We start from the raw sequence: 144,179 nt of genomic DNA on the forward strand, positions 1-144,179 counted from the left end.
GAATTTTTTCACCTAAATTGAAGCTGGAATTTACAATGTCACTCAACTTCACATAAAATTCATCAAAGGTCTCACTATCTTTCATTGAAAGGTTTTCGAAACTAGACATGAGCCTTTGAAGTTTTGAACGTTTAACCGAAAGAGTGCCCTCATGAATAGTTTGTAAGATATCCCAAGCCTCTTTTGCGACTTCACAATTGCAAATACGACTAAACTCTTCAGGTGTGACAGCGCAAAAGAGAGAATTGATAGCTTTACTATTCCAGCTACTATTTTGGTAATCAGTTGTGTCCCACTTATCAATTGGTTTGGGGAAAGTTACTCCATCAATAATAATTGTTGGCTCGGTCCACCCATTCATGACAGATTGCCAAAATTTTTCATCAATAGATTTTAAAAACGATCTCATCCGAGCTTTCCAAAAAGAATAATTGGATCCGTCAAGTAAGGGTGGTCGGACCATAGAATTTTCCTCACGAATTGAATCCATTATCACAAATCAAACAAGATCTCGTTCTAATAGATTTGTAAAACAAAAAAAATAGAGCAACCCGCTCTGATACCAATTGAAAAATCTAGAAACCTCCTAGATGTTGATTTATGATTATGTATCAATTTTAAGCAGAATATAATAGTCCCAATCAAACAATCAAGACACAGAGACACAACGATTTTACGTGGAAAAACCACAATTGGACACCTCCAACTGTGATAAAAAACCACGGGCATCAGCCACAAAACAATCCACTAAGAAGATTTAAAGGAATTACACAGGTATACTCTCAATTACCTAGCGAATCCACGCCTAATTGAACCAACCTCTATGTGCCTCTTCCAACCCGTCTTCACCTCGGAATTGTCTTTACGATGAGCCACCCCGGAATCCACCAAAGCTTCAGGCTCAAATTCTTCAGAATCCACCGAAGAACAACTCTCTCGTTTGTAGAACAAACAAAACCTTTGATGTACTCTCTTTAAACCATGAGTTGAATACTCAATCAAAACATCAAAGAAAACTAGCAAAATATCCCCAGATATAAACCTTAGAACCCAAGAAGGAGATCTGGAGTAGTAATCCTAAAATTTGACCCAACACGTGAATTTATAGAATCTATCCCGCGATCTCCGCTCGAGCGCCCAACAGCCCGCTCGAGCGGCTTTAGCAAAATATGCGCGTGATATAACAGAGGTACACTTGAGCTCTAGAGAACCCGCTCGAGCGCGAAATCACACATCTCAGTACTTTTACAGGCGACCAAAACTGCTGGAACCAAGGATTCTCTGCTCGAGTGGGGTAATGTCCGCTCGAACGGATAGGCAACTTAGAATGCATTAGCATCACAAACTTCTCTGAAAGGCACAATTCGGGTTGGATTCGCATCTAAACACTCATAGCCTCACTGAAATAAAAGTGCAAAAATAGATACAACGGAAAAGAGTTTTGTCAAACGGGGTTGCCAAGAATAAAACCTAACAATTCCTATTTCATTTCATTCCATCGCACCAAACATGCTCTTAGTTTCTATGGATGTTTTTGCATGTATAAAAAATATTAATTTGATGGATGTTATAATTTTCATTGAAACTATTTCCCTCATTTTAGATCTTATTTACTAATTGTTAGGATGAGAGGAAGTCGTCTCTGCATCTCTTGGGAATTAACTCATAGAGTTTCAAATCTATACTTTTTGCTATTTTGAAGGTGAATATATCTTACCATGGAAAACATTACCTCTATTTGAAATACAAAGTTTGAGAATGAATTAAATTACATGTGTGATCATGATATTAGTATGTATTGAAAAATCTATAAATTTAATGAGGTAAAAAATCGGGTTTACATAAAAGATTTCATTTGCATAATGAAGCATCAATTTTTCTATCAAAATTTATTTAAGTTGAGTTTTTCAAATTTTATGATTATGATGATGATGGAATGACAATAAAACGTTATACGGAAATACTTCTTTTTGTTGATCATACTATGGGGCCACTAAGGTCAAAATGTTTGTTGGTCCTGGAATCGAAATGTTTTAAGAATCATAAGGGTTGTTAAACATAAAGAGTCATGCAAACCGAAATATTAAAATAAGAATTGAAATACTTTGATAAGATGAGTTATGTTTCTATGGATATATTTTGGATAATGGTATTATCACCATCTAAGTCGCGAGGTAAGGGACCCTAAGGCTATGTAGTGTGTTGAAAATTTAATATTTTTGCTTTGATTTTCTTGTTCAAACGTATTTTTTCTCATTATTATATTTTTTGAAAAATCTTGATAATGGTTTATGAAATTTTTCACTATGTATTAATTTCAGTTCAATCAAGGCTTCGTTTAGGAACATGCTATTTTAGTAACTTTTTTGCTTCTTATGAAAAGATGTGCATAAAAGTAGAGAGAGTGATGTGACAATTTATAGTAACTTTTTAACTTTTCAACTAAAATGTATAATTGACAAACGATGCCATATTATCCTTATTATTGACAAAGGAACAAGTTTTATAACTCCATGAAATTTGTATACTTATTGGGCTCTAGCTCAATATTTTTAAACAATAATGCTTAAGGCCTCGAATTTGTCTCGAATTCCAATTTTTTTTTTTCCCTCTCTTTTCTTTTCTTTTCTTTTCTTTTTTTTTCTTTTTTTTTTTTTTTGCAAAAGTGGTTATGTGTAGAAGTGTGCTAAAAAAACTAAACATCACGCACTAACTCAGCCTGTCCAACCCAACTCACTCACCTTATCAAACCACATAAGTTGAGTTTTTTTTTTTTTTTTTCTTCTTCTTCTGTTTGTTAGGCTGTGCTGGTTTGTTTTTTTTTAAATTTAATTTAATTTAATTTGTTAGGCTATGTTGATTTGGTTTTTTTTTTTCTTTTTCTTTTTAAAGGTGGTTATGTGTAGGGGTGTGCCAAAAAATTAGACATCCCACACCAACTCATTGTACAAAATTATATTGAATTAGCAAATTTTAACCAACAGCCTAACTGATCAGGCAATTAGGTTGGACTTGTTGAGTGATAAAATTGACTGATTAGTTAAACTGTTGGTTAAATTTTGTTAATTTCATATAATTTTGTATGATAAGTTGGTGCAAGATGTCTAATTTTTTGGCACAACACATAATCACCCTTAAAAAAAACCACAAAAAAAGAAGAAAAAAGAAACTAATTAACACAGCCCAAAAAAAAAAAAAAACAAACAAACAAACAAAGAATTCGAGCCAAATTCAAGGCCTCTAGCACTGTTGATTTTTAAATTATTATTATTATTATTTTTCAGATTCCTAAACTATTGGTGGCTGGCCTTAACTTGGAAGTTTAAATTTTTTGGAAGATCAAAGTGAGCGTTTTATAGTTGAGGTTTTGTATAGAATCACTTTAAAATTTAATTTTTTCTTTTGTTTTTGTAAAGAAGGTTGATTGTAAATATATATATATATATTTATTTATTATGAAGCTAGATGTAAAAATAGATTAATGTTATTCCTTCCGTCTCAAAATATTAGTCCCTTATTTCATTTTTTATTATCCCTAAATATTAGTCACTTTTCAAAAATCAAGTATAAAATTAATATAAATTTCCTATTTTGCCCTTCTTTTAAAGTCATTAACAACATAAAAAGTACAATTATGATATTGATATTTCCCAAAAAATGTACTATCAAAGGGTAATTTTCAAAAATTAATTTTTTTAAAGTGCAATAATTGTACTATCAAAAAAAATTAAATTCTTCAAAAGGGACCATTATTTTGGGACGGAGTGAGTAATGTTTTTGGATAATGGTGCTGTAAGATTATAGGATCTATATACTAGAAATCAAAACTCTATGAATATAATTAACTACTAAAATATAAACTTAGATACATACTCATTTGATTCTGTTATTGTCTTGAGTTTTGCTTCTTTGAAATAATATGGTATTCACAATTGGAAAACCTTAGCACCAGCCAGTGGCGGAAGGAAGGCAGGCCTAGGGACACGTGGCCCCCTTCAATTTTGATTTGTGTGTGTGTGTGTGTTGTTGTCATATGCAAAATGTATTTTTTTTTTCGTAACATATTTTTTGGCTAAGGATTTATTGTATTGTTCACAACAAGTAGTTATTTGATACTTTAAAAGCACTATATGATATTATTTATATAATAGTTTAAACCAATAGTATAACGAAAAATCTAATAGATTGGATATAATGAACTCATTATTTTCAGGCAGTTGACAGACTGCTTATTGTGATTTGTAATTTCCCATACTTTGAGTATCACGTAAGCAATGCTATATGGTATTGTAAGACCGTTTAATAATTTTTATTCAAAACACATCATTTATAAGCAATGTCATCTCTTTAATATTTTTTTGTCAAATAAAAATTAAATAGATTTTATGATAATTTGTACTGTAAAGGATGTGTTTTTACTTTCTAAAATTAGGAATTTTGATCCATAATTTTTTGTGCTAAAATTACAAACTTAATCACTATCCCGCAACGAGCTATTCTACACTATTATAGAATTTTAATTTGTTCCTAGTAATAATGAATTTGTAATTTTTTATGCTTAAATTTAGCTCATAAAATTATTATTATCTTAATGTTGATCATAATTTCTTTTTTAAATAAAAAATTATAATTAATAATGCCCACTCTAACTTGATTTCCTGGCTCCGCCACTAGCACCAGCTCTTTCCCTCCTTCTCCTAATCTTTATGTTTTCTTTTTCAATGGAGCTGACAACCCTTTGATCTACATATATATAGATATATGTAAACCCTAATAAGGATAGGAGAGGGGAGTGGGCCAAAACAAAACAATTACTGGGACCTCCCATTAAGGAACCCAAATAACTTAAAACAGGTCTTATACCTCCATATCACATATCTACATATAAAATAATAAACACACCAAGATGGACCATCGCCCAAAACTTTATGGATCACAATAATAATTTTAGGCTTATACCAGTCAATTTGTCTGAATCACTTTCAACCTATTTTTCACAAACCAAACAAAATACAGTCAATGGCATCCTAATTAAGAATAAATTCTAACATTATCCCACTTAGGCAACATTGACTACTACTTTACGAAAATAGTTTATTTAATAAAATGACTCTCGGGTTAAACAACTTTAGTAGCCACATAAACATGATTCATAATAGAAACATCTCAACACAGAATTCCATTCAATAAGAAATATTAATATCGAACTGTAGCGGTGATTAAGCTATTGAATAACATAACACCTTCCACAATTACAAATACTAATATCTCACCAACATGGATTCCTATATGTGGTAAAGAGTAGTGTGGAATTTCAACATAATTGATCCAAAAATTATATAACATGTTAATTCCACATTCAGTCCTCTGTATGGTCTTGACAAGACCCTGCAAGGAATTTTATTCCATTTTACACTTCCAAAAGAAGCCTTTATACCTCTAAATCAAGGCTATTCATGGATAAAAAATTTCTTTAACCAAGTACATAAAAAACTGTAAAGTATCCATATGCCTAATATATTTGGCAAATTAAAATTTGGCCTACGCCCTTTATTTAGAGGATCAACTAGTATGTATTTTGTAACATGAGCTCATAAAGAATATCATCTTTAACAACTTTCTAATTCTAAAGTACTTTAAATTTATATATTTAACACCATCAGAGTTTTTATTATTCTTCATAGAGAAAAATTAAAATCATTTATCATAATACATCTTTATAGGTTTGTAAATAAAATTAACAATTCCAAGCTCTGAAATAAAATTCTTTAATTACATAACTCAAGTCGAGCTCTAAAACATGTTGCATAGTGAAAAATTATAAGAGATTTTATGAAACTCTTTCACAAAACAACACCTCATGCAAACATAAAAATATAACCAATAATAGATACTATATCATTTGAGCAACTACCAAAGTCGACATAGTACAACCAATAATATTAACATGATTAATTCTTTTATAGACAATCGTATAATCTTTAATTCTCTATAGCTATCATAACACTTTATATGTTCCAACCCAATGATCAAGGCTTAAATTAAAATAATAATTGTCTAATAAACTAATTGTATATGCACCAAGTTTAATTCAAACTTCATATATTCATTAAACTCTTACAACAGTAGCATACGAGACATTTCTCATGTACTCTTTCTCAAAATCATTTTATGAATACCGAATGTTACTTAATTAGTCTTGATCACTAAGAAAAGCAATGTAAAGCTTTCAATTCTGCATATTAAATTTAGTAAGAATGTGATCTAGGTATGCTCTTTAAGATGAGACAAATAATCTTCTAAACTATTTTTAAGTATCTTAATGCCAAACACCTAAAATACTTTATCAAAATATTTTATATCAAAATTTATTAACAACAATATATTCACATCAAGTGTTAATTTGAAATTATTACTAGTAAGTAAAATTCCATTGGTATAAAGAATCAAGAAAAATAAATTGCTCCCACTGACCTTTAGATATATGCATAAATTAACAGCATTATACATGAAGCCAAGTAATAGTCTTTGGTGAACCTTTAAATACCATTGCTCAGAAATTTGTTTGAGACCATAGATAAAAATGTTTAACTTACAAATCAAATTTATTATGTTTGGCAAGTAATAGATAAAAATGTCACAATACCACTATAATCATTATAAATCTATTTTTATGACATTGGTAAGGACAATACCTTTTTCTGTCCTTTTTCAAATCACAGCCTCTTGCAATAGCTTTGTATTTATTTATTTATCTTTAAAAATACTCATTAGATTTCAAACTTTTTAAAAAATATAACATGATCTCATATCTAATTAATAATTTGTACCAATTCATTTACCATATTACAAATCGTCAATATTTTCATCAAACGTAACAATTATCTCTTCAATCTCTTGATATTGCCCGTTTAGAAAAATAATATAATCACAAGGATCTTTTAACTGTATGAGAATGTCTAGGAGGTTACATGTGTTATACATGTTTAACTTATATCAATAGACTGAATAAACACTTCAGGTTCTACTTGCATTCTCACTTTCTCTATGTGAGAATGAACGGACCAGTTTATTACAATAGGCACAAGTAAACAAAAAGATTTATATATTTGAGTTTTAAACTATTCACCAATCTAAAAATTTCATATTTTAAGCTTAAAAGATTCTTATGTCAGAACCAAGATAACAGAACTATTGACAACTTACAAAGTAGCAACAAATAGCAAATAAGTCTCATTTTAATTTCAAAAGCACCACAAAATTTCTACTTCTGTACAATTCCAAACTCAATAGTTATTTTAACTAAATTTTCTACTAGTTCACAATTCAAAAGTATTTTAAAAACATTTTTAACTTAATACCATATGTAAAATATATACAACTATACATAGCAATTAAAAATATTTTATCACAAAACTTGTATAATTTAAACATGTTAACATACACCTCATCATTTTATTAGAGTTCAATTACGACACTCAAGTATTTAACTTTCTTTCGAAGTTACAAGCATGATATATTTAAATTGATTCCACAATTTTATAAAAAAATTGATAAGTGGTTACGTACATTAACCAAAATCATCATGTTTACTATAATATCCATCTTCAATTAATAATTTTAAAATCCTTATCAGTGTGTTGTTCAACATAAATGAGATTAGACAAATGCATAACATCAATACTCATTTACGAAATTAATAAAATAATTTCTCACACTCACCTTATGATAAATGAAAATCTATTTCAATTATTATTATTTTTATTTTATTCATTACCAAAATTAAAAATAACAACCATGCTTATTTTGTTTTGACATTAAAATTAAATTTTATCTCATGGACAATATAAAAATAACATTATTTAAATAAGATCAGTACTAGACTACAACTTAAATAACTTGACCAGAAAATAAAATTTTGATTAACACAAGCATTTTTTAAGTAGTTTAAGAAACAAATAAGGAGATTCCAAAGGTGGGAAAAGCGACATAGCTCACAAAAATTCTAAAAAAAATTTCTTACTTGAGTTAATAATACATAAAGAGATTTGCAGAATATTCTAAAAAAAAAAAAACATAAAACACTGAAGAGAGGATAACGATTTGTAAAAGTCGAAGGTATTATATAGAGCATTGTAGAGTATAATTTAGATTTTCTTATAAGAATTACCTAGTGGATATTCTAAAGCTCTACTTTCTTAAATAGTTAACATTGAATATAATTTCAATCTTTCACACTATATTGAGGTGTTAATATAAATGGTTAAGAAGACGCATTCTCGAATATATCAATATCTAAATTAGTTAGATTTAAAACTAAGTCAATATCCATTTACGGATTTACAATCAAAACTTTAATGGAGTAAATGTGATTATCATAAAAATATCTCCTTTCGTTGCCTTAAATTCAATATAATATCAATCAATTATATATGGACAACAATAATCTCATCACCACAATTAATATTCTCAAATTTTGAAATGTATCACTTTTAGACTGAATATATAGAAAGTACTTTAATATCTTAAACTTTCAATGATACATAGGTAATTCTTACAATCCCACAAAATTATGCTGCGAATAAACTTTAGCAATATTCTCAGATGTACCAGAATGTATCACTATATAAACACCTTTGGGCTAAATATATAAGACACAATCAACATCTTTAAACTTCAATATAATCTTAATTAATTATACATGGACAATAATTACAATCTCACAACAATAGGCTGCAAATAAAACTTTAACAATATTGTCAGATGTTTCAAAATGTATCATCATATAAATAGCTTTGGGCTAAATGTATAAGACACATTCTAACACTTATAAACAAGTCAACCAGAAAGAATGATTTATCAAAAATTATCTTCTTTGGGTAGATAAATTCTTTTAAAATCAATAAAGTTTCCCTTACTAGTGACTCACACTACCTCTAAAATTAACACACACAATTAACCCCCTTTGAGTAGGTAATTGAGTAATATAATATTAGAAGAACTTCCAGAATCTTTATTGAAAAATCACTTTAAATCTCAATGAGTTAACCACTTTGATATTATCACCCACATTAATAAAAAAAAAAAGATTCTCCAACTAGGACTACAAAAATAAATATTTATCTACCTTTAAAACTTTATTTATTTACTAATAATAATACAATATGTAACCCAACATGCAATCTATAATTTTAATTATAAAAATAAAAACAATAACATTTTTTTTAAAGAAATCAAACGCATTATTTTTTAAATTAGACAAATTAATTTTAACATGTAAAGTGAGAGACACAACAGTTAGGTCATATGACTTTTATTAAATTTTCAACATATTCAAGTGCCCATCAAATCATATATAATATCATATTACGAATCACCACTAAACAGTTACTCAAGAATAATATCTCGCATATGAATTTACAAAATTATACCAAAGTGATATACATGATATAGAACTCTTAAACAATCTTAATGTGTATGTAAAAGGGTCCAACTTGTCTCAAGTTGAGATCAAGACTGGACCCTCATTTTTTGTGCCCGTTTTGATAATTCGAACCGTTCAATATGTAGAACTCGTTGAGTACTATATGTTTGTAAAAAATCACGTTGATCGGATATCAATACCTATGTGATCAAATCAGTTTTGTATAAAAAAAAATTGACGATGAAAAAATTAATGGTTGATAAAAAAACTGTTTTGATCACATAGCTATCGATATCCGATCAACGTGATTTTTTGCAGGCATATAGTACTCGACGAGTTCTACACATTGAACGGTTCGGATTATCAAAACGGGATCTGTGCTGAGCCCCCACGGGCCCAATAGCACGGTCCAGTCTGATCTTTAACTGTACCAAAGCCACTGCCTATGTAAAAGTCATAAAAACAAATATGTTTCATATCTTTTGCAAATATTTAACTAGGTGAGATTTGAAATATATATATATATATATATATATATCAATACAGATTCAATATACACACATCCATATTTTACAATTTTCATAAAACTACGAGATCCAAATTATTATTATTTTTTATTTTATAAAACACAATCGGCAAACTATCAATATTCAAACATTATGTACTTGTTACATTGAAAAAGTTTGCTTGAAATTACTAAAGCACAATTTTGAGATACAAAAGCATCATTCAGTAAAAGAAATATTAAGTTATTCCTTATCATTATATATAATAATTTTATTGAAATAATCTATCATGATTTTGATTCTAGAATAAACTTGCTGAAATAATCCACATGTAAGATTAATTTTACTGAAATAATCCACATGTAAGATTATAGGATCTATATACTAGAAATCAAAACTCTATGAATATAATTAATTACTAAAATATAAACTTAGATACATGCCATGTGATTCCGTTATTGTCTTGAGTTTTATTTTCTTGAAAGAATATGATATTCACAATTGGAAAGCCTTAACACCAGCTATTTCCCTCCTTCTCCTAATCTTTATGTTGTCTTTTTCAATAGAGCTAACAACCCTTTGATCTACATATATATAAATGTAACGCCCTCAAAATAAACCCATTATATATATATCATTGACATGCATTATTTAATGTAAACAATTTATTAATTCATTCATCAGAGTATTACTAAATAAAAGCATTACATGTAACATCGAATAAAATGCCCTACAGGCTTACATCTTTCCAAGCCAACACTTGGATACAAAAAGATGAGTTCTAACTCAATACAAGAAAAGCCCTAGGCTTGGATGTTTACATGTACTAATAAATAAAGACAATTAACTAAAGATAGTCTTCAAAATCCAAGTCCCTTCCAAGCTAAGTCCTTGGAGGTAGCTTATCACCTGAACCTGAAAAAGATGTTCCCATATAGGGTGAGCCACATCCCAGTAGAAATATACTAAACCACATATAAGCAATGAATAAAGCAATAGCATTCAACAGATGGTTAACCAAGATAATCAATTACTCCATTTTACAGTCTCATGACACTATTGTCTAAGACACGTTTTACTTTCCAACTTTATCAACATGGCTCAGAATCTGGCCAAACTTACAATAGTGAATTATATATATCATAATCACATCCTTCCAATATCAACAAACAAATGAGACACAAGCTCAAATCAAAACACTTCATACTTCCAGATTGATACACATTTTAGTGCTGTATCAATAAAAACACTTCTATATAAATAAGCACACATAAAAGTGATGCTAATGGAGTCCATCCCCTATCTCCTCCCAAACAAAATCCAGTTTAAAGGTCCATCCCCTATCTTCCCCTAAACCGTGGAGTACATCCCCTATCTCCTCCCACACAAAACAATGTATGCAAATGCAATGCTCAATCAATACACGTATTTTCTGTATCAATGCAATAATCAAAATTAATGACTTAACCAATGTGATTAGTTTCAGTTATTCCTAATCCACATGCAATGTCTACAACAATCACGACTATCTTCCACCGATAACCCAATACAGTTATTTCTAGACTGGAAATAAATATATCAACAATTCAATGGGCGAGCGATTTACATTATCCAACTACACCATTTAAGCAATAAATTTCCCAATTTCATGAATTTAACCAAATTCCCCAATTCCCTTAAATTAATTATCAAAGTAACCCCAACTTATCAAAATACCAAAACTTAGAACAAAACTTATAAAATGGAGTAGGAAATCCCTACCTCGAAGAAAACAACCTAAATGGAGAAGACAGAGATGAATACCCAAATACCAAAGTGCTCCAAATCGCCAAATGTTCAGATTAAATGGAAGCCCTCGACTCACTCTATCTTTTTAATGAAGGATCTAGGGTAGAAACACACCCTAAGTAGATCAAATCTAAGAGAGAAGGTGAGTAGGGAGAGAGAGAAGTCGGACCTAGGGTTTGGAATCAAAAAGAAGATGAAAAAGACTGATCAAAACCCGCTGCTGCGTATATAAACTGGACAGGCTCGCTCGAGCGAAGAATTGGTCGCTCGAGCGACCAGACACAAGAAATACTCGCTCGAGCAAAGAAAAGCTCGCTCGAGCCAAGAATGCAATGCTACAGGTCCACACCAGACGCAAACGCTCGCTCGAGCTAAGAAAATCTGGCTCGAGCCACCAAACACAAAAACAACCCTCGCTCGAGCGACCAATCCAGAAACTGGACAGCAACTCTTGGTTTCCGAACCCAACCAACCTGAAACAAACCTGCCCAACACATCCTATAACTCCAAATAAGAAAATAAAGAATGACAACAACAATTATACAATGATAGAATCTACGGAACCTAAGTCCGGATACAATAATCAAATGGGAAAAGACCGGGGTCGCTATAATAAATATATGTAAACCCTAATAAGGATAGGAGAGGGTACTGAGTCTAAACAAAACAATTACTTGGTCCTCCCATTAAGGAACCCAAATAACTTAAAACGGGCCTTATACCTCCATATCACATGTCTACATATAAAATAATAAACTCATGGCCCAAAACTTTATGAATCATAATAATAATTTTGGACTCATACCAGTCAAACTGTCTGAATCACTTTCAACCTGTTTTTTACAAACTAAACAAAATATAGTCCATGACAGTCTAACTAAAAATAAATTCTTACAGGTGCAACAGAACTAACGTAGTGACATGATAATATTTTGTAGGATAAATTACACTGACACCCCGTGAGATTTATGTTATTACAGTTCCTCCTAACATTTGAGAAATTACACTAACTCCCCTTGTCAGTGTAATTATTTGACGGTGTTAACTTTTAAGTTAAAATGACATATTTACCCTTAACCTTTACATATACTTTAAAGGGTAAATTACATTGACACCTCCTGAAATTTCAATTTAATGTAGATCCCCGCTGACATTAAAAAAGAAAAAAACTAATTTTATAAAAATAAATATGAAGAAATATATTTAACCAAATTAATTTTAAATTTAAAAAAAAATTCTAAAAATCAAACCATACATAGCCTAAGAATCTTTTGATAAGTCATTTCTTACGTTGGTAACTTATTTAATTATTTGTTAATTTTACTACATTTTTACTATCTGAGGCATGTTTGGTAACCATTTCGTTTTCAGGTTTCAATTTATATTTATAAAAATTTTAAAAACTGTCATAAAAAATTGTTTGATAATTTTTTGGTTTATAAATGGTTGTCTCAATTTGTAAATTTGAGAAAAAAACGTAAATTCAGAAAATGAGTTTATTTTAGTTTTTAAATAGAAATTTAAAAATTTGAATAACAAAAAAAAATTTCTAATTATTTTTTTTTCAACTAATACTAACCAAGAGGCAATTGGTAATGCTACTTTAAACTTTGGGGAGAGAATTATAATTTCTAAAATGTGAGGGGTGTCAATGTAATTTACTTAGTGAGAGCAAAATTGATATTTAAAAAAAATTAAATTGCTGACATCAACAAAATCTGTTAGTTGACTAACTAACTGAGGGAGCAATCTGTAATGAAACTTTAAACCTCAGGGAGGAGATGTAATTTTCAAAAGGTGAGAAGGGAATTGTAATAAATATAAATCTCATGAGGTGTGAATGTAATTTACCCTATTTTGTAATTCAATGAATCAATTGATATAGGATGATTGATTGAAAGGTTTTAAACACTGTTGGTGATGTAAGAGCAATCTTAGATATTATGAAAAAAATATTATGAAAATTATTATGAAAGATTCTCTATTTTTAAATTATATACATAATAAAATATTATACAAAATAAAAAATTTTCGTTATGTATTTTATAATATTTTTTTTATAATTTTTAATATTATTCGTGATGTGAATATGAAAATTATACATATTATTATTATAGTACTTCAGGTTTGACCTGTCAACTGGTCTTGCGCATTTGGGGTCGTGACAATACAAGACAGTACTTTGGACTGTTTTGTTGCGTATATGCAGATTAAGCGGAAAATTTTTCGGGTGCAATGCACACCCCTTATGCACGAGGGAGGGAGAAAGAGAGAGAGAGATTGGAGAGATGAGAGAGAATGACAGGTGGAAGATGAAGACAGAATGAGTGGTAGACAAAGACACTAAAGAGAGACGGAAAAAGAGAAAAAAAAAAAAAAAAAAAAAAGGGTGAGAACCGTGATCAGACCATTTCTTTGATTTCTCAACTTCTGATTTTTGTGATGCGTTTATTGTGTATTTATGTTTTTATTGTAATTTGTGATAAGTTTTACGCGGTGATTTGTTAGAGGATTTAGTAAAAAAATGTAAAATTAAATAAATTATATATATATATTTTATTTATCTTTTTTAAAAATAAAAAATTCTCAAATTTTCTAGCTAACACAGCGATAAAGAGAGAAAAGAAATTAGATTAAAAGAAAACTAAAAAAATGAAGAGACTGGATTTTATTTTCTAATTTCATAAATAAAATAAAAAATTTACAAATTTATTGTATTAAAAAATATTGAGTACTATTAAGGTTATCAAATTTTTAATAAAAAAATATTAAGTATAGAATCTAACATTTAATTATTTATTTAATAAAAAATTTGAGACTTAGATCTAGTTTGACATAATTTAAAAAAGTCAAAAAGTCATTATTTTATTTAAGTCATATTATCTTATTTAAATTAGATCATTTCTTTACCACATCACTTCAAACTTAATCTATATTTCATATTTTTTTTCCGTAAAAAATGAAAAAATGATAATCCCAGACAGCTTATAATATTTTCCAAAAATGTTAAAGGGTTTAGGAGAGAGAGAGAGGCATTCTCTCTCTGGAAGTTGGAGAGAGAGAGAGAGAGAGAGAGAGGAGTGCAGGGGATAGTGACAGAAAAGATGGAAAATAATGATGAAACTAGACAAAATGAGTCAATTGGAAAATTGATGGAAAACCCATGTGGGTTCTGTCGGCACAACATCACATAAAAAAAATATTTTATTTTATATATATACATATACTTCACAAATAAATGGTTTAAAAAAAAAACCTCTAATAAAAAAAAAAAAAGAGTCAAAAAGAGTCAATGGTTTAAAAAAAAAAAAATAGGCCGGCTGTGGAGCTGTTACAGTAACAGTCAACATATTTTTCAGTACACTCACTCAAATAAAAATTTATCTCATCTTTCTAAATATAAAAATTAAAATAATTTATTAAAATAATTAAAAAATCTCTAAAATAGTTACTTTCCAAACACACACATAATATCACACGAGATTATATAATTTTTTCAGTTCATCTATCTTACTGAAAAAATATTTTCTGAAAACAAAAAAAAAACGAGAAAAGAATTTTTTTAAAAAAATACTATAATATAGTCTGATAGACAGTGTCCGATGTTTTATGTTGGGGAGAATGGAATTGTGAATGTGGTTATGTTAAAAAATATTTGTGGAAAAAATATATATTTTTTGGTTGACAATATTGAACTCAAAATTTAAAAAAATACAAAAAAAAATGTTGTTTATTAACAAATGTAGCATCATTAAAAAAAAGTTGGTTTAAATGTTTTTTTTTTAAATCCACTTTTTCTCGAAAATGTTCAGTGTGTTTGGTTTGAGTTTTTAAATTAAGTTTTTTGAAACTGAGTTTTTTAGTTTTCGTATTTTTTTGTTTTTAGTGAATATTTTTGAAATTTTAAACATTTTTTTTACTTTTTTAGATGTACCTTACTTTGATGTATCTAAAAAGTAAAAAATTTGTGAAAAAATATTTTTAAAAATTAATAAATACATAAAAATATAAAAAATATACTGAATTCTTGTATTTTTTTATATTTTTGGAATTTGGTGAATTTTTAAAAGGTTTTTTTTTTTATTTTTTTTACTTTTTAGGTATATTTATGTTGTCATTGTTTTTTTTTATTTTTTGAATAAATTTGAACTTAAAATTTAAATTGAGTTCTATTTTAAAAAAAAAGTGATAAAAGTGATTTATGTTTTACCACTACGGAATCTTTTTTAATGTGGTGGTGGTGTGATTTATTTAAAAATTAAAAAGAAGAGTTTTTTTTTGTTTTTTTCAACAGAATTTTGTTATTCAGCTTACCTCGGTGACAAAACCCACGGTACATAAATAATATAAAAATACTTTAGATCACTAATTAGTGGTGACTCTCCCACTACCACATGTGTTTTGTGCTTTGTTTTTTTTTTTTTTTTTTTCAATTGCCACCTCACTAGTGGTGGTATTAGTGATGGTAAATTAGTGGTCTATAGCATTGCTCTAAATAATATGTGTATTTATGTTCGGATAATTTTACAAAATTTATTTAAAAGTCGAAACCAACACGACCTGTAATTATATATTGACCTCAAATTTTTAGCAATAAATTTGATAAATTATATTTTAACATAATAATTTTATATTTAATTATATTTTGATTTCATCATTAATTACATCTTACCTTTAGTCACGGTGTGCCTTGCTTATACATTCCTTAGATTAAATTTATCACCGATTTTTTCTTTAAATATAAAAAATTATCAAAAATTAAAAAATATGAATTAAAAGTTCAAACTTTTAAAAAGTCCTTAATTAGTCAAAAGTCCTCAATTTTTAAAGTTTTCAATTTTTAATTAAAAAAAATTAAAGTCCTCAATTTTTAAAAATAAGATTTCAATTTTTAATTTTGAAAATTAAGAGGATATTTGGAATAATTTAAATAAGTATATTTTTTGACTTTTATGAAAAGATGTATAAAAAAATAGAAAAGTAATATGATTAAAAAAATAAAAAAATATATATGCCAAATAATCCCCAAAGTCATCAATTATTGGAAAGTCCTCAATTATTGAGTGTACTAAAAGGCTTCGTTTAGAACAAATTATTTTAATATTTTTTTAATTTTTTATAAAAATTATAGAAAAAAACGATATGATCATTTATAATAAAATTTCAATTTTTTGATTAAAATATTTTTAGTCCTAGACTAAGGCTTCGTTTGGGAATAGATTATTTTAGTAATTTTTTAAGTTTTTTGCTAGAATAGGAGGTAAAAAAAACTAGTATATTTAAAATGGCTTTTTAATATTTTACGAAAAAATATCTAAAAAATAGTGAGAATTTTTTATAAAATTTTTAATATAAATTATAAACTTTTTACTTTTTAAATAAATTTTTAATTTTAGACTAAAATTATAACATGCAAAGTGAGGCCTAAGCCCAAAAGGCATGGCAGGCCTCAACGTGTTTCACGCTATCTGAATTATCTTGTGGGATCAGAATTATGACGTAAGCAAGATTAAAAGTTATTTTTTGCTGAGTTAGAAGAAACCACTACACTACGTAGAAATAGCAATGATCAAATGTAAAAAAAAATAATAATAATCAAAAATATTAAAAAATAAACCCGTAACTGTGAAATAATTTTTGAGAGTTCAAAACTCAAATGGCTCGATTTGATTAGTTTTTATATTGAGTTTTGAGTATAGAGTTGTCTTTTAAAAGATTTGAAAAGAAAATTTGAAATGAGTTATGAAAAAGAAAATTTGTTGGTTATGAATTTTGAAAAAAAATTTAAATAGAGCTCTGAGTTTCAACTTGTATTTTGAATTTTTTTTGAGTTTATTTTTATAAAATATTTAAAAAAATTTCTTAATTTTATTTTTTTAGGATAAATATGTTTTATTATAAATATTTATTTACTATTTTTAATTTGTGCGTTGTGTGTTTTTTTTTTAAATATTTTAAAATTTTTCATTTTAAATATATATTTTTTATTTTAAATATTTTTTTCATTTTTCTATTTAAATATTTTATTTTATTTTTTAAATATTTAATATTTTAAATATTGTTTTAAATTTTTCTATTTTTCTAAATATTTATTTTTTAAAATTTTTTGGATCGCTCCTATATTTCTAAATCACAACAAATTATTTGGTCAATACTTGCAAAAATAACAAAATATTTTTTTGAAAAAAGAAAAAAGAAAAAAATATTTTTCTTCAAAAATAAATATAAAAAAATAAAAATAATTTTAAATAACAAAATAAAAAATAATTTTTTTGAATTTTTTTTTTATAAAATAGAGTTTTGGAAATAGTTTAGTTATGAGTTTTGAAAATAATTTTTTAATTGAATTTTGAAAACTTTGTTTGGGTATGTATTTTGAAAATTTTTAATCAAAATCATGATTCTAAAATCAAATCAAATGCTACCTTAGGGCTACGTTTGGTTAAGTTTTAAAATTAATTTTCAAAGATAATTTTCTTAAAAAGAAAATTCAAAATTTGAAAATTTATTTAGTTATATATTTTGAAAATTATTTTATAGTTGGAGTTTTGTAGTTTTATAATTTGAGATGATTTGTAATTTTTTTGTAGTTGAATAGATGAATGTGATGTGAGAAAAAAAATGATTAATTGATGTGTAAAACGTAAGAGGATAGGGATTAACTCCTCTCCATACCTCATTTCTCTATACCTCTCCATACTCCGTATATGGTTTTTAATTCGGACCCACACTGATGATCTGAACTGTCTATTTTGTAAGTCCCGCAACAAAGGTCATCCATGAAAAATTTAACTTCATCAGAAAATTATAAATATAAAAATAAATCGAATTTTGTTTTATAAAATGAATGGTAAATATAATTAAATTTAAACCATCTATTTTATAAAATAAAATGTGATTTGTTCCTATGTTTATAATTGTCTGATGAAACAAATTTTTACATGATTGACCTTCATTGCGGGGCTTACGAGATAGACTGTTTGGAGGGTCCGAATTAAAACAAATAAAACAAGTATGGAGAAGGTATAGATAAATGAGATATGGAAGGAAACTTATCCCAAGAGAATGAGAAAGAAGAGAGAAAAAATGATTGAAAACAGTTTTGAAAAAATTATAAACTAAACAAAGGCTTCATTTGATTTAGTTTTTGAAATGAATTTTGAATTGTATTTTGAAAGATAAGTCGTTGAGAAGAGTTTTGAAAATTAAAAATTTGTTTAATTATGAGTTTTGAAAATAGTTACGAGATGATTTGTAATTTTTTTTTAGTTGAATAGATAGTGTGAGAGAAAATTTAATTGAATAATGTGTAAAATGTGAGCAGAGACGATATAGAGATATTTTTTTTATGTTTCAAAAACTAAACTAAAGTCTCGTTTGTAAATTATACATTTTAGTTAAAATTAAAAAAAATATATTATAAATTATCACATTATTTTTTTTATTTTTAATATATGTTTTTATAAAAAAATTAATAAAATATTTTATTCCTAAACAAGGCTTAAACATTTTCAAAATATACAATTAAACCAAAATAATTTCTAAACTCTATTCCTAAAATTTATCTCTCAAAATCAAACCACACCCATCTCTATTTTTTCCAGGAAAAGATTGCTTTGCTTTCCTGACTTGTGTCAATCGAAAGTGAATGGTAAATATTATAATTTTCGATAACAACAATGATAGAAATCACTAATTTTGGAGTTCTAAGACCATCTCCAACGGTGAACCAAACCCAGCATCAAATTCAAATTTTGATGAAAAACCTACTTTTTCAAGCTCCAACCGTTGCACCAAAGTCATATTAAAATGAGAATTCAGCAAACAAAACATCAAACTGAGACCAAGACACAGATTTTACCAAATCACTGTTACTGACCGTTGAAAGTGGTACACCGGTCAACCAACCGGTTGCCCGGCCGGTTGACCAACCGGTCAACCGGTTCCCTTTGAAATAACTAGGTTCAAACCGGTCAAAAAAGGTTCAAACAAGTAAAAAAAAAATAAAAAATAAAAATTGCCCAAACCGGTCGACCGGTTGGTCAACCGGCCGGTCGACCAACCGGTCGACCACTTCCCTAATTCTGTTTTAATGCTCACCGTTGGAGCGCCTCGTATCAAATTGAAAAAATCGTTATTTTTTTCATCAAATTTGATGAAAAAAGAAGTTAAGCGTTGGAGATGCTCTAAAAGACCATTAATGACATGACACTCAATAAAAAAAGAAAAAAAATACAACACCAAGACCAAAATATCAAATCATTTCTGATGAGACTCACTACCAATCATTAGTGATAGCACTAATTAGTGTTCTCACTCATTTTCTTTTTCAATAATTGCAAACAAAGTGGGGACATAAAAAATTACTATACATATATGGAATTTGGGTGAGGGCTAAAGAAAATAAGTCTGGGACCAGACTTATGGTCCTCAAATCTTTTCCGAACGGGGCTTTCTTTGCGAAGAAAGGTTAGGTTGAATTTGGGATTATTTTAATTATAAAAATATAAAATAAGTTTTTAATATCACATTTAATTTATAATCATTAACTCTAGACTAAGGTCTCATTTGACAAGTAACTATTTTGTCTAAAAGTCAAAAAATTATTAAAAAAATCAAAAAGGCTATAATCTATACTAAAAAATCAAAAATTTCATTTTCTCTCTACTTTTTACACACTTTTTTCATAAAAGTCAAAATGTCACTCCAAACATACTAATTTTTTTTATCTCATATTTTAGTCAAAAAGCCAAAAAGTTACTAAAATAACATGTTCCCAAACGAGACCTAAAATAGTTAAAAAGCCAAAAAATCAAAAAGCCACCTTACTTTCCAAACGAAACCTAATGATGTTTGGTTGGGATTAAATTTATATAACATAAAATTTATATATAAAATAAATTTATATAATTAAATGATAATTGAAGATAATATTTTAATAGTTTAATAGTTAGGTTTGGATTTTACTAGAAAAAAATTTGGGACACAATTTACCTTTCCAAAGTGAAACTGCAGTGTTTTGCACTCAAATCACCTGCCCCATTTTTTTTATTTTTATTAATGTTGGTGTTTGGAAAGTTGTTATTTTAGTTTTTGGTTATTTTAGTAGGTTAAATTTTTTGTATTTGCGAAGATGATTTGATTTTTTTTGTAGTTAGATGTGATATTTGTGAGAAAAAAAATAAAATAATCATAGATTTAATGTGACATTGTCTTATTAATTATTTTAGTTTATTTTTGTAAATTTTAGCCTAAATTGGGCTAAAATCTCACTTTTCAAACAGCCCTACATATCTATTTGAGATTGGGTTTGGGACTATTTTAGTCAAAAAAAAAAAAAAGCAAAATAGGCTTTTGAGCCCAATAAAACAAAACATCACATTCAATCCATAATTATTACATTATTTCTCTCATAAAAAGTCAAAAAAAGCCAAAAATTTCTTTCCAAACAAGACTTTTTAATCTCAAACTCAAATAGTCAAAAAATTAAAAAATTAACACACTTTCCAAACAAACTCTGAGAGTACTTGAGAAATTTGTGAGATTCATTTTAATAATTTGAGAAGAAAATTACATTTGAATTTCTTTGAAATCAATGTATCGTTCCCTTTTTCTTTGAAATCACACTGTTACTGGTCAAATGACACAATTAATTATAATGGTAAATTACAATAATACCTTTTATTTATTTTAAATGAGAGAATAGTATACTAGAGAAAAAAGTGAGAAGATATTTTATCAACGCCATTTTCCTTTTCAAACTAATTAGTGCTCCCACTCATTTTCCTTTTCAAACTCACCTTTTACTAATTAGTGCTCCCACTCATTTTCCTTTTCAAACTCACCTTTTACTTCCTATATATCAAACGATCACTTTTCTCTCTCATTTTTCCTTCTCAATCATTTTTTTTCTTACACATCTACTCAATTATAACAAAAATATCAAATCATTTCAAATTCTCACACTCCAAAACTATTTTTAAAATATATAACCAAATAAACTAAAAAAAATTCTAGACTTTTTTTTCTAATTTTTTTTAAAAAAATTTATCTTCCAAAACTAAACCAAAGACACCATTTGTCTCTCTCTCAAACCTCTTTTTTCTCTATAAAATTACAATATCATATTTATTTGAATTGGTTATGAATTTTGTAATAGTTGTGATGGATATGTGTAAATATGCATCCGTATACATACATATGGCCCCCTTTTGAAAATAGATTATTTTAATTTATTATTTGATTTTTTTTATGAAAAGGTGTTAAAAAAGGAAAGAAAAAGAAAGAGTGATGTGATTTGATATTTTATTTATTTATTTTAACTATTTTAATTTAAAAAAATCTTTTCAGATGAGGCATATATATATATGTGAAGGTTTTGTCGCTATGGCCTTGAGTGGGAAATGGGGAAGGAAAGAGAAAAATAAATATATTTTTTAATTTTTAAATATGGATTAGTTGGGTTTAAAGTGATGTATTAAAGAGGTGACGTGACTTAAATAAGATAATGTGACTTAAATAGGATAGTAATTTTTTAATTTTTTAATTTTTTGACTTTTTTAAAACTTGCCAAACTAGCCCTAAAGTAAGGGAGTATAATGATATTTCAAAGAATAAAAAGGGTATCATTGTGATTTCAAATAAATTTAGGGAGTGTCAATGTAATTTATTTTAATTTAAAATGTTCATTTTGAAGGAATTTAAATGTATGTCATCTGTGAAAAAAATTAAGTTGATTACAAAATCATAACATTTTATTTTATTGTGATTGTCTTCAAAAAAAATCATAGGATTTTTTTAAAAAAAAAACATTTTTGTAATCCATGAATAATATATAAAATAAGTTGTTTAAATCATGGAAGCATGACCTGTGATGCGTCTCGCGGGTCCCTCAAGTTTAGATTTAAAAACTTAAATAAATCTTCTTTTTTTTTTTTTTGAGAAAATTATAAACAAAATCCAAAAGTTTAACCATCGTATTCAAATAAACATTCAATTTTTAATTTTATCAATTAAAATATTAATTTTTTAATTTGATTTCAATTTAAACCATTAACTTATTTTTGTTATGCTTTAGATATGATAATTTATCTTATTAATTTTTAGCTTATTTTATTTTGGGAAAATTACCCATAAGTCCTATTTGAAATATGTGTATACTATTTAATGAAACAACTTTTTGAATAGACCCAAAAGTCCTACTTTTCCTCTCTCTCTCTCTCTCTGCTTTTTGCCTCACTCTTTACGTTTTCCTCTTTCTCTTTTTTTCTGAATTTTTCTTTCATCTTCTTTGTCATAGACGACGATCGGTGATCACGTCATTCTTATTCTCTTTCTCTTCTAATATATAGTTACGGGTGATCGACGACCACCATTAATCGGGATTCACCGGTAACCACCAATAATCGAAATCAACTCGTGACTTCACCCTCACCGATGGCGAAGAAGATATATTTCCGGTGAAAATGATGAGTAGATCTACTTAGATCTGATGTAGATCTACATCAAATTTGGGTAGATCTAAACAAAAAATAATTGCCGGAGTACAATTCTTTCTCTATATCCGCCTTTCTCCTTCAATCTCTGATTTTTTTTTTTTATATTTTATCTGCTATACACTTCTCTTTTTCTGTTTTAATGGAGAAAATTTTCAAATTCTGAATAAGTAGTTTTCGAGTTTTAGTTACAGGCGGTAAAAACTGTAAAATTTTACAGTTTCAAATTTTTTTTGGGTGCTGGAATGAAACATGGTTTAAAACTGTAAAATTTTACAGTTTTAACTTTTTTTAGTGCTGGAATGAATCATGGTATAAAACTGTAAAATTTTACAGTTTTAAATTTTTTTAGTGCTGGAATGAATCATGGTATAAAACTGTAAAATTTTGCAGTTTCATAACATTCTTTGGAACTGTAAAATTTTACAGTTTCATAACATGTTTTCAGTTTGATTAATAAGGATAAATGCTTAATAAATTTTTGCTTTGAAACTGTAACATTTTACAGTTTCAAAACTTATTTTTCAGTTTGATTAATATTTGAGATTATTTGCTTAAACTTTACAAAAATTAAAAAATAGCATATGTTTTTTCCATTGTTGCTGTTTTTTGTCGCTTCATTTTTTTTTCCTTTTAGTTTATCAATATTTACCACATTTTACTATGTTTTTTCGCTCTAATTTCTCTATTTATTCTTTTTTTTTTCCCGACAATATTCTAGACATTCCGGTGAGTCTTCAGTAATGTTCTTAACGTCCAGTGAACGTTCTGAACATTCCGGCGACTTCCATTAACGTTCTTAACACTCCGGTGAACTTCCGGGAAAACTCTGGCGACTTCCCAGTGATGTTGAACATTCCGACGAGTCTCCGGCGACCGTTTGACGAAAGTCTGACGGTAGTAAGATGTAACAGTGTCTATAAATTTAAAAAAAAAAAAAGATTTTTTGGTAACAATTAAAAATGTATAGGACTAATTGGTGCAAGTGTTTTGTTTGAGAATTAGCTGGGTCTTGAACTTTGTATATGAGACTTATCAATAAGTTTTCCTTTTATCTTTTAGTGAGATAAATTAGTCCTAACCATCTTACCAACTGGGCTTAGGTTTAATAATTAAAATATCTTTTTTTTTCCTATCGTTTTTAGTTAACGATAATAAACAAATAACTTAAATTGAAAGATAATAAAAAATAATAATTTAAATTGATAAAATTAAAAATTTGTTTATTACAACAATCGATTTTTTTTATATAATTTTTTTTCTTTTTTAATCATTTGACTTGTATTGCAAATTTTTTTTTTCTAAAAAATCTTATATTGAAATATAATTTTTTTTAACAATAAATTAATAATAAAAGTTCTACATTTTAATAATTAAAATATTATATATTTTTATAATTTTGTAACTGAATTTTATTAATATCACTATATTGTAATTTTTTTTTCCGATCCAAGTGAGAAGTGATGGATAGTGACATAAGTACATTTATTGGTTGTCTAGACATGACATTAAACAAAATAAGGGTACTTTTTGATTTTTTATGAAAAATGGGGTGGGTATGAGTTGGGTTTGAAGTGATGTGATAGAGAGATGATGTGACTCAAATAAGATAATGTGACTTAAATAAGATAGTAATTTTTTGACTTTTTATTTTTTTTTTAATTATACCAAACGAAACTTTATTTTTGGCAAAAAAAGTGAAGTCGCAATCCACTTATCCAAACTTCGGCAATGCTAGAGGGCCACAAAAACAGTGGCTCAAATGGCTCAAAACTGTCAAAACGACATCGTTTTGGATGCAAAACAACGCAAAACGACGTCGTTTTGGCAGTTTTGAGCCATTTGAGCCACTGATTTTGTGGCCCTCAAACATTTTCCTCCAAACTTTTAGCTAAACATTAAAAATTAAAAAATTGATTTGTGTTGTAAAATATTTGAATAATCATTAAAAGAAAAGAACATGAGATTAATAGAACACGCTAGAATTTAGTAGATGAGGTGGTGCTAATTTTCATTTGGGATCTAGGTTGGTTTGTCTTTTTAGTTTTTTTATTTTAAGGTTAAAAAATCTCGTTTGTGATGTGATTTTTGACCCTTTTTTTTTGTTTTTTTACTTTTGTGAAAGAAAAAATAAAATTATTATGATTTGTATATGATATTTTATTTTATTGACTTTTTAACATATTTTGTTTTTTTGTGACTAAATAGCCCGAAAAAAAAAAAAAAAACTTACTTTGAAAATTTTACTAGAATTTACTTTGACTTTTTATTAGAATTTAGTGATTGATTGATATGTAATAGAGAGAAAAGTAATTTTTTAATTTTTTTGAAAAAAATTGTAATTTTCATCCAAAAATATATTTCAAAACACAAACAAAACATACCCATTACCTCTCCAACCTCAACAATTTTTCCAACCTCACCATTTTCACTTACTTCACCAGCCTCCTATCTCCACCAACTTCTCTAAATTCACCTGTTGTATCTATCAAAATTTTGTCTATATAAGCAGATGTTTACTAGATATTTTGATATGCATAAGATTGAATGAGAAGTAATATTTACTTTCTTGATTCTAATTTTTTAGTATTCTCTTTAACTCTCATTTTCTCTTTTATTGCTTTAATTTTATAACGCGTTATCAGTATAATATTCTAGCCAGTTGAGAAGTAAAAGTTACTGAGCGGTTGAGATAAGTATAAATAAGTTCTTTGTTTTCACGTGATACTAATATTTTATTTTGATTGTATTGAGTGCATAAATATGTCAAATCTTTCAAAATTGGAATTCTCAACTCTTGACGTTTTTAGAAAAAATTATTTCTCTTGGATTCTTGATATTAAGATCTACCTTGAGGTAATGAATCTTGAAGATACTATAAAGTATGAAAATGAAGCATCCCTGCAAGATTGCGCAAAGATTTTAAGAATAGATTATTTTAATTTATTTTTTATTTTTTATTTTTTTTAATAAAAAGGTGTTAAAAAAAAAAAGAGTGATGTGATTTGATTTTTTTTTTTTTAGTTAAAAAAATCTTCTCAAATGAGGCCAATATATCTATATCTATATATCTATATAACAATGGAAGGGTGAGTTTGAAAATGTCTTTGAAATGAATGGTTTAGATCTATCTATTTTAAAAAGCAATGGCTCAGATTTATTCTTACAAATATATCTCTCACAAACTATCTTTAATGGTTTAGATTTGTCCAATTTAAAAACAATGGCTGAGATTGAAAAGAGTTTCAATGATCTTAGATTTATCAATGATTAAAATTCAATGGCTGAGATTTGTTTACCAACTAGTCTCACCAACCCACTGCACTTACCAGGTAAGGCAGTCTTTACATCATTTCTTTACATCATATGTATCATATGAGAAAGCTTTGAAGAAGGAAGAGAAAGCTCTAAAGAAGGAAGAACAAAGCTCAATCGAAAGGTCTCCATCTTCATCCCCATCCCCATCTTCATCCCCATCCCCATCTTCCGTTTGTTTTTTCCTGAAGCAAAAATGTGTCTCTTCAAACATTCTGAAGCATTTGTTTTTGAAGCAAAAATGTATTTGTTTTTTCAATAAAAATTCTGAAGCATTTGTATTTTTCAAAAACATTTGTTTCTGAAGCATTTGGAGGGTTTGATTTGTTTTTTCAAAAACATTTGTTTCTTCAAGCAAAAATTCTGAAGGAAAACATTTGTTTATGGGTCAAGATTCTGAAGCAAAATTTGTTTCTTCCGTTTAATGAATGACCCATAAACATCCGTTTAATGAATCACCCATAAATTCAATGGTTTGATTTGTTTCAAAGGTCTCTTCTCCACCATCCTGGATTAATGAATGACCCATAAACATTGTTTCTTCCGTTTGTTTATGGGTCAAAATTCTGAAGCAAAATTTGTGTTTCTTCACTTACTCTGCCTCTCTTTCCCTTCATTGATTTCATTGACAAAAACATTTGTTTCTTCAAGCAAAAATTCTGAAGCAAAATTTATCTCTGAAGCAAAATTTCTGAAGCAAAAAATCTGAAGCAAAACATTTGTTTGTTTTAGATTTGTTTGTGTTTCTTCACTTACTCTGCCTCTCTTTCCCAATAATTGAGATCTTTAATCCGTAGGTAGTAGGTTAGAGGGCATAAGCTTATTTTAGTTTACCAAACTAACTAAGCTCATGAATCTTCCTGAAGAAAGCCAACCCATCAGAGAGTTATTTTGAGAATGCATTTGATACATTTTGTGACTATTGTGGAATTTAATAATATTTTTAAATTCTACATGCCACTTTTTGGGCATTCAAGTAAAAATTTGAATCTGTCTTGGTCTTGGATAATAACATTTTTAATGATATCTAGAAAATTTGAATCTGTCTTGGTCTTACATTTTAACCCTACTTTTCTTTTTGTTATGCCAGGTATTCCCAACTGGTCTAGAGCAAACTCTTGGAGAACCTTTTAGATTGTGTCTTTGATGCTAAATTGTTTTCTTCTTATCTGCATTTTTCATTGCTGTTGCTCAGCATTTTACATGATGTTATCTCATGAGAGATAGTAATACTCTCTAGACATGAAAGAGGTGATACCTTTAGAAAATACATGATTTATTTATTTTTCTTTTCTTTTTTCTTGGCACCAGCACTGGACTCAATGCATCTTGGATTATTCAAAAATCAAATGAATTCATTTTTGTAGCCTGTGTTATGTCTTCTTCTGATACATTGGTATAGCTCTCCTCTAGGAATCATTTTCATAGGTTTGCTTGAGGTTTTCGTGTTCATTATATATGTTGCTCTATCTTTGGCTTTCCAATCTTCGGATTAAACATGTTTTCTCATCCTAAATTTGTGTTGTTATGTGCATTAAAATAACCAGATAATTTTTTCATTGTAAATTTGTAACTATTTCAGTTATATTATAGCTACTGTGGATCGTTATTCTAAGACTGTTGAATTTGGTATTGTTTCTCTTCAGGTTGGCTCAATTGAGGGAAGGGTAGGCGTGCACCATCTTGATGATTCGCAACAAAGTAGAAACTTTACTTTCAAATGTCATAGAGAGGGCAATGAGATATATTCAGTCAACTCATTGAACTTTCATCCTGTAAGATCCTACTTTGCAACTACAATTTTTCTATTTAAAGTTGCTGATCATTATTGCTGGTTAGCTTTTGTATTTATAGTTTGCTACTGTCTAAATTAAAACGTTGGAAGACTACTCAGTATTAGTGCAAAATTAGAGGAAAGTAAACCATCACTAAACTAATCTCTTTGGAAAGTAGACAACTCCCATTAGATGTCTCTTTGCAAAATATTTTCTATCAAATATTGTCACATTCCTTTGCACGTAATTTGGCAACATTTTTTATTTTATTTTGTAACTTATTTAGCTTAAAATTTGGAATTTTATGCTTAGGCAGTTGTACTTTGAAAAGTTAGGTATTTGGTAAAACTTTCCAGTTTAGAGCAAACTCTTGCTATGCTAGGTATTTATTTGCTTTTGATTTTTCAGTTTAGAGCAGTTGTACTTATTTGCTTTTTCAGTTCAAAAAGTTCACATAGGCTCAAAAAGTTATTTGTTATGCTAGGTATTCCCAACTGGTTTAGAGCAAACTCTTGGAGAACCTTTTAGATTGTGTCTTTGATGCTAAATTGTTTTCTTCTTATCTGCATTTTTCATTACTATTGCTCAATATGGAAAAATGGGTTCCACGTTTCAAATGAGGGTTAATGGAAAATAGGTTTCATGTTAACAATCATTTTTATTTCATCTTAATGGGTTGAGGTTTCAAAAAATCTCTGAGTTAATGTTAACATTAATTGGATTGAGGTTCTCTTTAATAATCAATGGGGTTGAGGTTCTCATTAATCATCAATGGTCATATTCTTACTCATCAAACATGAAAATAGATTCGTAAACATTTTTAGGGTTGAGGTTTAATTTTGCAAATAAGAATTAACTGTTGTCAATGCAAAATTACTAGAATCAACCACAAAATCATGTATTGCAATAGTTCTACATTTTGGCCAATAGAGAAAAATGATGAAGATTTCTATGAGAGTATTTAATTTTTCTTCTATCATTTTTAATGTATATTGAAGACATAAAAAAATTATAATTTTTCTTCTATCCTGTACTAGATAATAGGTTACGAATCTCTTTCTTTTATTGAACCCTTCATTGATTTCATTAAAATGTGTCCATGTACTGAATTAGATTGGGTTAGATTTTATTCTGTCATGAACAATAGTAGGTGTGTATTGGGTACTGAATTGGATTGGATTAGGTTTTTTTTAAGATTGTTTAATCTCTTTGATTTGTGTTTTGTACTAAGATTATGGGACAAAAAAATTTAACAATTCTATAAGTTTGATCAATAGCGTGTTGGCCACAAAAGTATTTAACAATTCTATAAGTTTAACAATTTAGATTATGATTTGTGTTTTGTATAAGTTTGATTAAAACAATATCACAAAAACAATATCAAAAAAATAAAGCTAAAAATAAAGCTAAACAATATCACAAAAACAAACAATATCATTATCAGGTGGGTTGGATATGGGTTTTCAATTTTGATTGCTATTTTTTAGTCTCTTTGGAAGTTTCGGAATGAATGTATTTTTAACGGAGCATGTGTAGAGTGGGTAAAAGTGTTGGATTTTATCAAGGTCAAGCTTTGTTTGTGATTGAGGGATGGAGATTGTTTGGAGTTTATTAATTTTTTTGACTTTGTAGTTTCTGACTTTCTTATTAATTTTGGAGTTTCTGACTTTGTTATTAATTTTTAAGAAATCTTGAGGGGCTCTGTTCTATAGATGGGGTTGGTGATTGTGGCTTTATTTTTGGATCTTTGGGGTGTTCTCAACTTGATCAAACAATATCACAAAAACAAACCCAAAAAAGAAAAAAAAAAATTGATCAAACAAGCTAAATTTTATAAGTTTGATTCACCAAGTGGGACCCTGTTTGCATCCTGTTTTATTTATAGCAAAAAGATCTGGTGCCAACAAGAGGGGTTTGCACCCTGTTTTATTTATAGAGTTGTTTGCACCTTGTTTTATTTTGCACCCTGTTTTTGGTGATAAAAATTCTTATAATCTTTAATAGCAAAAACAAAAATGTTAAACATTTTAAATTTTTTATCAAATGTTAAACAAAATAGATTGGGTTTCAACAAATGTTAAAATTTTGTACTGTGTTTTTTTCTTTAATATTCAATTGGGTTTCAACACCAACTTCTCTCTCTCTATCAAATGGGGGTTAAGAAAAAATGGATTTCAAATTAAGAATCATTTTTATTTCATCTTAGTTAAATGGGTTGAGACTCTCGACAATTATCAATGGTCATAATTATCAATAGTCATATTTTTAGTCACCAAATATGGGTTGAAAAAATGACGGTTTGTCAGAATTTTTAAAATTTTATCAAATGTCTCAAATGTCTCAAAATACAAAATAAAATTATGTATTGTGTTTTTTTTCTTTAATAATCAATTGGGTTTTAACACCCACTTCTTTCTCTCTCTCTCTCTCTCTCTCTCTCTCTCTCTCTCTCAAATGGGGGTTAAGGAAAAATGGATTTCATGTTAAGAATCATTTTTATTTCATCCTATGGGTTGAGACTCTCTTTAAAAAAAAAATTCTGAAGCAAAAATCTCATTGAACCCTACCAATGACAATTATATTCGGACCACACTGAAATTGAAACATTGGTTAATGAAAAATTGGTTAATGAAAGGTATTTTTGATTAAATAAGCTACTGTGTAGCATAATTTTTATGAGTATTGAAAAAGGCATTTGTAATTGTATAGATAAGACAAAAGATATTTGTAATTATCCATTTATATTGTGGTGAAACTTTTTATCAATTTTTATTGTAGTTTTTTACTTATTTTTTTTCACATTCTAAAATGCAAAATTAGTAATTAAATTTCTAGATTAAAGTTTTGCTAAAATTTTATTCATAAGTAGTATAATTTATATTTTTTTATAATTTACTTTTTTTTGTTTTTTTGTTTTTGGTGTGGTATACATTAGTTGGGCAATACAATCCATAAGAATTTAACTGTTGTCAATGCAAAATTACTATATAGAATTAACTGTAAAATCATGTATTGCAATAGTTCTACATTTTGGCCAATAGAGAAAAATGAATTAACTGTAAAAAAGATTTTGTAACGCCCTCAAAATAATAACAATAAACCCATCAAATAAGACATGCATTTTCATTTAAACTAACCGCATTCCTTTCATTCATTAGAATTCCAAGACATAAGTATTACATGTTAACCTCATAACAAAATGCCCTACGGGCTTACAGCTTTCCAAGTTAACACTTGGTTACAACAAAGAGTTCTAACTCGTTTACACATTAAGCCCTTGGCTTGAAATTACATGTAATACATCAAAAGTAAAATGACAAAACTATGCCCGCCACTAGCCTCCCAGCTATGTCCTTGGAGGTGGCATGCTTCCTGTACCTGAAAATGATATTCCCATATAGGGTGAGCCACAGCCCAGTAGAAATACACCAAACCAACCATGGACAATGACTAAAACATTAGCAATTGATAGTTGGTCAACACTGATACAATCACATAAATTACATATTTACGTCAATGACTTACAAGTCCCAATTACTTTTCATTTTCCCTTTTTTTTCAACAGATAAGCATGCTAGCTCTATCATCATTTCCACAGATATGTATAAAAACTATATCTCACATTCAGATAAGCATAAAAGCTATATCCACATTCTCAACAGATATGTATATCAACAATATCCACAGATAAGCATACAAGCTGTATCCACACTCTACAGCAGCTATGTATATCAACAATATCCACAGATAAGCATACAAGCTGTATCCACACTTCACTTCACAAAGATAAGCATATGAGCTCTATCTTCACTTCTCTAGACAAGCATATGAGCTCTGTCTACGGAGTTCATCCCCTATCTCCTCCCAATACCTATCCGGTTTAGAGGTACATCCCCTATCTTCCCCTAAACCGCGGAGTACATCCCCTATCTCCTCCTCTACACATAACGTATATAAACACATTGGTTCTATATACAATCACACAATACACACAATTAATGTATTCTATCAACCGTCAAGTTCCATGACACATTCCATTGATTAGTTTCCGTTTACCTAATCATCATGCATTGTCTACAACAATCTCGACTATCCTCCACCGATAGCCCAAAGCAGTTATTTCTAAAACAGAAAATAAATGCACAAATGGATATTCAATCAACATTTCATTTCCTCATTCCTCACCAATTAATTATCCCAATTAATTAAGCAATGTAATTAGGCCATTTTCCATAATTACCATTTCAACCCTTAGGTCCCATTTTCATCAATGATTCAACAATCATTCCATTTTTCTATGCCAAACATGCATCTAGGTTTATTATGAATAAAACCCCAACTTTTGTAAAATTACACAAAAGCCCCAAACTTTCACAAAATTACCAAACCAAGCCCAACATCTCAAAATACCAAAATTTAAAGACAAAACCCATAGAGAGGAGTAGGATATCCCTACCTTGAAGTTTTAGCCCAAAAAGGAGATGAAGACTCCAAGATCAACTTGCTCCAAATCCAAACTTTTTCAGATTAAATCGAAGCTCTCAACGCCCTCTATCTTTTTAACAAAGGCCCTAGGCTAGATTCACACCCTAGGGAGATCAAATCTTAGAGAGAGTGCAAGTTTAGAGAGAGAGGGTGTCGGATTTAGGGTTTGCTCAAAGAAAAGAAGTGAAAAAGTGATGTTTTAGACGCTGCTGTCCGCTGATATAAAACACTCTCGCTCGAGCTAAGGATTGGTCGCTCGAGCGACCAGACACAGAAAACTCTCGCTCGAGCCAAGAAGTTCTCGATCGAGCGAAGAAAAACCCAGACCGCTCGAGCCACGAAAAGCTCGCTCGAGCCAGAAACTACAACTCTCAGGTCCAGAACCGGGGCAACACTACTCTCGCTCGAGCGACAGACTCCTCGCTCGAGCGAAGGACCAAAAATCTGGGCAGCAACACTAGGCTCCCAAACACAACCAACCTGTAACAAACCTGCCCAACACATCCCATACTCAATATACAAAGTAAAAAGGATGCAAACAAGATAATAAACAACATCCAACATCCACGGACACATGTCCGGATCACTGTACAACAAGGGTAAACCCGGGATCGCTATAACCTCCCCCCCTTAAAGAATTTCGCCCCCGAAATTAAGCACAAGTTTTCAAAAACAGGTTTTCCTCCATTTTACACAATGTTACAATTTAACATTCAACAATTCGACCCATTACCGGTCATCCCATCCCTTTAACAAGAGACATATCACAATATGTAAACAACATATGTATTATTAACATGCACCAACATTATGCACTAACTTTCCAATGTCAACAATATATTCAACATATATAGTGTTACATCCAACTACCATATGAGGCAAGTTCCAAAACATGCTTCCAATAATCAAAACATTCTCAATGTTTTACAACTTAAGACATATATAAAAGCTCTTAAGTTCAACATAATGTAAAATTTAAATACAAGATCACACATCAACAAACAAGTCCGGATATTTCTCACGGACTTCCAACTCACGTTCCCAAGTGGCTTCCTCCACTCCGTGATGTTTCCACAAGACTTTCACCAAAGGAATGGTCTTGCCACGCAGGACCTGATCCCGCCTATCCAAGACCCGAACCGGTCTCTCCTCATACGAGGCATCCTCATCTACCTCTAAATCAGTCCAATCCAGCACATGTGATGGATCTGGCTCATACTTCCGAAGCATACTCACATGAAACACGTCATGTACTCCGGACAACTGCGGCGGTAAGGCTAACCGATAAGCAACCTCACCTATCCTCTCAAGGATCTCAAAAGGACCAATAAACCGAGGGGATAACTTTCCACTCTTCCCAAACCTCATAAAGCCTCGCCTAGGTGATATCTTCAGAAAGACATGATCACCTACCTCAAACGCCAAAGGCCTCCTCCTACGGTCGGCATAACTCTTTTGTCGACTCTGGGCTATAACAAGCCTCCTACGGATAAGCTCAACTTTCTCCGTCGTCTCCCTAACCAACTCCGGACCCAACAAAGGTGCATCACCCACCTCGGCCCAACAAACTGGAGACCTACACGGTCGGCCATACAAGGCCTCAAACGGTGCCATACCGATGCTAGACTGAAAACTGTTGTTGTAGGCAAACTCTACCAATGGCAAGTGCCTCTCCCACGTCCCACTGAAGTCCAGGACACAACCCCGAAGCATATCCTCGAGGATCTGAATAGTACGCTCGGACTGCCCGTCAGTCTGAGGATGATAAGCCGTACTAAAGGTCAACTTAGTGCCCAAGGCACTTTGCAAACTCTGCCACAACCTAGCAGTAAAACGAGGATCTCTATCTGAGACAATCGTCACTGGGACCCCGTGCAATCTCACTACGTCCCGAATATACAAGTCGGCAAGATGATCTACTGAATCTCTCACGCGCATAGGAATAAAGTGCGCCGACTTAGTCAACCGGTCTACAACCACCCAAATAGCATCACTACCCCGTTGAGTCCTCGGAAGACCTACAACGAAGTCCATAGTGACATGCTCCCACTTCCACTCGGCTATAGGCAAGGGTTGCAACAAACCCGCTGGCCTCTGATGCTCGGCCTTCACTTGCTGGCAAGTAAGGCATTTCGATACGAAAACAGCCACATCTCTTTTCATACCCCGCCACCAAAACTGGCGACCCAAATCCTGATACATCTTAGTACCTCCCGGATGCACCGCAAGGCGCGAATGGTGAAACTCTCGGAGTACTTCCTCTCGGCAAGCCTCCGGTACAAACAAACGGTCTCGGTATCTCACACTCAGGTCGGGATACACCGTCAAACCCTTCTCAACTTTCCCACTGGAGATCTTCTCTTGGAGGGATTCTACCTCAAGGTCACCTCTCTGTGCCTCTAACACTCTAATCACAAGTGTAGGCTGCGCAACAACAGAAAACAAGGCCGCAGCCTCGACAGATTCGCCCAGTAGCAAATCAAACTCGCCAAGTGCTCCCAACATCACCCATTCCCGAATGGCTATACAAGCTACATCACTAATGGTTTTCCTACTAAGGGCATCGGCCACAACATTGGCCTTTCCCGGATGATAATGCAACTCAAAATCATAATCCTCGATGAACTCCATCCATCTCCTCTGCCTCAGATTCAAGTCTCTCTGTGTAAACAGATACTTCAAACTCTTGTGATCCGAGAATACCTCGAACCTCTCACCATAAAGGTAGTGCCTCCAGATTTTCAAGGCAAAGATCACTGCTGCTAACTCTAGGTCGTGTGTGGGGTAATTCTTCTCGTGTATTTTCAACTGACGTGAGCCATAAGCTACCACTTTCCCCTCTTGCATCAACACACAACCCAAACCCTCTCGTGAGGCATCACAATAAACCGCATAACCCAACCCTCTCTCCGGAATAATCAACACCGGAGCGGTGGTCAATCTAACTTTCAGTTCTTGAAACGACTTTTCACAAGTCTCACTCCACACAAACTTGACTCCTTTCCGAGTCAGTCTAGTCAACGGTGACGCTAACCTGGAGAAATCTTTCACAAACCGACGGTAATACCCAGCTAATCCCAGAAAACTGCGGATCTCAAATACACTCTTAGGCTGTGCCCAATCTTGCACTGCCTCAACCTTGGATGTATCAACAGACACCCCTTCCCCGGATACCACATGGCCTAAGAATTTGACTTCCCCCAGCCAGAACTCACACTTCCCAAACTTGGCATACAGTCTATGGGCTCTAAGTAACTCAAGCACCACTCTCAAGTGTGCCTCGTGCTCCTCCTCAGAAGGCGAATAGATAAGAATGTCGTCCACGAAGACGACCACAAATCGGTCTAAGAACTCCCGGAAAATCCGGTTCATCAAGTCCATAAAGACTGCCGGTGCATTGGTAAGCCCGAATGGCATCACCAGAAACTCGTAATGGCCATACCGCGTACGGAATGCCGTCTTAGGAATATCTTCCTCCCTGACCCTCAACTGATGGTAACCCGATCTCAAGTCTATCTTAGAGAAACAACGGGAACCCTTCAACTGGTCAAACAAATCATCTATACGGGGCATAGGATACTTATTCTTAATCGTAGCCCGATTCAACTTCCGGTAGTCTATACACAATCTCAAGGCACCATCTTTCTTTTTAACAAAGAGGGCCGGTGCTCCCCACGGTGAAACACTAGGGCGAACAAAGCCCTTATCTAGCAATTCCTGGAGCTGAACTTTCAACTCAACCAACTCTGCTGGAGCAAAACGGTAAGGTGCCATAGAAATCGGCGCCGTGCCAGGCATTAAATCAATAGAGAACTCTATCTCTCGGTGAGGTGGCAAACTAACAAGATCTTCGGGAAAGACATCCGAATACTCACAAACCACCCTTGGCAATACAACCTGGGTCTCACTACTCTCACCACTCTCAAAACTGGCAAGTAGACTACTAAGCTCACTTCGCCCTCGCGAATCATACCCCGGTGGCAAAACACTACCAACCCGGTCTCCCAAGAAATGGAACCACTCCCCGCTCAAGGTACACAATGTAACCCTCTGGCGGTAGCAATCAATAACAGCCCGGTATGACGATAACCAGTCCATACCCAAAATAACATCAAAACCCTTCATGGGCATGACAACAAACGGAAAAGGAAGCCTATAGTCGGCGACCTCTATATCACATCCTCTAACACCCTGTTTCAGGATCAACTCACCACCCAAAGGCGATACCACACAAATAGGAGATGCTAACTGTGCTAACTCCAATTCCAAAACAGATGCAAATGCAGCAGATACAAAAGAATGAGATGCACCCGTGTCTATCAACACACTAGCAACTGAGTTGCAAAACAGAAAAGTACCTCTCACTACTGATGGAGCTGGTACTAAATCCTGCGTGGTAACAGCATACACGCGCCCCGTAGGCCCCTGGTCTACCTGCTCACCTCTCGGAGCAAAAGACTGCTGCACAGACTGGGATGACGAAGCCCCCGGATTGGCCCTCGAGGCCTGCACAGACTGAGCTGGCTGGAAACCCTGCGTCTGCCTAGAACCAGACGCTCCCGAAGTGGCACTCAACTGTGGGCAAAACCTCTTCATGTGCCCAGATTGTCCACACTGATAACAAGTCAAGAGCTGCCCCCTGCCCAAACTCTGACTCGGCGGTCTAGCTGAAGAAGAAGCAGCTTTCTGACCCCCACCCTTCTGCGGGCAAACCGAAACCTTGTGACCCAGCTGGCCACACTTGTAACAAGTGAATTCTCCCTGACTGCCTCTCCCCGAGCCTACACTAGGCACTGGAAAGGTCGATCTAGAGACTGCACCCTGAGACTGCTGAGGGTTATTACCCTTCTGTCTCCTGCCATCACTCTGACTATCCTGGCTCCTCTTGGAGCCTCTCTGACCCTCATCCTCCTCCTGCATCATAAGCTCCATATGAGCTGCAGCGTCCACTAGGTGTCTATACTCTCGAATATATGACCCACCAATTCTCAACTTGAGGCCCCGCCTCAACTTCCGCTCAAACTCATAGCAACGGCGTTCCTCAAACGCCACCAGTTCAGGTGCAAACCTAGACAGACTAGTAAAGGTAGCCTCAAACTCGGCCACTGACAAGCCCTGCTGATTAAGCCGGCTAAACTGATCCCTCAGCTTCTCCCTAGCTGCTGCGGATAAAAACCTCTCCTGAAAAGCATTCACAAACGCCTCCCAAGTACCACCAACACGAGCTTTCTCGTACTTCCACCATTGACCCGCATCTCCCTTCAATTGGAAGGATGCCAAGGTCACTTTCAGTGCTCCGTCCTCGATGCCAAGCATCTCAAACGTCTTCGTTGTCTGTTCGAGCCATTCATCTGCCTTAAGCGGCTCTTTAGGATCCCCGATAAACTCGTCCGGATTACACCGGAAGAACTCCCTCTTCAAGAAGGAAGGCCCTGCCTCAGCTGCCTGATTCCCAGCTCTAAGAATACCCAAAGCTCCTGCTATCTCTCTGGCCAAGGCACCCATAGCCTGCTGACCCACTGGCTCGGCCACATTGGCCTGCCCAACTCCCTCCTGCACTGCCGGAATCTCACCCGGTAACGGTACTTCCTGCCTCGCAGGTCTATCACGCCTAGCTCCTCTTCCTCGTCCTGACATCCTAATAAAGGCAACACAGAACGTTAGCACATTCATAAGTGTGCCGAAACTAAACACTCACGTCCTAATGCATGGACAACTGTAATTCACTCCACATAAGCACATAAACACATAAGCACTTACGAATTTCATTTCCGGATAATGATAGTCCCGAGACGTTACTAGAGTTCCGGTTAGAAACAGCATTGATCAAGTGCCTTTCCAACAAGACTCCCAGAAACTCAAGGATCCAATCAACATCCTAGAAATTAAATCCCATACCCACATAGTCACATAAGCATGTCATCAAATAAGCACATAGCATATGGTACTACATCTAAGTCTCTACCAAGCGAGACAAACCCATTGTGATCCTAATCACTTCCCACGTACCCAAAGTATTCGAACCCGGTACGCTCTGATACCAAGTTGTAACGCCCTCAAAATAATAACAATAAACCCATCAAATAAGACATGCATTTTCATTTAAACTAACCGCATTCCTTTCATTCATTAGAATTCCAAGACATAAGTATTACATGTTAACCTCATAACAAAATGCCCTACGGGCTTACAACTTTCCAAGTTAACACTTGGTTACAACAAAGAGTTCTAACTCGTTTACACATTAAGCCCTTGGCTTGAAATTACATGTAATACATCAAAAGTAAAATGACAAAACTATGCCCGCCACTAGCCTCCCAGCTATGTCCTTGGAGGTGGCATGCTTCCTGTACCTGAAAATGATATTCCCATATAGGGTGAGCCACAGCCCAGTAGAAATACACCAAACCAACCATGGACAATGACTAAAACATTAGCAATTGATAGTTGGTCAACACTGATACAATCACATAAATTACATATTTACGTCAATGACTTACAAGTCCCAATTACTTTTCATTTTCCCTTTTTTTTCAACAGATAAGCATGCTAGCTCTATCATCATTTCCACAGATATGTATAAAAACTATATCTCACATTCAGATAAGCATAAAAGCTATATCCACATTCTCAACAGATATGTATATCAACAATATCCACAGATAAGCATACAAGCTGTATCCACACTCTACAACAGATATGTATATCAACAATATCCACAGATAAGCATACAAGCTGTATCCACACTTCACTTCACAAAGATAAGCATATGAGCTCTATCTTCACTTCTCTAGACAAGCATATGAGCTCTGTCTACGGAGTTCATCCCCTATCTCCTCCCAATACCTATCCGGTTTAGAGGTACATCCCCTATCTTCCCCTAAACCGCGGAGTACATCCCCTATCTCCTCCTCTACACATAACGTATATAAACACATTGGTTCTATATACAATCACACAATACACACAATTAATGTATTCTATCAACCGTCAAGTTCCATGACACATTCCATTGATTAGTTTCCGTTTACCTAATCATCATGCATTGTCTACAACAATCTCGACTATCCTCCACCGATAGCCCAAAGCAGTTATTTCTAAAACAGAAAATAAATGCACAAATGGATATTCAATCAACATTTCATTTCCTCATTCCTCACCAATTAATTATCCCAATTAATTAAGCAATGTAATTAGGCCATTTTCCATAATTACCATTTCAACCCTTAGGTCCCATTTTCATCAATGATTCAACAATCATTCCATTTTTCTATGCCAAACATGCATCTAGGTTTATTATGAATAAAACCCCAACTTTTGTAAAATTACACAAAAGCCCCAAACTTTCACAAAATTACCAAACCAAGCCCAACATCTCAAAATACCAAAATTTAAAGACAAAACCCATAGAGAGGAGTAGGATATCCCTACCTTGAAGTTTTAGCCCAAAAAGGAGATGAAGACTCCAAGATCAACTTGCTCCAAATCCAAACTTTTTCAGATTAAATCGAAGCTCTCAACGCCCTCTATCTTTTTAACAAAGGCCCTAGGCTAGATTCACACCCTAGGGAGATCAAATCTTAGAGAGAGTGCAAGTTTAGAGAGAGAGGGTGTCGGATTTAGGGTTTGCTCAAAGAAAAGAAGTGAAAAAGTGATGTTTTAGACGCTGCTGTCCGCTGATATAAAACACTCTCGCTCGAGCTAAGGATTGGTCGCTCGAGCGACCAGACACAGAAAACTCTCGCTCGAGCCAAGAAGTTCTCGATCGAGCGAAGAAAAACCCAGACCGCTCGAGCCACGAAAAGCTCGCTCGAGCCAGAAACTACAACTCTCAGGTCCAGAACCGGGGCAACACTACTCTCGCTCGAGCGACAGACTCCTCGCTCGAGCGAAGGACCAAAAATCTGGGCAGCAACACTAGGCTCCCAAACACAACCAACCTGTAACAAACCTGCCCAACACATCCCATACTCAATATACAAAGTAAAAAGGATGCAAACAAGATAATAAACAACATCCAACATCCACGGACACATGTCCGGATCACTGTACAACAAGGGTAAACCCGGGATCGCTATAGATTTCTATGACAGTATTCAAATTTTCTTCTATCCTTTTTAATGTATATTGAAGATATAAAAAAATTATAATTTGCCTTCAATCCTGTAGTAGTTCAATTTCTCCATCTGTGATATTCATGCACATATGAACTTCTTAAAGTAGGTTGTTAACTAAAATATGTTATAAGGTTGTTCATTTTGTGTCAATTAATTTTTCTTTATGGCAATTACTAAATCTCATTCTGTTTTCTTACAATTATATTTCATGTCAACAATCATTTTTATTTCATCTTAATCAAATGGGTTGAGGTTCTCATTAATCATCAATGGTCATATTCTTACTCATCAAACATAAAAATATATTCGTATACATTTTTAGTGTTGAGGAGTGCTCTTACTAATTGTGTGTGTGTGTGTTTTTTTTTAATCCTTTTGTCTCATATTTCTTTAGTTTTGATTCTCAAGCAGATACTTAGGTTGGGAGGTCTTTCCTTTGCAATTCTTTATTAGTTCCCTACTTTCTTTCTTGAATTGTAGTGGGTTAATTAATGAACTCTCTCAGAATTCTTTAATGCTTTGGAATTTTCATGTTTGGTCTTGGAATTTCCAATAATTATATTAAACATTAAGCTTTTAATGTTTGGTTTAAAAAAAAAAATCTAATATAGTGTGTATAGTTATGTATCTTGGTATATAGCTATTCAATTTCTAGAGAATACTTATGTGTCTTTTTTCATTTATTTAAATAATAGGAATGTATGATGAATTATGTGAATACTTACTTCTTTTTTTTTTTAATAATGATATACAAGCTCATTTTTCATACCCACTTTATTTTTTTTTTTGGATTCTCTCTCTCTCTCTCTCTCTCTCTCTCTCTCTCTCTCTCTCTCTCTCTCTCTCTCTCTCTCTCTCTCTCTCTCTCTCTCTCTTTGTCTTAGTTTGGTTGTTGATTGTTGAGAGAGAGAGAGGAAAAAGAAGTTTGAATCTTATGCATTGTTGTTTGGTATCTAAGAAAAGGAAGGAAAAGGAAATTGAAAGTTTTAACTTTCTTTACTGTTTATAAAACATATAATTAAAAATAAATAAATAAATAAATAAATAAATATAACTTTTGAATGGACAATATGGAAAAATGGGTGAAGGAAATACATTTGTGATTAAATAAGCTACTGTGTCGTGTAACTCATTGGAGTAAATAAGCTACTGTGTAGTATAATTTTTATGAGAGTATTGAAAAAGGCATTTGTAATTGTATAGATAAGGCAAAAGATATTTGTACTTATCCAGTTATAGTGTGGTGAGACTTTTTATAAATTTTTATTGCAGTCTTTTACTCTTCTTTTTTTTTTTTCACATTTTAAAATGCAAAATTAGTAATTAAATTTCTATATTGAAGTTTTGTTAAAATTTTATTTTGCCTTAGTAGTATAATTTATATTTTTTTATAATTTATTTATTTACTTTTTTTTTGTGGTATATATTAGTTGTTAGTTCGAAAAGTGGGCAATACAATCCATAAGAATTTAACTGTTGTCAATGCAAAATTACTATATTGAATCAACCACAAAATCATTTATTGCGATAATTCTACATTTTGGCCAATAGAGAAAAATGATGAAGATTTCTATTACAATAGTTAATTTTTCTTCTATCCTTTTTAATGTATATTAAAGACATTAAAAAATTATAATTTATCTTCTATCATGTAGTAGTTCAATTTCCCCATCTGTGATATTCATGCAATGATGAACTTCTTAAAATAGATTGTTAACTAAAATATGTTATGAGGTTGTTAATTCTGTGTCGATTAATTTTTCTTTATGGCAATTATTAAACCTCATTCTGCCTTCTTACAATTATATTTCATGTCAGCAATTATTTTTATTTCATCTTAATCAAATGGGTTGAGGTTCTCATTAATCATCAATGGTCATATTCTTACGCGTCAAACATGAAAATAGATTCGTGTACATTTTTAGTGTTGAGGAATACTCTTACTAATTGTGTTTTTCTTTTTATTCTTCTGTCTCAGATTTCTTTAATTTTGCTTCTCAAGCAGATACTCAGGTTAGGAAGTCTCTCCCTTGCAATTCTTTATTAGTTCCTCGCTTTCTTTTTCGAATTGCAGTGGGTTAATGAATGTCCTGGATTAATGAATGAACTCTCTCAGGTTTCTTTAATACTCGGGAATTTTCATGTCTGGTCTTAGAATTTTCAATAATTAGATTAAACATTAAGCTTTTAGTGTGTACTAGGGTATGCCCGTGCCTGAAGGCACGATGAAAATAATGTTTGGTTTAGAAAGAAGTCTAATATAGTGTGTATAGTTATGTATCGTGATATATAACTGTTAAATTTCTAGAGAATACTTATGTTTTTTTTTTTAGAATAGTTGGAATGTATGATGAATTATGTGAATGCTTATGTCTTTTTTTTTTTTTTTAATAATGATATACAAGTTCATTTTTTATACCCACTTTATAGACCCAGTGATGTGTCAAGAAGATGATTGGTTGATTCTTGACATATCACTGGGCCTGAATAACTATTCTTTATTTATTAAAGTAGGTCTAACTTTTGGTTGATTCTTGATTCATTAAAGTAGGTCTAACTTTTGGGCCTGAATAACTATTATTTATTTATTTATTACAAAGATTTTGTTACAGTTTAATTTTGTAATATGATAGGTCTTTTTTTTTTTTTCCCATCTCTCTTAGGTTGTATTTGGATTTAGGATTTGAAGGGAATTTGTTGATTGAAAGGAAAATGAAACATTAAAAAGTTAGCCCTTTTTATTTTTTAATTGAACTGCTATTTTAAAATGTTTACGCTTCTCTCTCTCTAAAAATTTGGCTTTTTAAATATTAATTTTGGAATTTTTTTTTTAAAAAAAATACTTTTTAAAGTAGGTAATTCTGTGTCAATTAATTGTTTTTTATGGCAATTATTAAACCTCATTATGCCTTCTTACAGTTATATTTCGTGTCAACAATCATTTTTATTTCATCTTAATCAAATGGGTTGAGGTTTTCATTAACCATTAATGGTCATATTTTTATTCGTCAAATATGAAAATATATTCGTGTACATTTTTAGTGTTGATGAGTGCTCTTACTAATTGTGTTTTTCTTTTTATCCTTCTGTCTTAGATTCCTTTAATTTTGCTTCTCAAGCAGATACTCAGGTTAGGAAGTCTCTCCCTTGCAATTCTTTATTAGTTCCTTGCTTTCTTTTTCGAATTGCAGTGGGTTAATGAATGTTCTGGATTAATGAATGAACTCTCTTAGATTTCTTTAATGCCCTGGAATTTTCATGTTTGGTCTTCGAATGACCCAATAATTAGATTACACATTAAGCTTTTAATGTTTGGTTTAGAAAGAAGTCTAATATAGTATGTATAGTTATGTATCTTGGTATATAGCTGTTCAATTTCTAGATAATACTTTTTTTTTTTTTTGGAATGTATGATGAATTATGTGAATATTTATGTCTTTTTTTTCTTTTTTTTAATAATGATATACAAGTTCATTTTTTATACCCATTTTATAGACTCAGTGATGTGTTAAGAAGATGACTGGTTGATAATTAGATAATATTTAATTATCAACCAGTCCTGTTCTTAACATATCACTGGACCTATAAAATAAGTCTAACTTCTGGGCCTGAATAACTATTCTTTTTTTTTTTTTTAATTTTTACAAAGATTTTGTTACAGTTTAATTTTGTAATATGATAGGTCTTCTTTTTTTTTTTTTTTTTCCATCTCTCTTAGGCTGTATTTGGATTTAGGATTTGAAGGGAATTTGTTGATTGAAAGGAAAAGGGAACATTAAAAAGTTAACCATTTTTATTTGATAACCCTTATTTTTTTTGCTTTTAGTGAATTGTTTTTAATTTGATTTTTTATTGAACTGCTATTTTAAAATGCTTAGGCTTCTCTCTCTTTAAAAAGAGTCCAGTTTATTTAGCTTTTTCAATTTTATTTTTGGAATTTTTCAAACAAAAAAAAGACTTTTTAGATGTTTATTAGGACTTTTGAAAAAACTTAAACTTATTTTAAAAATTTGTTTTAATAATTTTTTAATGATTTTTATGAGAGTATTACTCCTTGGAGTAAATAAGCTACTATGTAGTATACTTTTTTGAAAAAGGCATTTGCAATTATACAAATAATACAAAAGGTATTTATAATTTTTCAGTTACAGTGTGGTGAGCCATTTTATAAATTTTTACTGTAGTTTTTTACTTATTTTGTTTTCACATTTTAAAATGCAAATTTAGGAATTAAATTTTTGTAATTAAGTTTTGCTAAAATTTTATTCATTAGTATAATTTATATTTTTTTATAATTTAGTTAGTTGTTAGTAGGAAAAATGGGCAATACAATCCATAAGAATTAACCTTTGTCAGTGCAAAGTTACTATATAGAATCAACCACAAAATCATGTATTGCAATAGTTCTACATTTTGGCCAATAGAGAAAAATTATGAAGATTTCTATGAGAGTATTTAATTTTTCTTCTATCCTTTTTTATGTATATTGAAGACATAAAAAAATTATAATTTTTCTTCTATCCTGTAGTAGGTCAATTTCTCCATCTGTGATATTCATGCACAAACGAACTTCTTAAACTAGGTTGTTAACTAAAATATGTTAGGAGGTTGTTAATTTTGTAGCGATTAATTTTTCTTTATGGCAATTATTAAACCTCATTTTGCCTTCATATAGTTATTTTTGTCAAAGTTACATAACCAGACACTTTCAGGTTGAGACACCATTGACCTTCAACCGCTAATTATGGACAACATTACTATTTTTGGTCACGTAAGTTGTTTTCTTTTTTATTTATTGGGAAAAAAAAAACATTTTTCTTTTAAGCAAAAGTCAATTTTCTTTTCTTTTCATAATTTTTTTATCTAATTCCTTATAACAAAATGCTCTTTTTTTATAATTTACAGATGGATGGAGACCTACGTCGAACTGTAATACTGGCTCCTTTTACTCATTTTCTTACATGTATAATTTTTTTATTTTTTTTTTACCTCTAATTCTTTTGTATTTTTAGGTCCAATTTCTTCAAGAAAGAAATGTTAATGTTGTTATCCGTGATGAGCGTGACCTTAATGTCATCCGTGTTCAAGAGGTAGTCCCAATTTAATTATATAGATTTTTTTTATTCAAAACACCGTATGCACCGTATATTCTTATTTATATATTTTTTAAAAACTTTCTACATATATATATTTTCTTTATTCTTTAAAAATTTTCTTTATTTTTTGTAGGCAAAAGAAAAGGAAATTGCCAAGGCATTGTTGAAGAAAAATGAAAAGACCACCGTTTCGGGCAAGGAAAAGGAAAATGCATGTTCAGTAGTATGGCTCTTCAACATTTCCATTTAAAGTTCTTTTTTTGAAATATTTATTTTGGACCATGAACCTTGATTTTTTTTTTTAAAAAAAAGTAAAATTGACATACTACTTGCACAGTGACATATACTGTTCATATAGTAAACAGTTTCATATAAATTTCTAAAATGTTTTTTTTGAAGCATGCTAAAATAGCATTTGTACAAAAACATTATATTTGTTTTAAATTATTATTATTCTTTTTTGGCTTTTTGCTATTGACATTAACATCTACAAGATAATAAAAAAGGAATAGAACAAAAAAGGAATGAGGGGAGGAGGGATACAGAATGAAAAAGTTTTCAATTTTTTTACAAAATATCAGAAGGAAAGGGAATTAAGATAAAGTAAATTAATAGAAATGAAAAAGGAAGAGAAAAGTATAAAACAGTAGATGATAATATTCATATTTTAGGCATCTTATGAAATTAATCTTCATGTTTTAGGCACATAACAATAATGTTATATCGAAAGCTGTATTGGCTCAACGTGCACAGCGAGAACGCGAAAGAAATGATAAGGCAAGCTCTTCATATCAATTGGGACAACGTTCACGACGTGAACGAGAGAGATCGAGAGAATTGATTCCACCAAGCATAACTAATACTCCACCGGCTCAGAAAGGAGTAATGTTTACACATCTTACTTCGCCAAGCACATCGTTAGCTTCACAAAGGAATTGGTAAAACATTGTATTTAATTCTACAAATACATATTCTTATTGTTAAGATTTTATTTTATAAATTTTATTTTGTACACAACAAATATTTGTAGGCCTACTCATGCAAGCCCATTCCTCCATGAGACTAGGAATATCGGTGTCGTTATTCGTGATGAGTGCAATCTTAATATTATTCGTAATTCTAAGGTAAGTATAAATATCAAGTTCAACATATTCTTTTTTCGTAATCTTAATAAATTCTATAAATACATGTTCTTTTTCGTATTCTGAATAAATTTTATTTATTTTTGGTAGGCAAAGGAAAAGGAAAGGCCAAGGCAATGTCTAAAGGAAAAGAAAAGGAAACTTCTTTTGCCAAAGGAAAGGAAAACGCATGTCCAATGGTATATATTCAACATCTTTAAAAAAAATATTTATTGAGTAAAACAAAGCCAATCATATTGTTTAAGTGAACATTGATCATGTATATTTTTAAAAATGTAAACTGTGTTGTCAATTTTTTTTGTGTGCTCTTTGTTTTCTGTACACTCAAACAAAGTATTTTTAGCTCTCTTTTACATTTCCTAAAAAATAATTGTAACGTTTATCAACTCCAAGAAAAAATTTATAACATCTAAGCAAAGGAACAGAGGAACATAGGCATAGAAAATATTTTTAATTTTCTTAAAATCATCATGAGGCAAGAAGAAAGAGAAAACAATAATTAAAAAACAAATTGTTATATCACAAGGCATGAATAGGGAAAATGAAGCAAAATGGAAAAGGAAGTAGGGCAAAGAAAATGTAAAAATATTCTTAAAATTATCACAAGGCAAGAAGAAAAAGAAATAAAATAGTATATGATAATATTTGTATCTTAGGTATCAATGATATAATGTTCACATTTTAGGCACACAATAACAATGTTATATCAAAAGCTACATTGGCCCAACGTGCACGGCGAGAACGGGAAAAATCAAGAGAATGTATTCAACCGAGACAAACTTTTTTAATACCATGTCGTCGTAGTCGTGCTTGCTTGGAACTAGGAACAAAGGCAACTGAGGATACTCAATCGGCGCAAAAACGAACAATGGTTGCACATCCTTCCACATGTTCGTTCTCAATGCCAATCACATCTTTAGCTCCACAAAGGAATTGGTAAAAGACTGTGTTTAATTCTTCAAATACATACTCTTACTATTACCATTCTATTTTAATTTACACAGAACCAATATTTGTAGGCCTACTCTTACAACTCCTTCCCTTCAAGAGGATCTATGTACTAATGAGGAATTAGAGGATATGCCTATGAGTCCAATGGTTGGTACTCGAGCACATATAAATTCATGTCGTCATTCTCTTGGCAAGATGGATGTATTATGTCCTTTTTGTTCAGCATTACATTGGATGGATGAAAAATTAGTAAAATCATCTCCAAACCGTCCTCTATTCGGAACATGTTGTTCAAAAGGAAAGGTTAAGCTTCCTCTGCTTATTACACCCCCTTCACTTCTTCAAGCATTATATGATGGGAATGATGATAAATCAAAATCGTTTCGACGTTATACTCGAGTGTACAATGCAACCAATGCTTTTACAAGTCTTGGTGCTACATTAGATCCAAGAGTACTTACTGGAAGAGGCCCTACATCATTCACTATCCATGGGAAATTGCGACATCGAACAGGATCACTACTACCACAATCAGGGCAAGATGCAACTTATGCGCAATTGTACATTTATGACCTTGATTCAGCTTTAGAAGTTCACAATCGTAGAAATCCTCAATTAAGAAGAGATGTTCTAAAAACTATTCAAGATAGTTTATTACAGGTTAATGCATTCGTTGCTAAATTTTGCCAGGCTCATGCAATTTTGAATCAATTAGCCTTGACAGTACGAAATTTGCCTGCTCATCTCCACTACAGTTCATCGACAGATCGACGACGGTATAACCTACCAACTATAGATGAGATTGCAGTTGTAATACCAGGTGATGGAACCAAGGTTAGTGGAATGAGAGATGTTATCTTACATCTACATGGAAATAATGAGCTAATGCAAATCAATGAATGTCACCCAGCATATTTGCCATTACATTATGTTTTATTATTTCCACATGGTGAGCTTGGATGGGAACCTAAGATGAAATTGTGGGATGTTGAACGTGATCAGCCTTCAACTGATCGGCTTACTCAAATGGATTTTTATAGTTATCGTTTGTTTGAACGACCCACAGAGTATTCAACAATTTTGAGAGCTGGAAAATTGTTCCAAGAGTTTTTGGTTGATGCTTGGGCCGCAACTGAACAAAATAGGTTGACTTACTACAAGCTTAATCAAGGGAAGATCCGTGCTGAACTTTACCAAGATTTGACAGATATTGATCCAAATGACCTTCAACCCAATCAAATTGGTCAAAGGTTTGTTTTGCCATCTTCATTTTCTGGAGGTCCTAGACACATGTTTGAAATCTTTCAAGACTCAATGGCTATCACACGATACAACCAACATCCAGACATTTTTCTCACCATGACTGTAAATCCTAAATGGCCAGAAATTACTTCGGCATTATTACCGCACCAAAAGCCTATTGATCGTCCTGATTTAATTGCCCGTGTTTTTGAGTTAAAGAGAAAGTGCTTGATGAAGGAGATAGAAACAAACCGAGTGTTTGGTAATAAAGTTGCACATGTTTTTACAATTGAATTCCAAAAGCGAGGCCTTCCTCATATGCATACACTTCTATTTCTTAAGGGTCCAGACAAAATTCGGACACGTGCTCAAGTAGACAAATTGGTTTGTACAGAATTTCCAGATCCAAAAGATGAACCTATGCTTTTTGAAACTATTTGTATGGTACATGGACCATGTGGTGCTCGAAATCCACAAGCACCATGTATGGAAAATGGTAAATGCACTAAGAGATACCCTCGAGCGTTCGCAGAAACAACTACTATGGATCAAGATGGATATCCTATCTATCGTCGTCGCAATAATGGTCAAGCTCATATTGTGAGGGGGAAAGAAGTTGATAACAGAGACATCGTACCGTACAATGCATATCTTTCTAAACGTTTCAACTGTCACATAAATATGGAAGTTTGTGCCGGAATGAGATGCGTCAAGTATATACACAAGTACCTTTATAAGGGTCATGATCGTACAACGATGGTGTTGGGATTGATAAATGAGATCCAACAATATCTCGATGCGAGGTATATTGGACCTCCAGAAGCTGCTTGGCGAATATTTGGTTATCCATTGCATGCAGAGATACCAACAGTTGTACGCTTAGCACTTCATTTACCTGGAATGCACCGTGTTCTTTTTAATCCTGATGAATCATTAGAAGCAATTGTTTCTAGAGCTGGCCAACAAATGTCAACTCTTACTGGTTTTTTTGCATATTGCGCTTCTATGGAAGATGAATGTCCATTCACTTACCAAGAATTTTCACAACATTTTGTTTGGCTTAATTCAGAAAAGAGATGGAAACCAAGACAACAGGGCTATGCAATCAGTAGAATGTACTTTGCTAGCCCTAATTGTGGTGAGAGATTTTATTTGCGTTTGCTATTAACTGTTGTCAAATGACCAAAATCGTTTCAATGTTTACGCACGGTCAACAATGTTTTGCATGATATGTTTAAATCAGCATGTGTTGCAAGAGGACTTTTAGAAGATGATGAAGAATGGATACAATGCCTTAAAGAGGCTGCAGTTATGAAAACTGGTTATCAATTAAGGAGATTGTTTACTATTATTCTTACTCAGTGCTCTCCACTGCAACCATATGCGTTATGGAATCAATTTTCAATACATATATGTAATGATCTTGCACATAAGATTCGAACATTGTTTGCCATTTCTGAACCAACTGAGGCTCAAATTGAAGACTATGATCTATATCTTTTGAATCAAATGCTCCAAGAATCAGGAAAAAGTTTAATTGACTTTCCGCCAATGCCACAACCTTCTACAAATTGGAGTGCGGTAGTTGGTAACAGGTTGATATTCGAACATCAACAACTGCATAATGAGGCACAACAGGCAGATGTAGAAATTATTATTGATCGCCTTGTAACGCCCTCAAAATAATAACGTTAAACCCATTAAATAAGACATGCGTTGATATACAAAAGTTCCACATTCTTTCATTACATCAGAATTCTATTACATAGGTATTACATGTTAACGACAAGAGCAAATGCCCTAAGGGCTTACAGCTTTCCAAGTTAACACTTGGTTACAACAAAAGAGTACTAACTCATACATATTAAGCCCTTGGCTTGGAATTACATGTAATACATCAAAAGAAAACGACAAAAAAGATGTCCACTTGTGGCCTCCCAAGCTATGTCCTTGGAGGAGGCATGCTTCCTGTACCTGAAAATGATATTCCCATATAGGGTGAGCCACAGCCCAGTAGAAATATACTAAACCAACCATGAACAATGACTAAAATATTAGCAATTGATAGATGGCCAACACTGATACATTCACATAAATCACACATTTATGTCACACGACTTTTGAGTCCAAGTTTCCTTTCATTTTCCCTTTTTCAACGGATAGGCATATAAGCACTACCCACATTCTCAATAGATATGTATAATCACAATATCCACAGATAAGCATATAAGCTATATCCACATTCTACAACAGATATGTATAATCACAATATCCACAGATAAGCATATAAGCTATATCCACATCCTACAACAGATATGTATAACCACAATATCCACAGATAAGCATATAAGCTATATCCACATGTCACAAAGATAAGCATATGAGCTCTATCTTCACTTATCTAGACAAGCATATGAGCTGTATCTACGGAGTTCATCCCCTATCTTCTCCCAACACTATCCGGTTTAGAGGTACATCCCCTATCTTCCCCTAAACCGCGGAGTACATCCCCCATCTCCTCCTCTACACATAACGTATACAAACACATTGGTTCTATATACAACAACACAATACATATAACTAATGTATTCTATCGACCGTCAAAATCCATGACACATTCCTTTGATTAGTTTTAGTTTGCCTAATCATCATGCATTGTCTACAACAATCACGACTATCCTCCACCGATAGCCCAAAGCAGTTATTTCTAAACAGAAAATAAATGTACAATGGATATTCAATCAACATTTCATTCCCTCACAATTAATTATCCCAATTAATTAAACAATGTAATTAGGTCAATTCCCATAATTTACATTACAACCCTTAGGTCCCATTTTCATTAATGACTCATCATTTATTCCCATTTCTCTATGCCAAACATGCATTCAGGTTTATTATGAACAAAACCCCAATTTTTGTAAAATTACACAAAAGCCCCTAACTTTCACCAAATTACCAAACCAACCCCAACATCTCAAAATACCAAAATTTAAAGACAAAATCCATAGAGAGGAGTAGGATATCCCTACCTCGAAGTTTGAGCCAAAAAGGAGATGAAGGCTCGAAGATCAACGTGCTCCAAATCCCAACTTTTTCAGATTAAAATAAAGCCCTTAATGCCCTCAATCTTTTTAACAAAGGCCCTAGGCTAGATTCACACTCTAGGGAGATCAATTCTTAGAGAGAGTGTAAGTGTAGAGAGAGAGGGTCACAGATCTGGGGTTTAATCAAAAAGAAGAGTGAAAAAGTGATGTTTAAAATCGCTACTGCCCGCTGATATAAAACACTCTCGCTCGAGCGAAGACTTGGTCGCTCGAGCGACAAGACACAGAAAACTCTCGCTCGAGCCAAGAATCCCTCGCTCGAGCCAAAAACTCAAACCTTCAGGTCCGCAACCAGAAGCACGCTCGAGCGACCAACTCCTCGCTCGAGCGAAGAACAAACCAGACCGCTCGAGCCAAGAAAAGCTCGCTCGAGCCAAGAAACACCACTCTCAGGTCCAGAACCAGATGCAAGCGCTCGCTCGAGCGAAGCCACTCTGGCTCGACCCACCAGACACAGACTCCACTCTCGCTCGAGCGACCAACTCCTCGCTCGAGCGAAGGTCCAAAAATCTGGGCAGCAACACTAGGCTCCCAAACACAACCAACCTGAAACACACCTGCCAACACATCCTATAACTCAATATACAAAGTAAGGAGGATGCAAACAAGATAATAAACAACTACCAACGTCCACGGACACATGTCCGGACCACTGTACAACAAGGGTAAACCCGGGATCGCTATAACCTCCCCCCCTTAAAGAATTTCGTCCCCGAAATTAAGCACAAGTTTTCAAAACAAGTTTTCCTTCATTTTAAATAATGTTACATTTTAACATTCAACACTTCGACCCATTACCGGCCATCCCCTCCCTTTAACAAGAGGCATTTCACAATATGTAAACAACATATGTACTTTCAACATGCATTAACATTACGCATTATCTTTCCAATTTCAACAATATATTTAACAGATATAGTGTCACATTCAACTTCCATATGAGGCAAGTTCCAAAACATACTTCCAATAAACCAAAACATTTTCAATGTTTCACAACTTAAGACATATATAAAAGCTCTTAAGTTCAACAACAGTTCAAAATGTAAATACAAGATTACATATCAACAAACAAGTCTGGATATTTCTCGCGGACTTCCAACTCACGTTCCCAAGTGGCCTCCTCCACTCCGTGATGTTTCCACAAGACTTTCACCAAAGGAATGGTCTTGCCACGCAGGACCTGATCCCGCCTATCCAAGACCCGAACCGGTCTCTCCTCATACGAGGCATCCTCATCCACCTCTAGGTCGGTCCAATCCAACACGTGTGATGGATCTGGCTCATACTTCCGAAGCATACTCACATGAAACACGTCATGCACTCCGGACAACTGCGGCGGTAAGGCTAACCGATAAGAAACCTCACCAATCCTCTCAAGGATCTCAAAAGGACCAATAAACCGAGGGGATAACTTCCCACTCTTCCCAAACCTCATCAAACCTCGCCTAGGTGATATCTTCAGAAAGACATGATCACCTACCTCAAACGCTAAAGGCCTCCTCCTACGGTCGGCATAACTCTTTTGTCGACTCTGGGCTGTAACAAGCCTTCTACGGATAAGCTCAACTTTCTCCGTCGTCTCCCTAACCAACTCCGGACCCAACAAAGGTGCATCACCCACCTCGGCCCAACAAACTGGAGACCTACACGGTCGGCCATACAAGGCCTCAAACGGTGCCATACCGATGCTAGACTGAAAACTGTTGTTGTAGGCAAACTCTACCAAGGGTAAGTGCCTCTCCCACGTCCCACTGAAGTCCAGGACACAACCCCGAAGCATATCCTCGAGGATCTGAATAGTACGCTCAGACTGCCCATCAGTCTGAGGATGATAGGCCGTACTAAAGGTCAACTTAGTGCCCAAGGCACTCTGCAAACTCTGCCACAACCTGGCAGTAAAACGAGGATCTCTATCTGAGACGATTGTCACTGGGACCCCGTGCAATCTCACTACGTCCCGAATATACAAGTCGGCAAGATGATCCACCGAATCTCTCACGCGCATAGGAATAAAGTGCGCCGACTTAGTCAACCGGTCTACAACCACCCAAATAGCATCACTACCCCGCTGAGTCCTCGGAAGACCTACAACGAAGTCTATAGTGACATGCTCTCACTTCCACTCGGCAATAGGCAAGGGTTGCAACAAACCCGCTGGCCTCTAATGTTCGGCCTTCACTTGCTGGCAAGTAAGGCACTTCGATACGAAAACAGCCACATCTCTCTTCATACCTCGCCACCAAAACTGGCGACCCAAATCCTGATACATCTTAGTACCTCCCGGATGCACCGCAAGGCGCGAATGGTGAAACTCTCGGAGTACTTCCTCTCGGCAAGACTCCGGTACAAACAAACGGTCTCGGTATCTCACACTCTGGTCGGGATACACCGTCAAACCCTTCTCAACTTTCCCATTGGAGATCTTCTCTCGGAGGGATTCTACCTCAAGGTCACCTCTCTGTGCCTCTAACACTCTAGTCACAAGTGTAGGCTGCGCAACAACAGAAAACAAGGCCGCAGCCTCAACAGATTCGCCCAAAAGCAAATCAAACTCACCAAGTGCGCCCAACATCTCCCATTCCCGGATGGCTATACAAGCTACATCACTAATGGTCTTCCTACTAAGGGCATCGGCCACAACATTGGCCTTTCCCGGATGATAGTGCAACTCAAAATCATAATCCTCGATGAACTCCATCCATCTCCTCTGCCTCAAATTCAAGTCCCTCTGTGTAAACAGATACTTCAAACTCTTGTGGTCCGAGAATACCTCGAACTTCTCACCATAAAGGTAGTGCCTCCAGATTTTCAAGGCAAAGATCATAGCTGCTAACTCTAGGTCGTGTGTGGGGTAATTCTTCTCGTGTATTTTCAACTGACGTGAGCCATAAGCTACCACTTTCCCCTCCTGCATCAACACACAACCCAAACCCTCTCGTGAAGCATCACAATAAACCGCATAACCCAACCCTCTCTCCGGAATAATCAAAACCGGAGCGGTGGTCAATCTAACTTTCAGCTCTTGGAACAACTTTTCACAAGTCTCACTCCACACAAACTTGACTCCCTTCCGAGTCAGTCTAGTCAACGGTGACGCTAACCTGGAGAAATCTTTCACAAACCGACGGTAATACCCAGCTAATCCCAGAAAACTGCGGATCTCAAACACATTCTTAGGCTGTGCCCAATATTGCACTGCCTCAACCTTGGATGTATCAACAGACACCCCTTCCCCGGATACCACGTGGCCTAAGAATTTGACTTCCCTCAGCCAGAACTCACACTTCCCAAACTTGGCATACAGCCTATGGGCTCTAAGCAACTCAAGCACCACTCTCAAGTGTTCCTCGCGCTCCTCCTCTGAAGGCGAATAGATAAGAATGTCGTCCACGAAGACGACCACAAATCGGTCTAAGAACTCCCGGAAAATCCGGTTCATCAAGTCCATAAAGACTGCCGGTGCATTGGTAAGCCCAAATGGCATCACCAGAAACTCATAATGGCCATACCGCGTACGGAATGCCGTTTTCGGAATATCCTCTTCCCTGACCCTCAACTGGTGGTAATCCGATCTCAAGTCTATCTTAGAGAAACAACGGGAACCCTTCAACTGGTCAAACAAATCATCTATACGGGGCATAGGGTACTTATTCTTAACCGTAGCCCGATTCAACTTCCGGTAGTCAATACACAATCTCAAGGCCCCATCTTTCTTTTTAACAAAGAGGGCCGGTGCTCCCCACGGCGAAACACTAGGGCGAACAAAGCCCTTATCTAGCAATTCCTGGAGCTGAACTTTCAACTCGACCAACTCTGCTGGAGCAAAACGATAAGGTGCCATAGAAATCGGCGCCGTGCCGGGCACTAAATCAATAGAGAACTCTATCTCTCGGTGAGGTGGCAAACTAACAAGATCTTCGGGAAAGACATCCGAATACTCACAAACCACCCTTGGCAACACAATCTGGGTCTCACCACTTTCACCACTCTCAAAACTGGCAAGTAGACTACCAAGCTCACTTCGCTTTCGCGAATCGTACCCCGGTGGCAAAACACTACCAACTCGGTCTCCCAAGAAATGGAACCACTCCCCGCTCAAGGTACATAACGTAACCCTCTGGCGGTAGCAATCAATAACAGCCCGGTATGACGATAACCAGTCCATACCCAAAATAACATCAAAACCCTTCATGGGCATGACAACAAACGGAAAAGCAAGCCTATAATCGGCGACCTCTATATCACAACCTCTACATCCGTGTTCCAAAACCAACTCACCCCCAACAGGTGACACAACACAAACAGGAGATGCCAATGGTGCAAGCTCCAATTCCAACACAGATGCAAATGCAGCAGATACAAAAGAATAAGATGCACCCGTGTCTATCAACACATTAGCAACCGAGTTGCAAAACAGAAAAGTACCTCTCACTACCGATGGAGCCGGTACTAAATCCGGCGCGGTAACAGCATACACGCGCCCCGTAGGCCCCTGGTCTACCTGCTCACCTCTCGGAGCAAAAGACTCACTACTAAAGAAAGGGTCTTTTGAGTCGGTTTTTTGAGTCGGCAAATTTTACCGTCGCAAAAGGTAGCCTTTTTGAGACGGCACAGAGTTACCGACTCAAATACCAAACCTTTAGTGTCGGCACCGTTGGCCGACACAAAAAATTAATATTTGATAGTATTATTTGAGTCGGTTGAATTTACCGACGCAAAAGATAGACCTTTTGAGTCGGCATAGACCTTTTGCGTCGGCAAATTTGTGCCGACGCAAAAAATTAGACCTTTTTGTGTCGGCAACTGATGCCGTAGCAAAAAAAAAAAATTTATAACCAAGATATATATTTATTTACTTGATTATATTTAATAAATATATTTATTTATACATATACTTTTATATTAATATTGAGTGTATATACTATAAATAATATATATCTCGTTTAATATCTGAAAGAGGTGTGGTGGTGAAGTGGGTGTAGTGCGTTGACCTTGGGTCAACTTGTCCAAATGGATGGGTGTTCGAACCTTGGGAGCCTCAGTGAGAAAATTATGAGTTAAATTTTTTAAAACATTTAACCACTTTTTGAGTCGGCAATCTACCGTCTCAAAAAATTAAAACTTTTTGCGTCGGCAGATTGCCGACTCAAAAACTTTTTGCGACCCCACCATTTTCGTCCCTTGAGTTGCCGTCGAAACGCCGTCGCAAAAAGTTTTTGCGTCGGCAAATCCGCTATTTGCGACGGCAAGCTGCCGACTCAAAAGCCCTGCTTTTTAGTAGTGACTGCTGCACAGACTGGGATGACGAAGCTCCCGGATTGGCCCTCGAGGCCTGCACAGACTGAGCTGGCTGAAAACCCTGCGTCTGCCTAGAACCAGACGCTCCCGAAGTGGCACTCAACTGCGGGCAAAACCTCTTCAGGTGCCCAGGTTGTCCACACTGATAACAAGACAAGGGCTGCCCCATGCCCAAACTCTGACTCTGCGGTCTAGCTGAAGAAGAAGCAGCTCTCTGACCTCCACCCTTCAACGGGCAAACTGAAACCTTGTGACCCGGCTGGCCACATTTGTAACAAGTAAACTCCCCCTGACTGCCTCTCCCCGAGCCTGCACTCGGCACTGGAAAGGTCGATCTAGAAGCTACTCCCTGGGGCTGCTGAGGGTTAGAACCCCTCTGCCTGCTGTCGTCACTCTGACTATCTTGGCTCCTCATGCATCATAATCTCCATATGAGCAGCTGCATCTACCAGGTGTCTATACTCTCGAATGTAAGATCCACCAATTCTCAACTTGAGGCCCCGCCTCAACTTCCGCTCAAACTCATAGCAACGGCGTTCCTCAGACGCCACCAGTTCCGGTGCAAACCTGGACAGACTGGTAAAGGTAGCCTCAAACTCGGCCACAGACAAGCCCTGCTGATTAAGCCGGCTAAACTGGTCCCTCAGCTTCTCCCTAGCTGCTGCAGACAAAAACCTCTCCTGAAAAGCATTTACAAACGCCTCCCAAGTACCACCAACACGAGCCTTCTCGTATTTCCACCATTGACCCGCATCTCCCTTCAGCTGGAAGGATGCCAAGGTCACCTTCAATGCTCCGTCCTCGATGCCAAGCATCTCGAACGTCTTACTCATCTGCTCAAGCCACTCATCAGCCTTCAGTGGCTCCTTCGGATCCCCGACAAACTCATCCGGATTAGACCGGAAGAACTCCCTTTTTAAGAAAGAAGGCCCTGCCTCGGCTGCCTGATTCCCTGCTCTGAGAATACCCAAAGCTCCTGCTATCTCCCGGGCCAAGGCACCCATGGCCTGCTGACCCACTGGCTCGGCCACATTGGCCTGACCAACACCCTCCTGCACTGCCGGGGTCTCACCCTGTAACGGTACTTCCTGCCTCGCAGGTCTACCACGCCTAGCACCTCTTCCTCGTCCTGACATCCTAATAAAGGTAACACAGAACGTTAGCACATTCTCAAATGTGCCGAAACTAAACACTCACGTCCTAATGCATGGACAACAGTAATTCACTCCACGTAAGCACGTAAACACATAAGCACTTACGAATTTCATTTCCGGATAATGATAGTCCCGAGGCATTACTAGAGTTCTAGTTAGAAACAGCATTGATCAAGTGCTTTTCTAACAAGACTCACAGAAATCCAAGGATCCAATCAACATCCTAGAAAGTAAATCCCATACCCACATAGTGACATAAGCATGTTATCAAGTAAGCACATAGCATATGATACTACATCAAAGTCTCTATCAAGCGAGACAAACCCATTGTGATCCTAATCACTTCCTACGTACCCAAAGTATTCGAACCCGGTACGCTCTGATACCAAGTTGTAACGCCCTCAAAATAATAACGTTAAACCCATTAAATAAGACATGCGTTGATATACAAAAGTTCCACATTCTTTCATTACATCAGAATTCTATTACATAGGTATTACATGTTAACGACAAGAGCAAATGCCCTAAGGGCTTACAGCTTTCCAAGTTAACACTTGGTTACAACAAAAGAGTACTAACTCATACACATTAAGCCCTTGGCTTGGAATTATATGTAATACATCAAAAGAAAACGACAAAAAAGATGTCCACTTGTGGCCTCCCAAGCTATGTCCTTGGAGGAGGCATGCTTCTTGTACTTGAAAATGATATTCCCATATAGGGTGAGCCACAGCCCAGTAGAAATATACTAAACCAACCATGAACAATGACTAAAATATTAGCAATTGATAGATGGCCAACACTGATACATTCACATAAATCACACATTTATGTCACACGACTTTTGAGTCCAAGTTTCCTTTCATTTTCCCTTTTTCAACGGATAGGCATATAAGCACTACCCACATTCTCAACAGATATGTATAATCACAATATCCACAGATAAGCATATAAGCTATATCCACATTCTACAACAGATATGTATAATCACAATATCCACAGATAAGCATATAAGCTATATCCACATCCTACAACAGATATGTATAACCACAATATCCACAGATAAGCATATAAGCTATATCCACATTTCACAAAGATAAGCATATGAGCTCTATCTTCACTTCTCTAGACAAGCATATGAGCTGTATCTACGGAGTTCATTCCCTATCTTCTCCCAACACTATCCGGTTTAGAGGTACATCCCCTATCTTCCCCTAAACCGCGGAGTACATCCCCCATCTCCTCCTCTACACATAACGTATACAAACACATTGGTTCTATATACAACAACACAATACATATAACTAATGTATTCTATCAACCGTCAAAATCCATGACACATTCCTTTGACTAGTTTTAGTTTGCCTAATCATCATGCATTGTCTACAACAATCACGACTATCCTCCACCGATAGCCCAAAGCAGTTATTTCTAAACAGAAAATAAATGCACAATGGATATTCAATCAACATTTCATTCCCTCACAATTAATTATCCCAATTAATTAAACAATGTAATTAGGTCAATTCCCATAATTTACATTACAACCCTTAGGTCCCATTTTCATTAATGACTCATCATTTATTCCCATTTCTCTATGCCAAACATGCATTCAGGTTTATTATGAACGAAACCCCAACTTTTGTAAAATTACACAAAAGCCCCTAACTTTCACCAAATTACCAAACCAACCCCAACATCTCAAAATACCAAAATTTAAAGACAAAATCCATAGAGAGGAGTAGGATATCCCTACCTCGAAGTTTGAGCCAAAAAGGAGATGAAGGCTCGAAGATCAACGTGCTCCAAATCCCAACTTTTTCAGATTAAAACAAAGCCCTTAATGCCCTCTATCTTTTTAACAAAGGCCCTAGGCTAGATTCACACTCTAGGGAGATCAATTCTTAGAGAGAGTGTAAGTGTAGAGAGAGAGGGTCACAGATCTGGGGTTTAATCAAAAAGAAGAGTGAAAAAGTGATGTTTAAAATCGCTACTGCCCGCTGATATAAAACACTCTCGCTCGAGCGAAGACTTGGTCGCTCGAGCGACCAGACACAGAAAACTCTCGCTCGAGCCAAGAATCCCTCGCTCGAGCCAAAAACTCAAACCTTCAGGTCCGCAACCAGAAGCACGCTCGAGCGACCAACTCCTCGCTCGAGCGAAGAACAAACCAGACCGCTCGAGCCAAGAAAAGCTCGCTCAAGCCAAGAAACACCACTCTCAGGTCCAGAACCAGATGCAAGCGCTCGCTCGAGCGAAGCCACTCTGGCTCGACCCACCAGACACAGACTCCACTCTTGCTCGAGCGACCAACTCCTCGCTCGAGCGAAGGTCCAAAAATCTGGGCAGCAACACTAGGCTCCCAAACACAACCAACCTGAAACACACCTGCCAACACATCCTATAACTCAATATACAAAGTAAGGAGGATGCAAACAAGATAATAAACAACTACCAACGTCCACGGACACATGTCCGGACCACTGTACAACAAGGGTAAACCCGGGATCGCTATACGCCTCAACAATGATCAACGAACAACTTATGATGCAATCACTTCCTCAGTCTTTGAAAATAAAGGAACTATTTTCTTTTTGAATGGAGGTGCCAGAACAGGGAAAACGTTTTTGTACAATGCGATTGCATTAAAGTGTCGCAGCCTTAGCCATATTGTTATTACTGTGGCTTCATCTGGAATTGCATCATTGTTATTGGTAGGAGGTCGTACTGCTCATTCAACATTTTCCATTCCATTGGATGTATTGGAAAATTCAATTTGTAGATTTAGCAAGCAATCATTACAAGCAAAATTGTTTAGAGAAACAAAACTTATAATCTGGGATGAAGTTCCTATGCAGCATAGACATTGTGTTGAGGCAGTTGATCGCACACTTCGGGAGACTTGTGATAGTGAAAAGCCATTTGGGGGTATCACTGTTGTTCTTGGTGGAGATTTTCGACAAATCGTACCAGTTGTAACCAAAGGAGTACGTGAGCAAATTGTGAATGCATCATTAAGACACTCTTTTCTATGGAAGGATATACATGTTCTGTCTTTAAATTTGAACATGCGCTTGAATCATGCAAATCTTGAAAATGCTAATTTTGCAAAATTCTTGATGGAGGTAATATTTCTTCAAACTTTTTCTCCATTATATGGTCCTTTTAAATTGACGAAATACATTTATGTTTATGTACTTTAATTGATTTTACTTACTATTTTATTTATTTATTTTTATAAATAGATTGGGACCAATCCTCAGGAAATTGTTAAACTTCCATCAACAATACGCAAATGTCAAGATCTAAAAGACATAATCTCAGTAGTTTATCCGCAACTGGATGTGGCAATGACATCGACTGCAGCATTTTTAACTGAACGTACAATTCTTTCTGCACGGAATGATGATGTCAGTGCTATCAATACTGCAGCATTGAATATTTTTCCCGGCAACACACTTACTTATTTGGCAGTAGACATGATGTCTGAAGATGATGAAATTGATCGTACTATAATAAATAGATATCCTAATGAATATTTAAATTCATTAGATCCTCCTGGGCTACCGGCTTTTAAGGTAGAGTTGAAAGTAGGTTGTCCTATAATGTTGTTAAGAAATATTGCACCAAAAGATGGACTGTGCAATGGCACAAGATTGATGGTTTCTAGATGCAATACTCGCATAATTGAAGCTCAAATTTTAACTGGAGAAAAATGTGGCAATTTGGTATTCATACCAAGGATATCCTTGACACCATCTTCTTCAGAAATGCCTTTTCGAATGACAAGACGTCAATTTCCAGTTCGATTGGCATATGCCCTGACCATTAATAAATCTCAAGGGCAATCTGTGAAATTTGTTGGAGTTGATTTGCGCACACCAGTGTTTAGTCATGGGCAATTGTATGTGGCCCTATCTAGATGCACATCCTTTGATCGTATAAGTGTTCTCCTTCCCAATGATGAGCCAGATTCTACTACAAACATTGTTTATCCTGAAATTTTGTTATAGTGTTACTTATGGATCAAACCACTTTTGTCAAAAGGTACAATTTATTTATTGATAAATTTGTTTCTATTGATTACAAATTGTTATTTTTAAAATATTTTACTAGATGTGTCGATTTTTGTAGGATTGGGTTAAAAAATATATGGAGCTCAAAAATATAAATACAACTAGATTGCTTCGATGGAGATGTAACAAGGTAATTTCAATTTGAAAGTGTTTTGATATATATATAAATTTTCTTTTGCTAATATACTAACTTTTTTTATTTTCATAAATTAATAGATTGTCGTGCATGCTCCTCACTGGGGATACATACAAGTTGATACGAGGATTTTTTGGAAAGTGATGAGGCGCTCCTAGGATTTCTAAGAAAGAACAAGTTTGAATCTCATATTTATTTTTGTGAAAAGCGTACATATGCTGGCTACGATCCGTATTTTGTAAAGTTTCCGATCGATGTGAAATTTATTACTTACAATAGTTTTGTAAAGCCTTTTATCTATGTGAAATTTATAACTAAGTTTAGATGTATGTTAGATAATATTCATTTGAATTATTGATTTATGCTATGAGTTTGTTTTTGTAAATGTAACACATTAGGTGATATATATTTTTTTGTTTTTTTTTGTTTTTTCTTCCTAATATGCTCTTGAATTAGGTTAAACAAAACTAATCATATTTTTATTTGGTTATCTTTTTATCAGGAAGGGTGTTGCATTTTCTTTGTATTACAGAACATTGGCTGGTGTGCTTAATTTGTTATTTGACATTTTTTTTTTGTATTGCAGAGCACTGGCTGGTGTGCTTAATTTGTTATTTGACATTTTTTTTGTATTGCAGAGCATTGACTGGTGTGCTTAATTTGTTGTTTATTTTTTTTTATTGCATAGCATTGGCTGGCGTATTTCGTCTGATTTTTATATAGATGTTTTTGTGTTGTGGGATTTACATTTTGTTGTTTGTTTAAAATCTTATGCTTTTGTTGTACTTGAATTTTACGTAGCATTTATGTGTTTACTTTTCACTATTTCGTTTACCTATAAATTTGGAAAATTTATGTTCAAATTGATTTATTCACCAAGTAGCATACAATTTATTTATTTTTCATTTATTTAATTTTCTGCACAATAAACTGACCACCAAACCATAAAAATTGGTAGATTTTAACCATTACATTAAAATTGATGCAAAACTATAGTTTTGAGATCTCTCTTCTTTACTTCAACCAAAACTCACTATCTAAAAATGCTTATTTTCTATTACAAATTGCAAGTAGGTTACATAAACAAAAATGCTACAATAGTAAATATTTGGTGATATGATCTTTGTTTGCATTTGTGTCATCATACTACAATACTCCAAACTCTTTTCAAAAATCTAATTATACGGATCATCTATTTATATTTTCACCTCAAATTTTTTTTCCCAACAAATTAAATAAATTACATTTTAACCCAATAATTTTATATTCAATTACATTTTCATATATTAATGGTCACCGTGCCTTCAGGCACGGGCATACCCTAGTATATATATATATATAAAGGTTTTATGGCTATGGCCTTGATGAGGTCTATACATCTATACATATAAAGGTTTTGTGGCTATGGCCTTGAGTGAGAAATGAGGAATGAAAGAGAGAAAGAGGGAGAGAAGGGTAATTTTAGCATTTCAGATCTTTTTTATGTTGAACTCATATTTTTTGTTCATTAGGGTTGTTTGAGATGACCTAAATAAGTGTACTTTTTGATTTTTTATAAAATATGAGTTGGATTGGGTTTGGGTTTGAAGTGACATGTTAGAGAGGTGATGTGACTTAAATAAGATGATGTGACTTAAATAAGATAATGACTTTTTGACATTTTAACTTTTTTCAAACATGCCAAACGAGCCCTAATTCCTAGTCTATGAATAGATGGACACAACTGTTACACATATTACTATTAAAATAAGGGAGTATAATGATATTTCAAAGAATAAAGACAGTATCATTGTGATTTCAAATAAATTGAGGGAGTGTCAATGTAATTTATCTTAATTTGAAATATTCATTTTGAAGGAATCTCGGTGTATATCATTCGTGAAAAAATTAAGTTGATTCCAAGAATCATAACATTTTATTTTATTGTGATTGTCTTCAAAAAATTCTTGCGATTTAAAAAAAAAACATATTTGTAATCCATGAACACTATATACATAAGGTCTTATAAAATAAATTGTTTGAATCATCGAAGCATGACTTGTGATGAGTCTCACGAGTCTCTCAAGTTCTCTCAAGTTTAGATTTAAACTTAACATAAGTCTTCTTCTATTTTTTTGAGAAAATTATAAACAAAATCCAAAAGTTTAACCATTGTATTCAAATAAACATTGAATTTTTAATTTTATCAATTTAAATCTTAATTTTTTAATTTGATTTCAATTTAAACCTTCAACCTATTTTTGTTATGGTTTGGATATGATAATTTATCTTATTATTTTTTAGCTTATTTTATTTTTTAGTGAGATAAGTTAGTCCTAACCATCTTACCAAACGGGGCTTTAGTTTAATAATTAAAATATTTTTTTTTCTATCATTTTTAGTTAACGATAATAAACAAATAACTTAAATTGAAAGAAAATAAAAAAATAATAATTTAAATTGATAAAATTAAAAATTTATTTATTACAACGATTGATTTTTTTTTTATATAATTTTTTTTTCTTTTTTTATCGTTTGACTTGTATTGCAATTTTTTTTTTTGTTTTCTAAAACATCTTATATTGAAATATAATTTTTTTTAAAAAAAATTAATAATAAAATTTCTATATTTTAATAATTAAAATATTATATATTTTTATGATTTTGTAACTGAATTTTATTGATATTACTATGCTGTAATTTTTTTTTTTTTTTTTTCCGATCCAAGTGAGAAGTGATGGATAGTGACATAAGTGCATTTATTGGTTGTCTAGACATGATATTTATTGCTTTTTGCGAAAAAAAGTGAAGTTGCAATCCACTTATCCAAACTTTTAGCTAAACGTCAAAAACTAAAAATTTGATTTGTGCCGTAAAATATTCAAATAATCATTAAAAGAGAAAAGGATGAGATTAATAGAACATGCCAGAAAGTAGATGAGATTGTGTTAAGTCTTCCTTTGAGATGTAGATTAACTTTTTAATTTTTTGATTATTTTAATTTGAAATTAAAAAATTTCGTTTGTGATGTAATTTTGACAATTTTTTTAGTTTTGTAAGAAAAAAAATAAAATTATTATGATTTAGATATGACATTTTATTTTATTAATTTTTTAACATATTTTATCTTTTTGTCGTTAAAATAGTCAAAAAAAAAAAACTTTGAAAATTTTATTAGAATTTAGTTTGACTTTTTACTAGAATTTAGTGATTAATTAATGTGTAATAGAGAGAAAAATAATTTTGTAATTTTTTTGAGAAAATTCGTAATTTTCTTCCAAAAACATATTTCAAAACACAAACCAAACACACCTATTACCTCTCCAACCTCAACTACTTTTCCAACCTCACCATTTTCGCTTCACCAGCCTCCTATCTCCACCAACTTCTCCAAATTCATATGTTGCATCTACCAAAATTTTGTCTATATAAGCAATGTTTACTAGATATTTTGATATGCATAAAATTGAATGAGATGTAATATTTACTTTCTTGATTCTAATTTTTTAGTATTCTCTTTAACTCTCATTTTCTCTTCTATTGCTTTAATTTTATTATACATTATCAGAGTATGAGATTCTAGCCAATTGAGAAGTAAAAGTTACTGAGCGGTTGAGATAAGCATAAATAAGTTCTTTGTTTTTACGTGATACTAAATATTTTATTTTGATTGTATTGAGTGCATAAATATGTCAAATCTTTCAAAATTGAAATTCTCAACTCTTGACATTTTCAAAAAAAAATTATTTGTCTTGGATTCTTGATATTGAGATCCATCTTGAGGTAATGAATCTTGAAGATACTATAAAGCATGAAAATGAAGCATTCTTGCAAGATCGCGCAAAGACAATGATATTCATTCGTCATCATCTCCAAGAAGAATTAAAAAATGAATATCTTATGGTAAAAGATCTACTTATTTTGTAGAATAATTTAAAGGAGAGATACGAGCACCAAAAGACCATAATCCTCCCAAGAGCTCGTTATGATTGGTTGCACATGAGATTGCAAGATTATAAATCAATTTGTGTGTACAACTTTGCTTTATTTAAAATTATTCCTCGATTAAAATTATGTGAAGAAAAAATTATTGAAGAAGATATGCTTGAAAAAATATTCTCCACATTTCATACTAATAATGTGTTCTTGTAGCAGCAATATAGAGAGCGTCAATTTACAAAGTATTCTGAACTAAATTCATGTTTTCTTGTGGCTGAATAAACTAATTAATTGTTATTGAAAAATCACTTATGCCGTCCAACCAGTTTCGCTCCATTCCCTGAAGTGAATGAGGTTGCAGTTCATGGTCGTGGACGAGAGAGAGGTCATGGTTTTGGATATGGCCGAGGTAGAAATAATTATCGAATCCGTGGAGGACATGTTCAGAAAAATACCATGCCATTCCACCAGAAATGGAATAATCCTAAGACATCACAAGAAAAAGGAAAAAGTTTACAGAATAAACCTACCAAGATATATGAAAATGCTTGTCATAGATGTGGTATGAAAGGAAATTGGTCACGCTCTTACCGTACGCCCAAATATTTGGTGGATTTTTATCAAGCATCAATAAAAAATAAAAAATAAAAAAAGGAGGCAAAAGGAATTGAAATAAATTTCTCAGATCATTATGCATCAATAGATATTACTCATCTTGATGTTTCATATTTCTTTGAAGATTTTGAAAGAAAAATTGATCATTTAATTGGTGATGGAAATGTTCACATTGATTAACCTGATTCTCCAAATATCATATTATGTTTTGTATTGTCCTACTCTGATTATGACTTTTAAGTTTTATTTTTTGATTTAGGAGTTTGTAATTTCCTACTTTGAATTTTGAGATTAATAAATTTCAGTTTTTGTTTTATATATAAGCATGGCTTTCATTAATATATTGACTAATTCAAAAATGATTGGTGATGATATCTGTTTAGTGGACAGTGCAACCACACACACAATCTTACGTGATGCAAAATATTTTATACAATTAAACAAAAATTTGTATTGATGAAGCTTCATTTTTTACTAGATCCAGAAGAAATCTATTAAGCTTTAAAGTTATACGTCGTAATGGTTATCATATTGAACTTATAAATAAAAGTCAGGAAGAGTATTTATTGATTACTTCAACTAATTCTAGGCAGAAACTAGTATTAGAAAAACTTTCTGCTTTTTTATCTGGATTATATTATACGAAAATAAAAATGATTGAGTCACATATTGTAATGCACCAGAAGTGCTCTGACCCAAAAATATTTACGCTATGGCATGATCGACTCATGCATCCAGGATCTATAATGATGCGTCGAATAATTAGAAGATTCTTTTACTAAGTGATTACCCATGTTCTGTCTATTCATAAGAGAAACTAATTACCAGATCATCACACACAAAAATAATTGTTGAATCTCCATCATTTTTGCAAAGAATTTAAAGGGATATATGTGGACCCATACATCCTTGTTGTGGATCATTTTATTATTTTATGATTTTAATAGATGCATTAACTAGATGGTCACGTACTTGTTTACTTTCTACACGTAATATTGCATTTGCTAGATTCCTTGCTGAAATAATTAAATTGTGCACACATTTTCCAAACCATCCTATCATGACAATTTGTCCGCATAATGCCAGTGAATTTACATCTCAAGTATTTGATAATTATTGCATGTCCATTGACATTGGTATTGAACACCTTGTTGCATACACTCATATCTAAAATGGTTTAGCTAAATCATTCATTAAGAGACTTCAATTGATTGCTCAGCCTTTGCTTATGAAAAGTAAATTAATTGTTTTAGCATGGAGTCATGCTATATTCCATGCAACATCTTTGATTTGTGTTAGGCTAACAGCATATCACAAGTATTCGCCATTACAACTTGTATTTGGTCAACCACCAAATGTTAGTCACCTTAGAGTTTGGTTACGCTATTTATGTCCCTATTGCACCTTTACAACACACTAAGATGGGTCCACAACATAGAATTGTAATTTATATCGGTTTTGATTCTCCATCAATCATTAGATATCTAGAACCTTTGACTGGTGATGTGTTTAAGGCACGATTTGAAGATTGTCATTTTAATGAAACAATTTTCCCATCATTAGAGAGAGACAAGTCGCAGCCTGAAACTCGACAAGAAATCACTTGGAATACTTCGACGTTATCTCATGTTGATCCTTGTATTAATTAATGTGAATTAGAAGTTCAAATGATCATTCATTTGCAAAGTATTACAAATCAGTTATCGGATGCATTCACTGACACAAAGAATGTGACAAAATCTTACATATCAGCTGCTAATACCCCAACAAGAATTAATGTCCTTGTCGAACAATCAGTAGGCATAGCAGCAAACAAGTCTAAGGCATGCCAGAAGTGTGGAAGACTCGTCGGTGCAAAAGACAAAATTCATCAAAAAAGAAAAGCTTAATAACAAAAAGTTGGTATTCTAGAAGAGACCATGACTGGATCTCCTAAAGAGATCATATCCATAAATGAAAGCACTCATGAAGAGACTAGAATCACAAAACAGGCTATAATAAGTTTATCCAAATCTCCTACTTATAAATCTCCAAAAGAGAAATCTCTTGAAGAGTTATTCTTTGAAGTGGAAAAGGTACCTGAAAATAATGAGATCTCAATACATTATATGAGTACAGGACAAGTTTGAGATATAAATCAAATTGTTGTCAACAACATATTTTCATTTAAAGTTTCTCTTGACATTATTATAAGTAATGTTGAAAATATTATCAAAAGTGATGATGACAATGAACCACGAACTATCGAAAAATGTCGATAGAGAAATGATTGGCCAATGTGGAAAAAAACAATACAAGCAAAGTCAAACTCCCTTGTGAAACGTGAAGTATTCGAACCTATAGTCCAAACCCCTAAAGGGATACAACTTATGGGATATAAATGGATATTTGTTCGAAAATACAATGAGCAAAATGAAATTGTAAGATATAAAACACGACTTGTTGGGCAAGGTTTCTCATAGAGACCTGGTATTGACTATGAAGAAACATATTCACCCGTAATGGATGCAATTACATTCAAATTTTTGATTAGCTTGGTAATTACAGAAAATTTAGATATGCGTCTAATGGATGTTGTTACAGCATATTTATATAGATCACTAGATAGTGATATATATATATATATATATATATGAAAGTCTCTAAAGGATTTAAAATGCTAGAAGCATCTTATTCAAAACCTAGAAGTGTTTATTCAATCAAGTTACAAAGATCTATATATGGGTTGAAACAATTCGGACACATATGGTACAATCGCCTCAGTGTATATCTGTTGAAAAATGGATATGTGAATGATCCAATTTGCCCATGGATGTTGTTACGACATATTTATATAGATCACTAGATAGTGATATATATATATATATATATATGAAAGTCTCTAAAGGATTTAAAATGCCAGAAGCATCTAATTCAAAACCTAGAAGTGTTTATTCAATCAAGTTACAAAGATCTATATATGGGTGGAAACAATTCGGACGCATATGGTACAATCGCCTCAGTGTATATCTGTTGAAAAAGGGAAATGTGAATGATCCAATTTGCCCATGTATTTTCATTAAGAAATTAGAATCCGAATTTGCAATTGTTGCGGTATATGTTGATGATTTGAATCTTGTACGAACTCTAGAAGAGCTTACAAAAACTGTAGAATATTTAAAGAACGAATTTGAAATGAAAGACTTTAGCAAAACAAAATTTTGTAGCCTGCATATCGAACACTTGCCAAAAAGGGATTCTTGTACATCAATCAACATATACAGAAAAGGTATTGAAGAACTTTTATGTGGATAAAGCTCATCCTTTGAGTACTCCTATGGTTGTTCGATCACCTGATATTTTTCGACCTTGAGAAAATAATGAAGAACTCCTTGGTCCTAAAGTCCCATATCTCAATGCAATTGGTGCTCTCATATATCTTGTAAATTGTACCAGGCCTGATATTGCATTCGCTGTCAATTTATTAACAAGATATAATCTGTATCAACCCGAAGACATTGGAATGGAGTGAAACAAATGTTACGTTATCTTCATGGAACAACTGATATGGGTTTATTTTACTCAAATGAATCAAAGCCTCAGTTAATCGAATATACAGATGTTGGATAACTCTCTGATCCACATAAAGCCAAATTACAAACAAGATATGTTTTTACCTATGGAAATATTGTTGTATCTTGGCGATTAGTAAAACAAACTTTGATTGCTACTTTTTGAAATCACTTAGAAATATTTGCAATACATGAAACAAGACAAAAATGTATTTGGCTTAGATCCATGATCCACCATATTCAAGAAAGATGTTGATTGTCTTCAACAAAAGATAGTCCAACCATATTATATGAAGATAATGTTGCATGTATCACACAGATTAAAGAAGGCTATATCAAAGGTGGCAGGACAAAACATATTTCACCAAAATTCTTTTACACGCATGAGCTCCAAAAGAATAGTGACAATGATGTTCAACAGATACGCTCAAGTGATAATCTAACAGATCTATTTACCAAAACACTACTGTTAATCATGTGTTTGATTTTGATGATATCTAAAATATTATGGGATAATTTGTGATTTTTAAATATAGAAATTTTTACAATCATTTGACACAAAAATATAAAATAAAAATGTTCCAGACCCCATTTTTCCCCACCCCCTTTGACCCCCTCTCAACATGATTGGCCAGTTTTTCCTTTTCTTTTTCTTTTTTTTCCTTCTCCTCCAATCATTACCCGCCACGTGTGTGTGGGGTGGTGGGGATGGTGATTGGAGAGGATCTCTATCAAAGCTCAATATAAAAATAGATTTTGGTTGCACCGGTTTAAAATAATAATACTTTATGTGCAATAAATAATAAATTTACTATTTATTCATTGACAAAATTAGTATACCCACGTGGTGGTGGATTGTCTTCATTTAAATGCATCTAAAAATTATTTCTACAGTAATTTCAAAATTTATAAAATGAGAGTATATTTTTAATTATAATATAAATATTATTTAAAGAGATTTTAATGTGTTACGTATATTTTTAATAAAAAAGTTACTATATGTAATTGATACTTTCACTATTTACCTTTTGGTTTTTAGCCGGTTAAATACTGTATAAATAGTGTTTACTATCCATAGAAGTGACTTTTGCGTATTAATTCAAACCTTGAGCTTGTTGCCTCAACTCAATCTGTCAAAAGAAAAAGTTGCCAGCTCATGTGTGCTCCAAGAGTTGAAGCGGTGCCCGACAATAAAAAAAAAGAAAAAAAGAAAAAGCTTATAACGTGCCCTGCTCTGTGTGCTCAGTTTGTTTTCACGTGGTTGTCTCCTCGTGATCCGAGAGGAGTGTATCTCTTCTTCAACGGATAAAATTTTTATTATATATGGAGTATTCTGTTAGGATAAAAATTAGAGAAATGTTGAAGAGAAATTATGTGATATTAAAGTATTCTTAAATATTGTATTATGTGTAACGCCCTCAAAATAAACCCATAACATATATAACATTAACATGCATTAACAAAAAAAAACCAACCAATATACCATTCATCAGAGTTTTCTTATTGAAAAGCATTACATGTAACATCAAAAGTAAATGCCCTACGGGCTTACATCTTTCCAAGCCAACACTTGGACACAAAATATGAGTACTAACTCAGCTACAAATTAAGCCCTTGGCTTGAGTATTACATGTAAGGTCAAATAAAATAACTGACAACTAAATTAAACAGAGTCTTCAACTCCAATTCCATTCAAGCTAAGTCCTCGGAGGTAACATGCTACCTGTACCTGAAAATGATGTTCCCATATAGGGTGAGCCACAGCCAAGCAGAAATATACTAAACCAACTATGAGCAATAACTAAGAAATTAGCAGCTGATAGATGGTTAACACTTATACTTCCATTTACATCTTATAAAAATTCCAAGACAACCAAGTCTATGTTACAATTCACTTTTCTTATTCAACTTTGAGTTTGAAAACAAGGCTCAGTACTCTGGCCAGAACATTTGATGAGATTATAGTTCATCACTAAAACACTTTCGAAATCCAAGGTGGATACACATTTTGGTGTTGTATCAATAACACATAAACTACTTCCATACTTCGCAAACATTGATGATATACATTTTAGTGCTATATCAAATCAAACAAACTTTTCAATAGTTAAGCATATGAGCTATATCACTATTACAACAGATAAGCATACGAGCTATATCACTACTACAATAGATAAGCATATGAGCTATATCAATACTTCAACAGATAAGCATATGAGCTATATCAATATTCCAATAGATAAGCATATGAGCTGTATCAGCACTTCAATAGATAAGCATATGAGCTATATCTTCACTACAGTGGGAGAGCATATGAGCTACATCCCCGGGTTCATCCCCCATCTTCCCTTAGCCATTAACCGATTTAGAGGTACATCCCCCATCTTCCCCTAAATCATTAACCGGTTTAGAGGTACATCCCCCATCTTCCCCTAAACCGTGGAGTACATCCCCCATCTCCTCCCATACACAAGTAATGCATATAAACACGGAATCACATACGCAATCAATCAATACAAAAAGTTAATGTATTCTATCAACCGTCATACTCTATGACACATCCAATTGATTAGTTCTAGTTTGCCTAATCATCATGCATTATCTACAACAATCAACACTACCCTCCACCGGTAGCCCAAAGCAATTATTTCTAAGCAGGAAATAAATGCACAAATGGATAATATGTCAACATTTTAACTAGATGAGCAACAAATGATTTGTCTACACTCTTTAATCCCATACCTTCCCAATTTCAACATTCTCAATTTAATTCCTCGCTTTCTTCAATTAATTATATGCATTAATTAATTAAACCAATTAGGGCAAATTACCATAATTCACAAAACAACCCTAAGGTTCCATTTCCATCAATGTCCCAACATTTACCTCATTTCTCTATGCCTAACATGTATATGGGGTTATATATCTGAACCCCCAACTTTTGTAAAATTACACAAAGGCCCAAACTTTCTCAAAAAATTACCCATGAAACCCCCAACACATCAAAATGCCAAAAATTCAAAGAGAAAGCTCATAAGATGGAGTAGGTTATCCCTACCTCAAATAATGAGACCCAACGAAGGAGGTGAAGAAACGGAAATGCTCCAAATCCCGAAATTTTCAGATTAAAAGGTAGTCCTCGACGATCAACACAACTTTTGTAAAGGCCCAAGGTGAGAAAATAACTCCTACTAGATCAATCCTAAGAGAGAAGTTCGGTTTTAGAGTGAGGTGCTCTCCAATGGAGGTTTTGAAAAAGTAAGAGAGAGAAAGGAAATCAAAAAGTGATCAAAAAGGTGGTTTCCCGAACTGATATAAAAGCAGGTCCGCTCGAGCGTACAACACCCCGCTCGAGCGTACAGACACAGGTTCACGCTCGAGCGTCCAAAGATCCGCTCGAGCGCCGGATGCACTCTCCCAGAATTTTCTGCAGACGACCGAAATGCTGAGAGAAGGAAATTCACGCTCGAGCGTCCAAACTGCCGCTCGAGCGGAAAGGCAGCAACAAAAGCCCGCTCGAGCGTAAAACCGCCGCTCGAGCGGAGAGACCAAAACCTGGGCAAAATTTCAAAGCTTCAAAACACAACCAACTAATTCCCCAACTTGCCCAACACAACCCAAAACTCTAAGACAAAGAGTAAGGGATAGAAATGAGGATAAGACAACAACGAATCTACGGAACTGAGTCCAGATTACAGTTAAACAGCGACAGGGAATACCGGGATCGCTATATTATGTGTTTTTAGTGATTAATTATTTTTTGTGAGAGAAAATCTATTGAGAGTTTGAGTAAAATTGTAAAAGGGTTTCATATTCCTTATTCTTATTTTTGTAAAAAGAGTGATATTTTTTGTGAGTGGTTTTTGAGATAAAATCATTTGGTGAGGTGTGACTAGGTATCGGATTCAAAACTAATCGGAGTGATCGAGATTGGTTACTTGTTGTAAATGTTCACTAGCACCCGTGAAGCTAGTGGTGTAATTACTATTTGAAGAATAGTGGAGAAATTCCAGAAGAGGATACATGGGGAGTAGACGTAGGCCCGACGTACCAAGCCACTATAAATCGCATGGGGAGTAGACGTAGGCCCGACGTACTAAGCCACTATAAATCGCTGTGTTTGCTTTCTCTTCCCTTTGCTCATTTTATTTCATTACTCTATTTTATACTGGTGAGCATTTTTATTTATTTATTATTTAGGTTGAATTTTTAATTTACCAATTCATTTAGAAACTCAATTCACCCCTCTTGAGTTGCCTTATGGGTAACAACTACAAACTACAACATTCAAAAAGCTCATGCATAATATTGTGCGTCAACATAAAGATCTATTATGTAGTTTTGAGGGGGAGTCATCTATTTAAGCAGATTTGTATATTGTACTATTTTTCCTTTGTCTAAGGTTTTTTCTTATTAAGTTTTCCATAGCAAGGTTTTAATGAAGCAATCTAAACAAATCACATACAAAAATATTGTACTTTTTTTCTTTCACCAAAGGTTTTATCCCAATGGATTTTTCTTGGTAAAATTTTAACGAGATATATTCTTAGTATATAGTTGTCCAGGGGGGAGTGCCGTGAAATATTTGGATAACCATTAAAAGAGATATCATTTTGATTCAAGATAAGAAGATGAGATTAATGGAACATGGTGGAATTTAGTAAGTGAGGTTGTGTTAATTTACCTACCTCTCCAACCTCAACAACTTCTCACCATTTTCACTTACTTCACCAACCTTCCATCTCCATCAACTCCTCCAAATTCATATGTTGTATCTACTAAAATTTTGCCTATATAAGCAAATGTTTACTAATGTCTTGGTATTCATAAGATTGAATGACAAGCAATATTTACTCTCTCAATTGTAATTTTTTACTATTCTCTTTAGCTCTCAGTTTCTCTTATATTACTTTAATTGTATAACAATTTGACAAGAATAGAATCAAAATACAGCTAAAGCTAAACCCACACTTTTTAAATTCAAATGCACTGCACATGTATGAGATGGTCTTCTTGGGTAATACAGAACACCACAACAATAACTAGCACTAACATGACAACTGTAACAACATTGGCTTGTGTTAAGAGTATGGTTAAAAGAAATTTTCTGGTTTTTTAATATTTTTTGTCACATTTTTTTTTAAATTTTTTTATATATTTTTTAAAAAACATTAAAATAAAATAAAAAAGTCATCTTTTAACTTACCCCCTCAAAACAAGCTAATGATTATTGTCCAAAATTTACATATTTTTAGTGTAACTTTGTGGATCAGAATCTTCTATCATTCTTTTCTCCACAATAATTTTTACTTTGGTAATTCAATTGTTTAAGGGCGAATTATATTAACAGTCCCTATAATTTAAAACTCGTGTCATTTTGGTCTTTAACTTTTCAATTGTGACATATTTGACTATGAATTTTGAATCTTGTTCAAAATAAGAATAATTGAAGATATGATTATTCAATTTTAAGGGCAAAGTCGTCAATTTGATAAAATATAAATTAATTTGACAAAAATAAATGTTGAAAAAATATTTTTATATTTTTTAAAATTATTTCTACTCACCAAAGATAAAATTATGTAAAATTGATAAATTTTTTACACATTTATTTATTTATTTCTTTTATCAAATTAATTTTTATTATGTGTTTGGATGATAATTAAGTAATGGGTGGTTGTTAGGCTTCTAATTTGTAAATGATATATTTAATATATGAAATGTTTTTAATTTTAGATTTTTTGATTTAATGGATTGGTTTAGTAATGATATCAATATTGTTGCTATATTTCTTTTTTGAAAAAATAGAAACTAATTTAATGAAAATAAAAACGACTACCCATTACATGATTATCATCTAAACACATAACAAAAATTAATTTGGTAAATAAATAAATGTGTAAAATGTAACAACCCTCACTTCACTCTAGTCATGCTTGCATATATTACATGATCTTGTCTTGATATGTTGCATTTGCAAAACCTTGATTTGTTTTGCATAAGTGTTACTTGCATGCTTTGTTCCTTATTTGGTGTGTTTGTTTAGCCTAGGTTAATCCAAGCCGAGGTCACCTTAAGCTTAGAACCATCTTGGAACCACTTTGGTTGACCTCCACCTTCACCAAGGCATGTTGGCCGAGATGTCATCATCTAGGCCGAGGTGTTCATCACCAAGGCCGAGATGTGTATTATCTAGGCCGAGATGTCACCTTTGCGCCTAAGTGATCTTGTTCCTGGATTGGTGCGACCTAGACCGAGGTGTGGCACATCTAGGCCGAGGTGTGGTACAGCTAGGCCAAGTGTTGTCCTTCCTAGCCGAGATCATTGTTCCCTTACTTGACGATGCCTTGTTCTTAGCCGAGATCATTACCTGCCGGAGTGCCTATGCCATCTTGCTTGTTGAACACATTTTTTCATAACCTTGTCTTTTCACTCAGTCATCTTTTTTAGAAGAACTAACCAACCGTTGCGACGTGTCCGAGCTGAGTGTTAAATCAGCCGGCAGAGAGAGAAATGCATAATTTTGTATCATATCTTCTTCTTGAGGAGGGAGAAGTTCTTAGAGGAGGAATAGATTTCCAAGCTTGATCCTTAGAGTTCAAACCGTTTGATTCATGTTTTGAGGTTATAATCTTAATCTACTCTTATTGTTCTTATTGATCGTCTAGCTGCATTGCATGATTGAACCTGATTTGCAAGCCATGCATTGATTTAAGGTTGGCTTTATAAAAAGAAAGTGGTATTCATGTGTTCTTGAAGAAAAAGCATTATTTGATCCGAAAGATTGCATTAAGATTCATATTTTTGTGTTTGTTTTCATAAAGTCTTCGAGTATGGGTGCCCAGGTTCATGTTTTTGAATTCATAGCATGAAATCTCAGATTTTGTAAAAACAAGTTATGCTCTTTGCATTTATATTCTTCATGATCATGTTCTTCATGTTCTTCAAAGAAAGGGAAACCCAGATTTTCCCGACTTCGTTTCCTTGAATGTGGCCATCGGGACCACACCTCGGCAAGGAGGTGTAGGACCTCGGCCAAGACCTAGTTGGTGCCCATTATGTTTTCTCGAGATGGGGAAACAGTGTTTTGTTTTGGTTCGACTTAGTTTTGAAGGAATGCCGAGATCATTTGCATTCATGTAAAGCTTGTTTGATAGTATATTCAATGGGTTTTGTTGTGTGCTTGTAGGCCTTGGACCCTTGCTTGTAACCCTGACGTTTGAAGAACTATGTGAGTGGTATTTTTAATAAAGCTATGTTATAACGTTTTGATAAAGCTTTGCTTTGCTTTGTTTTGAAAAGTATTTGATTAAGCATGAATGATTATCCCTAGTTTTTGTATCAAGTATTATCTTGTTTTGAGCACAACCTTTGAAAGTCCGTACGTGCTAGGGGACTATAAGCATTTGTAGCACGACCTTTGAAAGTCCGTACGTGCTAGGGGACTATAAGCATTTGTAGCACAATCTTTGAAAGTCCGTACGTGCTAGGGGACTATAAGCATTTGTACCACAACCTTTGTTAATGCCATCCCTTGAAACTTGAAAGCCTTGAAAGACTTTAATCGATGAAGCTTGAAAGATTTGTTAGATGAACTTGATTCATCTCATGTTTTGTTACAAGCTATGATTATGTATTGTTTTGTTAAAGATCTCGGATATCATGCATGCAAACCCTTTATTACTTGTACCATTCACTGAGTATCCAAGCTCACCCTCTCTATATATATGTAGGTGATGAGCAGGACGGCGGCGACGCCTAGATGTGCTTTGCCTTGTTTTGGATTCGCATTTTGTAGCATCTTGAAGATCATACTTCTTAGCTTGCATTTCATTGTATTTTGTACATGATGGCTCGAGAAGCCGTTTGGTCAAGATGTAATATTTGTACTTTATTTTATTTGTACCCAAGTTGTAAAACCTTGTTAAGATGTATGTTATTTCATTTGACTTATGCACATCTCTTATGGACTAATTAGAATTGTATATATTGCTTTCGCGCTTGTGAGCCCCATATATTTATACTCTGATTGTGTGTGAATTTTGGAAGTTGGCCTTCGGTAATCTCGAATTACTGGCCATCACGGCACCATTCTACTAGGGGCGGAATGGGGTCGTGATATAAAAGATTTATCAACTTTACATAATTTTATCTTTGGGGGATAAAAATAATTTTTAAAAATTCAAAAATATTTTTTGACATTTATTTTTATCAAATTAGTTAATATTTTATTAAATTGACGACTTTACCCTTGAAATTGAGTAATAATATCTTCAATTATTTTTATTTGAAACAAGATTCAAAATTCAGGATCAAATATGTCACAATAGAAAAGTTAGGGATCAAAGTGATATAAACCCTAAACTATAGGAACCATTAATGTAATTTGTCCATTGTTTAAATTCAAAATTAAAATAAAATGATATAGTTTTAAAACGTTATCTTAATATTATCTTATTTTAATTTTAAATTTGAATTGTTGATTTCCTAAATTTCAAAAACTAAAAAATTGATTTGACAAGAATGGAATCAAAAGATAGCTAAAACTAGGTATTATTTGGAATAATTTAAATAAGTATATTTTTTCATATTTTTTAAGAAAAATGTGTATAAAAATAGAGAGGTAATGTGATTAAAAAATAAAAAGATAAAAAAATGTACTAGTATAGAGGATGCCAAACAATCCCTAACTTTGTTAAAAGAGAAAGCGGTGTTGTTGGATTAGTAGGTGCTATTTTGATTATTTGAATCTTATAGAATTTGTTGAGCATTTTATTCTTACAAAAAATTATATTGATCGGATATCGATAACTCTTATATTATAACATATTTTGTCAACAATTTATTTTTAAAATTATATTTATCATTGAAAAAAATATAATTTAATCAAGATACTATCGATATCCAATGAGTGTGATTTTTTTTAGAGATAAAATACTCGACAAGCTGTACACATTAACTGACTTAGATCATCAAAACGAAATCCATGGTGAACACCTTGGGGCCACCGTTTGTTAAATTACACTTCGCCCTTTATATTTATTTATTTTCTTATTTGACCATTTAATTTTTTTCCAATATGACCTTTCATATTTCAAGTGTTTTTTCTATTTGCTCCAAAGTTAATTTTTTTTTTTAAAAAAAAAAATTAGAAAAAAAATTTCACATTAGATTTGTGGTTTAGATGTGTATTATATAATAATAAAATATTTTTATGACATGTGATTGTTAATGTGTGTCTAATTTTGAATTTAGGCCCAAGTTTGACATGAGCTAAAATGGGTTACTAAGCTAAAATAGCTATAAAAAGACAGGTTAGGTTAAAAAGTTAAAAAGACAAAATGTCATATCTAAATCATAGTCATTTTATTTTTTCTTTCACAAAAATAAAAAAAATCAAAAAACTCATTCGAAACGAGACTTTTTAACTGAGCCTAAAATAGCCAAAAAAATTAACTCAATTCCCAAACCAAGCCTAAGGCCTCGTTTGATAACTTTCAATTTTAGCAAAAAAGTTAAAAAGTTAGGCTTCGTTTGGGAAGCCAAAAGTCAGGCTTTTTTGGCTATTTTAGCCAAAAAAACAAAATAGGTTTTTTAATTCAATAATACAAAATATCACATACAATTCATAATCATTACATTCTTTTTCTCACAAAAAAATCAAAAAAGTCAAAAGTCCTTCCCAAACTAAACTTTTTAGTCCTAGGCTAAAATAGCTAAAAAAGCCAAAAAATCAACCTACTTCTCAAACGAATTGTTACATTACTCTCTCTACTTTTCTATATATCTTTTCATCAAAATTAAAAAATTACTAAACTAACCTATTTTCAAACGAGACTAATTAGTTTTAAATTAAAGAATTATTTGGTATAATTTAAATAAGTATATTTTGAATTTTTTTTTTGGGTTAGAAAAATAGATTAAAAAACATATATATTTAGAATAATTTTTTAACTTTTTTTGCGTGTAATATAAAATAATAGTTGGTAATGTAAATTTACATTTTTACCCCACCTTTTTGACCAAAAATCTACAACAAATGCAGCTTCACGAGACGTAATTTTTTTTTGATCCTTGCCCCTGATGCAGGAGTGTCTTTTTCTTTTGGTCCTTGCCCCTGCAGCGGGCAGTGATGCAGGAGTGTCATTATTGCATACATGGCTGTACACGCATTCTTTTATGAGCATTGATAAAGACCTCTTCCAATCACTGTCTTCACAATCTTCACACACACGTGACGGGTGGTGATTGGAGGAGAAGGAAAAAAAAAAGAAGTAGCCAATCAAAAAAGAGAGGGGGTCAAAAGGGGTGAGGGGAAAGGGGGTCTTAAACATTTTTGTTCTTTTATTTGAAGGTAATAATGACCAATAAAGGTTGAGACCCCTTTTGGGGGTCACCCCCTTCACCCCTTTGCATTTGATTTGCTAACTTTTTTTTTTTTTTTTTTTTGATCTCCCAATCTCCAACCGCACGTGTGTGTGGGGTGGTGGGAGTGGAACTTTTAAGGGGTATGAATCATTGCTCAATAATGACCCACCTTTTTATCCATTTGATTTTCTGCCAGAATGGAATACGTTGATTTTTTTTACTCTTGCTGTTTCAAAATTTTTTTTTTTTTTTTTAGTAATGATTGAAATTCCTACAAACACATTATTGATCCACATCACTGTAGAGGTGGTGAAGATCTCCCAAAAGGAGATCTCAAATATTTTCCTTTTTTTTTGGTACCGTATTTTTTATTTTGGGATCAAGATTGTTTTTTTTTTTTGAACCGCGGGATCAAGATTGTTGATAACAAAAACAACAATGCTTCATCCCACTAATTTGAGAGTACTAATGGACCACTAATAAGGTGAAAATTCAAAAAAAAAAAAAAAAACAAGAGTAAAACATCCTATCATGTGAGACCCACACCACTTTAGAGCTATTAGTGTTTTTTTTTTTTTTTTTTGAATTTCCACCTTATTAATGGTCTATTAGTGCTCCCAAATTAGTAGGATGAATCATTATTGTTTGCTCATCAAAACTCATACAATTCAAAAACCATACACAAACGGGCGTTTTCTTTAGATTTTTTTTTTTATGAACTATTTTTTAAAATTCATAATCAAACATTTTGTTTTTATAAAATATGTATGTTTTATTTTTGTAAAAAAAGAAATATTAGACAATGTTGAAAACATGTAATTGAAAAAATGTTTATGTGAAATAATTTATAGAAATTGTAACAATTTTTTTTTTGCATCATAATTTTGTATGTTGAAAATGTTTTTTTTTTTTTTTTTTTTTGGGTGTTGGGCATGATGATTTTGATCAAAAATTTCAAAAGCCATAATCAAGCCAAACTTGTCAAATTAAAAAATTCTTTCACCCAATTTTTTGCGACATTCTTGTTTTGAAAAAAAAAAAAGAAAAAAAAAGTGTTGTGAAAACACGTACATATTTATAAAATAACACTATTGCTCCAATCTATTTGACCACATTTGTTAACAATTGTACAAATGTGTTTTTCTTATCGTCAAATTAATTTTGTACCGGTTCGTTTTATTTTATTTATGTATATATATATTTTGATTATAGGAAGCTTTAAACCAGAGGAACCCAAAAACAAAGGCAAACAAATCCCGAAAGAAAGCTCACAGCAGCAAGCAAAGGAAAAGCCTAAGCTAAGAGGATTTAAGAAGTAAAGCAAGCTCTGTTGGGGGTTGGGAACCCAATCAAGACGAAAGCGACCATGGAGAGAGGCTTGGGCCATCCTAATGAGCAGCCTTGTTGGCGGTTCTCGACCTCCAACTAAAAGAGAAGCTCCCTTGAGCTGCCATCCGCTCAATATCAGTAAATATTGCACCACACTTCTCCCTTGAGCTGCCATCCGCTCAATATCAGTAAATATTGCACCACACTCCCAAGATGAACATTTTCAGAGACACAGGTGAATAACAACCTGGTTATTCCCTTCAATCTCCACTTGGGGTCATGATTTTGCATAATAAAAATTCACAGTTGCCAATACACAAACATTTGATGATGATCTAAAAGTTTTTTTATTTTTTGATCCGTACATAAATAAATCTTAAAAAAAATTGGTTTGTTTTTACCATCAACGTTTGATGACATTAATTATTATTATTTTTTTTATCTTTAACAAACAAAAACATAATGTCAAAAATAACATGATTTATATTTTTCATATACACAGAAACAATCTTGTAATCTATTTCCCATTGTCCTCACCAACAAATCTGCGAACAAAGATACTGTGCTTGCGCTCGCGTGGCCAAGCCTCATGCAATAGTCGCCTCACATCTGCCATTTTAATGTCTTCATCTCCTGGCATCATTATGGCGCTGTTTAGGAAGTCGGAAATGAGGCTATTATAGCCTCATTTGAGAAAAAAGCCAAAAAGCAACACTGTTCATAGGTTTTCAAAAAAAAAAAAAAAAAAAAAGACCGGCAGTGGCTATCACAGTGACAGGTAGTAGAATTACAATTTTGCCCCTATTGATTTACTTTGAAAAATGTGAGAATAGGGATAAAATTGTCATTTTAATTACAAACATCATTTCAACACATTTTTCAATACACCAACTCAAATAAAAACCTATCCCATCTTCCCAAACACAAAAACTAAAATAGCCTACTAAAATAGTCAAAAAGCCAAAAAGCCTCTAAAATAGCCACTTCCCAAACGAGGCCTATATCTCCAATTGTTATCATTGTTGGGTGGTCAAGAAGGTCCGGTGCTTCGGGTCCTTATCATTTTGTATATTTTGCATTACTTCATCAATGAGAATATTTTGTCATATGAAATTATGTAAGGCCATTGATGTTGCAATTAAGGGAACTTGTACTCTCCAAAAATTGTATTTCATCATGTTTCTCAAGATGCCCCACCTTGATTTCTACGTACCATCGCAAAGTCTTAAATGACATTTGTTACAAATAATTATTTATTATAAAAATTATATATGCATTTGTTACAACAAAAATATCAATTGCAAGAACTTAACAAATTTTTTTTAGATGAAAAATAACATAAAATTAACAAATTAATTTAAAGATGTAAAAAAAATATCAACCTATATTTTCATATATATATATACCCATACATCTCATAAAAATAAAAAAATTCTTACTACAACAATTTATCTATATATTGCAACTAAAACAAATTTGAAAAATTAGAGATGAGAAGCTTAGAGACCGAACAACCTTATCAACACACAATGTTCAGCAAAATCTCTACAAATAAAACACCTAAACAATAACCCATGACAAGTAATGAGACTACGAATTTTTACGTAGCTGTGAACTAACCAAAGAAATGGTTCCCCCTTTTGAATTCTTATCAAAACACAAGTTGCGAGACAAGCCGATCTCTCTCTAGTGTATAGGAACATTGTTGAGGGTTTTATTGCGAAGTAAATAGACTTTATTGTGCACTCAATGAGAAATATGTTTAGATTGTCCTACGATTTAAGGGTTGCCGGTTTCAAATTCAACAGCTGATTTTGGATTATTACGTATACAAAACGTGAAAACTAAGGATGCAGTAACAAACATGACCCTACGAGGTGCCCACTTCAAGCAAGAAGCAATGCCTATGTGGCTGTCGTAGATTGCCACCTATGCATCGACGATAGAGTAGTGTATAGTTATGCAAATAATTATTCTCATGTTCAAACAAAACTCTTTTCATTATCCACCATGTATAGTTATGCCATTTTTAAAATTATATGTAGAAGCTAGTAGTGTTTTTGGGTGATGAAACATGTATAGATACAAATAGTTCGAGAACGAAGTACCTTCATAAACTTACCCAAATTAAATCTGTTTGAATTTTTAAATATTCAATTAATTGGTTGTTAACTTAGGATTGTTGGTAGCAAAAAGTAACTTGAAGACTCAAATTTGGCCTGCCAACAAGCTCTAACTTTAAAGGACTCATCATCATGCATAAACTAGAAGTCTACAATACAACTACTAATAGATTCAATATGTAGCAAACTCTCAACTAAAAAAAATCATTTTTTGTGACTGCTGGATGCTGCCACAAATAACAAAAATGCAGTCACAAAAAATCTTTTGCGACGATCATGTAACGGCAAATAGGGAATGCAAATGTGGGGTGGAAAATACTTTTGCGACCGCAAAACAGTAGTCACAAATTATTTGCAATAACCTAACCTACTCATGAATGTTTTGCCGTCGCAAAAAAAAAAAAAAAAAAAAAAAAACTATAATGTTTTAGCGACCATCTTGTTACCATAGTACAAAAAAAAAAAAAAAAAATAATAATAATAAAAATAAATGCCTACAATGTTTTATCAACCTATGTTCACATACATAATATACAATAAATGTAAAGAGTTGTTTGTAAAAATTCTAACATTCATGCATTATTTTTCATCTCTTCCCTTAATAATATTCTTTTTCTTCAGAAAAAAAAAAAATTTGCATACAAAATATAAACTTCCATACATGCAAAACAAATATCTATCAACCATCCTTAAATGTATTTATACAAAGTACTAACAAATTCAAGTCCTCAAAAAAAATAAAAAATAAAAAAACAATCTCAATTTAGCTTCCAATATTACTTGCGCAATCATATCTACTATTCTCTTAGCAACACCTGCAAAAACAAATTATATTGTCATTAAGGTTTGTTAAGTCGAAATACAGCCAAAGGCCATTGTTATCTAACTCATAACCTAATAACCATTCAAATTTTGAATTCGTAAAAAACAATGAGAGAGTATCTGTGGGAACAATTGTTAAGGGTCATATTTAAATAAGACTACAGCATGGAAAGACTAGAAACATTACTTTCTTTTGGACCATGGAATTCCACATTGAATTCACTAATCCCATCATTTATTGGCTCCACAGCATAGTCACTCATCATCCTAAAGCACAATAACACAGCATATCAGTCATAACATTAAAAAAATGTCAGGATCCACAAATTTGATTTCATTTGAGATTGCAGTTGAAAAAACAAGAAAAAAGGCCTTGTTTGGTTTGATTTTGGAAGATAAATTTTCAAAAATATTTTTGAAAAAAGAGTTTAGAAATTTTTTTAATTTGTTTGATTGTATATTTTGAAAATAGTTTGAGTATGGGAGTTTAGGATAATTTGATATTTTGTTATAGTTGAGTAGATGTGTCTAAGAAAAAAAGTAATTGAGAAGGAGAGAAAAAAGAGAAAAAGCGATTGATTGATGTGTAAGAGATAAAAAATGATTTTGAAATTTTTTTTCCAAAATCACTAAACCAAAAAAAATTTTGAAAAATTTAAAATTTGTTTCTCAAAACCAAACCAAACAAGGCCGAAGTATCCAAATTTCCAAAAGGCAAACTGAAAAGCCAAAGTGTAGATGAAGCCAATACACTACTAGCTATAACTATAGAATTTTGGATATATGTAACAGAGATGTACATAGGATTTTTGTTTTGTGTATGAAGCGAAAGACTTTTGTTACATTTATTTATAACTATGGCATAAATTATGTTAGCAAAGCAGAAAAGTAAAAAGCAACAAGCCCAAAACAAAAGCAGCATATTACTCGATATCTCTCCATTGGTTTGGCACGATGAATATAAGTGCACTTATTTAGATAAATATATTTATTTGGATCACATCACCTCTATATTTTTCTACACATCTTTTCATAAAAAGTCAAAAAATATATTTATTTAGATCATCCAAAATAACAAAATATTTATGCATTTACCACCCTGCCAAATTCAGAACAAAAGAAAACAGATGTAAACACATGAAAGTTCAATTTCCAATGGGTAGGTCCACAAAAAAAAAAAAAAAAAAAAAGTTTTTTTTTTTTTTTTTTTTTTTTTTTTTTTAGAAAGTGAACTACTAGAATGTGCGGCAAGATCAAAATATGGTATGCAGCAACTTGGGAGAAGTAAACAACATACATATCACAAATTGATATGTAGAAACTTTAGAAAATAAATCAACATAAATATTACAAATCAGTATGCAGTAACTTTAGGGAAGAAATCAACATAATATCACAAATCAGTATGCAGTAACTTCAGAGAAGAAATACATAAATATTACTAATCTTATAAGTCTGTAAAATGCTTGACACCAAAAGGGCCCAACTATTGCAGGATATAGCTCTGAAATTCACTTCTAGAAAAGCCTTCATCATCCCCAACTTCGTTTCCTAGTGCCTAGATTAAGACCATTATCCATTTATATAAATATGGTCCTTACTATAACTCATAACTAATATAACCAATTGTCATACAAGTCCAAAAATGAATATGCACTAAAAATATATCATTTTTCTTATAAAATATTTTTTGTGAACTGATTCATATCTGTCTAAGTGAAAACAATTATTAGTGTTTCCACTGAAAATTCTTAGCATATAAATTCTGCAAGAGTTTCGATCCTAACAGAAGAATTAATCATCAGTACCAACTCAAATTCTAGAACTACTTTCAAAATAAAAGAATTCAAGTTTTGGGAGCGTATTCTATCATTCAATTAACAAACATATGTTAATCCTTTAGAGCCAACTGTTTGTGATAATTCTCTTTCCAGTCTAATTCCACTAGAACTAGGAAACCTTAGGAATTTGCAGTATATAGACTTTGGGAATACTCCCTTGAATGGAAGAATACCTGGCATATACAACTGCACTACTTTGTTAGAACTCAGCCTCATCCTTAACAATCTCACTGTACAATCCAGTCAAACATCGGTGATTTAGTTAATCTTCACCATTCTGCCACCATCGACCAAATTCCCACCCACCCTCTCTCTCTCTCTCTCTCTCATTGTAAAAGAAACTAAACTACTTGAGCTCAACTTATGTTTAGCTCGTTAATTTTTCAAGTCAAGCTTGAACAAGATACTACTTAGCTCAATAAGATTAAATGCATAATAATAATAATAACACCAAACTATTTGAGCTCAGCTCATTATGGTTCAATTAAAGTTCAATTGCGATCTACTCAAAAGGAAAAAAAATCTAGGTTGAACACATTTTGAAGCACTTTTACAGTCATATCTTTTGCTCCTCAAACAGAGGAGCAAAAGAAATCATAAACCAAGAAAATAGTGCCTCAAATCAATAATGAATGTATCCTCACATCTTGCAACCAGAATCCAAAACAAATAAACAAATACAGGCTCATGAGACGAACAAACAGATAGATAGATAAAGATGTTTTATATTCTCATGTATGGAGAGAGAGAGAGAGAGAAACAATTCAAGTGGTAAAATGAAGCAAACACTAAACTATTAACCTTTTCAAGTTAAGGCTACTACAACTTTTTGTATCCACAGTTAAATAGAAGACCATAATTAGTATAATACCTGTACATAGGAAGTCTCGGTTAGTAAACTTGTCTAGCCAAAAAAAAAGTGTTGCAATGGGTGCATAAGGAAAAAAATCCCCAGAAATGGTTCCTGCCAAATAAGCGGCGAAGGGTCATTTCTCTACAACTACTCTTACATTTCCACAGAATATTACACATTTGACCACCAAGTTGGTCATCTAAATTTAAAAAATAAAAAATAAAAATCCAAACTGATAAACATCAAACAGAGTTCTACAAAATATGTCAAAGATAAACAACAAATAATCTTGTCCTACCATACTTGTTGCTTGTGTTTAAGGCATGTAACATTGACTTCTGCAATCCTAAAAAATTTACAAATAAAAGTTTAATCATCAAATGTTAGTTTCAAGAAGCAAGTATTGTATTATTGATCAACATAATACTTCAAAAATATGTGTGGGTGTGGGTGTGTGCGTGAGAGAGAGAGAGAGAGAGAGAGAGAGAGAGTATACATACACATGTCAAAAATTAAAATGCATTAAAAATTAAAAAACGTGTTATTTCTATTTCCGATGAAAAAGACCTTAAGCGAGCTATTTTCCGCAGAGGATAAAATCATGAACTTCTTAATTCAAGAAATGAACTTCCACGAAATATCTCATTCATATCCCCTACAAAACAATATTAACTAAAATCTCAAAAGAAAAATGAAACGAAAAATGCCAATTCAAAAACAATCAAAGAGCAATATCTCTAACTAAGTAACATTATACACCACTAAAAACAGACTATACAGTACAATTGCACATATGTGTTTCATCAAACTGCATTAAAATGTACCTCTCTGTTTGTTCCTCAACAATAACCTTGTTCCCAAAATGTTTGAATTGCAACAATATTATACAAATCACCATAAACAACATAGTGAGCAACAAACATGTCATTCGAATGCATTGTTACTAAATCGATCTCCACAGAGCATTTTTCTATCATTTTAACTTGTTTTCACTCCAATTCAATTTGCAATGGTGAATATAACAAATTCTTCTCAATAACAATCCAATACCTCAAATTCACCAAATGCCTGTAGTCTATCCAAAATCTGCCCCATTGGAGCTGAAAAATCCTATAGCAAATCAGCCTATTAGAATCGATTCGACAAGATGTTCTATACAACAGTTGATTCTTGCATGTTTGGTTTTTAGATTATATATCTATATTTGTATATATATGCAATGTGAGCAACAAGAACAGAACCTCGGGGAGAGAGAGAGAGAGAGCGTTTAAGCATGCTTGGCCAGGGCAAATATAAATAAAAGAAAATAGGAGAAATAAATGGGGGCAAATATAAATTGGGCAAATATAAAGCCCACTCATAAACTGGACCTTTTACCACCCCTGACTTGCTTCCCATAATGCTATTGCAAATATATTTTTTGCCATGGCCAAACAGACAATTGCAAAAAAAAAAAAAAAAAGACGCAAAAAGTCAATTTTCTAGTAGTGCTCTTAAGGAAAAAACAATGCCAACTACTAAGGGATTCAATATGTAGCAGACTCTATGGAAAAAACAATACATTCTCTTCTGTGTAGTCCTCTCATGGTCCCATTTGCCATTCAGCACACCACCAATGACTTCCTCGAACGCTTTTCCTTTAACTACATCCTACAATTTTATTCATTAAAAAAAACAGCATCCTGCAATTCCAAATAAGGAAAACTCATAAATAAGACAAATTCTAGAGAAAGTTTGTAGAAAAATACACCTAATGAAGTAGCCCTCGTTACAATATTGTCCCCAAAAGGACACTATCAAAAACAGTCTTCTATAACTTCCTAACCTTCTTTTGTTTTTCATGTTCTCAGCTCATTCCCATCATAAGCTCTGCCACAGAGCTCTAGATATCTGACAAAGTTGAATGTTTTCATGCTATGTTTTGATCAATGATCATTGATGAATTGTAATGCCAAAGTGTAACACTAATGCAATCATACATGTACCAAAATGAATGGTTATTTAATATGCCATGTGGGGCCAAAGAGTGCCACGTGCCAATTTATGTCAATAATTTGGACGGCAGTTGGGAATTGAGCCAAATTGGGAATGATCATATAGTTTAGAGACCAAATTGGAAAAAATAAACTTTAAGGGCCAAGGTAAGAATTCAATAATACTTTACGAGGACAAAAAATAATTGTATATATAGAGAGAGAAAGAGAGAGGAAGAGAGAGAAACCTGAGCAGAAGAAAGCACTTATGGTGAAAAGCGAACATATCATTGACTACTGTAAACTGCAGAAAACTTTCCCTTTTCCAATCTCACATGATAAACCCCACCTAGAAGCATGGAAAACTTACACAGTTCAATCCGTTAAACTTTGGCTTGCTCTAAACATTGGCCTATGGAAACATCTCAAGTATAATAATGTGCAAATTTGTAACAATACATTAATGATATAGATAAGATGATTCAAAAAATCACTTTCATTCTAGTAGCTCAGAAAGCATAATCATTATAGTAGATGTTTCAATTGTAGTAAAAGAGAAAAAACATGATAGGCAAAAAATATGAGCAAATAAACACCACTAAAGATCAAATAAGTTAAAGATTTTAAAAGTACAATAGGAAAGGTATAATACGTGATTCCGATATGAATAGAAGTCATTGCAACCTAAAATTGTAATATCAAGACCTGCATGAATAATCCAGTTGAGACATTAGATATTTACAATTACTTAATTTTAATAAGAAAGATGAAGCATCAAACATTACCTTGTAAAAGTAGTTGTGTAACAAATCCTTTTTATCCTTTTCCAATGTCGCAAGGGCTGCTCCTACAGCATATTGCGCTGCATATTCTAGAAAGGGGTTTCTTGATTCACACAGATTTTAAGCCAACACTGATAAGCATCACCTCAAGCCAATATATCATTTATTTTCCCCATTATTTGAATTTAGCTATTAAGACGAGAGAAACCACTAAAAATAATTCTTCTTCAGAAGACACAAATGTGGATTGCTTGGTAGCTGCTCTTCTTGCCGTGGCTAGTCCCACAGAAGACACAAATCCTCTTGAACTTGGATTGCTTCATTTCATTCTCTCTACATCACTCGTCCTAGTTGCAATATCAATAGAAATTCAAGCTATATGTAAAAAATCTTTGCAGAACATCAGGGAAAGTTTTCGTCATACTTTCAACCTAAAATGTGAATTTAGGACCTATTTATAAGTCCAAAAATTATGTTCTATATTTAATTGAAACAACCTTCAAGATTCTACCTTGGCTTTATTACCGCTTATTACACTTTACAAGGTCAAATGAATTATATATGGCCAACATATATATATAGTCTATTCACAAGTTTTGTATGAACCAGCCAAAGACCATTCACAATCTAAAACTTCAATGATCTATAAAATGGTATATTAAATTTTATGAAATTTGTAGTTTCATTTGAAGATATCACTGCAACTAGATTTATTGTGGAAGCAAGAAGAATTTTATTATTATTATTATTATTATTATTATTGTCGTCGTCGTCGTCGTCAGTGATATTTATATTAATATTTTATTTTTGTTTAACTACACCTAGGTAGGAATAAATTCTCTATTGCATGAAGGTAAAGTAAAAGCTATCATTCTATATGGATTGCATCCAGAGAGTAAGGTCACTAATTAAGATTGAGGCAAAGGAAAATGAAAACACACAAGTATATCAAAATTTTCCTTTTCTTTTCTTGTTTTCCCCAATTTATAAGCAACCAAACAGTGCGTAAAAGGAAGCCGTGCACCAGATTCGATTCCTCAAGAGATACTGAAATTAATAGTACCTGTGAGAGATTCAAAGCAGATAAAGAAAAGAAAAATAGCAGTAGAAGGATTCAAAGAAGATTCAATTACTCCTTCAACTGAATTCAGTTTCATACAAAACTAGGGCCAAAATTTTTATTTTTCTTCCAGAATTGATAAGATGCTTTCAAACCAGAAAGAGCGAAAGCTGCCCCGGAGGCTCGAGGCGCGGCAGAGGATTCGTTGACGGACGGTGATACTTAACATTTTTTTTTGGGTCTTTTTTAAGCAGTGAAAAAAGGGTCATGTGGTATGGCCTCAAAACAAGCAGGTGCAGTGCGGCCATGGAAAGCTAGGTTCTCTGTGGTATTATATTTTTGTGGGTGTGTTTGGGGGGTATTTTTAGAATTCACTATTTATATATTTTCAAAAAGAAATTTATGTATAAGTTTTAATAAGTGGATTTATTATCAAATATGTTTTGTAATAATTAATGTATTTTTTAAAAAATATTTGAAAAAATATCACTAATTGTTAATTTTCAACTTCAAATTGAAATTTTTTTACAAAAAAATGTTACTAATTATAAGTTTTAGCGACAGTTTAAAAAAAAAATCACAAAAAAGTCACTAATTTAACTTTTAGTTATAATTTAGAAAATTCATTACGAACTAATTGTCAGTTTTTAGCAACATACATAAAAAATTGTAACAAAAAATTATTTTTAGTGACGAGTTTAGGAGGACTACTTTCAATTGGACTTAAGTCTCGTTTGGAAATAGACTATTTTAGTAATTTTTTGATTTTTTGGCTAAAATATGAGATAAAAATTAGTATGTTTGAGATGACTTCTTAATTTTTTACGAAAAGATGTACGAAGAGTAAAGAGAAAAAAGAATTTTTGATTTTTTTTATATATATAATTTGTTGGTTTTTTGGTTTTTTTTTTAATGACTTTTTGACTTTTAAGCTAAAAAGTGATATTCCCAAACAAGGCTTTACTGAGAATAAAATTTAACTATTAGAATTTATTGATAGTTTATCTTTAAACGACTATTTGGCTAAGATGGTGGCCGATTTATATGGATAGTTGACTTGTTTTTTTGGATAGATTAGATGTAAAACAAATTCAACATTGTCAGCTTCTCAGATCTACCTATTAATTAATATGTGATAAAAAAATAAGATTAAAATTTGATGTGATCGAACACTCAACATCTCGGGTCAAATACAAAGTGACTTATAGAATACTACTTCTACCATATGTTAATTAATAAGTAAAAGAATACATTACGCTGTCGTAATTATGTATCTATTATTAGGGGCGGAGGGAAAGAAGGGTTAGGAGGGGTCTTGGCCCTGCTATTTTGCTAGGATAGGTGTGTGATTATATGATGTATGTGTTGCTTAATTGCATTTAGCCCTCTCAAACTTTTTATTTTTATTTTTACTTATCTACTTTATTTTGTAGAATAGTTATGAGTTTTTGTAATATTAATACAAATTATTATAATTATGTTACGAATGGATGCACCAAGAAAAAAAAAAAAGAGTTTTAGTTACAAATTATTAAGGTTATTGAAAAATCTAGAAATCCCCTAGATATTGATTTGTGATTATGTATCAATTTTAAGCAGTAAATAACAATCACAATCAAACAATCAAGACAAATCGACACAACGATTTTACGTGAAAAAATCACAATTGGAGCGCCTTCAATTGTGATAAAAAATCACGAGCAAAAGTCACAAAACAATCTATTAAGAAGACATAAAAGAATTACACAAGTGTACTCTTAATTACCTAGCGAATCCACGCCTAAATCGAACCGACCTCTATGTGCCTCTTCCAGCCCCCTATTCACCTCAGAATTGTCTTGCCCAACGTTGAATCCACAACGCCGATGTCAAATCACGACGATGAGCCACTCCGGAATCCAACAAAGCTTCAGGCTCGAATTCCACGGAATCTACCGAAGAACAACACTCTCTTTTGTATTGAACAAAACAAATAATCCTTTGATGTATATTTTCCAAACCATGAGTGAAACTCAAACAAACATCAAAGAACCTAGCCAAGAAGCTCCAGATATAAACCCTAATATCCAAGAAGCAGATCTGGAAGTCGTAACCCTAAAAACGGACTAAAACACATATTTATAGAAAATAGGGTCGCGATGCTCGCTCGAGCGAAGGAATTCTCGCTCGAATGAGGAGACTAAAACGCGTGTTTTTCAAGTGTCTTCGCTCGAGCCACCAAAGTCTCGCTCGAGCTAGAAATGCAACTTCTCAGTATTTTTACAGTCAGTGAAAACTTCTGAAACCAAGGATTCTTTGCTCGAGCGCACATTCCTTCACTCGAGCGACCAAACAACTTCGATTGTAATTTTGCTTTTGGCTTCGGGGGCGCTTCCTTTCGACCTCGCCTGGGGGCTGCCCGTGGACCCTCGTGAGCTGACCGAGTAGCTCGATCCCCGACATAGTCAACGAAGTGGCAAACATGAAAGCATTAACTCCTGAAACATCTTTGCAAGACACAATTTGGGTTGGATTCGCATCTAAAAACTCATAGCCTCACTAAAATAAAAGTGTGAATAAAAGTACAACTGAAAGGAGTTTTGTCAAACGGGATTGCTAAGAATAAAAACCTAACAGTTGTATAATGAACTATTATGATTATGTTATGAATATTAAAATATTACGTATTGTTATGGTGAAAAAAGTTATTAACTACTGTGATTTTGTTACCAATCATTGTAGTATAGTTTTGAAAGAATATACGGTATACATTTTTAAGAGTGTGTACCATAGTTTTGCTTGTTTGATTTCCTAAAAAAAAAAAATTCAAGTATTTTCATCTTTCATTCATTAGTATATGACAATTTTCAAATTTTGTATACATAGTGCGATATGTAATTCATTACCATTTATGTACTGTATAAAGTATGTAATATTACTTCTCATTTACATTTTTCCAATGGTAAATCACTGAAATTGAAATTCATGCAATATATTTTTGTAATTATTTTTTAGCTTGGTTTTAATAGTGATTTGTTGATTTTAGTCATCTAAATTGAACTTGATCTAACCGCTTATACTTTTCTTTTTTGGCCACTCTTACTACTATGACTTATCTCATATGATGGGATAAACTGTTTCATATAGTACTTTCTTTTTTGGCTACTCTTACCTAATGACTTATCTCATGAATGGGACCAACAGTTTTTTAGGTTGAAACTTGGATAAATTCAACCGGGTTGAAGTCTAGGTGTTCAATTTCATTCTAAAGCATACAGAGATTTGTCTAAATTCGATCCAAACTGATCTCTTGCCTTAACTGACTAGTCTAAGCCCAAGTCACTACAATATAATTTAAGAGAAATATTACATCAATAGAGGACATTTTATTTCAAATTTTACCCCTTCTTTTAACCTATCCATTCAAATCTTTTTTTATCTGTTTAGTTTTTTAAACTTACTGTCAAAATTATTAACCTATATATCGAAAAAATCTATATGTCAAAATTATTCACCAAGATTATTTTTTTCCTATCTATTAATTTTTTTATCTGTTCAAATTTTTATCTTAATTTTTTTCTTATCTGTCCAAATTATAGTCCATCTGTTGGATTCGCAAGTTTATTTTCCCTATCTGTTGAAATTATTTTTTATCTATTCAATTATTTTTGAACCTATATCAACTTATTTGTTACAAAAATTGAACAAATTTGAGCCTTTTTGAACAGATTCAACGATAATGATTTACGATGATGATGAGGGCTCGTGAAGAACGAGTTCGGCGCCAAGCAGTACTGCATTAAGCCAAAGCTTTGATTTTGTTATTGAGGTTGTTGATACAGATCTAAATTCATGAAATCTTTACTTTTCTTCGTTAATTCTCTATTTGATTGCTTGAAATTAGATGAAAACAAGAGACTCGAGTCCTTTGAAATAGCCTTTGAGTCCCCAACACCATCACACAAATTTCACCAATTTACTTTTATCTTTCGTTTCTAAACAGATCATCACCATCATTGAACGATACAAATAGATATATATAGAGAGATGAGAGAGAGAGAGAGAGAGAGAGAGAAAGAGATGGATGTATATATATATATACATATACACAGATCAGTCCTTTGACTCCTCCTTCTATTGTCTCTCCAATACCTCTGTCACATCTTTTTCCACCTTCGTTGCAACGCTTAAAGCCATTTTTTGAGTACATTTTCGTATGATGTTAGGATTTTACAAGTCGTTTGTTTCCAAACTCACCAATCACGGTGACAATATTGTGATTTCACTTCTAATCGACTTTCTCTCTCTAGTATGATTTGCCTCTCCTCTATCAACTCTTCGATTGCCTTCAATCTCTTTTTCCCTTGCAGATTTGTCATTTCAGTGCCTTCTCACCATTTTCAGCTCACCGATTTCTGATATTTTCTAAATCTTTCATCTTAGTTTGGTAAAACCCTAGCTCTTGATTTTGTATACAAATTTTATTTTAAATAGAGGTGTACGATAAGTATATATATATATATATATAGGGGTAGTTTGGTCATTTTGCCTAAGCATGTCCTTATGACTTTTGGACAAACAAAATTCAAATTTAGATTTATGGGCCAAGCACTCATAATTGAATTCAACTAGGGAAAACTAATTAGCTAGTATTATGTAGGAAATTTACCCATAAATCCCATCTTGAGAAATGGTGATCCATTTAGTTCTAAGGATTTTCTTATAGACCAATTAGTCCTATTGATTTTGGAAAGGTGGATTTAATATATTTTTTGAAAATTAGGTTTACGATTATGCCCTTATTTTCATTACGTTTCATTGTTTTTTCTTTTGTGCTGAAAAGGTAAGATACACAACTTATTATTTTGTGGAATTCAATTGAGTGAATCTAATGGTACAAATGCCTTGCACACATTAAAAAAAAAAAAGTAGTCACTATACAAGTTCACATTGTTTCCCATTAAACATGCTCTCTCTCTCTCTCTCTCTTTCTCTCTCTCTCTCTATATATATATATATATATAACATTTTGTATATCCACATTGATATCCATTGAGCATAAAATCTTCAGATATGAAAATAATTTTGGGGTGGGGTGTGGGTATTCAAATTTGGGGTAGACTTGATATGAAATGGCTTGAAATATGAACTTTTCAAACATTTCAAAAAGAGTGTAAAAACCCCTTAGTAAGCTTTGGAAAAATGTGTAATTTCAAACTATGGGGATTTGAGTCATTTATTTTGTGGAATTCATTTGAGTAAATCTAGTGGCACAAATGTCTTGCGCGCGCACACACACACACACAAAAAAAAAAAACAATCAAACAATGTGACACTATACAAATCCACATCGTTCCATATTAAACATGCTATAAAAAAAAAAAATGCAACATTGTGTACATCCGCATTGGGAATGGCTCTCCTCCATACTTTATTTTTTGGGCTCCATTCTAAGCCACATTAATAATCTAAACTGTTCATCTCGTAATCCCATTCAAAAAATTAGTTTCATCCGATATCACTAGATATATGAATAAATTGCATCTCGTTTTTTAAAATTGACAATAATTGTGAGTTTAAACTTAAACCTTTCATTCAATAAAAAAATTCAAAAAAAAAAAGTGATTTGTTTATGTGTTCATCAATATCCGATGAATTTAATTTTTTTGCATAGACAGTTTTTACTATGAGATTTACAAGACGAATGGTTTAGATTATCATTGCGGGCCTAGAATGGAGCCCAAAAAATGAAGTATGGAGAAGTATGGAGGATAAGACTATCAAGGGGAGCCATACCAAATTTTCATCGAGCATAAAATCTTCTGATATGGAAATCTTTTTGGGGGGTGGGGTAGGTATTAAAATATTTAGAGTGGATTCTGATATGAAAATCTTTTTGACTTGGAATGACTTAAAATGTAGGATTTTTCAAACATTCCAAAATGAGTAGAAAAATTCCTTAGTAAGCTTTGGGTAAATGTGTAATTTCTAACTGTGTGGATTTCAGTTATTTATGGGTATTAACTAGCATCTATGTGTGTAATGTCACGCCCTCAAAATAATACATAAAACCCATCATTCCTGACATGCATTGATATAAGAGAAATAAACATCTTTCCATTTATCAGAGTAATCGATTACAAAAGTATTACATGTTGACAACAAAAGTAAATGCCCTAGGGGTTTACAACTTTCCAAGCCAACACTTGGTCACAAAATAGAGTGCTAACTCAATTACACTTTAAGCCCTCGGCTTGAATTTACATGTAATACAACAAAATATAACACAAAAAGTCTGTCAGCCTCTAGCCTCCCAAGCTACGTCTTTGGAGGTGGCATACCATCTGTACCTGAAAATGATGTCCTATAAAGGTGAGCCACAGCCCAGTAGAAATACACTGAACCAACTATAAGCAATGACTAAAATTATAGTATTTAGTAGATGGTCAACACTTATAAACCATTCTATATCATATTACAGTCCCATGACAATCGTGTCCATGTTACATTTCACTTTACTTTACTTATCAACTCATTTAATAAACATGGCTCAGAACCTGGCCAGATAATTTAAATGAGATTACATCTCATATTAATAGAACATCCATTTCAATTGGGATAACAACTCATATTAAACACTTCTTACTTCACAATAGATACACATAATTACTGTATCAATCTCAAACAAAACACTTCCATACTTCATATATGATATACAGATTTGCTATATCAATACTTCAATAGATACACATATTGTTGTATCAATGGAGTACATCCCCTATCTCCTCCCAAACAATGTCCAGTTTAGGAGTCCATCCCCTATCATTCCCTAAACAGTGGAGTACATCCCCTATCTCCTCCCACACAACACGATGTATATAAACACATATCATATACAAGATCAATCAATACATAAATTTGATGTATTATTCCAACCGCCATATTCGATGACATATTCAATTTATTAGTTTTAGTTCGCCTAATCATCATGCATTGTCTACAACAATCAAGACTATCCTCCACCGATAGCCCAAAGCAGTTATCTCTAAACAGAAAATAATTGCATCAAATGGATATAATATCAACATTTTCGTAGGTGAGTGATAAATTAATCCAACTATACCATTTAATCCCATAATTTCCCAATTTCAATATTCTCAACTCAATTTCACATTTCCCAAATTAATTATACAAATTAATTATTTATTACAATTAGGGCATTTCCTCCCTTTTTCCCACCATAGCCCTAAGGCTCAAAATTAACACTTTGACAACAATAATTCCATTTTCCAAACCTTACTTCCACATGGAGTTTAATATCATAAAACCCCTCCTTTATAAATTATCAACCAAACCCTAACTTTCTCAAAATTTACCCAACAACACCAACATATCACAATGCCCAAAATTAAAGACAAAGCTCATAAGATGGAGTAGGGTAGCCCTACCTCGAAATGAAGAGCTCAAATGGAGAGGATGACTAAAAACCAAAGTGCTCCAAATCCCCAAATTTTCAGATTAAAAGGAAGCCCTCGCGACCCTCTATCTTTCTTACAAAGAATTTAGGGTAGAATCTCACTAAAAATAGATGAAACCCTAGAGAGAAGGTGTGTAGAGAGAGAGAGAGAGAGCTCGAATCTAGGGTTTTGAAATTAAAAGAGATGAAAAAGTGAAGTGTTTACCCGCTGCTGTCTACTGATATAACACAGGCTCGCTCGAGCGAAGGATTGGTCGCTCGAGCGACCAGACACAAAGAACCCTCGCTCGAGCGAAGAAAGTCTCGCTGGAGCCAACAATTCGATGCTTCAAGTCTGCAACCCAGAAGCACGCTCGAGCGATAGATTGCTTGCTCGAGCGAAGAAACTCAAAACATACACCTCGCTCGCTCGAGCGAAGGAAATCTCGCTCGAGCCAAGAAATGCAACTCTCAGGTCCAGAACCAGACGCAGACGCAAGCTCGAGCGAAGAACTTCTCGCTCGAGCCACCAGATACAAAACTCAACTCTCGCTCGTGCGAACAAACCCTGGCTCGAGCGAAGGATCTAAAACAAAGAGCTCGCTCGAGCGACAAAGTGCTCCCTCGAGCGAAGATACCAAAATCTGGGCAGCAACCATTTGCTTTCAATCACACCCAACTTGTAACAAACTTGCCCAACACATCCTATAACTGATAAATAGGGAATTAAAGGATGACAACAAGATATATACAACAACAAGCTCCACGGAACCTAAGTCCGGATACAACAACCAAATGGGGAAAGACCGGGATCGCTATAACCTCCCTCCCTTAAAGAATTTCGTCCTCGAAATTAGACACAAGTGTTCAAAAGTATGTTTTCTTCAATACTCAACAACATTACAATTTTAAATTTCACAACTTGACCCATTACCGGTCATTCCATCTTTATTCAAGAGGCATTTCACAGTACATACGACAACATGCATTATCAACATGTATTTCTTTCAAATCCAACAATTTCCATTATACAAGATTCACAATTTCATATCATATTCAATATTCATGATATATTTCCATTTCTACAACACATTCAACATATACAATGTCATAATAAACTTCCATTTCGAGGCAAGTTCTACAGTATTTCCATAAACTCAAAACATATACTATGTCTTACAACTTAAGATACATTCAATGCTCTTAAAGTTTAACAATACAACAAAATATACAACATATGCTCAAACATCCACAAATAGATCCAGATATTTCTCTCGAATCTCCAAATTACGTTCCCAAGTGGCGTCCTCCACTCCGTGATGTTTCCACAAAACTTTCACCAAGGGGATGGTCTTGCCTCGCAAGACTTGATCCTGCCTATCCAAGACCCGAACCGGTCTCTCCTCATACGAGGCACCCTCGTCAACCTCTAAGTTGGTCCAATCCAATACATGCGATGGATCCGGCTCATACTTCCGAAGCATACTAACATGAAAACACGTCATGAACCCTGGACAGTTGCGGTGGCAAAACTAAACGGTAGGCAACCTCGCCAATCCTCTCAAGGATCTCGAAAGGGCCAATAAACCGAGGGGATAACTTCCCACTCTTACCAAACCTTATCAATCCCCACCTAGGTGATATCTTCAGAAACACGTGATCACCCACCTCGAATACCAAAGGCCTCTTCCTATGGTCGGCATATCATTTTTGACGACTCTGGGCTGTAACAAGACTCCTACGGATAAGCTCAAATTTCTCCGTCGTTTCCCTCACCAACTCCAGGCCCAACAAAGGTGCATCACCCACCTCGGCCCAACAAACTGGGGACCTACAGGGTCGGCTATACAAGGCCTCAAACGGTGCCATACTGATACTCGACTGAAAACTGTTGTAGGCAAACTCTACCAAGGGCAAGTGCCTCTCCCACGACCCACTAAAGTCAAGGACACAACCTCGAAACATATCCTCAAGGATCTGAATAGTACGCTCGGACTGCCCGTCAGTCTGAGGATGATAAGCCGTGCTAAAGGTCAACCTAGTACCCAAGGCACTCTGCAAACTCTGCCACAACTTTGCAGTAAAACGTGGCTTTCTATCTGAGACGATTGACATTGGAACCCCGTGCAACCTCACTATGTCCCGAATATACAAGTCGGCAAGATGATCTACCGAGTCTCTCACGCACATAGGGATGAAGTGCGCCGACTTAGTCAACCGGTCTACTACCACCCAAATAGCATCATTACCCCGCTGAGTCCTCGGAAGACCTACAATGAAGTCCATAGTGACATGCTCCCACTTCCATTCGGCAATAGGCAAGGGTTGTAACAAACCTGCTGGCCTCTGATGCTCGGCCTTCACTTGCTGACAAGTAAGACACTTAGACACGAAAACTGCCACATCTTTCTTCATACCCCGCCACCAAAACTGGCGACCTAAATCCTGATACATCTTAGTGCCCCCTGGATGCACCGCAAGGCGTGAATGGTGGAACTCTCGGAGTACTTCCTCTCGGCAAGACTCTGGCACAAACAAACGGTCTCGGTATCCCACACTCTGGTCGGGATACACAGACAAACCCTTCTCAACCTTCCCACTGGAGATCTTCTCTTGGAGGGATTCTACCTCAAGGTCACCTCTCTGTGCCTCTAACACTCGAGTCACAAGTGTAGGCTGCGCAACAACAGAAAACAAGGCCGCAGCCTCGAAGGATTCACCTAGAAGCAAATCAAACTCGGCAAGTGCACCCAACATCTCCCACTCCCGGATGGCTATACAAGCTACATCACTAATAGATTTTCTGCTAAGGGCATCGGCCACAACATTGGCCTTCCCCGGATGATAATGCAACTCGAAGTCATAATCCTCAATAAACTCCATCCACCTCCTCTGCCTCAAGTTCAAGTCTTTCTGTGTAAACAAAATTTTCAGACTCTTATGATCCGAGAATACCTCGAATCTCTCACCATAAAGGTAGTGCCTCCAAATCTTCAAGGAAAAAATCATAGCTGCTAACTCTAGGTCATGTGTAGGGTAATTTCTCTCGTGTATTTTCAACTACCGCGAGCCATAGGCTACGACCTTCCCCTCTTGCATCAACACACAACCCAAACCCTCTCATGAAGCATCACAATAAACCGCATAACCCAACCCTCTCTCTGGAATAATCAAGACCGGAGCGGTGGTCAATCTAACTTTTAATTCCTGGAACGACTTTTCACAAGTCTCACTCCATACAAATTTGACCCCTTTCCTCGTTAATCTAGTCAACGACGAAGCTAGCTTGGAGAAATCCTTCACAAACCGACCGTAGTACCCAGTTAATCCCAGAAAACTGCGGATCTCAAAAACACTCTTTGGCTGTGCCCAATCTTGCATTGCCTCAATCTTGGATGTATCAATAGACACCCCTTCCCTGGAGACCACATGGCCTAAGAATTTGACCTCTCTTAGCCAGAACTCACACTTCCCAAACTTGGCATATAGCCTATGGGCTCTAAGCAACTCAAGCACCACCCTCAAGTGTTCATCGTGCTCCTCCTCAGAAGGTGAATAAATCAAGATGTCGTCCACGAAAACGACCACAAAACGATCTACGAATTCCCGGAATATCCAGTTCATCAAGTCCATAAATATTGTCGGTGCGTTGGTGAGCCCAAAAGGCATCACCAGAAACTCGTAATGGCCATACCGCGTACGGAATGCCATCTTTGGGATATCCTCCTCCCTGACCCTCAACTGGTGGTTACCCGATCCCAAGTCTATCTTAGAGAAACAACGGGAACCTTTCAATTGGTCAAACAAATCATCAATACGGGGCATAGGGTACTTATTCTTGACCGTAGCCGATTCAGCTTCCGGTAATCGATACAAAGTCTCAAGGCACCATCTTTTTTTTTTAGCAAAGAGGGCCGGTACTCCCTACGGTGAAACACTAGGGCGAATAAAGCCCTTATCTAGTAATTCCTAGAGCTGAATCTTTAACTCACTCAACTCGATTGGGGCAAAACGATAAGGTGCCATAGAAATCGGTGCCGTGCCGGGCATTAGATCAATAGAGAACTTAATCTCTCGGTGAGGTGGTAAGCTAACAAGATCCTCGGGAAAGACATCTGAATACTCACAAACCACCCTCAGCAATATAGTCTGGGTCTCATCACACTCACTACTCATGAAGCTAGCAAGGAGACCACTAAGCTCACTCCGCCCTCGCAGATCATACATCGGTGACAATACACTACCAACCCGATCCCCTAAGAAATGGAAACAATCCCCGCTCAAGGTACATACTGTGACCCTCTGGCGGTAACAATTGATAATAGCCCGATATGACGATAGCCAGTCTATACCCAAGATAACATCAAAACCCGACATAGGCATAACTACAAAAGGAAATGGAAGTCGGCGGTTGGTGACCTCTATATCACAACCCCGACACCCCTGTTTCAAAATCAATTCACCCCCGATAGGTGATAAAACACATATAGGAGATGCTAACTGTGCCAACTCCAACCCCAAAACAGATGCAAATGCAGCAGATATAAAGGAATGGGATGCACCCATATCAATCAACACATTGGCAACCGAGTTGCAAAACAAAAAGGTATCTCTTACAACAGATGGAGCCGGTACAAGATCCTGCGCGGTAACAGCATACAAGCGCCCAAAAGATCTCTAGTCTACCTGCTCACCCCTAGGAGTAAAAGACTGCTGCACAGACTGGGACGATGAAGCTCCCTGATTAGCCCTCGAGGCTTGAACAGACTGTGCTGACTGAAAACTCTACGTCTGCCTAGAACCAGACGCACCTGATGTGGCACTCAATTGCGGCAACCTCTTCAGGTGCCCCGCCTGACCACACTGATAACAAGACAGTGGCTGACCTCTGCCCTGACTCTGGCTTTGAGATCGAGCCGAAGATGAAGCTGCTCTCTGCCATCCGCCCTTCTGCGGGCAAGCTGGAGACTTGTGGCCCAACTGACCACACTTGTAACAAGTAACGTCCCCCTGGCTGCCTCTCCCCGAGCCTGCACTCGGCACTGGAAAGGTAGATCTAGCCAAACCACCCTGAGACTGCTGAGGGTTAGAACCCCTTTGTCTCCTGCCATCACCCTGGCCATCCTGACTCCTCTTGGAGCCCCTCAATCTCTCCTCCTTCTCATGCATCATAATCTCCACATAGGCTGCAGCATCCACAAGACGCCCATACTCCCGGGTCATAGACCCCCCAACTCTCATCTTGAGCCCGTGCCTCAACTTCTTCTCAAATTCCAGACAACGACGTTCCTCAGACGCCGCAAGCTTAGGTGCAAACCTGGATAAACTAGTAAATGCGGCCTCAAACTCGGCCACTGATGAACTCAGCTGCTTAAGCTGGCAGAACTGATCTCTCAACTTCTCTCTGACAGCGGGAGACAGAAACTTCTCCTGGAAAGCATCTACAAAGGCCTCCCAAGTACCACCAATACGGCCCCTTATGAACTTCCACCACTGACCCGCATCCCCCTTTAGCTGGAAAGATGCCAAGGTCATTTTCAATGCCCCGTCTTCGATGCCAAGCATCTCAAACGTCTTAGTCATTTGCTCCAGCCACTCATCAGCCTTAAGTGGTTCTTTTGGATCCCCCAAAAACTCATCCGGATTAGACCGGAAGAACTCCCTCTTCAGAAAGGAAGGCCCTGCATCAACAACCTGGGCCTGAACTGGATTCTCAGCTTTGAGAATACTCATGGATTCCCTCAAAGCTCCTGCTATCTCGCAGGCTAAGGCACCTGTGGCATGCTGACCAACTGGCTCGGCCATATTGGCCTGACCAACACCCTCCTGCTGTGCTGGAACATCATCCGGTAAAGGCATCTCCTGCCTATCACGCCTACCACGTCTACCTCCACATCCTTGTCCTCGTCCTGACATTCTAATAAAGGTAACGAAGAACATTAGCACATTCACAAATATGCTGAAGCTATTTCACTCGCGTCCTAATACATGGACAACAGTAATTCATTCCACATAAGCACATAATCACATAAGCACTTACGAATTTCATTTCTAGATAATGACAGTCACGAGGCGTTGCTAGAGTTCTAGTTAGAAATAGCATTGATCAAGTGCCTTTCCAACAAGACTCCTAGAAACCCAAGGATCCAATCAACATCCTAAAAACTAAATCCCATACCCATATAGTCACATAAACATGTTATCACATAAGCACATAACATTATATCTAAGTCTCTAACAAGCGAGACAAACCCATTATGGTACTAACCACTTCCCGCATACCCAAAGTATTCGAACCCGGTACGCTCTGATACCAAGTTGTCACGCCCTCAAAATAATACATAAAACCCACAATTCCTGACATGCATTGATATAAGAGAAATAAACATCTTTCCATTCATCAGAGTAATCGAGTACAAAAGTATTACATGTTGACAACAAAAGTAAATGCCCCAGGGGCTTACAACTTTCCAAGCCAACACTTGGTCACAAAATAGAGTGCTAACTCAATTACACTTTAAGCCCTCGACTTGAATTTACATGTAATACAACAAAATATAACACAAAAAGTCTGTCAGCCTCTAGCTTCCCAAGCTACGTCCTTGGAGGTGGCATACCATCTGTACCTGAAAATGATGTCCCATAAAGGGTGAGCCACAGCCCAGTAGAAATACACTAAACCAACTATAAGCAATGACTAAAATTATAGCATTTAGTAGATGGTCAACACTTATAAACCATTCTATATCATATTACAGTCCCATGACAATCGTGTCCATGTTACATTTCACTTTACTTTACTTATCAACTCATTTCATAAACATGGCTCAGAACCTGGCCAGATAATTTAAATGAGATTACATCTCATATTAATAGAACATCCATTTCAATTGGGATAACATCTCATATTAAACACTTCTTACTTCACAATAGATACACATAATTGTTGTATCAATCTCAAACAAAACACTTCCATACTTCATATATGATATACAGATTTGCTATATCAATACTTCAATAGATACACATATTTATTGTATCAATGGAGTACATCCCCTATCTCCTCCCAAACAATGTCCGGTTTAGGAGTCCATCCCCTATCTTTCCCTAAACCGTGGAGTACATCCCCTATCCCCTTCCACATAACACGATGTATATAAACACATATCATATACAAGATCAATCAATACATGAATTTGATGTATTATTCCAACCGCCATATTCGATGACATATTCAATTAATTAGTTTTAGTTTGCCTAATCATCATGCATTATCTACAACAATCAAGACTATCCTCCACCGATAGCCCAAAGCAGTTATCTCTAAACAGAAAATAATTGCATCAAATGGATATAATATCAACATTTTTATAAGTGAGTGATAAATTAATCCAACTATACCATTTAATCCCATAATTTCCCAATTTCAATATTCTCAACTCAATTTCACATTTCCCAAATTAATTATACAAATTAATTATTCATTACAATTAGGGCATTTTCCCCTTTTTTCCCACCATAGCCCTAAGGCTCAAAATTAACACTTTGACAACAATAATTCCATTTTCCAAACCTTACTTCCACATGGAGTTTAATATCATAAAACCCCTCCTTTATAAATATTCAACCAAACCCTAACTTTCTCAAAATTTACCCAACAACACCAACCTATCAAAATGCCCAAAATTAAAGACAAAGCTCATAAGATGAAGTAGGGTATCCCTACCTCGAAATGAAGAGCTCAAATGGAGAGGATGACCAAAAACCAACGTGCTCCAAATCTCCAAATTTTCAGATTAAAAAGAAGCCCTCGCGACCCTCTATCTTTCTTACAAAGAACTTAGGGTAGAATCTCACTAAAAATAGATGAAACCCTAGAGAGAAGGTGTGTAGAGAGAGGGAGAGAGCTCGGATCTAGGGTTTTGAAATTAAAAGAGATGAAAAAGTGAAGTGATTACCCGCTGCTGTCTACTGATATAACACAGGCTCGCTCGAGCAAAGGATTGTCGCTCGAGCGACCAGACACAAAGAACCCTCGCTCGAGCGAAGAAAGTCTCGCTCGAGCCAACAATTCGATGCTTCAGGTCTGCAACCCAGAAGCACGCTCGAGCTATAGATTGCTTGCTCGAGCGAAGAAACTCAAAACATACACCTCGCTCGCTCGAGCGAAGGAAATCTCGCTCGAGCCAAGAAATGCAACTCTCAGGTCCAGAACCAGACGCAGACGCAAGCTCGAGCGAAGAACTTCTCACTTGAGCCACCAGATACAAAACTCAACTCTCGCTCGAGCGAACAAACCCTGGCTCGAGTGAAGGATCTAAAACAAAAAGCTTGCTCGAGCGAAGACACAAAAATCTGGGCAGCAACCATTTGTTTTCAATCACACCCAACCTGTAACAAACCTGCCCAACACATCCTATAACTCATAAATAAGGAATTAAAGGATGACAACAAGATATATACAATAGCAAGCTCCACGGAACCTAAGTCCGGATACAACAACCAAATAAGGAAAGACCGGGATCGCTATATGTAAACTATAAGGTTATACTGTTATTTCCACATAAATGAAGCTATTAGGTTCATTTGATTATTTGAAAGACTTATTGATTACCAAAATATGAAAATAGGATTTATTGGTGCTTCCCCTATTATATATAATTATATACTAATAGTAGTATTCAGATTGTTTGTATTGTGAGGGTTATGCCTAACCCATCAAATTTTTGGATTGACAAATTTTAACCTAGAAATTGATTAAATTTAAAAGGGTCATGCTAATGACAATCTCAAGAGTTGTCAATAAAAAAATCAACAATGATAAAATATTTATAATCTCAATATATATTTTGACATATTTTAAAATACTTTTATATATTTTAATATACCTTTTATACATTTTAAAATAATGTTATTGTGGACGTGCCCTCGGGCTTTATGCCACCACAGTTCGGACTCCCTTTTGTGTCACAGTTCTTAGTCTGAACCAAAGAGTCCAAATCCGACAAATCGTTTTGAGAAAAGAAACAGATTTTTAGAAAAGAAGTGCCAAACATGGACTGCTTTGCCAGATACAGAGTCCCCACCTAAATATTTTTTAATGGGGGAATTTAGGAAACCCTGACTCGTTTGACTAAGGCCACGTGTCCGTCATTACCAAAGTTGCCTCGGCTCGGGAACTTGGGTACGATTGGGGAAGGTCAGCTATGAGCACCCCCTCTCGCCCGATCCGAAGATCGGCCTCTACTAACCATGATATCCAATTTTGAAAATGTTATGTGTTCTTATTTCGGTTAATTAGCTAGAATTACTATGTGATGCGCATAGCAAAACAAGTATAGACTAGATCGCCTAATTTGGAACAAAGCATCGCATATCCGTTTGTTTGGAAAATGTTTTGAAATTTGCTACTCGCGAGTAGGCTAAAACACGGATTTTGATGAGTTGTTCCAACTCAAGCAATCCAACCCTCACCCACAGGCATTCATGCAGTTATATCACATAAGCATATAGCCACATGGTAAGCATGCTATCATTTTAACATTCACACTCATGCGAGATGCTAAAGCATAAATACTTACATCGTACTCCGTGCCAAAACAATGAACTAGTTAGTAATCATATGCATGATCCTAATTCATGTTAAGGTGGCTAATGTATCTCATACAAAATGTCACTAGAATAGGCTCGGCTAATCTATGAATGGCATGTGAGATGCGACAAATAACATGTATTCAAGTTTGATTTGAAATACTATGCAGTTAGTATGATGCGCCGAGCTCGGTGCATGCAATACTGATGAATGATGCACGCATGCATAGCATAAGGATGCTAAATTAAACATGTCCTAATACTAACCATCAAAAGCAGGTAAGTAAAAGGGAGGAAAGACGTGGGGTTGGGAGACATACACACACTCATGCACACTTATTACACATTTGCTCTCGCTCGGAGGGACCGAAAGAATAATACAGATTTAACTAACCTACAAGCTAATTAAATATTACAGACCAATTAAACTAGTTAAGCAAATTAACTAATCTAATTAAGCAGTAAAAGCAGCCTCGGGAAGAGGGCCCAATGCAATGCGTGCTCGGCTCCGCTCGGAAGTCCACTGCTATGCACAAGTTGCCTCTGTTCACACTGTTTTCCTTCTCTGATCATTGCAAAATTCCCAAGGTGCACTCTATGAACCCTGTGGGATACCACCGGCCAAGGGAAATGGTCACCGGCCAAAGGAAATGATCACCGGCCACTGGTTAAGCTATCGGCCACCAATTGTTGGTCGGTCGGCACTAAAGATAGCCGGCCGGCCAAATCTTCCTGCAGAATCCTGTTTTGATAGCAGCAGAGGGCAAAACAAGGCATAGCAATGCTTTTCAAGTGAATATGTGCACCAACACATCCCTTATCATGTTTGTGACTTAAAGGGGGTATGGTCCTTGACTCTCGGACCACCAATCGCGTATTTCTGTGCGTGATGGCCCAAGAAACCAAGTTATGCACTTTGATTTCAAATGAAATGCACGTAAACAAACAAAGAGTTCAACCTCTATCATACTCAATTCAAGAGGCTAAGCATGCATGTCAATGCAATGCATCCTAGACGTATGAGCTAGTATGCAACATGAGCAATGCGAACAAGCATACAAGGCATGTGACAATCATACTAACCAAGAAGTATGCCAAATACAATGGGGATGTTCAAGCATGCAAGCAAGCATGTGACTTCGTTCAATCATGCCACAACACATGGAGCAAACATGTTAAACAAGCTAAACATGTAACAACACACAAGTATGCAATAACACACAAGGTGAGCATGCAACAACATGCGAACTATGGACTTAGACTAATTTGGGCAGCTCTATAGTAAGCCTAAAACAGTAGCCAACATGCTCAAGAATGAAGGCAAAATGAAATGCAAACATGCATGCACACAAGAACCAACACTTAGGCATATAGAAACAACTCTCAATCACACTTAAGAGGATGCAAACATGGACAAATGGCATGCATTATAAGCTCTGAAAATCATGTTAGAGAAGGTGCCAAACCAATCTACAATGCAAGCTAGGCATGCCACCAAGCCCAAGGACTTAAACCATGGCCATATGACATATGAGGAAAATGACCAAAATGAACTAAAACAGTCCTAAATCATGCAAAAGTAAGCCCCAAAAACCACTTAGATGGCATCTAAATGATCTAATCCTAGAGGCATACACAATGGCACAAACATGGAGCAAGAAACACCAACCTTTTAAAGCATGAAAGGGGCATCAAATGCAAGCATACAAGCATATCATGAGGACTTAAATGACATGACAAGTGGTTCCAAACCACTGAAATGATGCAAGGAAGGCATGCTAGAGGGGTCAATGCTTAAGGCCTACAAGAGAGGTTACATGGTAGCTATACAAAGCAGAGCATGGACAACCCAAATGACCAAAAACAGACCTTTAGCATGCTAAAACAAGCATAAAAGAGCTAAGCCAAAAACATGCTAGAAACAAGGCTCAAAGCACAAGGCATGTTAAGGCAATTCATGGCATTACAAGACATGTATGCTAAGCAAGCATGGTGTACCTAAACCAAGTAAAAACAGAGGTAAAACATGGCAAAATACTACCAAATACCTACTGAAACATGGCCAACATGTATTCAAAAATGGTGCTCACACATGAGGCTTAAATGACATATATTAAAGACAACAAGGAGAGGGGATGGCCCTCTCCTTCTTAGGACCTTAAGGCACCATCCTCACCACTGAAATCCCTCAAGATTTCAGTGGTGAGGAGGCCCAAACAAAGTGGTCCTGGAGCTCACCAAAATAGCACAAAAAAGGGGCCAAACAAGCCCTAAGAGGGGTCAAACAACCTCAAACAACAAAGTGACCTTAAAAAACTATTTAAAGAACTCAAAAAAAAGACTTTTATATGTTCTACACAAAGTCTAAAAATAGTTTCAAGATGGGAAAAAAAGCTATGCAAAAATGGGGAATAAAGGGTGAAGTTGTTACCCTTGAAGACCTCTTTCAAGAACTGAGCTCCAGCCCCTTCTTCAAGCTTGAATCCACTCAAGAACACCAAGAACAGCCCCTCAGCAACTCAGTAGCCAAGGTAAGGTGTAACACTAGGTGTTTATGCACAAAAGTAAGACACAAACACACTTAGAGCAAAAGAGAGGGAGAAATAGAGATAGAATACACACACTATGTAAACCCTAATCTCAGAGCTCTCTCTCTGGAATTTTTTTGTAACCCTAATGGAGGGAGAAGAGGCTCCCTCTTATAGAGCTCACTCTTGCAAAGCTTCTCCAATAAGCTAGTCAAGAGGGAGATCCCTCCATACACGTGTATAAAGGGAAGCAAAGTGTATGCCAGCTAGCACAGCTGGCATAAAAAATATCTGCAAAAGCAGATGAACAGTGGTCGGCCAGCCAAAAATGCTATTTGACCAAAATAGATGGCCGGTCGACCATCTAGAGTGCCGGTAGGCCAAACATTTGGCCGATGGAAACAAAACACAGCCGGTGGCCTCAAGCCATGGCCGGTGGTGTGTGGGAATGGCTAACAAGCCATTCCCTGCCCCTCAAAGGCAAAACACAAGTGTTTGGTGCAAAACCAAACACAAAACAACCGAGTCAAGAGATCCTGAGGCAAGGCGCGTGGCCGAGACCTCCGGGAACTCAAGACGAACACGAACATGGATGATCACCGAGTGTTCAAGTGGTGACGCCCAAGTATTGAGGACGGTCAAAAATGGGGTGTCTACAGTTATACATTTTTCAACATTAACAATAACTTTGAGAGCTATTTTTAACAATTTTCAATTTAAAATTATATTGTCAAAGTTCTTTTTTTTTTTTTAATTGGATATGGATTTGTATTGCTCAGATTGGACCCCTAACAATTTTATCTGTACAAACACTCTTTTTATTTTGGACAATATATTTGGGGAATGCAAAATCTTATCTATGATACGAAATTGGATAGTTTTTTTTTTAGTGAAGTGCAAATATTTTCCTAATTTGGGATAGCTTAGTTGATTATTAATTTGATCATTGTAGTTATTAAGTTGAAGCACATTTTGGCCCGTACACTATGAATACACTAACTCATCTTATGAAGACACTTAATTTTTTATTTTATTTTTTGTGAGATTTCCTTAATCTCAAATTTTCTTATGTAAATAACAGAACAAAAAAACTTTCTTCATTGAAGGCGAATGGGAATTTTATTTGTAAATCACAAATCATCTTAATACACACCACTTACTCCGTTCAAACAATACACAATTTGAATTTTTGTATTTTTTTTTCTTCTAAATTTAAACTATTAATTTTAAAAAAAGTATCAAAATACTCTCACCTTCTTCAATCTCTAACCCTAACGCTAGCCACCACCATCTGTTGCCATTAACCGCTGATCTCCAACCCCTCTTTCACCGCAAAACCCTAACCCAATTTCCCTCCGCTGCTGCGATTTTCCTTTCGCACTATTCCCGTCGGTTGTCGTTGTTACCTCCTCCTTCTCCTTTTTCTTCTTCGTCATCATACCCTAACCTAGTCCCCACATCTTGCTATGATTCCTCTCTTACAATTCCCCTCGTGAACCCCTTTCTAGCCCCTTGATGTAGAGTGTTTGGCCATAGAGTTTCTGGAACTCATGACCAAACAAGGCAAAAGTAAAAGACACTAGTAGATGCAAGATGCCGCATACTCAAAATAGAGTGGACTTTGATCAAGACATGGAAATTGACATGGTAACCAATGCCCATTGCTTTGCCATTGTCTACGATGAATTTAGATCAAATTCTAATGTTTAGACTTTCAATTTCGTGATTTTGTTATTTTTAAAAATAATTTATTCGCCTGTAATTTTGTCTAGACAAATCCAACTGGGATTAGATATTTTTTTTCAAAATATATATTTTTCATTATAATTTTCAAATTTGATCTCAACTCAAACTCTTCACAAAGAAAATGATATATAAGCCCACTTTCTAGAACCAATAATGTGTAAGAGAGATGATTTGCTAATAATTAGAGAAGATATGAGAGAGAAAGTTGTCTTAGATATTTTAATTGATTGCCACATTATTAGGTTTAAAAATTGGGTTTAACTTTTGGGTTTGAGCTATTTTCATAATTCTTTTGATTTAGGGTTGATTAGCACGCACTGTCTTTTTCAGTTTATTTTCTAGTTTAATTAGGATCTTGTTCTATTATAAATAAATGTTGTTAGCCTTAGGTCAAGTAATTTTATTTTGGAGAATTAATGTCATTACAAGAGAAAGTATATCTTTTTATCAAATTCATAATTGTTCTGTGTTTGAGTGTTCATTTCATTACCTTTTCTGCATTACCCTTCCTCAATGACGAACCCCTTCATAGCCTTTCTCCATCGTGAACCCTAGATCTAGGGTTTTTCGATCTATGGTTTTGGAAAGAGGAGAAGAAAAAAAGAGGAAGAAGAGAATGGGTTGTGCGTCGCAGAGGTAGGGGTTGTACAAGTTGTATGTCATTGGGGTGGTAGGTCTCGCCGAAGTTACAATTGCGATAGTAGTGGCTGTGGGGTGGTGAGAGTTGAGAGGGTGCTAGTTTTGGGGTAGAGAGAGTTGTTAGATCTAGGAATTAGCTGGAGGTGGTGGTGGAGAAATGGGGATGGGCAGGAAGTGGTGAATGAAGAAGGGGGTTCATAGGCAACAACATCTGGTGTTTTGTAATGCTATGTATTGAAATATTTGATTTTAGGATTTTTGTCTAAAAATGTAATTTTCTTTGAGGACACAGTGACAATTTATTTATTTATTTTTTTAAGTAATGGTGTGTACTAGAATAATAGTGGTGTGTAAATATCTTATAGAGAAATTTCATTAATCCCCCAACTGGTTGATTAAATTAACTGAGTAATGAGAGAATCTTGATAGGTGTGGATAAAACAAGCCAAAAGAGATTTGTGCTCCACCAAATGATTGAGAAAAATGTGGCTTAACCTCATCAAGACATGTGATCATCATTTATTGTAATGTATTCTATTTTTAATTAGTATAATCATATGATAGCTTCCAATTTTCGTGATTGGAATTTGGTTTTTCTTCCCAAAAAATTGACCAATCACATAAATACATCCCACATGTTTTCAGGGAATATGCTATTCCAATGATTGTTTAATGGAATCTCATGGTTCAAGAGCTTCATATCATATTCATAAGGTATAAAAATAAGAATTAGAATTGTATGGTTACTAAGTAGATATCAACATTGGGTGAATGGTGGAATTAAAATACTTTATTATTGTAATTTGGCAAATCTCATATATAATTATTGATTAAAACTTCTGGACTTAATGGACACACGGTTTGTAACTTGACTCTGGATATTTGGGATTTACTATGCAATGAAGGGCCTAAAATTTTTTATAAAATTATATTTTACTGATACCTGTTCAAATGTGACATCTTATTTATGCATCTTATTAAGCTTAGGCTAAAATTTATCAAAGAAGTAATAGAGGTTGTATTGAGTTTTTCATATATATATATATATATATATTAGGATTGAAAATTGTTTGGTTCGGTCAGAATTGAGAAAAAAATTAACATCAAAGTAACCTTTTGATTTTATTGGTTGAGGAAAACAAATGGATTGTGGTTTGGTTTTTTTGTGTTATTTTGTTTTGTTTTTGTTTTGTCAGTTTGACGTAGAAAAAGGATTCACATGAGATTTTAATAGGTTTTAGTTTTATTTTTTAAGGGTAATGTTGCTCTTCAGTTGGGTTTTCCAATTGAAGCGTCCTATTGGGCCTTTGTGGGCTCACGATGGAGCCTACATCAATGATCCGAACTATTTAGTATTTAGGACTCATCAACTACTTCATACTTGTAAAAAATAACGTTGATTAGATATCAATAGCTACTTGATCGGATCACATTTGTTTCAATAATTTATTTTTAAAATCATAGTTACTGTTGACACAAATTTCATCTGATCAAGTGGTTATCGATATCCGATTAATGTGGTTTTTGGCAGGGATGAAGTACTCAATGAACTCTAAACATTGAATAGTTTGGATTATTGATATGGATTTCGTAGTGGGCCAATGAAGCCCAACAACACGATCCAATCCCATTTTGGACTGGAGGCAAACCAAGGCCTTTTTATAAAAACTCGGAGAATCTCACATTAGGAATAAATGAAAAAAAATGATAAAAGTAATTGTATAAATGTTTTTCTCCCTAATTTTATTACAAAACTTGTATGCTTAGTCACTTATCTTTTGATGCTTAAAAAATTAAAATATAAAAATATTTAAATATATTATAAAACAGACCAAAAATCCAAAACCCAAAATTTCAGTTGACAATCATATAATGTTTGGGTAGTGATGAGAATGAATATCATTGTGACACATTAATAATTCAACAACTTACAACATGGTTCCATGTCTTTTTCAAGATTAACTTGATTTAGAGCGTCATTGTCACCTGCCTACCTACCTCACTCACAATCCCAACCACTTTGCATCATCAGCATATATTAATGGTGATAACACCATTTTCATTTCACTTTTGGTAAGTTGGTAACATGAGATGAGAACATTTGTTGAGTCACTTGGGATGGCTTGAGATCACAACCTCCTAAATTTACGATTGCGATTGGGTTGGAAAATTCTGCAGGACAAAGAGAAACGAAGTAAAAAAAATTTCCTTTTTTTTTTCTTGGTTTCCTTCACTGTCATTTCTTTTGTTTTCTATGCAAATTACTCAGTGAATTCAAAATCCAAACATAGTCCTAAGTCACTTGGGAATTGGATGCCAACCAAATGCCATCAGATGAACAACTTCACAGCCCCATTTTTGTTCTTGTTTTCAAAATTTCAAGTTCAGGGGGAATCACAACAACTGGCTAATATATCAGTCTAATCCAACACTAAACAAAAACTTGAAAGTAACTTTCAACATCTCCAAAAGCCCCCTTATTAAAAATAATAATAAAATTACAAAGTACAACCATAATTGCATAATAAAAACATTAAAATAAAAAAATCGTCTTGCCAAAATTTTCTCAATTTCTCCACAGATCCTATACATGACATTTTCAACCTAGCTGCCTAACTTTCAGTATCAGAGGGTCAAAATAGGTATAAAAGAATATGAGATTTTGTGTTTATATTATACCTAACAGGGGCAGGAAGTTTGGAAAAACGACTAGCCCAGGCAAAAAAATTTACCTAGAAGGTGAACTAGGATGCCCATAAGAGCGTTGGCTTGCTTGTCGTTTGCTATCACTCTTCCGTTTAATTGATTCCATGACCTCATCTTCTTTCTTATCATCAAAAACCTTGAAGCTAGTCATACGCCATGTACTTTTAGGCCTAACAGATTCAAGTTCATCGATATCCTGTTCCTCATCCTTCGGCGTGTACCTGTGATATTGCCAGCACAACTTACATAAAAATATTGCAAGGGCAAGGAAGCATGTTGTGCCACAAATAAGGAATAGGTCCCAAAAGCTAGTGAGAGACAAAATATTTTCATCAACTTGGTTGGCTTGCGCAGAGCACCTATTAAGTGATAGCCATCTATCATGAATTCTTTGGGGATCACCATTCTTTGAGAGTAGTAGAATAGCAGTCGACAAGTCCATCACAAGAGAGTCTCTCTGAAATACCTGAGTCAGGAAATTAAATATCATAATCATATTAGACATTTATGCCAATGTATCAAGTTACATGGAGGCTGTGTATTTGGATCAAGGATTTGTAGAGGAAAACAAAAAAGGATACCAAAAGTGAATGAAATGAAAGTTTTATTTCCCTTTTCATTTCTATCCTAAAATTCCCACTTAAATCCTTAATCCAAACATAGCCTAAAAATAACTTTGTCCAGAAAATCTCACTACACACAGACACATTTATACAATATTATCAAGAACACCCACAATCTTACTTTCTTCTTGGAAATCAAATCATAGACATAAGCACTATTCAACAAATGAAAAAAAAAAAAAAAAGTAACATAAACACTAGAGCCTAGAAGCATATAAGATTTGGCCAACAGTCAAGTATGATATAAGATAAATATCAAATTTATGCAACAATGATATATTTTGGTCACATCTCATGGGTTTTGTTTTCTATTGATATTAACATGACAGCTTAAAACTTATCTGATCGAAGTTTGGCTTAGCCATTTCAAATATCGCATCAATAATTACTCGTTCAAGATTAAACTAAGAAAACACTTACAAATCCCCATCCCCTTTTAGTAAATTCTTGTCCCACAGTTCTAAATTTGCAGTTGATCTTGTACAATAAGAGCTCAATGTAAGGAAGCTTGTCAACAATTGCAGCTACTCCCCCTACTTTTGGACCTTTGTGAAGGGCATCAACATATTCTTCCTGATTTTTTTAATGTTTTGATCTAGACTCTGCTATGTTGAGCTCTTTAATCAGATAATTGTATGCAAATGATCCATCTTGAACTCCAATTGAATTGGTACTTGTGATCAAGCTGTCAATCCCTTTAATATTTGACGTTAGCTGTTGCACCATGAGGATTGATGTCAAGCTAGCTGTGTAGCTTGAATTGATAATTAACACTACAAAGAGCCATAAGATCAGCACCAAACATCCCAGGGTGCTCACAATGCTCTCTCCTGTATTCAAATCCAAATAGAGAAATATTAATGTATTGCCACTTAAAAAATATCATGATGCAATAATTAAAAGTGAACACAATAGATTAGGCAACGCACTGTGTGCAAAAAACATTGTTGAGAAACTAAACCCGCAACATTAGAAGCGATCATTAGTAATTCTCTGACATCCATAAAGCAAATGGAGTGTTAGGCCAAGATGCTTAAATAACTACACCAGTTTTATAGAAATTATTGTTACCACATAATCTATGATGTAATTCATTATAGTTAAGAGTAGTCAATTGAACCAGTAAACTCGCGCTATTTGATCTCCAAATAAATAAATAAATAAAAATAAAGACGTCTTATTGTTTATAGCATTCATTGAATTAGCAATACTTTTAACACATTAGATATTATGATTTGCCAAGAGATTGATAAGAGAAATTGGTCACTCAGGCAACATCTAGATCAATCACTGAGGTTTTTAATATCATTTATGAAACTACATAAATCAGAGCGCTTTCAATGAAGTTTGTGCTATGAGATACTAACCAAAAGATTGTTATAAGTTGTTGATTTGGTGGACCATGGAATTCATGATTCATTCGATGCTCAAGAATCTAAAAAATAGCTCCCACAAAAAGAAAAATGGTGCCAGTGAGACACCACATTTCCACAGTAAAAGGCCTGAGGAAAGCAGAAGCACTAGATTTTTTCTCTTTGACAGGAACAACCATGACAAGTCCAGATTCCATGTAAGGCTGCGTAAAATCTACAATCCTTGTTTTGTTTGTAATGATTATAATGTCCCCCATAGCTGCATCATATTTCTAAAGAAGGAAGAAGATTAGGACAATATTTTTGAAAACCCTAAAGCAATCCAATCAACATATATTTTTAATCTACTTGGTTCATACCAATACCATAATTTTGAGTATAATTAATAGAAAATACTCACGTTTTCGGCGACATCGTTCACAAGATTGTTGTAGGAAGGGTTTCTCAAACCATTACCGTATAACATATACGTGTGGGGTACAGCGTAGGGCAACAATTTTATTACATCTTCAAAGACATCAATACAGTATCCTTTCACCCCAAGGGGACCCTTGTCTTTGGTTGCATATTCTAAATAACTTACTCGGTTAGGCACTGCAATTCGCAAAGACTTTTCGTTGTTAAGGAACACCCACCCCCGAGGTTATTTTGTAGTTTCTCCAGGCCATATTACATTGTCAAGATGTTGGTTACTGGTAGACGTGTTTGAGGGCATCATATACAAGATTTTAGGAACAATAACAGAAAGACTAGAATAGTTTGACCAGTAACCAATCCTCTAAGACCCATTCCCACTAATGTTAAGAATATCAAATGCTGGAAGAATTAAATTCTTCTCTGAGTCAAATTGAATCTGACCAGTTAGACCTGTGAAGTTCATTCCCAGAAGTATCTGGAGCAGTTTTTGGCCTTCTTGAAAAGTACAAAGTCTTGTCAAGTGCAGTGTGCTTCCATTAATGTCGTGCAACCTACGGTCGTAGGAGAACGAGATGTTCCCTTCTTCGCTAAAGAAAACATCAAGTGCACGGACAAGTAGCCAAACGGAATCATAAGCATAGAGTGCACAAGAATTGAAGCTCGAGGTCTCCCTATATATGAAGTTTTTCCACCTAGATGTAAATGTAACAACCCTCACTTCATCTTAGTCATGCTCTCATGCATTTATATGATTTTGTCTTGTTAAGCTTGCATTTCAAATCTTGTCCTTGTTTTGCTTAAGTGTTACTGCATGCTTTGTTCCTTGCTTGGTGTGAGTTTAGCTGAGGTTATCCTAAGCCTGGGTCGCACCTTTGAATCTCTTATACCTAGGACTATCTTGGAATCTTTTGGTTAACCTCCACTCGCACCTTGGCATATTGGCCGAGATGTCACTATCTAGGCCGAGGTGTTCATCACCAAGGCCGAGATGTGCATTATCTAGGCCGAGATGTTACCCTTGCACCTAGTGATCTTGTTCCTGGATTGGTATGACCTAGACCGAGGTGTGGCACAGCTAAGTCAAGTGTTGTCCTTCCTAGCCAAGATCATTGAGACCTTACTTGCCGAAGCATTGTCCTTAGCCGAGATCATTACCTGCCGGAGTGCCTATGCCATCTTGCTTGTTGAACACACTTTGTCATAGTCTTGTCTTTTCACTCAGTCACCTTTTTAAGAAGAGCCAACCAGCCGATGCCGCGTGTCCCAGCAGAGGGTTAAGTCAGTGAGCTATTGAGAAACACATCATTTTGTATCATATCCCTTGCTTTTAGAGAGAGAGGCTCTAGGAAGAAGAATGAGGAGTTCTTAGAGAGGGAATAGATTTCCAAGCTTGATCTTCACACCTTGAGCCGTTAGATTTGTGTCTTGAGGTTAGAATCTTGATATACTCTTGTTGTTCTTATTGTTTATCTAGCTGCATTGCATGATCGAGCATGATTTGTAAGCCATGCATTGATTTAAAGTTTGGTTTTAGAAAGAGAAAGTGATATTCATGTGTTCTTGAATAAAAGCCTTGTTTGATCCGAAAGCTTACATCAAGATTCATGTTTTTGTGTTTGTCTTCATAAGATCTTCAAGTATGGGTATCCAGGTCCATGTTTTCGAACTCATCTCATGAAATCCCAGATTTCGTAATAGCAAGTTGTGATTGAGCATTCATGTTCTTCATGTTCTTCAGTAGAGGGAAACCCATATTTTCCCGACTTCATTTCTTTGAATGTGGCCATCGGGACCACACCTCGGCAGGGAGGTGTGGGACCTCGGCCAAGACCTGGTTGGTGCCCATTATGTTTTCCTGAGATGAGAAACAGTGTTTTGTTTTGGTCCGACTTAGTTTTAAAGGAATGCCGAGATCATTTGCATTCATGTAAAACTTGTTTGAGAGTGCATTCAATAGACTTTGCCATATGTTTGTAGGACTTGGACTCTTGCTTTGACCCCGACGTTTGAAGAACCAAGTGAGTGGTATTTTTAATAAAGCTATGTTATGACATTTGATAAAGCTTTGCCTTGCTTGTTTTGGAAAAGTATTTGTTAAGCATGAATGACTATCCCTATTTTGTGTATCAAGTATTAGCTTTGGTTTTGATAACATTTGTAGCACAAGTCCGTACGTGCTAAGGGACTATAAGCATTTGTAGCACAAGTCCGTACGTGCTAGGGGACTCTAAACTTTTGTAGCACCTTTGATTATGTCATCCCTTGTATTATTGATGCTAGTAAGCATCCCTTGAGACTTGAAAGATTTGTTAGATGAACTTGATTTGTCCTTTGATTTTGTACAAGATATGATGAGTTTTGGTTTGATAAAGATCTCGGATATCATACATGCAAACCCTTTTATTAATTATATCATTCACTGAGTATCCAAGCTCACCCTCTCCATATATATATGTAGGTGTTGAGCAGGACGATAGTGACGCCTAGATGCGTTTGGCATGATGTTTTGGATTCATACTTTTGATAGCATCTTGAAGACTATGCTTCTTGGCTTGTGATTCATTGTATTTTGCATATGTCGGCTTGAGAAGCCTTTTGATCAAGATGTATTATGTACTTATTGATTTGTATTCAAGTTGTAAGACCTCGAAAAGATGTATGTCATTTCATTTGATCTATACACAGCTCTTATGGACTAATTAGAATTAACTTATTGCTTCCGCACATGTGAGCCCCATATGTATACTCTGTTTGTGTGCGAATCTTTGTAAGTTGGCCTTTGGTAATCTCGGATTACTGGCCATCATGGAACCATTTTACTAGGGGCGGAATGGGGTCATGACAGTAAAACTCTTTTTGAGATAAGAATCTGGGGTGTGATGGTGAAGTGCAATAATCCCTTGTAACAGATTCATTGTGTTAGGATCAATTGATTTTGATGAATCTAACATAGAAGGAACCCAATCTGTAGCAATCCAAGTATAGCCGGCAGTCAACATCCGAAGCAACTTTGCTACAGAAAAAATTGTCAAGTCGGGGTCTGGATTAACATGAACAACATAAACCCGAGATTTCATCATGTTTACTCTAACTAACAAGTCATTTTTCTAGAGGCTCGGGGAGTAAAGGCAGCCTTGTAAGAAATCTCGGCATGCTTCTTTGCAAGGGCATCACCTAATACAGAAATCCCGTTTCTTCTATAATCATTATTGACAAAGATGGTGACTACCTCCCTTCAGGCATAAAATTCAATCAGATCAGCTATTGCATACATCTGGAAATAGTCACTGTGTGTATTACGGAGGAAGTAAGGGAACTGCAATGCCGAAAGCGTTGGGTCTGTCGCCACAAATGACATGAGCAGCACATGAAGTTCATTGACAACATGAGAAATAACATGTGCTATTCTAGAGGACTGAGGGCCAATTATAGCAACCACATCATTCTCCATCAACTGCAAAGCTACATAAGTAATTAAAGACAACTTATCAAAATTTCTCATTTCTCATTTTGATGCTTGAGAGAGAGAGAGAGAAGCTAGTTCAAATTTTCTCACTTAGTTGTCATTCTTTTTCATTGACAGGAGTTGTCGGTCACAGAATTTATTCATTATTCATAAATTTCACTTGAATATAATGTTGGATGTGAAGTGCATGAATGCTTTTTTTATTTTTGTAGTTTTTTATTTACCATCTTTGAGTAGGTTAATTAGTGTTGCCTGTGATCTAGGAAACATTAGTTATTTCTAATTTAGTTTTCGCTTGTTAATACCAAAACAGTTAATGATTTGATAACAACTATCCTTTCACAGGAGCAATATCTAATTAGATCAGTACTTGAGGGTTCCACCCTATGTCATTTTATTTATACATGCTTATAATTCAATGTTTATACAAATATTAGCACAACTATTCATCGTCATATCTACGAACCATTAGGCATAACTTTCAGGAATGAAAACTCAAATGTCATACAAACACATAACAAATAAAATTCCTAGAAAACAAATATCAAAGAGAAAGAAATGAAAGTACCAAACTAAACCAAGAGCAAACAGAAAATGCCCTTATGCCAAACTCGGCATTCTAGTTATCATAAAAAATACAACAACAAAGACATCAAAAGACTTCTTTGTCAATGGTTGGTGTAGTAGGACAACATCCATAGATCAAGACTAAAATATGTTCAACAAAGTCGGCAGTTTGGTTGCAATTCTATAACTAGTCTTCTAAGAAGACTAGGAACATGGCGTTAAAAGCATAGATCTTCATAAAATAGTGCAGTTATAAGAAACTCATACTGAGACTCTATATCCAACAAAGAACTTGATACTCAACAAAAAATATAATTAGTAGCGAACTCCTATTATACCAAGGCAAGGAAGTATTCCTTAAAAACATTTTCTGTTTTGGAAGCATCAAGTAAAGACAGTTCTTCGTCAATACAAGTGTATAAATTCAAAGATTACCTTCCACAATTCCAAGGAAGCCGCTGCAATTCGTGTCATGCAAAATAAGATTCAATTTCATCCCAGCAAGAACAGTTGAATCAGAATTGACATCATCAACCGCAGCTTCAATTGCTGGCTTTGCTGATCGTCCAATAACAGAATTGAAGGTATACAAAGCTCTAATATTCACTACACTCAGCTTTGAGGAAGAAACACTAGCATTTCCAGTCCTACTGATGACTTTCATAGGCACCCACATACAAAATAACGCCACCATCAATGCTCTCCTAATGAATGGACCAGTCTCCATTTCTATGCAAGCCAGCAATTGCCTAACTGATTATTCAGCAATTTCAAATTAGCATTGTTTCATGAAATTTTCAAGAAATCATACACCTGTTAACAGATGCAACAAGCAAGTGAAGCTCACAATACGAAACTTGAAGATATAGGATCAAGATTACCGCACAAAGTGGGTCCCAAACTCTCAGAACCCAAGTCCTCAAAATAAAAAAGAAAAAAGAAAACCCAAATAATGTAGGGATATTTAACAGCATAAAACGAAAAAATTGAATTCATAGAATAATTTGAATCTGAAATTTAGTACACAAGAACAAACTTATATGGGGAACTAGAACAAGTTTACATGGGAATAATCTAAGTCCCAATATTTTAGCTACCCATTATCGTAATCATATTAATGTTTATACATACACACATATAAGCACATGTATATGGATATGTATATTGTTAGAACAAGAAATAAGTTAGAATAGGAAATATGTGATTTTGTCATTGTGTTTCCTTATATTATGCCTTATGACACTCCTGTAATTTCTCAGTATTATCAATATAAAAGGGAATGAAGTCTACCTCATTCCTTAACTCTTTCTCTTCTCCAAAACTACATGGGCGCTGTTTGGGAACATAGTTTTTTGTTTTTTTTTTTGGTTTTTTTTCACTAAAAGACAAATTGGTTACAAAACCAAAAAAAAAAAAAAAAAAACAAATCCAAACAAAATATCACATCAAACCCCATAATCATTTCACTTTTTCTCTCACAAACATCACATCCAACTACAAAAAAACTCAACTATCTTCCCAAACACAAAATTTTTTTTCTCTAATAATATCCTACAACTAAAAAAATCTATAAAAAAACTCACTTCCCAAACACCCACATGGTATCAGTGCCAAAATCCTAGCCCATACCTTTTCTGTTTTGTCGGCAAGCACCCTACTATCACTGCCGGCAGCTCTTTCTTCCCAGGAGTTCATCAGCCCCATAGCCGCTCACCCAGGCCATCGACAGTCACCCACAGCCTCACCCAAGGCATCGACAGTCACCCAGTCTTCTAGGGAGTTTATCAGCAGCCACTCTAGCACCCTAGGGGCCTGTCGACAGCCTCTCGGGCTTTCATGGCCTCCGTCGGGGTCTTGTTCGACTCCTCGGCTTCGGTCGGCTCTCTCAGTCGACTCCGTTTCTATCACAGTTCGTTCTTCTCCCTCTTTTTTTCTTGTAATGCTGTAGGTAGTTGTGAATGGTGTCAACCTAGTTATCTATATATATATATATATATTAAAAAAAAACCCAAAAAAACAAAAAAACACAAAAAAAAAAAAAATGATGATCCATTAAAAAAAAAAAAACAGGACAATTATTATTCTTTTGATGATCTTTTTGTGGTCATAGTGTGCTTTCCTCCTCTATCTTCCGAGTTTGTAATTGGCATTGGGTTTGAGGGTTTCTTAGTAGACTATTCATGGCAGATTTCACTAGTGAGTCCACAACTTCTCAGCCGCCTAAGAGCGAGAGTTCCTTTATCCCTTCTACTATGACTGATAATTTCAACCTTGGCTTTAAAATTACCATTTCTCTATTCAATGGTCAGAACTATCTAGCGTGGTCGCAGAGTCTGACTATTTTCTTGAAGAGCAAAGGGAAGATGGGGTATGTTGATGGTCGAATACAGGCACCCATCACCATCGACCCGAGTTATGATCAGTGGGAGATCACCAACTCCCTCATTATGGGTTGGTTGATCCATTCTATAGTCTCGGAGATTGGAGAGGGCTATCTCTCTATGAACACTGCTCAGGATATTTGGGAGGTCGTGACTACCACTTACTCCCGGAAGGGGACTTCTCACAGGCTTTTGAGTTACATCGCTCCATTGAATGGTGGGTCTAAGGTGAGATGGCCATCCTTTAGTATTTTACCTCCCTTAGCAATGGGTGGAAGCGCCTTGATCACCTTCAGGATTACAAGCTTGTATGTCCCATTGATTTTGTCGGTTGCCAGATGCTTGTGGCGCAAGAGAGGGTCTTCAAGTTCTTGGAAGGCCTCAATGTGGAGTATGATCCAGTTCGGAGCAGAGTTCTTGGCATGGATGTGCTTCCTTCTCTCCAAGAAGCCTTTGCTTTTGTGCAGAATGAGGAGAGTCGCCACTCTACGATGCTTCCTTCTCCTACTGTAACAGCGCCCGCGTGGGGGCCTCGCGCTACAGTTCGGACTCAATTTTGTGTCACGGTTCTTAATCTGAACCAAAGAGTCCAAATCTGGCAAATCGTTTTGAGAAACAGATTTTTGAAAAAGTAGTGCCAAACATGGACTGCTTTGCCAGATACAGAGTCGCCACCTAAATATTTTTTTTTATGGGAGAATTTAGGAAACCCTGACTCGGTGCCGAAGGCCACATGTCCGTCATCACCGGAGTTGTCTCGGCTCGGGAGCTTGGGTACGATCGGGGAAGGTCAGCTATGAGCACCCCCTTTCGCCCGGTCCGAAGACCGGCCTCTACTAACCGTGATATCCGTTTTTGAAAACTTTATGTGTTCTTATTCCACTTATTAGCCTAGAATTACTATGTTATGCGCGCAGCAAACAAGTATAGACTAGATTGCCTAATTTGGAAATAAACATTGCATATCCGTTCGGTTCGAAAATGCTTTGGAATTTGCTACTCGCAAGTAGGCTAAAACACGGATTTCAATGAGTTTTTCCAACTCAAACAAATCCAACCTTCACCCACAGGCATTCAAGCAATTATAACACATAAGCATCTAGCCACATGTTAAGCATGCTGTCATGGTAACATTCGCACTCATGTGATATGCTAAAGCGGAAATACTTACATAGTACTCCGTGCCAAAACAAAGAACTTGTTAGCAAACATGCATGATCCAAGTCCATGTGAAGTGCCTAATGCATCGCATGCAAAATGTTACTAGAATAAGCTCGGCTATCCTAAACATGTCATGTGAAAATGCACAGTTATCACATATTCAGTTTGGAATTGAAGCATTGATGCAATTAGCATGATATTCCGAGCCTAATGCATGCAATACAAATGCATGGATGCACACATGCATAGCATAAGGTATGCTAAATTAGATGTGCCCTAATCTACCATCATAAGCAGGTAAATAAAAGGGAAGAAAGAAGTGGGGTTGGAAGACATACATCACACGCACGCACACTTATTACAAGTTTCCCCTCGCTCGGAGGGACCCAAAATAATAATACAAATTAATTAACTACGCAAGCTAATTAAATATTACAAATTGCTTAATTAATTAACAAATTAACTAAACTAAATAAAAACAGTAAACCGCCTCGGGGCGAGGGCCAGATGCAACACATGCTCGGGACTGGCTCGGAATCACACTGCCATGCATAGTTTGCCTCTGTTTTCCCTGCTCTGCTCCTCTGAAAACTGCCAAAGTCTCAGGGATGCCTCTCAGGACACTGGGGGATATCATCGGCTGAGTAGAATTTCAACCGGCAGTAGCATGTAGTCACCGGCACAAAATAGATCCACCGGCCATAGATTGACTGCCGGTCGGCACTAAATACTGCCGGCCGGCAATAAATTCCTGCAGAACCTGCAACTCACAGCAGCAGAGGGCAAAATCTTGCATGGAAATGCAATTCAAACAATTTATGCACCAATCACATTCCTTATCATGTTAATGACTCAAAGGAGGATGTGCCCCGATTCTCGGACCACCAATCACGCATTTCCATGCATGATGGCCCAAAGAATCAAGTGTGCAACTTCAATTTCAAAATGCATGCAAGCCAAATAAACACACAAGGAGGCCTAACCTCTATCATACTCATCTCAAGAGGCAAGGTGATGCATGCAAGATGCAATGCAACTTAGGCATACGAGCTAAGGATGCAACATGCCGATACAAGCAAACATGCAAGATGAGCATGCAAATAAGCAAAGGATGGTCTTAAACATGAATTAGGCAGCTCTAGTTAGGCCCAAAACAGTGGCCAATGGAAGAAGATGAAGTGCCTCGAAATGCGTGCGCACGGGCACGCAAACCGAGGCAATGGCATACGCAATGTAAATGACATGAAAATGTGATATGGGCTTACACTAACATGAGAGAGCCTCAGCCACACTCACATAGGATGCCGGTGGATGAAAATGGAGTGCCTCGAAATGCGTGCACACGGGCACGCAAACCGAGGCAATGACATACACAATGCGAATGACATGAAAACATGATATGGGCTTATACCAACATGAGTGAGCCTCAGCCACACTTACATAGGATGCCGATGGATGAAAATGAAGTGCCTCGAAATGCGTGCACACGGGCACGCAAACCGAGGCAATGGCATACGCAATGCAATGGCATGAAAAATGGAAAGCAATCATTCTAATGGAATTTCAGCACTAAAATATGGGGGAAAACAGTCCCGAAATGAGGCGAAATGATACCAAATGCATGGAATAGTCCCGAAATGCGAATTTAGGCACCCGAAATGGCCTATAGCTATGCAATGCGTGCACAATATGGACATGAAGTGCAAATACAGAAGCTAGGCAGTCCCTAAATAGGCATTTTTTCAGTTATGAACATGGTCAAACAGCAAGCATAGGTAGAGCAACAATGGCATGCAAAAATGAGGGTCAATAGAGGGGTATGAAGCAAGTGGTATATGCAAAAGCCAAACCGAAAAATGTCCTTCTACAACATTGAAGAGGGACCAAAAATATACACATTTACAGTTCATGGCAGCCCCGAAATCAGTATACAAACATGCTAGAAATGCAATGCAAAATGAGGCTCAAAAGTGGCTATAACATGAGGTATACAAAGCATTCACCAAACAAGCAAAGACCCTTAATAAAACATGTTAAGAAGGTCAAAATAAGGCCACTTTCAGTTCTGATCATGGTCCAAAAATAGAAAAATGATAGGCTAGTGAAGCATGCAAGAATATTGTCATACAAAGAGCTATTGAAACAAGTGTGAGATAGGGTTCTCAAAGAGGGTTGAGCCCTTCAACAAACATGTAGAATAGCTCAAAAAAGACCTAGTTTCAGTTAAGGTCGGAGCCTAAAACCGTAAGCAAATATGGCTAAGAAATGATACAAGAAAAAGCTCAAAAGAGAGGAAATGCTACTCACCCTTGAAGACCAAACTTTGATGGCTTCTTGGCTTGAGTTTGTGGCTCCTTAGGCTTTGAAGAACAGCCTCCAGCTGCTGGAAATGGAAGTGGTGGTGTTGTGCTATGGCTTGGTGTGTAAATGGCCAAGGATAATGGACTTTGGAGCTTGGAAGAGAGGGTTGAATGTATAGATATAGGGTTGTATGTATAATGCTCCAGCTGGTTTTCTTCTTCTAACCTAGTATAAGGAAGAAGAGGGCTCCCTTTATAGGCAAAACAAAGTGTAAAGCTTCTTGAGGAAGCTAAACAAGGGTGCATATCCTCCATACACGTGTATGGAGGATCCATTCTGTGCCCTCCAGCTGGCACAGCTGGCATATACCCAATCTGTAGAATGCTCCGGAAGGTCATCGGCTAGCAAAAATTGCCGGTCAGCACAATAAAGTGCCGGTCGGCACAATAAATGGCCGGTCGGCACAATAAATAGCTGGTCGGCACAAACAGAGTGCCGATGGATGGCCGGTGAGGTCAAAAAAGTGCCGGTTGATGTCCAGATTGAAGCCCCGGAAGTTAGCTTTCCAATGGCGCAAACCTTGCATTAAAATTCCTTCTGTGAAAAAAGTTATTCCCTTTTTCGTGAAGCCGCGCAGATTCGATCCAACCAGGATGATGCCCGACTTCAACTGATCATATCTCCCCCACCCGGACTTGGCTCTAGGAGATTCTTGAGTGCAAAATGAAGCCCCGGAAGTCTTCTTTCCAACGGTGGTGACTTCATAACTAAACTCCAAGTGTACAGATAGATAAGCCCGATTCAGCGAGGGCTGCTCGACTCGCTTCTACCCGGATTCATGCCGAACTTCTCCCAAATTAGTTTTCTCCTCTCCTTTCCTCTCTTCTTCAACTCCAAACTCCTAAACAAAGTGTTTTGAAGGATTTGCCTCTCTCCTTGCTGAAGAAACTGAACATTTCCCCTGCACACCTGTCTCCACCAAGTAAACCATCAGTAACGCCCAAGTCTTAAGGGCGGTCAAAAATGGGGTGTCTACAGTTGCCCCTCTTTGACAGAACTCGAAAGTCATAACAATGACGGGAGTGAATGTCAAAGCCCCGAGACGACCCGTTTTTGACAAGGCCGAAGACTTGGACAAACAAACAAAATACAAATGAATGAATGGTTGTGCCCACAGGCTGCCTACGTATCCCTTTGCAAGGAATCAAACCAGCGTAGTTCAGGGGCAGGATGCAAATGACATGCAGGAAGACTTTGACAATTGGACTTATACGCTACGCGAAGCCGGTTTTGAAAGTTGGACTTATACGCTACGCGAAGCCGGTTTGTAATTGGACTTATACGCTTTCGCGAAGCCGGTTTTGAAAGTTGGACTTATACGCTACGCGAAGCCGATTTTGAAAGTTGGACTTATACGCTACGCGAAGCCGGTTTTGAGAGTTGGACTTATACGCTACGCGAAGCCGGTTTTGAAAGTTGGACTTATACGCTACGCGAAGCCGGTTTGTATTCAAAACAATGCAATGTACTAACAAGTACAAGTGAGGTGCGCAAGATAGCGCGATAGAATGCATGCAAAATGCAAGTAAGGTGCACAAAACAGTGCGATGCGCAAGAAAGCGCGAGTGATTTGAAATGCACAAGGCAGTGCGAGTGAGGTACGCAAAATAGCGCGAATGGATGCATGCAAAATGCAAGTAAGGTGCACAAAACAGTGCGATGCGCAAGAAAGCGCGAATGTAAACTGCACAAAACAGTGCAATGCGCAAAATAGCGCGAATGATAAACTGCACAAAATAGTGCGATTGAGGTGCACAAAATAGCGCGAACACATGCAATGCACAAACAAGTGCAATTGAGGTGCGCAAGATAGCGCGAACAAATGCAATGCACAAAATAGTGCGATGCGCAAAATAGCGCGAAGGCAATGTGATGCACAAAACAGTGCGATGCGCAAAATAGCGCGAAGAAAATACAATGCACTAACAAGTGCAAGTAAGGTGCGTAAGATAGCGCGAACAAATGCAATGCACAAAATAGTGCGATGCGCAAAATAGCGCGAAGGAAATGTAATGCACAAAACAGTGCGATGCACAAAATAGCGCGAAGAAAATACAATGCACTAACAAGTGCAAGTAAGGTGCGCAAGATAGCGCGAACAAATGCAATGCACAAAATAGTGCGATGCGCAAAATAGCGCGAAGGAAATGTAATGCACTAACAAGTGCGATGCGCAAAATAGCGCGAACAAAATGTAATGCACTAACAAGTGCGATGCGCAAAATAGCACGAACAAAATACAATGCACTAACAAGTGCAAGTAAGGTGCGCATGATAGCGCGAGTGAATGCATGTTCTATGCAAATGAGGTGCATTTTCTATGCAAGTATGGAAGAGTGCATTTTCTATGCAAAAGATACGAGCATTTTTCTATGCAAGAAATAGGAGCATATTCTATGCAATATTGAAAGAAAATTCTATGCAGAATCGAAAGCAAGCATATTCTATGCATGAATCATAACGATGTGCGGCACGCATGTCGCAGAAGTGTATACGAAAGTGCACATTCTAAGTAGTAGAGGAGCATCAAACATGTACCCTGGTGCCTCTGATTTATCTCTTAGAGGACTTTGCAACACACTCAGCTCAAAGGGTCACACCCTGTTCATATTGGCGAGAGGTAACATCTGCTGCTACTGCTTTAATTGCCATTCTGACTTGAAGCAGGCTTACACTTGGGGTCGAGATACACTCATACTCCAGAGAGATGGTGAGGCCTGAGAAGGTGCACCTGGAATGCAGTCTCGGATCTTGCCAAAGCTGGAACACCCTAAGATGCTCCGAATTTTCCTTTTTCTTTTGCTTTGCAGTCTGGAACCTACATAGCTTCAGATAGGTCCTTGTTCTACTGTTCACACTTATCGGGGGTGGACCCTGCAGTTTTATGAAAGAACAAATACTGTTTTGCACAAATGTGGAGAATGGCACAGCACTCTGAGCACAAGATGATTTTTTTGGAAATTGAGAAATGAATTCTTTAACCGGGTATTGAGCCGACCACTGGCCACAGCGAGAAAGACTCAACAACGGAAAAAACAAAGGTAAACAACCTAAACACATCGAGTAACACTCGAAGCGACTCAAAACAAGAATCGAGACAGACAAAATAAAAACACAAGACTCAAATGTGCACATGGAGCCTGTTTCCCCGGGTATTGTTTCCCACTCTTTCTCATTTGTGATTCTCACATCGCTCGGCCCTCAGGCTCTGTTTTTCTGAAAAAGCCCTTTTCTCACTTTTTCTCTCAACGCACATCTCTCTATTCTTTAATCTCTCATTTTTCATCCCTCCCCAGGGTGGTTGATGAATAAACAGGAAGTTGCGGGTTCTGGCTCCAAGCATTATGCTAGATTCTCTTCTTCTGCTCACAATAGTGAACTTTCTCCCACAGAGGGGTTGCGATGCGGCTGGATGTGCAGCAGATCTGCAATCGACATTGGTTGACGATGCTCTTACTGGGGAGTTTGGACATGATTAGATCTGTCCAAACAAAGGAGTGGGATATCTTGATTCGTTCCCGTTCGTGCTTCGCACTTGGCTTGATACCTCGTTGCATGGAGGATGTGAGAGCCTTCTGCCCTTTTGCGGTCAGCTTCAGTGGTGCCCTTTTCTGGCAGGTAAAGTGCCCTTCTTGGCAAGTATGTTGAAAATGGGGAAAAGACAGGAAGCCTGACTCAATTGTGCCCCTAGTTCATCATTTTGACCATTTTTTTTATTTTGTTTTCTACGAAAACAATTTTGACCAATATGAGAGTTAGATTAACACACTTGTTCGATTTTTGATTTGAAAATCATGCAAGTCAGGTTATGAGCACTGAAAATTTTCCTTTTTTGGGTCCAAGAAATGGTCCAGTTTTTGGAAAAGATGGAACAATTTTCGAGAAAAGTAGTCAACTTCAGTAAAAATTCTCAAAAACTATTTTTACAAACGGCCAATGCTTAACAAGCACGGAACCCACTCTTGAGACGCACAACCTCGGATTTGGACAAAAATTGCCCTCTTGCTCGAAGAGAGCTGTATGGCAACGGAAAGTTGCCCCTTGTTTGGACGGCACCGCAGCGCATTGAATGGCAACGGAAAGTTGCCCCTTGTCTGAATGGCACCGTAGTGTATTGTAATCAGTCCTCAGAGCGACGATTGCAACCGAACTCTCGGATACAGAAAAGACAAAGATGACTAGAACCATCTCATGGACACAGTTAAATTTGAAGTGTTTCAGGGCTGGACTTCAGAATGAAGTTGCCTACGTATCCCAAAGATGGGAATCAAGCCTTACGTAGTTCGGGGTTAAGGTACACTCGGGTATTAACCTCTCCTTTTTAGGCTCTAACTTTTGCCAAGGCGCCCGATGCGGGTTTTCGACCTTGCGAGCTTTGTTTTTCTTTTCTTTTCAATTCTTTTCATTTCTCTTCTTTTCATTGATTTTCCTTTTTTGTTCTTTTCTTTCTCTCTTTTTTTTTTTTGATTTTCTTTTTTGTTCTTTTCTTTGCATTTTTTTTTTCTTTTTTTTGTATTTTTTCTCTTGCTCTAATTTTTTCCTGGGTCGCCCTTCCGGGTTTTCGGCCCAGCGAGCCTCTCAAAGGGTAAAAGTGTAGCTTGGTCCATGCCAAATGGTTTTGAGATCCTGAAATCATCTGAATCCAAGAGAATGGCTGCTGATTTGCAAGAGGACTCATCTTCAGCTCTTTGATCGTGTCTGATATCTTTGCCCCTAGTTCGAGGGGTACTTCCGTTCCAGCTTTGCAAGCTTCTTCTGATAAGGTCTAATCTTCTTGATCTGACTTTCTTGCCTCTTCTCCGAGGGCTGCTTCGAATCTGGCCACACAGGCCTCACATCGTAGTTGGCCGCTGAACCTTCTGAATTCAAGTTCAAGGTTTGGGAGCGAAGGGGTTGAGTTTCGAGGCTGAGGGCGATCCTAGGCTGCACAATCTCAAGAGCGATTCCACACAGGTCTTCGCAGGACCGCGCAAAACATTTTTTTTTTGAAATCTTTTAAGAAAGCGACTAGTCGCTCGCGCTGAAGACAGTGTGGGACCAATCTGGATCAAGCCAGGATCCTTCTCAGTACTCATATTAACAAGCATGATCTCGATCATTAAAGGCTTAGCATGCCTCTCTTTCTCTCAAATGATCAAAATTTTGCAAATCCCGAGGAATTCCTTCCTCTTCGTTTTCACCGCAGTGTTCAAAAAAGTTTTGAAAAAACTTAGGTCGATACAATGATTTCAAGGCACAGAAAAGGCAGGCGAAGAGCACTGTCATTCCATTCAATACTTCTGGCGCAACTGGCACACGGCAGAAGCAAACACAAGAGTGTGAAAATCATCGCTGTTCCATTCAAATCTATTGGCATAACTGGCTCCAAGGCAGAAACAGACTCAAAAGAAAGCAAAAAGACAAACACAAAACAAAATAGTGATGCCCGAGGTAACACCCCCGGAATCACCTGACTTTAACAAAACAGGACTGACTCGATACAACAAGACAGACCCGACTGACTCAGTATGAAAAGACTGACTCAATACAAACTGAGAAGACTGACCCAATACCCAAGTCAGCATGTACAAAACTAGCATTCACAAATGCTCAAAATAGTGTGTGCCATACACCACATCTGGAGTAAATCGAGCGCCATCCGCAGGTGGTTCATCCCCCGATCACATCACATTATCCCCCAGGTTCACTGATCCAATGACGATAGACTTCGCTGAGTTGGTGCGGCGATGACCTTATTGTCAATCAGATCTTGTATTTCGTGGCGAAGACGGAAACAACCATCAGTGACATGGCCGACTTGCTGATGAAAGGCACAGTACTTGGTCGGATCATGGGAGGAAGGAAGTCTATCTGGCAGTGGTCGCGGCTCCAAGGGTTTCAAATTCCCCTCTCTAATCAAGATCCTAAAGGCCGCTGATAGAGACATGTACAGTGGTGCGAACACCCTTTGGCCTCGAGGTGGATATTTTGAGGTTTGTGGAGTTTTGCTGGATGCACCAGCAAAGGGATTGGCAGGCGTTGACTGGGTTTGCTGATCATTTCCGAGCACGGGATTAGGGCTGAAAGGAACATTCCTCGCACAAAGGCCCTTCTCCTGGCTTGCCCCTTGATTCAGACTGCTCTCATTCTGAGTGGCGAAAGTGTCATCCACAGCTTTTGTAACAACTACGAGGACTTGCCCTTTGTTCAGTCCCTCAGCTTTCAAAGCCTCAATATCCCACCGAAGGTGTTCATGGGGGCCAATGCCTGCCCCTACCTTGCTCTTACCCGTCGCTTCCACTTTGTCAAGAGGTTGGCCTTCTTCCAATGCAACCCGTCCCAAAGTTGGGGAGCCTTTAGACATGAACTCCCTGGTACGTGATGTGGTTGATGATGGGGCCAAAACCCCAAAGGCTAGATCTGCCACAGTTCTCTGAAGATCTTCGATCATCTTCATCAGCTCAGAAGTAGTGGGTTCATGGGTTTGAGATAATTGGGGTTCAGATGCACCCATCATGCATAAGTTCATGCTTTCTGGGATAAACACCTCAGGCTTGGGTAGATGGGCCGGGGTGATGTATACGCTGGGGTCGTAACGGACGGCCAGTGTGTGGATCAGATTGAGATGTGGATGGGGTACTTGGTCATCGGGGGCTGAAGGTGGAGCTATCGTCCGGTTGTCGATGAGATTTTGGACCTCATGACGAAGGCGGTAGCAACGGTCGGTGCCATGACCGCGCTGCTGATGGTACATACAGTACTTGGAGGGATTATGTCTGGCTGGAAGTGGGTTAGGCAGAGGTTGAGGATCGAGGGGTTTGAGATGCCCTCTTTCCATCAAGGCTTTTAGTGCGCTAGTCAGGCTCATATAGAGGGGAGTGAAAGTTCTGCCCTGAGCTCGGGCTGGGCTGGCTGTTTGTGGGCCTGGTTTGGTAAAAGGGTTAGCTGTGGCGACTACATTGATTTCGGTGGGTTTGGGAATAGTGTTACTACCAGCATTGGTACTCCTTGCAATCGCCCTCTTTGTCGGTTCACTTGTTCTGGGAACAATCCCGCTGTTGAACGCATTCTCGACCTGAACCCCCAGTTCATGCAAACTTTTGAGAGTGAATAGTGGAGCGACTATCAACTTTTGCAACATATCGTGCTCGAGGTTTCGCACCATCATCTGCACTTGATCCCTCTCAGAAGGGCGATCTGTCATCTGTGCTGCCTTTGCCCTCCACCTCGCAACAAATTCCACAAAAGGCTCTGTTGGGTTCTGGCGGGTCGTTTCGAGCTCTTGCATGGTCATTTCAACTTGGGTATTGTAGGAATACTGATCAACAAAGGCCTCGGCCAATTCTTCCCAGTCTTGCTTCACTTTGTCCTCCAACTTAGTGTACCAAGTGCCTGCTACACCTGACAGGGTTCTTCCATACAGAGAGAGTTTTTGTGGCTTAGTCAGACCCATCGGCTTCAGGACGTCCAAGAAAAGTCGGATATGTACCATTGGATCTCCAGACCCGTCGAAACGGTCGATATATGGCATTTTGAATCTGTCCGGGAGTCAAACGGCAGCCTCGGTGTGCCCATCCTCAATGTCGGGAATGGAGTTAAGGCCCTGTGCCTTTTTGAATTGCTTCTCAAGGTTCGCAATCTTCATTGCAGTCGGATTGAGCTCATTAACATCAAGGGAATAAAGCCGCTCATTAGGCTGTACCAGGGGTCTGAGCACCTGAGCTTGAGTCAACCTTTCCTGAGAATTCAGACACGGCAAATCTTCAACCGGCGGAAGTGGGTCAAAGTTTGGCTGGGGTTCCAAAGCTGGATGTGAGGCAGATACCCCAGATGGACGTTGCATTTCAATACTGGTCTCAGCTTGCATGGCAGTTCCCTGATTTAACGCTGCTACCACGGCCACAAATTCTTCTGAACCCTGTGCCATCATGGTCTGCTGAGTCCGAACAAAGGTGATGTGGCTGGTGACTGTCGGATCAGATGAACCAATGAGCCCTGTTTGGCCCTTCTTTGCCTTGCCTCGGCAAAAGAACACTGGTTGCCCTTGAATTGAATATCTGACCTAACAAAGTCTATCAGCACTAGTCCAATGTACCCGGGGGATATCGGAGCCTTCTGAAGTTATGGTTCCAGGACTACCTTGCAAAAGAGAAAACAGACAGCATTTCAGCTCGGATATGATCATAGTGGAATGACTGTGCTCAACACTGATCACTGTTCCCCAAATATCTGTCCCAAAATTGATACCCTCAGGTAAAACTGATTCCCCAAATACTGATGCCCACAGGCCTGATGCCCAAACTTGCAAACTGATATATGCATTCCTATAGAGATACACTCTAAAAGCACATAGCAAGTAAGAGAGAGCCAAAACACCCCTATGTTGGGGTAGGGTTTCCCTGTCCTATTTTGTCAGGAGCTAGGGTTTCACTATGCACACAGCAGTTCTCAAACAACCTAACATCGGGTAAGCAGCCTGTCCTAATTTGGAATGGTCAGTATGGATCCGAAAATGTACTAGGTCGAATGGTCGAAAAGGGTGCCTCGGTAAAAACCGGGGTTTGTGTTCCCATGCTGTCAGAGCCCATAGCCGGTCAGCCTTATGGACATGTCTTGACAAGACAAGCCTCCGGCAAACCGTTCAGGAATGGCAGATGGCAAACACTGTGTTCTTAGGCGCACCAATGCACATGCAATGCAAAGAAACACATAAGCGAAATCAAAACAGGATATCACGAGTTCGAGTCAAGCTCTCTAAACTCCCCAGCAGAGTCGCCAGAAACTGTAACAGCGCCCGCGTGGGGGCCTCGCGCTACAGTTCGGACTCAATTTTGTGTCACGGTTCTTAATCTGAACCAAAGAGTCCAAATCTGGCAAATCGTTTTGAGAAACAGATTTTTGAAAAAGTAGTGCCAAACATGGACTGCTTTGCCAGATACAGAGTCGCCACCTAAATATTTTTTTTTATGGGAGAATTTAGGAAACCCTGACTCGGTGCCGAAGGCCACATGTCCGTCATCACCGGAGTTGTCTCGGCTCGGGAGCTTGGGTACGATCGGGGAAGGTCAGCTATGAGCACCCCCTTTCGCCCGGTCCGAAGACCGGCCTCTACTAACCGTGATATCCGTTTTTGAAAACTTTATGTGTTCTTATTCCACTTATTAGCCTAGAATTACTATGTTATGCGCGCAGCAAACAAGTATAGACTAGATTGCCTAATTTGGAAATAAACATTGCATATCCGTTCGGTTCGAAAATGCTTTGGAATTTGCTACTCGCAAGTAGGCTAAAACACGGATTTCAATGAGTTTTTCCAACTCAAACAAATCCAACCTTCACCCACAGGCATTCAAGCAATTATAACACATAAGCATCTAGCCACATGTTAAGCATGCTGTCATGGTAACATTCGCACTCATGTGATATGCTAAAGCGGAAATACTTACATAGTACTCCGTGCCAAAACAAAGAACTTGTTAGCAAACATGCATGATCCAAGTCCATGTGAAGTGCCTAATGCATCGCATGCAAAATGTTACTAGAATAAGCTCGGCTATCCTAAACATGTCATGTGAAAATGCACAGTTATCACATATTCAGTTTGGAATTGAAGCATTGATGCAATTAGCATGATATTCCGAGCCTAATGCATGCAATACAAATGCATGGATGCACACATGCATAGCATAAGGTATGCTAAATTAGATGTGCCCTAATCTACCATCATAAGCAGGTAAATAAAAGGGAAGAAAGAAGTGGGGTTGGAAGACATACATCACACGCACGCACACTTATTACAAGTTTCCCCTCGCTCGGAGGGACCCAAAATAATAATACAAATTAATTAACTACGCAAGCTAATTAAATATTACAAATTGCTTAATTAATTAACAAATTAACTAAACTAAATAAAAACAGTAAACCGCCTCGGGGCGAGGGCCAGATGCAACACATGCTCGGGACTGGCTCGGAATCACACTGCCATGCATAGTTTGCCTCTGTTTTCCCTGCTCTGCTCCTCTGAAAACTGCCAAAGTCTCAGGGATGCCTCTCAGGACACTGGGGGATATCATCGGCTGAGTAGAATTTCAACCGGCAGTAGCATGTAGTCACCGGCACAAAATAGATCCACCGGCCATAGATTGACTGCCGGTCGGCACTAAATACTGCCGGCCGGCAATAAATTCCTGCAGAACCTGCAACTCACAGCAGCAGAGGGCAAAATCTTGCATGGAAATGCAATTCAAACAATTTATGCACCAATCACATTCCTTATCATGTTAATGACTCAAAGGAGGATGTGCCCCGATTCTCGGACCACCAATCACGCATTTCCATGCATGATGGCCCAAAGAATCAAGTGTGCAACTTCAATTTCAAAATGCATGCAAGCCAAATAAACACACAAGGAGGCCTAACCTCTATCATACTCATCTCAAGAGGCAAGGTGATGCATGCAAGATGCAATGCAACTTAGGCATACGAGCTAAGGATGCAACATGCCGATACAAGCAAACATGCAAGATGAGCATGCAAATAAGCAAAGGATGGTCTTAAACATGAATTAGGCAGCTCTAGTTAGGCCCAAAACAGTGGCCAATGGAAGAAGATGAAGTGCCTCGAAATGCGTGCGCACGGGCACGCAAACCGAGGCAATGGCATACGCAATGTAAATGACATGAAAATGTGATATGGGCTTACACTAACATGAGAGAGCCTCAGCCACACTCACATAGGATGCCGGTGGATGAAAATGGAGTGCCTCGAAATGCGTGCACACGGGCACGCAAACCGAGGCAATGACATACACAATGCGAATGACATGAAAACATGATATGGGCTTATACCAACATGAGTGAGCCTCAGCCACACTTACATAGGATGCCGATGGATGAAAATGAAGTGCCTCGAAATGCGTGCACACGGGCACGCAAACCGAGGCAATGGCATATGCAATGCAATGGCATGAAAAATGGAAAGCAATCATTCTAATGGAATTTCAGCACTAAAATATGGGGGAAAACAGTCCCGAAATGAGGCGAAATGATACCAAATGCATGGAATAGTCCCGAAATGCGAATTTAGGCACCCGAAATGGCCTATAGCTATGCAATGCGTGCACAATATGGACATGAAGTGCAAATACAGAAGCTAGGCAGTCCCTAAATAGGCATTTTTTCAGTTATGAACATGGTCAAACAGCAAGCATAGGTAGAGCAACAATGGCATGCAAAAATGAGGGTCAATAGAGGGGTATGAAGCAAGTGGTATATGCAAAAGCCAAACCGAAAAATGTCCTTCTACAACATTGAAGAGGGACCAAAAATATACACATTTACAGTTCATGGCAGCCCCGAAATCAGTATACAAACATGCTAGAAATGCAATGCAAAATGAGGCTCAAAAGTGGCTATAACATGAGGTATACAAAGCATTCACCAAACAAGCAAAGACCCTTAATAAAACATGTTAAGAAGGTCAAAATAAGGCCACTTTCAGTTCTGATCATGGTCCAAAAATATAAAAATGATAGGCTAGTGAAGCATGCAAGAATATTGTCATACAAAGAGCTATTGAAACAAGTGTGAGATAGGGTTCTCAAAGAGGGTTGAGCCCTTCAACAAACATGTAGAATAGCTCAAAAAAGACCTAGTTTCAGTTAAGGTCGGAGCCTAAAACCGTAAGCAAATATGGCTAAGAAATGATACAAGAAAAAGCTCAAAAGAGAGGAAATGCTACTCACCCTTGAAGACCAAACTTTGATGGCTTCTTGGCTTGAGTTTGTGGCTCCTTAGGCTTTGAAGAACAGCCTCCAGCTGCTGGAAATGGAAGTGGTGGTGTTGTGCTATGGCTTGGTGTGTAAATGGCCAAGGATAATGGACTTTGGAGCTTGGAAGAGAGGGTTGAATGTATAGATATAGGGTTGTATGTATAATGCTCCAGCTGGTTTTCTTCTTCTAACCTAGTATAAGGAAGAAGAGGGCTCCCTTTATAGGCAAAACAAAGTGTAAAGCTTCTTGAGGAAGCTAAACAAGGGTGCATATCCTCCATACACGTGTATGGAGGATCCATTCTGTGCCCTCCAGCTGGCACAGCTGGCATATACCCAATCTGTAGAATGCTCCGGAAGGTCATCGGCTAGCAAAAATTGCCGGTCAGCACAATAAAGTGCCGGTCGGCACAATAAATGGCCGGTCGGCACAATAAATAGCCGGTCGGCACAAACAGAGTGCCGATGGATGGCCGGTGAGGTCAAAAAAGTGCCGGTTGATGTCCAGATTGAAGCCCCGGAAGTTAGCTTTCCAATGGCGCAAACCTTGCATTAAAATTCCTTCTGTGCAAAAAGTTATGCCCTTTTTCGTGAAGCCGCGCAGATTCGATCCAACCAGGATGATGCCCGACTTCAACTGATCATATCTCCCCCACCCGGACTTGGCTCTAGGATATTCTTGAGTGCAAAATGAAGCCCCGGAAGTCTTCTTTCCAACGGTGGTGACTTCATAACTAAACTCCAAGTGTACAGATAGATAAGCCCGATTCAGCGAGGGCTGCTCGACTCGCTTCTACCCGGATTCATGCCGAACTTCTCCCAAATTAGTTTTCTCCTCTCCTTTCCTCTCTTCTTCAACTCCAAACTCCTAAACAAAGTGTTTTGAAGGATTTGCCTCTCTCCTTGCTGAAGAAACTGAACATTTCCCCTGCACACCTGTCTCCACCAAGTAAACCATCAGTAACGCCCAAGTCTTAAGGGCGGTCAAAAATAGGGTGTCTACACCTACTACTGATCGTTCGGCCTTGGTTTTTGCACCCCCTCAAGATGGCGACCGTGTGACTCATGGTCCTCATCCTTCATATGAGAAGGATAATCTTTTCTGTGACTACTGCCGTAGACCTCGCCACACACGGGAGACTTGTTAAAAGTTGCATGGAACCTCCTCTGGTGGCCGCGGAGACCGTTCTAGTACTCGAGGGGTAGGTCTGGTCAGTCTAGAGGCCGAGGGACCAATGCATGAGCACATCTTTCAGACACTGTTGAGTCATCATCTTCATCTCCAGTTGTCTCCTTTGCTGCTGATGTTTCGGGGTTATCTGCCTCGGATTTTGAGATTGCTCTTCGCCACTTGCTAGACCGTCTAGCCTCTACTTCTACTACAGGTGCACCCTCTTCTTCTTTTTCCAATTCAGGTAACTTGGCTTCCTCTCCATATACAATGCTCTCTCATATGACTGTACCATGGATTATTGATTCTGGTGCTTTCGACCATATGTTTGGCTCTAATTTATTTTCAGAGCATAACCCCACCTTAGGTTAGGAAAAAGTGCGTATTGTTGATGGTACTATGTCATCTGTGTTAGGGAAAGGTTTAATTCATGCTACCTCTTCCCTTCCATTGTCCACTATCCTCCATGTTCCAAATTTTGGTATTAATCTTTTATCTTTGAGTCGTATTACCCGTGACTTAAATTGTAGCGTGACATTTTTTCCTGATCATTGTCTTTTTCAAAACCTCATCACGAGGAAGAGGATTGGCAGTGGTAGAGAGGAATACGGTCTCTACATTTTGGATCAGACCGACAAGCTGGCTCATTCATCTATTCAGTTACCATCTGCCAAGGAAGACATCTGGCTGTGGCACCGTCACTTAGGACAACTCTCTTTTTTATTACTTAAGCATTTATTTCCTTCTGTGTTTGAGAAAAATAATGTGTTAAATTTTCAATGTGAGTCTTGTCAACTTGGAAAACAACACAGAGCCTCTTTTGCTCATTCTATTAATAAGTTTCCTTCCATTTTCTTTGATTCATTCTGATGTATAGGGTCCATCCCGTTTTGTATCTTTAACCAATCAAAAATGGTTTGTTACCTTCATAGATGATTGTTCCCGGGCCACTTGGGTCTATTTGATGAAAGATAAAAGTGAGGTATTTTTTGTATTTCAAAACTTCCATAAAATGGTTTGTCCTCAGTTTGAGGCGGTTGTCAAAATTCTATGTTCTGATAATGGGGGGAAATATATTGACTCTGGTCTTGCCATTTACTTCGCCATTCATGTCACTATTCATTAGACTTCATGCACTAATGCCCCTCAACAAAATGGTGCTGCGGAACGCAAAAATTGCCATCTCCTTGATGTCGCTTGTTGTCTATCCTTTGAGATGCGAGTTCCTCGATCCTATTGGAGGAAAGTGGTTCTCACTGCCACTTATTTGATTAATCGACTTCCTACTCAAGTCCTTCAGAAACAAACCCCTTTTCGTTCGGGTTGACCTCTTCTGGGTTTTCTATTTCTTCTAAGACTTTTGGCTGCGTTTGCTTTGTCCATAATCATTCACCCACTCGTGGTAAATTCGATCCTCGATTCCTTAAGTGTGTTTTTCTAGGTTATTTTGCCACCAAAAAAGGTTATAAGTGTTATCATCCTCCCACTCGCAAATGGTTTGTCTCCATGGATGTCACTTTCTTTGAGTCTCAGCCTTACTTTCCGACCTCCCCAGTATCACAGTCATCCCTTCAAGGGGAGCCTTGGTGTGAAGAGATTCCTGTTGCACTTCCGCCCATGGTTGAACAGATAGAAGATGATGAGCCAACAGTTGTTAAGGAAAAGGAAGCAGGCAGAGTTTATATCAGGGATAAGGACAGACAACAAGTCACCTGGATGTAAGAAACTACTTTTCTTCCTCTACTGCCAACTTCTCCGGATGAGTGTCCAGAGTCAAACCCCTCCTGAGAGTCTAGGTAATTCTGATTCAAGTGCTCCTATTCCTGATGTTTCAGATCTTGATGTTCCTATTGCTAATAGGAAGGGGGTTAGGTCATGTATTAAATATCCTATTACTAATCATGTCTCTTATTCTAATCTGTC

The 144,179-nt window shown here is 35.5% G+C and overlaps 3 protein-coding genes and 2 pseudogenes across 35 annotated transcripts; 2 read left to right on the plus strand and 3 right to left on the minus strand.

The window, feature by feature from the left end:
* The first annotated feature begins 26,527 nt into the window (after positions 1–26,527).
* Positions 26,528–47,382, plus strand: LOC145795297 (uncharacterized). Of its 3 annotated transcripts, XM_082879280.1 has the most exons (12): positions 26,528–26,652; positions 27,619–27,779; positions 28,175–28,303; positions 42,884–42,918; positions 44,001–44,035; positions 45,618–45,676; positions 45,811–45,834; positions 45,918–45,995; positions 46,135–46,224; positions 46,704–46,939; positions 47,032–47,125; positions 47,234–47,382. In XM_082879280.1, exons 6-12 carry the CDS (start codon positions 45,650–45,652, stop codon positions 47,357–47,359), a joined length of 675 nt encoding a protein of 224 aa, XP_082735406.1. In that variant the 5' UTR covers positions 26,528–26,652; positions 27,619–27,779; positions 28,175–28,303; positions 42,884–42,918; positions 44,001–44,035; positions 45,618–45,649; the 3' UTR covers positions 47,360–47,382. The 3 variants fall into 3 exon arrangements, with proteins under 3 accessions (XP_082735406.1, XP_082735407.1, XP_082735408.1); XM_082879281.1 differs by having other exon boundaries at positions 27,619–28,303; XM_082879282.1 differs by lacking the exon at positions 27,619–27,779 and having other exon boundaries at positions 26,586–26,652.
* A 946-nt stretch (positions 47,383–48,328) lies between these two features.
* LOC145796076 (uncharacterized) lies at positions 48,329–62,908 on the plus strand. The gene is made up of 5 exons (XM_082881073.1): positions 48,329–49,043; positions 49,161–50,474; positions 50,580–51,004; positions 61,547–62,020; positions 62,141–62,908. Exons 1-5 carry the CDS (start codon positions 48,329–48,331, stop codon positions 62,906–62,908), a joined length of 3,696 nt encoding a protein of 1,231 aa, XP_082737199.1.
* A 22,713-nt stretch (positions 62,909–85,621) lies between these two features.
* On the minus strand, positions 85,622–92,692 carry LOC114301124 (uncharacterized). 30 transcript variants are annotated; one of them, XM_082879288.1, is made up of 11 exons: positions 91,714–92,692; positions 91,286–91,657; positions 91,153–91,205; positions 90,749–90,849; positions 90,089–90,209; positions 89,578–89,637; positions 89,352–89,398; positions 89,135–89,182; positions 88,476–88,638; positions 86,021–86,100; positions 85,622–85,826 (listed from the first exon to the last, which is right to left on the minus strand). In XM_082879288.1, coding segments are annotated over exons 5-11 (495 nt in total). In that variant the 5' UTR covers positions 90,091–90,209; positions 90,749–90,849; positions 91,153–91,205; positions 91,286–91,657; positions 91,714–92,692; the 3' UTR covers positions 85,622–85,731. The 30 variants fall into 30 exon arrangements, 9 of the variants coding, with proteins under 9 accessions (XP_082735414.1, XP_082735410.1, XP_082735413.1 ...); XR_014336001.1 differs by lacking the exon at positions 89,352–89,398 and adding an exon at positions 88,826–88,873 and having other exon boundaries at positions 86,021–87,391; positions 88,546–88,638; positions 89,095–89,182; positions 89,578–90,209; XR_014335988.1 differs by lacking the exon at positions 89,352–89,398 and adding an exon at positions 88,826–88,873 and having other exon boundaries at positions 86,021–87,391; positions 88,546–88,638; positions 89,095–89,182; positions 91,286–92,692.
* A 24,317-nt stretch (positions 92,693–117,009) lies between these two features.
* LOC114286440 (glutamate receptor 3.4 pseudogene) lies at positions 117,010–124,592 on the minus strand (annotated as a pseudogene). Its single transcript, XR_014336804.1, has 3 exons — positions 123,869–124,592; positions 118,031–118,440; positions 117,010–117,453 (listed from the first exon to the last, which is right to left on the minus strand). The product of XR_014336804.1 is annotated as a glutamate receptor 3.4 pseudogene (transcript).
* Positions 119,124–123,098, minus strand: LOC114263233 (glutamate receptor 3.4-like; annotated as a pseudogene).
* Positions 124,593–144,179: the final 19,587 nt, after the last annotated feature.

The sequence above is a fragment of the Camellia sinensis genome, chromosome 7, assembly GCF_055761805.1.
Source record: "Camellia sinensis isolate YWXY chromosome 7, ASM5576180v1, whole genome shotgun sequence".
Lineage (NCBI taxonomy): Eukaryota > Viridiplantae > Streptophyta > Magnoliopsida > Ericales > Theaceae > Camellia > Camellia sinensis.

Excerpts from the sequence above, each read along its gene's own strand:
- LOC145795297 (XM_082879281.1), top strand. The coding sequence starts at position 45,650 with ATGGACAACATTACTATTTTTGGTCAC. Across the intron at positions 45,835-45,917 it reads ATGGAGACCTACGTCGAACT|GTCCAATTTCTTCAAGAAAG; the intron begins GTAATACTGGCT and ends TTGTATTTTTAG. Across the intron at positions 47,126-47,233 it reads ATATTATTCGTAATTCTAAG|GCAAAGGAAAAGGAAAGGCC; the intron begins GTAAGTATAAAT and ends TATTTTTGGTAG.
- LOC145796076 (XM_082881073.1), top strand. The coding sequence starts at position 48,329 with ATGGATGAAAAATTAGTAAAATCATCTCCAAACCGTCCTCTATTCGGA. Across the intron at positions 49,044-49,160 it reads TGTTTTATTATTTCCACATG|AGTATTCAACAATTTTGAGA; the intron begins GTGAGCTTGGAT and ends AACGACCCACAG. Across the intron at positions 51,005-61,546 it reads AAATTATTATTGATCGCCTT|TGTCGCAGCCTTAGCCATAT; the intron begins GTAACGCCCTCA and ends ATTGCATTAAAG.
- LOC114301124 (XM_082879284.1), bottom strand. The coding sequence starts at position 90,786 with ATGTTCGCTTTTCACCATAAGTGCTTTCTTCTGCTCAG. Across the intron at positions 89,638-90,748 it reads AAGTGCTTTCTTCTGCTCAG|GATTTTTCAGCTCCAATGGG; the intron begins GTTTCTCTCTCT and ends GATTTGCTATAG. Across the intron at positions 86,101-88,475 it reads AGTAGCCTTAACTTGAAAAG|GATGATGAGTGACTATGCTG; the intron begins GTTAATAGTTTA and ends ATTGTGCTTTAG.